General features: G+C 47.8%; 3 protein-coding genes, 1 long non-coding RNA gene and 1 other non-coding gene across 14 annotated transcripts; 2 read left to right on the forward strand and 3 right to left on the reverse strand.

Annotated features, from left to right (window-relative positions):
* Positions 1-419: 419 nt before the first annotated feature.
* On the reverse strand, positions 420-491 carry TRNAW-CCA (transfer RNA tryptophan (anticodon CCA)). Its single transcript has one exon. It is a non-coding gene; the product is annotated as a tRNA-Trp (tRNA).
* A 6,932-nt stretch (positions 492-7,423) lies between these two features.
* On the forward strand, positions 7,424-79,612 carry LOC106981459 (uncharacterized). 2 transcript variants are annotated; one of them, XR_003416565.2, is made up of 4 exons: positions 7,613-8,415; positions 72,339-75,260; positions 77,111-77,220; positions 77,258-79,612. It is a non-coding gene; the product is annotated as an uncharacterized LOC106981459 (long non-coding RNA). The 2 variants fall into 2 exon arrangements; XR_008294444.1 differs by having other exon boundaries at positions 7,424-8,415; positions 72,339-77,220.
* A 640-nt stretch (positions 79,613-80,252) lies between these two features.
* RNF112 (ring finger protein 112) lies at positions 80,253-99,192 on the reverse strand. 6 transcript variants are annotated; one of them, XM_053212833.1, is made up of 16 exons: positions 88,640-89,694; positions 86,943-87,037; positions 86,119-86,337; positions 85,886-85,926; positions 84,856-85,141; positions 84,458-84,664; positions 84,242-84,370; positions 83,872-83,976; positions 83,393-83,443; positions 83,021-83,077; positions 82,866-82,940; positions 82,608-82,725; positions 82,285-82,451; positions 82,139-82,192; positions 81,922-81,996; positions 80,253-81,804 (listed from the first exon to the last, which is right to left on the reverse strand). In XM_053212833.1, the coding sequence occupies exons 3-16, from the start codon at positions 86,170-86,172 to the stop codon at positions 81,334-81,336; spliced, it is 1,890 nt and encodes a 629-aa protein (XP_053068808.1). In that variant the 5' UTR covers positions 86,173-86,337; positions 86,943-87,037; positions 88,640-89,694; the 3' UTR covers positions 80,253-81,333. The 6 variants fall into 6 exon arrangements, with proteins under 6 accessions (XP_053068808.1, XP_053068809.1, XP_026903178.1 ...); XM_053212834.1 differs by lacking the exons at positions 86,943-87,037; positions 88,640-89,694 and adding an exon at positions 97,712-99,192; XM_027047377.2 differs by lacking the exon at positions 86,943-87,037.
* Positions 99,193-108,405: 9,213 nt separating this feature from the next.
* Positions 108,406-120,265, reverse strand: MAPK7 (mitogen-activated protein kinase 7). Of its 4 annotated transcripts, none has more exons than XR_003416564.2 (7): positions 118,717-119,437; positions 117,639-117,804; positions 115,936-117,014; positions 115,215-115,828; positions 114,662-114,795; positions 114,144-114,514; positions 108,406-108,878 (listed from the first exon to the last, which is right to left on the reverse strand). XR_003416564.2 is itself a non-coding variant. In XM_027047264.2 (7 exons), exons 2-7 carry the CDS (start codon positions 118,946-118,948, stop codon positions 114,361-114,363), a joined length of 2,379 nt encoding a protein of 792 aa, XP_026903065.1. In that variant the 5' UTR covers positions 118,949-118,953; positions 119,520-120,265; the 3' UTR covers positions 114,023-114,360. The 4 variants fall into 4 exon arrangements, 3 of the variants coding, with proteins under 3 accessions (XP_026903065.1, XP_026903062.1, XP_026903064.1); XM_027047264.2 differs by lacking the exon at positions 108,406-108,878 and adding an exon at positions 119,520-120,265 and having other exon boundaries at positions 114,023-114,514; positions 118,717-118,953; XM_027047261.2 differs by lacking the exon at positions 108,406-108,878 and having other exon boundaries at positions 114,023-114,514; positions 118,717-118,953; positions 119,246-119,437.
* On the forward strand, positions 110,699-113,896 carry MFAP4 (microfibril associated protein 4). The gene is made up of 6 exons (XM_027047265.2): positions 110,699-110,778; positions 111,100-111,178; positions 111,420-111,574; positions 112,057-112,153; positions 112,252-112,434; positions 112,836-113,896. Exons 1-6 carry the CDS (start codon positions 110,773-110,775, stop codon positions 113,081-113,083), a joined length of 768 nt encoding a protein of 255 aa, XP_026903066.1. The 5' UTR covers positions 110,699-110,772; the 3' UTR covers positions 113,084-113,896.
* Positions 120,266-132,422: the final 12,157 nt, after the last annotated feature.

Consider the following 132,422-nt stretch of genomic DNA (forward strand, 5'->3'; position numbering starts at 1 on the left):
CCCTGCAGGTGTGAATTCAATCTTCCGGCAGGTGGCGTTCCCAGGGGGCCCAAGTGCGTTGGGGAGGGGGAGGGGGAGGAGACGCGGCTTTGCAGAGGCGAGGGTGGGGTGGGGGGAGGATGGGGGTTGGTAACCCCGGGGGCCCGCGATCAACGGAGGCGGGGGTGGCAGGGCGGCCGCCAGGGCGCAGGGGGGGTCACTCGGAGCTTGTCGCCGCGCCTCCTGTCGGCCGCCGCAAGGAACCTCTGCCTCTCGCAGTCGCATTTATAAACCCAGTATTCGCGATGCGAGGAAAAAGAGCGGGGTTTTCCGCCCGTTGGCAGTGTGACAGCGCTCGCCGGAGGCCGGATTTCTTCCCTCACGGCCTTTGCGGCGCTTCCTGAGGCCCTCCGTGGTTGGCGAGGGAAAAAAGGCGACCGTGACCCCGACGTGACTTGAACACGCAACCTTCTGATCTGGAGTCAGACGCGCTACCATTGCGCCACGAGGTCACAGCGAGCAGACGACTCTGCGTCGCTAAAGACCTCGCCGCGCCGGCACGGTCCCGCGGCTGGGAACACCTAGGCTCCGAGACGCGGTCCCCCCGGCGCGCGTCCGAGGGGAGGAGCTCGAGCGGCCCGCTCCTCGGCTTCCGGGAAGCCGGCGCTTGGCGGCTTCCGAGCCCGGGCCGGGCGCCGCGGCGGCAGGGACGCGGCCGCGGGGGCCGGGCGGGTGGCGGCGGGCCGGTGGGGGGTGTGGAGGGGGAGATCGGAGGCGGCCGGGGTGGGGGCGGGAGCGGCTCCCGAATTCCGCGGGGCGGACTCGCCAGGCCCTCCGGCCGCCGCGCGGAAAATGGCGGCGGCCGCCGCGGCGCGGGTTCGAGGACGCTGCTCCCGGTGGCCGCGACCCGGCGGGGCCGGGGCGGGGGAAGGAAGACGGGGCGCCCCCCCCTCCCCGCCCCAAGCCGGGACTGTCCTGTGAACTGTAAAAGGAAACATCTTCTTTGAGGAGGGTCAGCACAGTATCTGGAAGAGAGCATCAGAGCCGCTGAAAACGCCGCCATCCAGAGACCGCCACTGCTGACGCTCGTGTGCATTTCTTTTTGCAGAGTTTTACCGGCTGTGTGTGATCCCCAGTATGTTTTTGACCTTTGACTCGATGAATGGAACGCAGAGCGAAAAGTAGCCGCACGTTTGCACGCAGTGTAAATCCTTGCTTGTCTGGCGCCCGGATCGAGACAGGGAACATCAGCATCCCCCTTCCGGTCACTTCAGATTCATTTTTGAGATGGGATTTTATGGCACATAACAGTTTGTCAGTTTCCTCGCTTGTCGTCATCTTGTCCGCGTATTTTAGTTAATGTTTTCTCCTAGCATGATTTTAAGGGGCTCATGGTCCACCTCTTGGGAGTCTTAAGTCCCTGCTTTTGGACAGTACTTTTTCCCCCCTTTATTAAGAAAAATAAGACTATTAAGTGAGTAAGCTCTTGAAATTAAAAAAAAAAAAAAAAAAGCCATTAGTAATATACACCACTATCCTTGTCTAGGAACATGAAACATCAATCAATTCTGAATACACACCCACAGGGCCTGGTGTTTTTCAGAGAAGGAACGACCTGGAATGGGCCTCACTATAGGAGGGAAAGAGGAACGGTGTCTGGGGCTCTCCGTGAAGCCAGTGGGGGTGAAGGGCATCTCACCATCCTGGTTATTCTGGCAGCTAAGACCCCCCCAGAGGTTCTCCATGTCAAATGGGATAGGAGTCTTGGCAAGTGCTTGTGGCCAGGTGTGAGCATAGTGGGCATTTTAACAGTGAGTCCTGAGGCAGCCTGCCAAGGGTGTCAGAGAAGCAGAGACCAGAAGGTTCTATGGATGTCGCCAAGGCCAGGCACGAGTCAGCCCCAGGTTACTGATTACATCTACAGATATCCAGACGGGAGCAACTTCCTTATTGCTTTTGATGGCCCCGGGGGTGAATTGTAACTGGGAAGGAATGTCAGCTAGGGAGTGGTGGAAACAGCTTGGCCTTGGCCACAAGGCAAAGTCACGGAGAGGAGAAGCCAGTGCCTTTTCCACCGAGGCCAAGAGTCCAGAATCTACTGGAAGAAATGCTTCACACCCAAGGCAAGACCAGAGACACTCTGGAATCCCCCTGCTCAGATTTTTGGATACACCTGTCGTGTCCCCGCCCTCCTGGGGACCAGGATGTGGAACCAACGGCCAGTTTTTCTAAACTACAGTGTGGTAATGCAATCAGACGAAGGGACTAAAGAGATTTGGGCAGATATAATTAAAGGGTCCTTTTAAAAGTTGGACGCCTGCTTGCCAGGGCCAACTAAAGTGACGAGAGTGAGGCAGTTATGCTGATGTGCAGGGCTGAAGCCTCTTGTGTACAATTTTGATACTTTGTGTATCTTGCGTTTTTTGCATTGATATATATATATGTATATATATATATATATTTTATATATTGCATTATTCTTTTTTTTTTAATTTTTTTTTAACGTTTATTTATTTTTGGGACAGAGAGAGACAGAGCATGAACGGGGGAGGGTCAGAGAGAGGGAGACACAGAATCTGAAACAGGCTCCAGGCTCTGAGCTGTCAGCCCAGAGCCCGACGCGGGGCTCGAACTCACGGACCGCGAGATCGTGACCTGAGCCGAAGTCGGTCGCCCAACCGACTGAGCCACCCAGGCGCCCCTATATTGCATTATTCTTAAATTTATCTTGACTGCTGAGTTTTTTTGGAGCCACCCACACTTGTATTTTGCATGGGCGGGGGTGGGGAATGCCTCACTTGCCTCACCATCATCCCAGCCTGCGGCTCACTGAAATTCTGTGACTGCCCAGAAATCACACAGAACTGTTTTTGTTGTTGTTGTTGTTGTTGTTGTTGTTGTTTTTTACCTTAGAACCAAACCCTATTAAAACACACACACACACACACACACACACACACACACACAACTTCTGTTTAAAAATACAGAAAATTTCAAAATTACACAACAGTCATTGTCCAGTTAAACACAAAAAGAAGGTAATCGCCAACATTAGCAAGATGTGGGGAAAACGGTGAATATTTAGAATTCACGAAATACTGGAACAGAATGTAAACTGATACTGGCTATTTGGGTTGTAATGTAGCAAATGCTTCTGTCCAGGCATTTCCTCTTCTAGAGAATATGCACTAAAAGAAACAGTAGTCAGTAAAGTGTCTGACTTTTGATTTTGGCTCAGGTCATGATCTCTTGGTTCCTGACATCGAGCCTCACATCCGGCTCTGTGCTGACAGTGCAGAGCCTGCTTAGGATTCTCTGTCCCTCTCTCTCTGCCCCTCCCCTGCTCTCTCTCAAAAAATAAATGAACATTAAAAAAATAAAGTTAAGGGTGAATGCAATGATGGACCTTCAAGATTGTTCTCATCAGAACTGTGTTTGTAATAATGAAGCACCAGGAGCCATCTTGACTGTTCTCTTGTTCAAGTTCAGCCTGGATTTACAAAGGAGGCAGGGAAGCTGGCCCTGGAGTGAGTGAATACACAGGGACACTTGACTAAAAGGATGTGGCAGCGAGAACTCCAGAAATAACTGCTATGGAGAAGGAAGGCTGCAGAAATTATAGCAAGGGCTGCCTCACCCCTGAGAAAAACATGTTAACTTTGGCTTCTCCGTCTCTGCTTCGTGTGGCATCATCTCAGACCCAGGCAATTGCTCTCTTAGAAAAACTTTTTACTTGGCTTCTATTTTCCAAAGGGCTGAAAACATTTCAACTCTCCAAAGCCCATCAAAGGCGTCCTAGATCTTTCTGATCTACACATTCCTTTTCCAGCAAATGCCAACCGGGACCTGAACACTGAGAGAAGGGTAATACTCTGTGGAGTGGGTGTCCTCTCTGTAACGCAGCTCTGGGGAACAGCCTCATTGCAGGCTGGGTTCTTGGGGGTGACACCTGTGAAGGGAAACGGGAGGAAGCCGACCCGGAGGAGGGTGGGGGGAGCTGTCAGGTGGCGATATAGACCTGCCAACCTGTGGGGTGGCTCAGGACAAAGACTGCCTGGCGGAGGAACCCCGGGTCACGGGTCAGGGCCACTTCGGGAGGAGTGTAAACTGTAGCGGCCAAAAGCTAACAGCTGGAGGCTGTCTGCTTGCTTCTCCACTCTTCCGAAGGAAAAACACCCTGGAAACTGGTAGAACATTTAAATTTTCACTGGGAGCCAGGGTGGCGTAATCCAGGACCTTAGCCTCCTGATTAACTGACAGTAAGTAAAGGCCACTCCTAAATCAGTGACGGGAGATGGAACTTGAGTCCGGTGGCTGCAGAGAGGCAAAAACACTGCAGATTTGGGGCAGGGGGATGGAGGGGGGAACTTTAGGCTTTTTTTTTTTTTTTTTTTACTTTAGGCATTTTTTTAAGGCATTTCAATTTTCGTGGTAATTTTCTTTTATGCCAGATTTTCATTCTTTTTTTTTCTTCTTTTATTTTGAGAGAGAGAAAACGAGCGGGGGAGGAGCAGAGAGGGAGACAGAATCCCAAGCAGGGTCCACAGTATGAGCCCAGAGCTGGACGCAGGGCTCAAACTCGTGAACCCGTGAGATCACGACCTGAGTCAAAATCGAGTCGGACGAGGAGGTGGTTCAGGTGACACCAGGGAAATTTGGCTCACTAGTCAGGTCTTGATTTTTTTTTTTTTTTTTTTAAGTAAGCTCTGTGCCCTTCATGGGACTTGAACTCACGACCCTGAGATCAAGCGTCGCATGCTGTACTGTCCGAGCCAGCCAGGCGCCCCTGGGCTTGAATATTTTTCAATGGTTTCATTAAAAGTTTGCCACATTTTTTCATGGCCAGAGGGGACTGGGGCAGCATGGATACCCTTTACATTGGAGAAATGGAATTCCGGAAGCTGGAAGGTTTATGTCTGTTGGCGTATCAGCTGTGGGTGCTGTCTAGCTAGTCCCTATGTGACAATAAACGTGACTTTCTCAGTTTGTCTTTGCCCCATGTGACCATGTGGGCTGCACTTGTCTCTGGAGATGTTTTCCAGCCTCATTTTACTAAACCCAAAGGCCCTGCTTACTGATGCTCACCAGGTGCACCTGAGTGGCTCAGTCGGTTGCGTGTCTGACTTTGGTTCAGGCCATGATCTCACAGTTTGTAAGTTCAAGCCCCACACCTGGCTTGCTATTGTCTATGCAGAGCCTGCTCCAGATCCTCTGTCCCCCTCTCTCTGCCCCTCTCCCGCGTGTGCTCTCTCAAAAATAAGTAAAATGTTAAAAAAAAAAAAAAATGCTGACCAAATGCATCTGACGGAAACTGAGGTTTAGTGAGTAGGGGCTACGCGCAGAGATCGGCCTCACTGGCAGGCACGGCCCTGTCATTCCGTCAACGGCAAGATGAAGACGCTGTCTTTTTCGGACTACAACAGAGCTCTTCTAATATGGGGTATAGTTTGTGACTGTAAAAAGGAGAGACTTGTTCCTATTATCAGAATTTAATGGTGGAGTTGAAATGTCTTCAACGACACAGACAAAGACCAGGGTCACTGTGAGGAGATCCACTCGACCAAGGAGTGAGCAAGTATACGAAGGTGGCTGGGGGTCAGGACAGAGGTTCCAGTCCTGCTGTCCTTGCCACCTGCCAACTGTGTGACGTCGGACAGGTCACCCAACTTTGCTTTGCCATAGAGACCTCAGCTCTAAACTGGGAGCAGTAGAACTCATCTCAAAGGGGTTGTTGTTAAGGATTCAGCAAAGCAATGCTCTACCAAGAGATTCCAGACAGAAGTGTTTGGTTCCTAATATTAAGCGTGACTACTCGGCTTCCACAGACGTGTCAGAATGGAGAACTTGGATTGCGTACAGAGCAAGGAGATGTAATTTAACTTAGCTCTGGGTTCTCTGTAAGCATGAGCAGGAACTGAGCTTGCTGTTAATACTTACTGTGGCATCATCTAAGCCAGAAGACAGCTATGGTCCTGGCCCCTTTTCCCACTTTACATTCTCAGATTGGTTTTCTCTAGTACATATTGTTCTCGTTCTCTGAGTAGGCTCTAACGGACTCCGGTCAAGTCACTTCAATTGCAGGCTCCGAATATCCACAGTGTAAACTTCCTGTGTTATTGGATGGATATGTCACCACATATTGGGGAATCGTCACCACAAAATGTTTCATAAACCTACTCTGAGTGGTCTGGAAACTCACCTCGTATGTTATCAGTTACTTTTCCTGAGGGCCTACTATGTCTCTGGTGCTATAGTAGCTATTTGATATTTTACTTGGCTTCACCTTTACAACGAATCTGCTCTTGAATTCTTCTATTGTACAACTTTACCTTCTTTGGTGGTCTTTATTCATTTTTTCTTGTTTTGTCGTATATGCGACAACTTCCTTTAAAGAGCCTTCTGCTGGTCCCCCTGTGTTCCCCCCTAAGAGGTTTTCTGCTTTGGGCTTCCATTCATATTTTGACAGTATTATAAAGCCTCTTGCATTACAAAAATTTTTTTAACGTTTATTTTTGAGACAGAGACAGAGCACGAACGGGGGAGGGTCAGAGAGAGGGGGACAGAATCTGAAACAGGCTCCATGCTCTGAGCTGTCAGCACAGAGCCCGACGCAAGGCTCCAACACGCGAGGCTGGAACTCACTGACCGCGAGATCATGACCGGAGCCGAAATCGGCCGCTTAACCGACTGAGCCACCCAGGTGACCCAAGCCGCTTGCATTTTTATGGAGATGGTTTTGAACATTTAATCCGTTGTCTGGTCCATTGATATCTTCTCTTTCTGAAGGGACATTTTCCCGAGAATAATATAGTAATAGAGACTCCCAAAACATTTCAAGAAATTCTGGCCCAGGACTTAGGTTCCCCATCTCCCCCAGGATAACAATTAGCCAAGCAATCCACGGGTTCCTTAAGAGGCGGACCTGTACTCTCCACACTTTTCTAAGCACTGCTTTGAGGTTCTGATGTTTCTTAGCCAGCACGGGCTCAAAAAGGCAACCTGTCTGCTCTATGAACACTTGTAGCCACTCTCAAGACCTAGTTCCTCGTCCCCTATTTTGATTTTCCTTTATAGGGCATGACCCTTATTTTCGTTCTTATACCCTCAACTCAGTTTCTTCGATAGATGTTTCCAAAGATTAAATGGGTTTCAGACCAAATTTGTTCTAGAGGCTCTAGAGTTGTCCAGCTGGCCAGTGGCCTGCACCGAGGACTTCTGTGCCTTCGCCCGAAGACATCGTGTGGCATGGGGGCATGGCCACGAGGGAGGGAAGCAACAGGTGCTGCACCAGCGAGGCTGGGGGCTTGGAGCGGAGGCAGTGGTGGGCCCGGGAGTCGAGTCCGGATGGGCGACGGCCGAGGATGGGGCAAGGAAATCCGAGGTCTGAGGTTGGGCCCGAGTCCCCGGAGGCGCGACAGACCAGCGATGCCAGCTCAACAGAGCGGGTGCGGAGGGCCTAGAGAGCTGGGTCCTACCGTCGGGAGCCGAGACACCGACCGCCTCTCTGCCCGCCCCCTTAAGCCCAGGGTTGGACCTGCGCCTGGGCTTTTAGCCCCATCCCGCGCCCGCCGAGCCAATCGGCGGCTGAGGTTCCACGCGCGTCACAATGGGCGTCTGTGACGTCGAGGGGGGGGGGGGTCACCTCGCCACGTGACCCCACCCCCGGAAGTCCTTCACGAAATTCCTCCTCCTGACTCCCGGTACTTTTCAGCGGCCGCCTTCCTCTCATCCCATCCCACACGTCCTCCATCCGTTCAGAATCCGATGTCGGTCCCCGGCCCGTCTTTACGCCACCGCGGGAAGAGGAAAACTCCTCGAACCCGCTGTACCAGCGCCAAGCTGCCTGTCCCGGGGCTGCTTCCCCGACGCCCAGGGCGCGGGTTGAGTCGGAACCCGGACGCCGGCTAGAATTCCCGAATCCGAGGGGACCTCAGCCTCTGCCTCGCTGGGCTCTGACCACGCCCCTTCCTAAGCCCCGCCCAGGGCTTGCGGGGAGGTTTCCGTGGCGACAGTAAACAACACTCAAGAGCTGCGGGAGCCACCGCAGCCCTGCTCCCCCAACCCACGCTCCTGCAAATAAGGTGATCGAGAATGATAGCGCAGGTGTTATGAACTGAAACCGGGACACATGGGGGCCCAGGTGGGGGCCAGGCCTGGGAGGGCCAGCCTGGGGGTCCAGGACACGTGGGCTGTGGTGCCAGGGTCTGCAACCCCCGGAAGAGGCAGCAGCAACTGGAGAACCAGGGATTGAGATCTAAGGGAGCAGACGTGCAGGTGGAGCCGGATGTTGCGTGGGCCCAGGCAGCAGAGGTGGGATAAGACACCGGGAGCAAGAGGGACTCGTTCAAGCCAGACCTTGTAGTGTTTTCCTAGGAAGGAGCAGGCAACCTGCCCGGGCGGGGGCTCTCCCAGGCTAGGAGTATGAGCGGCGGACAAGTAAGCATTGCGTGCTGGAGGGGGTAGGGGGTGGGGAAGGGGATAGATTTGTTTTTACATCCACAGAGTTTAAATTAAAGGCTAAATAGTTCTAGAATCCTGTATTAAAACAGCACCCCAGACCCCCCAGTCCCATTTCTTTCTCTCGCGGGAAGCCATTTTCAGAGTTTTGTGCTTCTTTCTTTGTTTCTGTGCACCCCACGTTTATTTCACCTTCTGTTGTCTTGCCTTCTGCCTGAGCTGTGGGATCTGTGCGTGTGCCTCCTATTTACAAAGGGGATGGCTCCGTTAAGTTAAATATTTTGATGACAAGTTTTGATCATAGTTTTCATTCCCTCTGACACCTTGTTTTCGTGAGCTAGACAAACTTTGTTTTTACTCATAGTTTCTTTGTGTAGATCTTGTGCTGGTTACTTTTTTTAACTTTTGTGTTTTTAAGTTTATTTTGAGAGAGAGAGAGTGTATGTGAGCGGGGGAGGGGCAGAGAGAGAGAGAGAGAGAGAGAGAGAGAGAGAGAGAGAGAGATAACCCCAGAAAGCAGTGCTGAGCTCCTTGGAAGCGAGGGGGCGGGGGTCGATCCCATCAACCAGGAGATCATTACCTGAGCCGAAATTCAGAGTCCGTGGCTTGACCACTGAGTCACCAAGGCGCCCCTGGTTTCTTTTAAATATTTTTGTATTGGGTAAATTCTCCTGAAAGGGCTTCTTTGCCAGGGACTTTTTCCTTCTCATGAGAAAAAAAGAGACATGATATATTACAGCTATGTGTCTTATATGGTAGCCTCTGGCTACTATATTGTGGTATTTCAATATAAATGTATTCACACCTTGACGATATTGTTTTTCAATTCATGAACATGAGTTATCTTTCCATTCTTGTACATCTGCTTTCATTTCTTTCAGCAATGTTCTGTAGTTTTCAGTGTACAAATCTTTTTGCCTTCTTGGTTAAGTTTATACCTAAATATTGTATTCTTTTTGATGCTGTTGTAAATGGAATTGTCTTCTTAATTTCCTTTTGGGATTGTGCGTTGTTAGTATATAGAAATGCAATAGATTTTTGTGTGTTGATTTTGTATCTTATTACTTTGCTGAATTCATATATTCTAAGTTTGTGTGTGTATTCTTAAGGATTTTCAACATATAAGATCATGTCATCTGTGGTTTTACTTCTTCCTTTCCCATTTGAATGCTCTTGTTTCTTTTTCGTGCCCAATTTCTCTGGCTAGTATTACATTGAATAGAAGTGGAGAGAGTGGGCATCCTTGCCTTGTTCCTGATGTTGGAGGAAAAGCTTTCAGTCTTTCGTCATTATGTTCACTGTGGGTTTTTATATATGACTCTTATTGTGTTGAAAGGGGATTGAATTGGTCAGATGTTTACTCTGTATCCATTGAGATGATCATGTGTTTTTAGTCCTTTATTCTGTTAATGTGCCATATTACACAGAGTGATTTTCGAATGTTGAACCATTCTTGCTTTCCAGGAATAAACTCCATTTGGGCATGTTGTATAATACTTTAAATATACTGCTGAATTCAGTTTGCTAGTATTTTGTTGGGGATTTTTACATCAATGTTTATTAGAGATATTTTGGTCTGTAGTTTGTTTTTTTTTTTTTTTTCTTTCTTACAGTATCTTTGTCTGGCTTTGGTATTAGGACAACGCTGGCCTCGTAGAATGAGTTAGGATGTGTTCCCTCCTCTTCAGTTCTTTAAGAGTTTGAGCAGGATGGTGCAAGTTTTTCTTTAAAGCTTTTTTAAAAAAATTACTATTTTCAGTAGGCTCCATGCCCAACAGGAGACTTGAACTCACAACCCTGAGATCAAGAGTTGCATGCTCTACAGACTGAGCCGGCCAGGTACCCCGGTATAAGTTGTCCTTTAAATGTTTGGTGGAATTCACCAGTGAGACCATCAGGTTCTTTGTTGGGAGGTTTTTTTGTTTTTGTTTTTGTTTTTTTGATTGATTTAATCTCCTTACTGGTTATCATCTATGGATTTTCTAATTTTTTCTATTTTTAGTGTTATTAGCAATCGGTCCATCTCATCTAGCCTATCCAATTTGTGGGCATACAGATGTTCACAGTACTCTTATACGTTTTATTTCTGTAGAATTGGTAGTCACGTCCCCACTTTCATTCTGAATGTTATTTATTTTAAGTAATTCCAGCTAATGGTTTGTCAATTTTGTTGGTCTTTTCAAAGAACGGGCTTTTGATTTCATTGATTTCTCTATGGTCTATTCTGTCTGTTCAAATCTTCGCCATTTCCCTCCTGACCGGTTTATGTTTGCTTTACTCTTTTTCTGGTTTCTTAAGCTGTAAATTTAAGGTTGTCACTTCAAGATTTTTCTTTATTGAGGAAAAGACTTTTTTATTTAAAAAAATTTTTAATGCTTGTTTTTGAGGGAGAGGCACAGCGTGAATGGGGGAGGGGCAGAGAGACAGGGAGACGCAGAATCCGAAGCAGCTCCAGGCTCCGAGCTGTCAGCACAGGGCACGACGCGGGGCCCGAACTCACCAACTGCGAGATCACGACCTGAGCCTAAGCCGGACGCTTACCGGACTGAGCCACCCAGGTGCCCCTCTACACCACTCATCTTAAGACATGGAACAGAATCAGTATCTTTGATGCTTTCTATGTGCCCCCCTCATTGCATCTCCTTCCTTTACCTCCTCGCATAATCACTAACAGGCAATTGATAATTACAAAATTGAGGACACTCATCCTTCAGAGGTAGTGATTGAAGGAACTCCTCAAACTGCTGGGTCATAGGGCATGGCCACATGCAGATACTAAGTCACGTCTAAATGCATTCCAACATGTAACAACACATGCCTTCACCTCTGTGTAAGAGAACCCACCTTAATTCCTTACAGACTTCCTGTTTAAATGTTTCTTTTTAGGCTTTGCTTCTCACCCAGACAATAGTAAAGAACAATCACTCCTTTTCTTCCGAATTATAGTTCCCTGCATATGTGTCTTCTATCTCCGGATTGACAGTGTGAGTCACATTTGTCCCTGCTTCCCTTTGTTCCCTGCTCAGGTGCAGAGTCCAGAGGGAGTCCTGCCCCAGCCTGTGCAACGTGTCGCCTTTCTTTTAAGGGAGGAGTTTGGGTTGTGCTTTCAGGATGCCACTCTCCTCTTGGAAATACGCACTCAGATGCTTCCCTTTGCATCTTCTCTCCCACTTTACCCACACATATGTTCAGTCTTTACTGTTCGTTTTGTAGATCTGAATTTGTAGCTGTCGCCCCTGCATTTTTGGAGAAAAGAAGTGGAATAGGACCATCTTAAACCCAAAACACCCTGGGAAGCATTTAAGAGAAAAGAAAAAAAAAAAAAAAGATAACTCAGTCCAATCCCAGGCCTAACAAGGCAGCATTTCCCAATGGAGCTCCCAAGCCTCTGTATATTTTTTTTAATGCTTATTTATTTTGAGAGAGAGAGTGCGTGTGTGTGAGCAGGGGAGGGGCAGAGAGAGGGGGAGAGAGAATCCCAAGCAGGCTCTGTGCTGCCAGCACCATGCCCGACTTCAGGCTCGAACTCACGAAACCACGAGATCACAACCTGAGCCTAAATCAATCGGATACGTAAGAAGCATCTGTATTTTTATTTTTTATTAAAAAAAAAAAATTTTTTTTTCAACGTTTATTTATTTTTGGGACAGAGAGAGACAGAGCATGAACGGGGGAGGGGCAGAGAGAGAGGGAGACACAGAATCGGAAGCAGGCTCCAGGCTCCGAGCCATCAGCCCAGAGCCCGACGCGGGGCTCGAACTCCCGGACCGCGAGATCGTGACCTGGCTGAAGTCGGACGCTTAACCCACGGCGCCACCCAGACGCCCCAAAGTATCTGTATTTTTAAACAAGCATAAAGCCAAGTTTAACAGCCACTCAACTAAAATGCCTGTGTTCGATTTGAGTCATTTTCTCTTTTATTCTTTCACGGGCAAACATTCCTTTCATCCTTCGAGAAAAGACTATTATTCCTAAATACTTCTGTGTACATTAGTTTTCTTGTTGCTCTTAACACATATTAACACAAATTTATCATCACCCTTCTCTGGAGGTCTGACGTCCAAAATCAAGGTGTTACCAGGGCTGCATTCCTCTTGGAGCTTCCAGGAGAGAATCGGTGTCCTTGTCTTTTCCAGATGCAAGAGGCCTCTGCATCGCATGGTTTGGGGCCCCTTCCTCACGTCACTCCAGTCTCCTTGCTTGGGTGATGGTATCTCCTACCGGTGATGTGTCTCCATCCAGATACTCCAGCATAATCTCCCCTTCTCAAGATTCTTAATCGTACCTACAAAGTCCTTTTTGCCATGTAGGGTGACGTATTCATGTTCTAATGTCCTGACGATTAGATGTGGATGTATTTGTGGTTTTTTCTTATTTTAATAATATATTTTATTCAACCCAATATTCTAAGATACTACCATTTTGATATGTCATCAATAGAAAATCTTATCAATGACATACTTTCTAGTATTTTTCCCCTACTAAGTCTTTGAAATATGATACATATTTTACACTTAGAGCACATCTCAATTTGAATTTTTTTTTTCAACGTTTATTTATTTTTGGGACAGAGAGAGACGGAGCATGAACGGGGGAGGGGCAGAGAGAGAGGGAGACACAGAATCGGAAGCAGGCTCCAGGTTCTGAGCCATCAGCCCAGAGCCCGACGCGGGGCTCGAACTCACGGACCGCGAGATCGTGACCTGGCTGAAGTCGGACGCTTAACCGACGGCGCCACCCAGGCGCCCCGAGCACGTCTCAATTTGGACTAGCCAAATTTCAAACTACATGTGGCTGGCGAATAGTATATTAGTGTGATTCAATACCATGCCAATCTTACTCAGTAACCAACACTTTGATCAAAGTAGATTCTTTTAAGTTTTTTTTGGTTTTCATTTTTGTTTTTTGTTTGTTTCTTTATTTATTTACATCCAAGTTAGTTAGCATATAGTGCAATAGTGATTTCAGGAGGAGATTCCTTAGTGCCCCTTACCCATTGAGCCCATCCCCCCTCCCACCACCCCTCCCGTAACCCTGTTTGTTCTCCGTATTTATGAGTCTCTTCTGTTTTGTCCCCCTCTGTTTTTATGTTATTTTTGTTTCCCTTCCCTTATGTTCATCTGTTGTCTCTTAAAGTCCTCATAGGAGTGAAGTCATATGATTTTTGTCCTTTTCTAATTTCACTTAGCTTAATACCCTCCAGTTCCATCCACGTAGTTGCAAATGGCAGGATTTCATTCTTTTTGATTGCCGACTAATACTCCATTGTGTATATAGACCACATCTTCTTTATCCATTCATCCGTCGATGGACATTTGGGCTCTTTCCATACTCTGGCTACTGTCAATAGTGCTGCTATAAACTTTGGGGTGCATGTGCCCCTATGAATCAGCACTCCTGTATATTTTGGATAAACTCTTAGTCGTGCAATTGCTGGGTCATAAGGTAGTTCTATTTTTAATTTTTTGAGGAACCTCCATACTGTCTTCCAGAGCAGCTGCACCAGTTTGCATTCCCAAGATGTGGATATATTTGGATGGCCATTATTCACCTTACCACATGAGTTAGAAAATTTATTTATATTCTCAAGGTCTACTCCAAGCATTTTTTTTTTTTTTTGGTCTGTGAATGTTGCTACTCCTTTCTTCAGAGGTTGTATTTCTGTATTCAGACTCAGATAATTGTGCTCACATTTTAAACTATCCTATTATAGATTCAGTATATTTTCTTGAGTAATATTACGATCCGTGATGATAGGAATTTGTCTCCACTTGTTTCTTTTTTCAGAGAGGGTAATGGGGAGTGGGGCGGGGTGCGGGGAGAAGCTAGGAAAACATTTCTCTTCCCTATTCTAGTGCATTTTTCACCATTTTTTAAAGATTTTTAAAAAATGTTCATTCATTTTTGAGAGAGAGAGAGACAGAGCATGAGCAGGGGAGGGGCAGAGAGAGAGAGAGAGGGAGACACAGAATCCCAAGCAGGCTCCAGGCTCCGAGCTGTCAGCACAGAGCCCGACGCGGGGCTCGAACCCACAAACCGTGCAATCATGACCTGAGCTGAAGTTGGAAGCTTAACAAACTGAGGCACCCAGGCACCCCCATTGGTCACCAATTTTGATACAATTCTGGTTTTCTAGCAATGAATTCTGTGGTTAGAAGGATGCTGCTGACCTGGCGAAATGTGGGCATTTGCAAGTTGTGCATTTTTATTTGTTGAATTCTTACCACATGTTGGATACAGTGTTAGGTGCCTAACTTAAAGCATCTCATTTAATGTATTTAATTTATCCTTTACAAAAGCCCTATCAGATGATAGTTGAATATGTAGTGTATCAATTTTCTAGGGCTGCCATGACAAAGTGCCACAGACTAGGTGGCTTGAACAACAGAAATGCATTTCCTTGCCATTCCCGAAGGTAGAAGTCCAAGATCAAGGTGTCAGCATGGTTGGGCTCTTGTGGGGCCTCTCTCCTTGGCTTGTAGAAGGCCACCTTCTCCTGTGTCTTTACCTCCTCTGTATATGCTATTAAATATCCTCCTCTTATAAGAACACCAGTCATATTGGATTAGAACCCACCCATATGATTCATTTTAACTTAATTATTTCTCTAAAGGCCCCATCTCCAAATAGAGCTGGTTAGGACGCCAACATATGAATTTTAAGAGGGTCACGATTCAGCCAATAACATAGAGTAAAATGTCTTTTAGCAACTGGATAGCAGGGGTGGGATTTAAACTCCAGTCCATCTGTCTGTAACTCAAGAGCTGTGCTTAAGTCTTTTACTTCATTCTGCTTTGGATTATTCATCCTTTTTCGTTAAGTTCCTATTTCTTGTGCAAAGGGATCCCTGTTATTTGGTCAGTTTTCTGTAAGAGTTAACTTAAACAACGGGCACCATGCCTAAAATGGATTATTTCTTAAGTTTGATGCTAGTGTGTGCGTGTTTTTTGTTTTAATGTAAATTTTTTTTTAATTAAAAAAAAAAAGGAAGGGGTACCTGGGTGACTCAGCTGGTCAAGCGTCCGACTTTGGCTCGGGTCATGATCTCATGGTTCGTGGGTTCGAGCCTGGTGTCAGGCTCTGTGCTGACTGCTCGGAGCCTGGAACCTGCTTCGGATTCTGTGTCTCCCTCTCTCTGCTCCTCCCCCACTCACACTCTGTCTCTCTCTGAAAAATAAACATTAAAAATTTTTGAATTATAAATTGTTAATTTTAATGTCAATTTTAGATATTGTTAAAACTCTTTTTGGGGCGCCTCGGTGGCTCAGTCGGTTAAGCGTCCGACTTCAGCTCAGGTCACGATCTCGCGGTCTGTGAGTTCGAGCCCCGTGTCGGGCTCTGGGCTGACTGCTCACAGCCTGGAGCCTGCTTCTGATTCTGTGTCTCCCTCTCTCTCTGTCTCTCCCCCATTCATGCTCTGTCTCTCTCTGTCTCAAAAATAACAAACGTTAAAAAAAAATTAAAAAAAACCTCTTTTTAAAAATATATGTATATATATATTTTTATTTTAGGGGAGAGGAGCAGAGGGAGAGAGAGAATTCCATGCAGTCTCCACACTCAGCGTGGAGCCCGACACAGGGGTCAGTCCAATGACCCTGAGATCATGACCTGAGCCGAAATCAAGAGTTGGACACTCAACTGACTGAGCCACCCACTGCCGTTTAAATTTTAGTTAACGTATACTGCAATATTGGTTTCAGGAGTAGAATTCAGTGATTGATCACTTACATACAACACCCACTGCTCATCACAGCAAGTGCCCTCCTTAATACCCATCAACCATCTAGCCCCTCCCCCACCCCACTTCCTCCATCAATCCTCAGTTTGTTCTGTCATTATGAGTCTCCTATGGTTTGTTTCCCTCTCTACTTCCCCCCCCTTCCCGTATGTTCATCTGTTTTGTTTCTTAAATTCCACAAATCAGTGAAATCATACGGTATTTGTCTTTCTCTGCTGACTTATTTTCCTTTGCAGAATACAGTCTAGCTCCATCCAGGTCATTGCAAATGGCAAGATTTCGTTCTTTTTTTTTTTTTTTTTTTTTCTTCTGTATTAGAGAGCATTTTCTGAGTTTATTAAGAACAGCTCCGTTCTTTCCTAAAAGGTTATCAGTTCACATCCAAATGATGAGCTCTCATGCAGTTATGAAGGTGCACTTGTACAGAATTTTACTGAGCTCAGACGGTATGAAAGGTTTTGCATCCTGACCTTTTCTTTCTGCGTTACATCACAAGCACTTTCCCACGCAATTAAAATTCTTCACACATATGTTGGCAAACACATGGCAAGCATGAATACGCATATACATAGTCTGTTTGTAAATGCTTTTCAATGTCTTTCGGTTCTTTTTTTCAACAAGTGCTTTTTAAATGCTTTGCTGGCACTTACTAATTGAGGAGAAAAAGGGACATCAGGAAAAAGATAAATAACAATGATAGGCTGATGGGGATCCAAGAATAGGCCAGGTCACAGATATTTCAGCTGTTTAGAAGAGGCAGTAATGAAATGAAGAATAAGGATACTTGGCGGGAATTTCTGTAGGAGACGAAGTTGAAATTCATCACAAAGGGGTGGGACTCGGAGAAGATAATGAAAAGAAATTTTCATGCCGGGGAATGGACTAGGTTAAGATTTGAAGTTGGAGATCTGTCCATCCTGCTCAGGAAATGATAGGAGGAGTCTAAGGAGAAAAGTCTGGATCCCCAGGTAGCAGTGAGATGGTCCATTTTGCTTTAATTTTCATTTTGTTTGCGTTTCATAAATATGAAAGATTTCAAACTAATGAAAAAGCGTAGAACATTACATAGCAGACATCCAGTGTTTGATTGTTGGGCATTTTTTTTAACTTGTTTTATTTTTTATTTTTTTCAATTTACATCCAAATTGGCATCTAGTGGAACAATGATTTCAGGACTGGATTCCTTAGCGCCCCTGACCCATTGAGCCCATCCCCCCTCCCACCACGCCTCCCGTAACCCTCCGTTTGTTCTCCATATTTATGAGTCTCTCCTGTTTTGTCCCCCTTCCTGTTTTTGTATTATTTTTGCTTCCCTTCCCTTATGTTCATCTGTTTTGTCTCTTAAAGTCCTCATAGGAGTGAAGTCATATGACTTTTGTCTTTCTCTGACTGACTAATTTCACTTAGCATAATACCCTCCAGTTCCACCCACGTAGTTGCAAATGGCAAGATTTCATTCTTTTTGATTGCCGAATAATACTCCATTGTATATATATACCACATCTTCTTTATCCACTCATCCATCGACGGACATGTGGGCTCTTTCCATACTTTGCCTATTGTCGACAGTGCTGCTAGAAACACGGGGGTGCATGTGTCCCTTCGAAACAGCACACCTGTATCCCGTGGATAAATGCCTAATAGTGCAGTTGCTGAGTCGTAGGGTAGTTCTAGTTTTAGCTTCTTGAGGAACGTCCATACTGTCTTCCAGAGCGGCTGCACCAGCTTGCCTTCCCACCAACAAGATTTCATTCTTTTTGATGGCTGAGTAATTGGTTTCGGTATATATAGCAAATACTAAGAGTATCGTATTTTTCTTCCCTAATAGTTCAACTTTATTTCCGGTGATTTTCCCCATTTTACATTGTTAATAGCCCCTCGTCTGCTTTAGCACACTCGTTTCATAGTCTCGATCCATCGTTTCTCAGACTTCTTTGCCCCACGCCATACGCCGTCCAGTGATAGTTCCTCTTTTGTGGAAGTCATGCTGCTCTTTGCCCTGAGTTCATCTTTCTGCCCTCGCTCTAAGGGGTGACTTCCTCTGGCAGAGTATTGAGAGGAGATGGTGGCCAGACCCCGCTCTACGTCCGGCAATGGAGAGTTTGAGGAATAGGAGCTCTGGCGCTGAGAGCACATAGCATACCCCGTGGCCACTGACATTGGGAGCCTTAGACTCCAAGAAACCCTTCAGGTCAGGGCTTCACCTTCAAGCATCCAAGAAGGGGCAGCATTGGGATTACACTGGAGTCCACTGGGCCTGGAGGCCCGGAGAGAAAGAGGGGAGTCACGATTCCCTGGGAATGTTGGTTCCTATCCGCTGTCCCCATTTCCTCATCTCGTGTTACTTGGATGTCACCTCTGATAACACCCATCTCAGCAGACTTGACCTTTGCTACTGATTCCTGCTGTGAGGGTGCGGGACAAACAGTGACTGTCAACAGGCAATGGTTGAGGAAAGCCCAGAACAGAGCTGAAATCATTACTGTTTTCCTCTCATAGCTGGAGTCTCCCTGGGCCCCAGGCTGCAGACACACCCCACTTAGCCCCCAACCCCCCCCCCCCCCCCCACACACACACAGACATGCACACACCACAGGCCAACCTTCCCTCCTTTCAGAGGTTTCTCATAATGTGGGTCTGCTGGTTCCTGGCTCCGTGTTTTCCGCCACAGGTTTTGTCAGGGGCAGATTTTTATGGACAGAGCCAGCAGCCTCGGCTATTGCCTCATTGTGGCAGGAACCAAACCTCCTGTTTGTGTTTTCAGTTCTATTTAAAATGCACATAGGGGCGCCTGGGTGGCTCAGTCGGTTGAGCATCCGACTTCGGCTCAGGTCGTGATCTCACGGTTTATGAGTTCGGGCCCCATGTCGGGCTCTCTGCTGTCGGTGCAGATCCCACTTCAGATCCTCTTTCTCTGTCTCTCTGCCCTTCCCCTGCTTGTGCTCTCTCTCTCTAACAAAAATAAATAAACATTAAAAAAGTAAAATGCACATATTTTCTACAACTCTGATGAGTGCTGGGAACTCTGTGGCCTTTTCCTTCTTAATGTTTTTATTTATTTTTGAAGGAGAGAGAGAGAGAGCATGAGCAGGGGAGGAGCAGAGAGAGAGGGAGACACAGAATGCGAAGCAGGCTCCAGGCTCTGAGCAGTCAGCACAGAGCCTGATGCGGGGCTCGAACCCACGAACAGGTCAGATCATGACCTGAGCCGAAGTCGGACGCTTAACTGACTCAGCCACCCAGGTGCCCCTCTGTGGCCTTTTCTTTACTCCAAACCTCGGCCTTCAGTCCTCCTGATGACCAGTGACCGGGACTGCCCCCAGAAGCCACATTCTCCACCCACCTCTGATGGCACTCCTCCCAGGTTCAAGCAGCTTCCAAGGCCCCATTGATTCCAGCCCAATGCTCAAAATCCTTTGAAAGCCTTGATTTCTCTGCTTGGTTTTCATGGTCACTGCCTGGTCTCTCCTTCCCAACCCAGCTTTACCTCCACTGATCCCCAATATTTGCGTGTGCCCTTGCCATGCTGGTCTCCATGCACCTCGTCTAAAACTCCCTGTCACCTGGCCCTCTAGCCTCAACTGAAGTCCTGCCGTCCTCCAGCTTTTGACTTTCAATCTGTCCTTCACCCAAACCCACATTAGGGGAGTTTTCCTTGACTAACTCCATACCATTAAAATAATTTTATGATTTTATGGGGATGGAGCCAGGCTTTTAGAAAATAATTTCTGAAATGATTCCAATATGCAGTCAGTGTTGTGAACTATAATAGTAGAAAGTCTCTAAAATCCTTCAAAATTTTACAGTCTTCATATCAATACCCTTGTTGGAGGAGGCCAGCTGATCGGAAGGCGTGTGTTTATTTTCAGACAGACTAAACTTTCGCCCATTGCTAACTCCTCGTAGCGAGCTGGGTTAGCCCCACACAATATCAAAACTCCTGCAGCATTTCCAACAAAAGAAACAAATAATAGTGATTGCATTAATTTTTGAAGGCTACTATAACAAAGTACCATAGAGTGGGTGGCTTATTAACGGAAACTTATTTTCTCACAATTCTGGAGCCCAGAAGTCCAAGATTAAGGGGTCATCAGATTCTATTTCACCTGAGGCCTCTCTCCATGACTTGTAGATGGCTGCCTTCTCCCTGTGCTTTCACATGGTCTTTCCTCTGTGTGTCCCTGTCCTAATTTCCTCTTCTTATGGAGACACCCATCATATTAAATTAAGCCCCACCCCAGTGACCTCACTTTAACATAATTACCTCTTTAAAGACCCTATCTCCAAATGTGGTCACATTCTGAGTTACTGGGGATTAGGACTTCAACATCTGAAGCCGGGGCTGGGGGGTGGGGGCCAGGGAGAGTTACACTAACAGTATTCTTCTTTATATTCTTTGTTTCTTTTCTCTTTTTTTCCCCCTCTTTGGTTCCAGGTGCTTAATTAAGATACAGTTAAAAATGCTAGCTGACCACTAAGCTAACGGCCGCATGACGGTGAATTAGTTTTTTTAGGGCGTCTGGGTGGCTCAGCTGGTTGAGCGTCCGACTTTGGCTCAGGTCACGATCTCCCAATTCATGGATTCAGGCCCCACGTTGGGCTCTGTGCTGACAGATCAGAGCCTGAAGCCTGCTTCCGATTCTGTGTCTTCCTCTGTCTCTGCCTCTCCCCTGCTTTTGCTCTCTCTCTCTCTCTCAAAAATAAATTAAAAAACATTTCTTTAAGATGCAAAATTAGTTTTTTTTAAAAAGTCACTAACAAGCAAATAACAACAGCTCACAACAAGCAGTAGCAACAGGCCCCAGGGAGGTGGGAGAATTGTTTTCCAGTGTTGCCACATTATAATATTCAAAAGGTCTAATTTTCAACAAAAAACTATGAGACATGTGAAGAAACAAGAAATGAAGGACAATTCACTGGAAATGGGGAATGAATAGAAACTGTCTCTGAGGAAACCCAGGTGTTCACTTATTAAACAAAGACTTTATATCAACTTCCAAAGAGTGAGAGGAAACCATGGACACAAGACAAAAGGATACCAGAGAAACAACGTCTCACCGAATAAAGAGTGTCAGTAAAAGGAAATTATAAAACAAACTCTGGAGATGAAAAGTACAACCACTGAAATTAAAAATTCACGAGAGTCCAACAGACCTGAGGAAGCAGAAGAATCAGTGAACTTGAAGATAAGCAAATTGATATTATTCCATCTGAGCAGTGGAAAGAGAATAGAGAAAAATTAACAGAACCTAAGATGTCATGCATACCACCAGAAACTTCAGAGGGAGAGGAGAAAAAGAAATGAGCACAAAGATAGATAGTACCCAAGAATTTCCCAAATTTGATGGAAGACATGAATCTACACTTTCAACAAGGTCAAATAGGCTCCAAACAGGATAAACTCAAATAGAGTCATACCAAGACATATTAAAGTCAAATCATCAAAAACAAAAGATAAAGAATCTGGAAAGTAGCAAGAGAGAAGCAACCTCTCACATACAAGTGATCTTCAATAATATTAATAGCTAATTTCTCTTCAGAAACCACGGAAGCCAGAAAGCAGATGACATATTTCAATGCTGAGACTTTAAAACATCAACCAAGAATTCTATATCCACCAAAACTAGCCTTCAAAAGAGAAAGAAATTAAGACTTTGCAGGTAAAAGCTGAGATAATTGACCACTAGTAGACCTGCTCCACAAGAAAGGCTAAAGAGAGTCAGGAACAAGATGGGGATGTCCACTCTCACCACTTTTATTCAAAAGTGTACTGGAAGTCTTAACCATAGCCATTAAACAATAAAAAGAAATAAAAGGCGTCCAAATTGGTAGGGAAGAAGTAAAAATGTCACTATTTGCAGATAACATGATTCTGTATCTAGCAAACACTAAAGACTCCACCAAAAAACTATTACAACTAATAAATGAGTTCAGTAAAGTTGCAGGATACAAAATTAATATAAAAAAATCTGTTGCATTTCTATACAGTAGTAACAAAATAGCAGAAAAATGAATTACGAAAACAATCCCACTTACAGCTGTACCAAAAAGAATGAAATACCTAGGAATAAATTTAACCAAAGAGGTGAAGGACCTGTACTCTGAAAACTATAAGATATGGATGGGGAAAAAAAAAATGACACAAATGGAAAGATATACTATGCTCATGGATTGGAAGAATCAATATTATTAAAATTTTCATACTACCCAATGCAATCTACACATTCAATGCAATCCTTATTATAATCCCAATAGTATTTTTCACAGAACTAAAACAAATCATCCTAAAATATGTGTGGAACCACAAAAGACCCTGAATAGCAAAAGCAATCTTGAGAAAGAACAAAGCTGGAGGTATCACAGTCCCAGGTTTCGAGACACACTGCAATTCTATAATAATCAAAACAGTATGGCACCAATGCAAAGACAGACATATATATCAATGGAACAAAATAGAGAGCCCAGAAATAAACTCATAATTATATGGTCATTTAATCTATGGCAGAGGAGGCAAGAATATACAATGGGGAAAAGACAGTTCCTTCAATAAATGGTGTTGGATAAACAAGACAATTACATGCAAAAGAATGAAACTGGGCCACTTTTTCACACCATATAAACTCAAAAATGGACAAAAGACCTGAGTGTAAGACCTGAAATCATAAAACTCCTAAAAGAAAGCATAGGCAGTTATCTCTTGGACATTGGCCGTAGCAACTTTCTCTGGATTTGTCCTCCTTGGGCAAGGGAAAAAAAAGCAAAAATAAACCATTGGGACTACTACAAACTAAAAAAGCTTTGCACAGCGTACAAAACCATCAACAAAATAAAAAAGCAACCTACTGAATGGAAGGAGATATTTAGAAATGATGTGTCTGATAAGGGGTTAATGTCTAAACTATGTAAATAACTCATACAACTCAACACCAAAAAACCCAAATAATCTGATTGAACATGGGCAGAAGATCTGACCAGAAATTTTTCCAAAGAAGACACAGATGGTCAACAGACACATGAAAAGATGCTCAACATCACTGATCACCATGGAAATACAAATCAAAACCACAATGAGATATCTTTTCACACCAGTCAGAATGGCTAGTATCAAAAAGGCAAGAAATAACAAGTGTTGGCAAGGAGGTGGAGAAAAGGAAACCCTCGTGCACTGTTGGAGGGAGTGTAAATTTGTGCAGCCGCTGTGGAAAACAGTATGGAGATCCCTCAAAAAAATTAAAAATAGAAATATCATACATACAACCCAGTAATGCCACTCCTGAGTATTCACCCAAAGAAAATGAAAACAGTCATTTGAAAAGATACATGGGTCCATATATTTATCTCAGTGCTATTTACAGTAGCCAAAATACGGAAGCCACCTACGTGTCCATCAACAGTTGACAGATAAGGAAATTGTAGGGTATAAATACACATAACATCATTCAGCCATAAAAGAGAACGAAACTTGCCACTCATGGCAACCTGGATGCACCTAGAGGATATATGCTAAGTGAAATAAGTCAGAAAAAGACAAATATCGTAGGATTTCACTTATATGTGGAATTGAAAAAGCAAAACAAAGGAACACACACACAAACCAGAAACAGTCTCCTAAATACAAAGAACAAACTGGTAGTTGCTCAAGGGGAGGGGAGGTGGGGGTGGGCAAAGAAAGCGAAAGGGGTTAAGAGGTACAATCTTCCAGCTATAAAATAAGTAAGTCACGGGGATTCAAAGTACAGCAGAGGGAATATGGCCAATAATATGATAATAACTCTGTATGGTAACAAGATGGTAACCACGCTTACGGTGGGGACCACGGTGTAATGTACAAGATTGCTGAATCACTATGTTGTACAGCTGAAAACAATAGAACATTGTATGTCAATTACACTTCAGTTTAAAAAAAAAAAGTGAAAAGGCAACCCATGTAAAGAGAGTACATATATTTGCAAATGGTGTATCTGACAAGGAACTTGTATCTAGAATATTACAAGGAATTCTTTCAATTCAATAGTAAAAAGACAACCCAATGAAAAAATATGAATAGACATTTTCCCCTAAAAAAGATATACCAGTGGCCTAAGGTGTGTGAAAGGACACTTGACATTGTCATCAGGGAAAAGAAAATCCAAACCACACCGAGGTGCCACCTCACGCCCACTAGGATGAGTATAATTAAAAAGACAGATTAAAAAAAAAAAAAGTGTTGGCAAGAAATGGAGAAATATTGAAATATTTTTTTAGTTCTGTGTATTTAAGCATCTCTTATGATTTGTCCCCCTCCCTGTTTTTATATTATTTTTACTTCCCTTCCCTTATGTTCATCTGTTTTGTATTTTAAAGTCCTCATATGAGTGAAGTCATATGATATTTGTTGTTTTCCAACTGACTAATTTCGCTTTGCATAATACCCTCCAGTTCAATCCACGTAGTTGCAAATGGCAATATTTTATTCTTTTTGATCACCGAGTAATATTCCATTGTATATATATATACCACATCTTTATCCATTCATCCCTCGATGGACATTTGAGCTCTTTCCATACGTTGGCTATTGCCGATAGTGCTGCTATAAACATTGGGGTGCTTGTGCCTGTTTGAATCAGCATTTTTGTGCCCTTTGGATAAATACGTAGCAGTGCAATTGCTGGGTCGTAGGGTAGTTCTATTTTTAATTTTCTGAGCAACCTCCATGCTGTTTTCCAGAGTGGCTGCACCAGTTTGCATTCCCACCAGCACTGCAAAAGGGTTCCTCTCTCTCCGTATTCTTGCCAACATCTGTTGTTGCCTGAGTTGTTAATTTTAGTAGAATAAGTTTCTATAAACAAAGTTTAATTTGGTCCTTAAGTCCTAGATGAATTGTCTTTCTCAGGTCACAGGCTGAGCTATATTCCCCCACCCCCCCAGACGGTTCCCTTCCAGCTGATGTCCCAGTAAAGTCTCGGCTTCCTGAGTCAGACTTCAGGGCTGGTCGCTGCAGGGTTGTAACCACCAGTCAGTGCTCAATTCAGGGCTGGGATGTGAGGGGTGTCTTGGTGGGAAGAAGCTTCCAAGAGATGGATGTGCCAGGGAGGGAAGGAACCTTCTGGAGAGGCGGGCAGGACTAGCCACTGAGTCCTCCAGGAGGGATGAAATTCTAGGAATCCAAGGATTCAGGACGAAAACGTCCATCCTCGGGGAACATTTTACTGATGCATGTTTTCCCCACATGTACACTGACGGGGGAGGCGAAGTTGCCAAAGAGGAGCATGCAAGACCCCCTTCCTGACAATGTCTTGTCTTGCATGAAGACATTAGAGGGAACTACGGTTGTTACCGAATTAGCCATCGGGGGGCACTCCAGGCACAGAAGAAAAATCCCATGCCTGATCCTGCAGGCCCTGAACTGGGGACCTATATGGCAGCCCAAAGCCTCAGGCAGGGCAATGTGCAACTTGTGGCATTTCCCTTGGGTGAACACAGGCAAGGAAGCCACCAAGTAAAGTTTCCTGAGGGTAAGAAAGGTTATATGCCGCTGGACTTGTACAGGATTTATAACAGGTAGCAGGCATCCAACTTACGACTATGCTTTTGTTTCTGGGGTTTTTTGTGGTTTTTTTTTTGTTTGTTTGTTTCTTTTTGTTTTGTTTTGTTTTTTTTTAGAGAGAGACAGAGCACATGAGTGGGGTAGGGGCAGAGAGAAAGAGGGAGACACAGAATCCGAAGCAGGCTCCAGGCTCCCAGCCTTCAGCACGGAACCCATCGCAGGGCTCGAACCCACGAATTGCGAAATCGTGACCTGAGCTGAAGTCGGACGCTTAACCGACTGAGCCACCCAGGCGCCCCCCCCCCCATGCTTTTGTTTCTGTTCTCACATCCTGAGTTTGTAGTTTGATTTGGACAACTGTTCTTTGGCCCACAGGCTCTCTATCTGCAGAGTGGAAATTTTGGATGGGTGGCATATGAGGTCACATCTGGCTCGGACTTTCTGGAGTTCACATATTTGCCGAGATGGGAGGAACTTCCATCATACCGGTCTGAAAATTTTCCTGGGTTGTGGAGATGATTGAAATCAGATAAAAGGAATGAGCCCTGTCTCCATGTATTGCCAGACTCAGTAACCACAACCATCCCACAGAGCCCTAGGCCAGCCCGGTGCTGGGTTAAGAAGTCTTCCCCACACTTGCCCTGGTGCCCACCCTGGCCAGTCCTGCTGGGAACATCACACATGGCTTCAAGTGCCTCAGCCTTAGGGCACGTCAGGGATCACCTCACCTCAGTATGGAGGTGTTGGGTTTTGGGGGGGGGGGGGTTGGTTTTAATTAATTGAGGAACTAAGAAACTTCTCTTCTGCTGGAGAAAAACATATATGCCATTATCATTTCCCCCCCAGACGCTCCCACCCCTACCCTAACTCAGTCTCCAGTCGAATGACTGTTTTCTGGAAAGCTGCAGACGGTTCAAGACAGGCCTCTGCAGATTCCCTCTGAGATTCTTTGAACTATCTGATCATTGGAACTGAAGTCCCGGGGAGGCAGAGAGATGAGACGCATCTACCCGAGACCCTGCTAAGAAGGTGGTGGGCTTGTTGGCTCTGCTCCCCGATCTCTCTGACCCATTCCTGCGGCCCTAGTGAACACAAGAAAGATTGTTTCCTTTAGGGTCCCTGCAGCATGATCTGCCAGAAGCGGCAACTCTGTGTCTCCCTCCCCCTAAGAGCATCTCGGCGGCTTCCCATGGGGGTGAGGAACAGTGCGGGGGCAGCCAGGATGGAAGGGGCTCCTGGCCCACGGGGCCCAATTAGAAATATTCAGGTGCTGTCTGACTGAACACACTGGATAACAACGACCATCACAAAGCTTAGACTATGTAGATACTTAATCGGTAACAGGAATTAGCCGAGAATGTGCACACAAAAAGCACACGCATACAGACACTTGTACACACACACGCACACAAACTGCTTTTTCTCCCTGAAGCCCAAAGGACCACCCTAGCACCTCCTGGAGGGTGTTCCAGGAGCCATTTTTGTTCACCAGTTGGTGGGATGGAGCAGGACTCCAGAGGATTCTTCCTACAGCATCCTGCCCGTCCCTGACTATATTCATGTTTTAAATTATCCATATTTTACGATTTAAAAAAAAACGTTCACTTATTTATTTTGAGACAGAGCGTGTGCGTGAGCTGGGGAGGGGTAGAGAGAGAGGTAGAGAGAGAAGCCCGAGCAGGCTCTGTGCTGTCAGTGCAGAGCCCTACGCGGGGCTCGATCCCACAAACTGTGAGGTCATGACCTGAGCCGAAACCAAGGGCCAGTCAAGTGACTGAGTCACCCAAGCGTCCCATTTATGATGCTTTGACATCCTGGTGGCCTTGTGGACCTGGGAGGGACTGTCCCTGCCAGAGTTGGCTAATTCTTGGAGATGGTAAAGGATTTGCCTATAAGCACACCTTTGATGGGCAAGGCCATCCCCAGCACCTCTGTTTTCGGACTCTGGCAGTCTGGGACACTATCCCCCTGTCATAAATCACCCCAGGGCCATGTACCAGACAACTCGGGACAGCCCCTACACCCCAGAGCCCCTGAAATTATTCAAAGTGGCCAATCCCAAGCCTGTTTCCCCTGTTTCACCCAAACCTTCCAGCAAAAACTAAAGGCTTTTGTCTTTTGCCTCCCGACTGACCTGGGTGCCTCCCCCAACGTGGCCCTGCATGTTGTGACATGCCCCCTCCTCTTAGGAACTATAAGAGACTGTCTCTCAAGAGCAACCATTTTCTGATGGTGGCCTCACCATACCTTTTTTTTTTTTTTAATGTTTATTTATTTTTGAGAGCGCGACAGAGAGACACAGAGCATGAGCAGAGGAGGGACAGAGAGAGGGGGAGACACAGAATGTGAAGCAGGCTCCAGGCTCCGAGCTGTCAGCACAGAGTCCGACGTGGGGCTCGAACTCACAAGCCATCAGGTCATAACCTGAGAGCTGAAGTTGGACGCTTAACCGACTGAGCCACCCAGGCGCCCCGGCCTCACCATACCTGAATAAAGCCAACATCTTGGGTACATTTTAAAAAGCACTGACTGTCACGGGAGTTGGGCACTGGGTGTATGAAAGATGACATGAAATGCGGTCATAATGTCAAGGGGCTGTAAAACGAAGCGGGAGGCCATTGAGGAGATGGGCTTTATGTATGTTCTCACCAGCGGAACCATGAACTTTTGAAGTGGGCCAAACCGAAAATATTCCGAGGACTCACCGTGAATACCAGCAACTTGCTACAGCAAGAGACTTCGCTTACGGATATTATAGCAACCCATTATATTCAGTAAGGATGACCTTTCTGCCACCAACACCGATCAAAGGTTGTTTGTAAACAGCATAGGCACGCATTCCCTTTTTGCTTTAAAAACTTGACTTTTGGGGCGCCTGGGTGGTTCAGTCGGTTAAGCGTCCGACTTCGGCTCAGGTCATGATCTCACGGTTCGTGGATTTGAGCCCCGCGTCAGGCTCTGTGCTGACAGCTCGGAGCCTGGAGCCTGACCCAGATTCTGTGTCTGCCTCTCCCTCTGTCCCTCCCCTGCTCATGCTCTCTGTCTCTCTCTCTCAAACATAAATAAACATTAAAAAAAGATTTTTTTTAACTTGACTTTTGCTTTCTAGTGGGACACTATTTGGGTAACTACCCATGTCTGTACCCCACATAGCAATTCTTTAATCCCAAATAAATGCTCTTGCCTAATTATTACCTCCTGACAATTTTAGGTTGACGAGGGAAGCAGTGTGCAGAGTCCCATGTGGAGCTTACACGGAGGGGTGACTCTGGGGCCGCAAGGGACTGGAGATGGCAGATGGGGAAAGACACCCCATCTCTAACCATCACTGAATAATTGTGGGTAGTTTTGGACTCACAGACTGTCAGGCCCATAGTGAGCCCCAGAATGGAGCTAATCTCCTCTCTTGGCACATGGAGAAAATGAAGCTGAGAGGGGAAGGGACATTCACACAGTGAATCAGAAATTTGATCTCATTGCCTCTCCCTGACCTACTCAGAGCCTGAGCCCGGACTAAAGGCGAAAGGGGAAAACCAGTCCCTTTTTGCTACCCCTAGAAGCTTGGGAGCTAATCTCAAGGTTGTAAAATGGATATGGGGAGCCTGAGTTAACGGAGTCCTCGAGTTCAACCACCATGACTCCGTCCAAACAACGCGGAGGGCCACTGATGTCAGAGACAGCTTTCCTGGATGTGCCCAGCCTTGTCATGGCTGACCCTGGGCAAGGTCTTCCACTGGTCCTTATACCCCCATAAATGATGAAATGTTATTTGCTCTCCAGATGCTACGATAACCCCACCAAAAGATACGTACCAGGATACCCCAGGCAGCTTTATTCATAATATCCTTTAACTGGAAATAGCCTGGGTTTCCAGCAACAGGAGAACAGAAAGTATGTGTGATCATCCGCACGATGGAGAGCTGCCCAGCAATAAAAAGGACATGCTTCTGATACAAGCAACAGCGTTATGTCGAGAGAAGAAAACCCTACCCAACACAGCACACACTGTCTGCTTCCACGAATATGAAATTCTAGAACAGGCAGAATGGACACTGGTGGTCTTTGGGGGCTCAGAGGCCTTACCTGATCAGAACGGAGCCGCGGAACACAAGGAGGATGGGTATGGTCGTCCGGAGGCCGTACTGCTCCCTAAGTACGCCTGGTTGGGTAATGACTCATCTCACAGGAGGGGAAAGGCTTTGTGCGGGCTGCTGTCTCATGAATAAGCCGTGATTGTGGACTCAGGTTCATTCATCACTTGGGTGGAGAAAACACCATATGGGAAGTGAGAGCCCAGCACGACTTTTGCTCTCTTCCGCAGTACCTCTGATGAAGTGCTCATTAGGATTCGGAGTTTTCTTCCAAGGTTTTACATTTTAAAACCCTAGGATTTCCCATGACTTTGGTGAAGCTCACTGAGCTCGCGATATTGATCATTCTGGCGATGGGCTTCCCTTTGTTACTGATCCACGAGATTCCAGATTTGGGGGCTCAGCTTGGTGTCTTTCTGCTTTTCTGTTTCTTCTTAGTTGCCTCAGGATAGGAAAGGTAGATGTGGGAAGTGGGAGACCTGAGTCTATACCGGAAGCCTGGGAGACTGGGAAAGGGGCCCTGAGTGGGTGCTGAGGCGGTGGGGAGGACGAGACCAGCAGAAAACGAGGTACAGGACACCCCTCCCCACGGACTCTCAGTGCAAGGTCTGCTCTGAGCCCGGCTTTTTATCCCACCCTGTGCCCACCCGGCCAATCCCAGCTAAGACTCCACGCGCGTCACAATGGGACGTCTGTGATGCCCTGCACCCCCCCTCCCCACGTGACTCCATCCGTGGAAGTCTACTCAGCCTGTCCAGAGTTCTCCCTTAGAGCAGGTCAGGGGACATCCCTTAGTTTATTGTTACATCCACCGTCGAATTCATCATGGTCTGTTGCTCACGCGGGCACAGGTGAGCTCGCAAGGAAAATCTAAGAACACAGGAAATGAGAAGGTAGATTTCTAAGGTTGACTCTTAACTTGCTGAGGGGTGTGGAGTCTTGCGAGAGTTTGTTCTTGAACTACTGCATTGGCTGCTCTGGTGACAGTGAACACTATCCCAACAGAGTAAATAATTAAAGAATTAATAAGAGTTACAACATATGTCCCCCAAGGGGTTTCCCTGAAGGAATCTCTGTGAAGTGGGTCAGACAGGAAAGTGGTAACAAACGTGTACAGCTTTCTCTAAAGTGTGGCTCACTGTAGCTGACCCGCAGCTCCTTCCCCCTACAATCAAAGTTTCCAGGAAGCACAATGAGATGGTGTACATAATGTCCACATCTCGAGAATAATAAAGATGCTTTGGAGCTGGGCTATCTGAATCTGAGTTCTGACCCGTCACTAGCCCTCATGTGGGTCTCGAGTGTGTCTTGTTTAAACTCCCTCACTCTCGGGGCACCTGGGTGGCTCAGTCGGTTGAGCTTCCGGCTCCTGCTCAGGTCATGATCTCTCGGTTCGTGAGTTCGAGCCTCGCGTCGGGCTCTGTGCTGACAGCTCGGAGCCTGGAGCCCGCTTCGGATTCTGTGTCTCCCTCTCTCTCTGCCCCTCGCCTGCTCACCCTCTGTCTCTATCTCTCAAAAATAAATAAACATTAAAAAAAAATTTTTTTAAACTCCCTCGCTCTCACCATCTGGAAAGAGGAGGACAGCAAGGGCCTGACCTGGGGCTGTGTATGGTTAATGTGGGTGCCATTTGTGGAGTTTGTTCATGTTTGTCCATCTTTGTGGTGACAAAGCAGATGGAATCACGCGACCAGAAGACGGCCATGGGTGTGTGGAATAAGACTGAAGATTTCCCATGGGAAGCAGGTGGAGGAGTGAGAACAGGGGTGAGAACTCGAAGACGAATGACAAAAACTTTCACCTAGAGCAGAGTGCTGCAGGAAGAGTGTGCTGGGCCCACAGCCCAGGGTGGATGAGTCAAAAACCATCCCCTGCCAGGCCTCCCTCAGTCCTTGAGGCTCCTCACCTGCATTTGGACTACAAACCCTAAGACACCAACGTTATCTGTTTATCATCCCCCTTTGGGCCACTGTGGAGGAAGACATAATGTAAAGGGTTTCCATCCATATTTGTGATTTTCAAACAGTTTCCATTGAAAGACATTTCATGGGTTGGGAAAAACTAGGGACTGGGTTTACCTTATGCTGGCACTATTTTCTCAGGTACTTTGTAGTTTTTAAATCTGCAGGCTAGGGGTGGAGTAGTCGAACAAAGCCCTTTAGACGACAGAAACTTGAGGCTATATCACAAGCTCTAACTTTACAGGAAGAAGCTTCCAGCTTCAGGATTTCTGCATTTTTTTTAATTAATTTTTTTTTTTTTAATTTGAGAGAGAGGGCACGAGTGGGGGAGGGGGGGAGAGGGGGAGAGGGAGGGAGAATCTTAAGCAGGTTCCACACTGATGGAGCCCAACGCAGGGCTCAATTCCATGACCCTGGGATCATGATCTTAGCTGAAATCAAGAGTTGGATGCTCAACTGATTGACCTAGGCACCCCTGGAATTTCTGCATTTGAATGAAGGGATTGACTCACGCGATTATGGAGACTGAGAAGTACCAAGGCCTGTAGTCGGAGGCCTGGGAACCAGGAGAGCCGATGGTGTCACTCCAGTCCAAGTCTGACTACAGGAGAAAACCAAAGTTTCAGCTCAGAGACAGGCAACTAGACAGAGCACATTTTCCTTTATTCCATCATTTTGTTCTATTCAGGCCTTCAACAGGTTGGATGAGGCCCACCCACATTTGGGAGGACAATCTGCTTAATCTACCAATTCAAATTTCATCTCATCCAGAAACACCTGCACAGAGAGGTCCAGAATAATGTTTAACCAAATATCTGGGCACATTGTGGCCCAGCCAACTGACACATAAAATTGCCTGGGTGGCTCCGTTGTTTAAGTGTCCGACTCTTGGTTTGGCTCAGGTCATGATCTCACAGTTTGTGGGTTCAAGCACCACATCAGGCTCTGCGCTGGCAGTGTGGAGCTTGCTCAGGATTCTCTCTCTTTCCCTGCCCCTGCCCTGCTTGAGCTCTCACTGTCTCTCTCAAAATAAATAAATAAACTTTAAAAAATTAAAAAAAAATTAAACATGTACTAACAAAGACATTTTCCGGGGAAATCTATGTGAACTGAAAAAAAAATGTGTTGCTAGAACAAATAACTTTATCATATATTTAGATTACCTCTTTTTGAAAAAAAAATACAGATCCACAAAGAGGTATGTAAAGATTATTCATGCTTATTGATTTATAGCTGCAAACGCAGAAGAAATGCTCTCTATACCCACCAACTTAAAATATTTAAATGAATTACTGCCATTCATTGTATTATGTGGCTTTATATTATGTGGAAATTAAAAATAATGGCATAGGTATATATTCCGTTACCTGGAAATATCTCTAAAGCCTAATATGCTTTAAAAAATAAGTTGAAAGGGTGCCTGGGTGGCTCAGTCAGTTAAGCGTCAGACTCCTGATTTCATCTCAGGTCATCTCGCTGTCATGAGATTAAGCCCCAAATCGGGCTCCAAGCTTGGCATGGATCCTGCTTGGGATTTTCTCTCTCCCTCTGCCTCTCCCCTGCTCACACTTATGTGCTCGTGCTCTCTCAATAAACAAACAAGTTGAAGAATTGTGAATATAATATAATCGCCTAAATGATATATTTGTGCATGTTTTTTTTAAGTATGTGTTTTCACTCATGTGGAATTTGAGAAACTTAACAGAAGACCAAGGGGAAAGGAAGGGGAAAAAAAAATAGTTACAAACAGAGAGGGAGACAAACCACAGGAGACTCTTAAATACAGAGAACAAACTGAGGGTTGATGGGGGCAGGGTGGGGCGGGGAAAAGGGGTGATGGGCAATAAGAGGGCACTTGTTGGGGTGAGCACTGGGTATTGTATGTAAGTGATGAATCACAGGAATCTACTCCTGAAGCCAAGAACACACCGCATATACTATTTGTTAGCTAACTTGACAATAAATTCTGTATTTTTTAAAAGTATATCAAATGAATGGGACAATATCAAAATCATATAAACAAAAATTCTAACAAGTACCTCTAGAGAAGAGTATATAACTCTGGGAAGGAAATGTTCACTCTTTCTATTCATTTCTATTTACTTATCTATGTCTTTACAAGTTTGCTACCCAATCATCATGGTATGAGAGTGCCTGGGACCCTTACTCCTTTCTCATGGCCTTTGGTGGGATTAAATACAGAGACCAAACTTTTAAACCATGAATGGATGTTATACTTACACAAGTGCTTTTTCTGCATCTGTTGAAATGATCATATTGGTCTCTTGCTGATGTGATATATCATGTTGATTCATTTACGAATACTGAACAACCTTGCATCCCAGGAATAAATTCCACCTAATTGTTGTGAATAATTTTTTTAATGTATTGTTACATTTGATTTGCTCATATTTTGTTGAGGATTTTTGCATCCATGTTCACCAGAGATATTGGCTTCTCTCTCTCTCTCTCTCTTTGATAGTGTCTTTACTTGGTTTTGGTATCAGAGTAATTCCAGTTTCATAGAATGAAATCGGAAGCTTTCCTCCCTCTTTTTTGGAATAGTTTGAGAAGAATAGGCATTCACTCTTCTTTAAATGTTTTGTAGAATTCACCTGTGAAGCCATTTGGTCCTGGACTTTTCTTTGTTGGGAATTTTTTGATTACTGATTCAATTTTGCTGCAACATAGCTGGAATTCTTAGCTAGAGAAATTAGGCAATAAAAAGAAATAAAAGACATACAAATTGGAAAAAGAGAAGTAAAACATCATCTGTTTGCAGATGACATAATCATATGTATAGAAGATCCTAAAGACTGAGGCAAAAAAGTTTAGACCTAATAAGCAAATTCAGCAAAGTTGTAGGATGCAAAATCAATACTCAAAAATCAACTACATTTCTATACACTAATAATGAACAGATCAAAAAGGAAATTAAGAAAACTATTCTCTCTATTGACAATAGCATCAAAAAGAACAAAATACCATGGAGGCAAAAAAAAACAAACAAACCCAAAAAAACCCTTATACACAGAAGGCTATAAAACATTTGCCAAATAAATGAACACATGCACACAAATGGAAAAACATTTCCTGTTCATGATTGAAGGAGTTAATATTGGGAGCACCTGGGTGGCTTATTTGGTTAATTGTCTGACTCTTGATTTTGGCTCAGGTCATGATCTCACAGCACCCCCCGCCATGTCAGGCTCTGCACAGAGCCTGCTTGGGATTCTCTCTCCCTCTCTGCCTGCCCCCGAAATAAATAAATAAACATTTACGGTAACAATAAAAAGAAAGAATTATTGTTGTTTAAATAATGTCAATACTTACCCAAAGCAATCTATAGATTCAATTCAATTCAATCCTTATTAGAATCCCAATGGCATCTCCCCCCCCACCTGGATATAGACAAAAACATCCTAAAATTCACATAGAATTTCAAAGGACCCTGAATAGCCAAAACAATGTTGAGAAAGACCAAAGCTAGAGACCTCACACTTCATAATTATAAAATACATTACAAAATTACAGTAATCAAAACAGTATCATACTGACATAAAGACAGACATATAGGTCAATAGAATAGAAGAAGAGTCCAGAAATAAACTTTCATGTATATGGTCAAATGTCTTCAAAAAGGGTATTAAGAATACACAAAGGGGAAAGGATAGTCTCTTCAACAGATGGTTCTGGGAAAACTGATTATCCCCCTGCTGGAGAATGAAATTGGTCTCTTATCTCGCACCATATACAAACATTGGCCAAAGTGGATTAAAGACCTAAAATCAGACCTGAAACCATAAAACTACTAAAATAAAACATAGGGGAAAAGCTTCTTGACATGGGTCTTTGCAGTGATGTTTTTGGATATGATGCTAAAAATACAGGCAACAACAGCAAAACTAGACAAGTGGAATTGCGTCAAACTAAACAAAGAAACAAACAAAAACCAAACTTCTGCACCACAAAGGAAACCACAGAGTGAAACAGCAGGGCATGGAGAAAATATTTGCAAACCCTACGTTGATAAGGGGCTCATATCCAAAACATATAAGGGATTCACACAACCCCGCAGCAAAAACAGAACAAAAAACAAATAATCCAATTAAATGAGCAAAGGACTGGAATAGATATTTCTGAAAATGAGACATACAAAAAGACAGCAGGTCCACAGGGAGGTGTGCTCAGCATCACTCGTCATCGGGAAAACGCAAATCAAAACCTCAGTGAGATCACCTCACACCTGTCAGAAGAGCTATTATCAAAATGACAGCGGACAATCACAAGTGTTGGTGAGGATGTGGAATAAAGGGAACCTTTCGACAATGCTGACGGGAATGTGAGTTGGCACAACCATTGCAGGAAGTAGTGTGGAGGTTCCTAAAAAAAAAAAAAAAAAAAGCACTACCCTGTGATCCAGCAATTCCATTTCTGGGTAGATAGTCAAAGGAATTGAAGTCATCATCTCAAACACCTATCTGCACCCATATTTCCAGTTGGGGCAGGGCTTCTTTCTTCTGTAAGTAAAACTTGAATCTGAAGACAATCGTGTGATCTGACTACCGAAATTGCTTTAATGTCTCTGTTTTTGAGAGAGAGCGCAGGAGAGGGGCAGAGAGAAAGGGAGCGAAGATCCAAAGCGGGCCCTGCACGGACAGCAGAGAGCCCTGTGTGGGGCTCAAACTCACCCACTGTGAGATCATGACCTGAGCTGAGATCAGACTCTCAACCGACTGAGCCATCCAGATGCCCCTGACGATAGGATTTTTTTTTTTTTAAACAAATAGGCATTTAAGGCTAAGATAGCAAGGAATTTCTCTGAATTTCGAACTCGGAAGTAATGATCACAGGGAAATTTGCTTTATTTTAGTATTCTGGGGTCAGTTTTTCCGCAACTGGTCCAGCTGGAGGAAGACAGAGGTAAAGAGATAAAGAAATAGTTGTAGAATGACAAAATAGATGAATGTCCTGAAGACAGAGTTTTATTCAAGAGGACGGGCAGGGAGAATGGAAAGGAATGGGACTCAGTGTTGAGTTCAGAGAAGGGATTTCTAAGGAATTAACATTGAAACTAAGGCTGAAAGAAAATGGGAATGGGATGAGAATATGTCTGTGGGATTTGAGTGAAAATGAAGGATGTCAACAGGGCTCAGTGTAGAGACAACACCAACGCTCAATTGTATTTGCATAGTTCTGAGAAGGGTTGCAAAGACTGATCCCTGGGTGCCTATCTAGGGACATTATTAACTAAGATTAGTAACTAAAGGAAGAAGATGTTTTACTTGTTTGGGGAGAAGGTAATGGCTTCACCATATGACAGATTTCATTTTAGGTTTCTATAGCACAAACACGTAGGGATTGAAACTCAGAAATGAAATCCATACAAAAGTTATGGACGTTGTTATAGAGAGACAGTGATGGAATAAGTAGAAGAATATTCTGGATACTAAGCCCTTATTAAATAAATGATTTGAAAATATTTTCTCACCTTCTTTGGGTTGTCTTTTCACTCTCTTGATAATGTCCTTTGATGCACAAAACCCTTTAATTTTGGTGAAGTCCTATTTATCTCATTTATCTTTTGTGGCTTGTGCTTTTAGTGTCGTATCTAAGATTCCATTGCCAAATTGAAGGCCATGAAGGTTTACCTCTATTTTTTTTCCAAGACCTTTACACTTTTTAGCCCTTATATTTAGAGATTGATTCCATTTTTAGTTGATTGGTATGAGGTAAGGGCTGAACTGCATTCTTTGTATATGAATAGGAAGTTGTCCCATCCTCTTTTGATGAAAAGTCTGTTCTTTCTGCACTGAAGAGACTTGGCATCTTGTCAAAAATCACTGACTAAAGATAAATGAGTTTATTTCTGCCCTGTAAATTCTATTCCATTGATTGATATATCTATCCTTATGCCAATACCACACTGTTTTGATTACTATAGCTTGGTAGTAAGTTTTGAAATTAAGTGTAAATCCTCTACCTTTGCTGTTCTTTTCCAAGATTTTTTGGCTATTTGGGGGCCCTTGAAATTCCATATGAAAAGTGTTTTAAAGCTTTATTGAGGTATAATTCACATACTATACAAGTTACCAATTTAAAGTGTATAATTCCGTAGATATTAGTATATTCACAAATATGTGCAACCATCACAATTTTAGAGCATTTTATCACCTGAAAAAAAACCCCTATACTCTTTAGATATTACTCTCATATAATTGTGCACACCTGCACACACGGACGCACACACACACACACACACACACACACACACACATCTGGCCCAGGAAACAATTATGTATTATGTTTCAACCTATTTGTATCTTCAAATCTAAAGTCTATCTCCTAGGGGTGCCTGGGTGGCTCAGTCCGTTAAGTGTCTGACTCTTGATTTCAGCTCAGGTCATGATCCCCAGGTTGTGGGATCAAGCCCTGTGTAAGGCTGACCATGGAGCTTGCTGAAGATTCTCTCCCTCTGCCCCTCTCCCCTGTTCATGCGCTCTCTCTAAAATACAATGAAATAAATACGATGTGGAGCACCCGGGTGGCTCAGTCAGTTAAGTGTCCGACTTTGGCCACTTTAGCCACTTTGTCCACATTTTCTTTATCCATTCATCAGTTGATGGACACTGTTTCCATATTTTGTCTATTGTTGATAATGCTGCTATAGCCATTAGTATGTATGTGTCCCTTCGGATTAGTATTTTTGTATCCTTTGGGTAAATACCTAGTAGTGCAATTGCTAGATCATGTAGTTCAATTTTTAACTTTTGTTATTGAGTTGTAATAACGCTATATATTCAAGATACAAGTCCCTTGTCAGATATATGATTTGCAACTAATGTCTCCCAATCTGTGGGAGATATTCAAGGCTAATGCCCTTTGAAGCACACAAATTTCTAATTTTTTTTGAAGTCTAGTTTATCTAGTTTTCTTTTGGTGCTTGTGCTTTTGCTGTCATCTATAAGAATTCATTGAAAAATTCAACTTCATGAAAATTTACCACTTTTTTCTTCTATTTTCCAATTTTTTCTTTCTTTCTTCTACCAATTCTTTCTCCATTTATAGTCTTGGCTCTTACATTTAGGTCTTTGATCCATTTTGACTTAATTTTGTATATGGTGTGAGGTAGGGATCCAAATACATTCTTTGGCATGTCAATATCCAGTACCATATGTTAAATAAATAAATAAATAAATAAATAAATAAATAAATACACATATATAATGGAATATTACTCAGCCCTAAAAAAGGATGAAATCTTGCCATTTGCAATGACATGGATGGAGCTAGAGAGTATTATGCTAAGTGAAATAAGTCGGTCAGAGAAAGACAAATACCAAATACTATTTCACTCATAGGTAGAATTTAAGAAAAAAAAAAGATCATAGAGGAAAAATGATCATAGAGGATCCTCTCTCCGAGATCAGAGAGGAAAACCAGGAAACAGACTCCTAACTATAGAGAACAAATTGATGCTCACCAGAGGGGAGGTGGGGAGATGGGTAAATGGGCAATGGGGATTAAGGAGGGCACTTGTCATGAACACCCAGTGTTGTATGTGAGTGTTGAATCACTAAATTGTACACCTGAAACTAATATTACACTGTATGTTAACTAACTGCAATTTAAACAAAAACTTGAAAAAAAGAGAAAGAAGGGGACCTCGGTGGCTCTGTTGTTTGAGCATCTAACTTTTGATTTTTGGCTCAGGTCATGATCCCAGTCATGGGATTGAGCCCCGTGTTGGGCTCTACGTTGGGCATGAAGCCTGCTTAAGATCCTCTCTCTCCCTCTCCCCCTCTCCCCTGTATTTGCAGTCTCTCTCTCTCTCTCTCAAATTTAAAAAAGAGAGAAAGAAAGAAAAGGCATCCAAATCAGTAAGGAAGAAGTAAAGACTTTCACTGTTTGCATACGACATGATATTACATAGAGCAAAACCAAAAGACTCCACCAAAGAATTGCTAGAAATAATAAATGAACTCAGTAAAATTACAGGATACAGAAATCAATGTCCAGAAACCCTCTGCAGCTCTATACGCCAATAATGAAACAGCAGAAAGGCAATTTAAGAAAACAATCCCATTTACAACTGCATCAAAAGTAATAAGATACCAAAGAGGCGAAAAATCCATACTCTGCAACTATAAAACACTGATGAGAAAAATTGAAGATGATACAAAGAAATGGAAAGACATTCCATGCTTATGGACTGCAAGAACAAATATTGTTAAAATGTCTTTACTACCCAAAGTAATCTATACATTTAATGCAATCCCTATCAAAATATCAACAGCGTTTTTCACAGAACTAGAACAAACCTAAAATTTGTATGGAACCACAAAAGACCCGGAATAGCCAAAGCATTCCTGAAAAAGAAAAACAAAGCTGGAGGCGTCACAATTCCGGACCTCAAGTGATAGCTGTAGAAATCAAAACAGTATGGTACTGGCACAAATACAGACACATAGATCAATAGAACAGAATAGAAAACCTAGAAATAAATCCACAGCTATATGGTCAATTAATCTTCAACAAAGCAGGAAAGAATATTCAGTGGGGAAAGGACAGTCTCTTCAAAATGGTGTCAGGACAACTGAACAGCGACGTGGAGAAGAATGAAAACGGACCACTTCCTTACAGCATACACAAAAATAAATAGAAAACAGAGGAAAGATCTAACTGTGAGACCTGAAGTCATAAAAATCCTAGAAGAGAACACAGGCGGTAACCTCTTTGACATCAGCCGTCGCAACTTTTTTCTAGATATGTCTCCCAAGGCAAGGGAAACAAAAGCAAAAATAAACTCCTGGGACTACATCAAAATAAAAAGCTTCTGCACAGTGAAGGAACAATCAGCAAAACAAAAAGACAACTATGGAATAGGAGAAGACAGTTGCAAATGACATATCTGATATAAAGGGTTAATACCCAAAATTTATAAAGAACTTATAAAGCTCAACACCCCCCAAAAACAAATAATCTGATGAAACTCAGTGTCTTTTAAAGAAGCTTAGAGAAGAAAGGAGAACAAGTATATATTTATCACTTTCGTCATAATAACCTTCTATTTATCTTTTCTGCTTATCTTTATTTGTTCTTGTAAATTCAAGTTACCATCTGGACTCATTTCCTTTTGCCATTCACCTCTGTTAAAATAAAAAACAAATGGACACCAGCCTTGAAAATTCCCTGAGCAGACAAAACCCGTTTAGTCATACAAACAAAGCTTAATTTAGCTTATTATGCAATGCTAACTTGACCAGGGTCACTTTTGCTTATGCCTCTGGAAATCATAAGCAAAACTTCAACTGTTTCCCAAGACTGATATAAGGTAACCACTGACCAATTCCCCATCATTTAAGGAAATTCTAATATTATAACCAATCACTGTGAAAAATAGTCACTGCTTTCTCTCCATATATAGGCTGCTTTATCACAATACGCCTCTGAGCCTCATTTACATGTTTTCCTTTGTGTGCTCCTGGCTTGCAAACTGTCTTTTTGGTGTGTGCACAATAAACTTTTACTGATTACTGCTTCAGCGATTCATGGTTTTGCTTCTGTTATTTCTGAACTTTTGGCACCTTTAGCCAATAACATATCACATTTTTTTTTGTTGTTGTTACAGGCCCAAGAGTACATTATGTATGTATTGCTTTATACAATGTCTCTCTAAATAAGAGATTAAAGGAGAAAAATGTGCATCTATATTATTCTAATTACACAGTTGCCTTTACTTTTGCTCTTTGCTTTTTCATGTGGATCTGAATTACCATCTGGGATCACTTGCTTTCAATTTATTAAAGTTTTTTTAAACGTTTATTCATTTTTGAGAGACAAAGCGCGAGTGGGGGAAGGGCAGAGACAGAGGGAGACACAGAATCGGAAGCAGGCTCCAGGCTCCGAGCTGTTGGCACACATGGGGAGGGCTTGAACCCATGAACTGTGAGATCACGACCTGAGCTGAAGTCAGATGCTTAACCAACTGAGCCACCCAGGTGCCCCATCCCTTGCTTTCAATTTAAAGAATTTCCTTTAGAATTTCATGTAAGTGTACTCTGCTAGTAACAAATTCTCAATTTTTGTTTAGGTGGAAATGTCTTATTTCACTTTAATTTTTGAAAAAAAAGCTTTTACGGGGTTCATGGTTGACTGTAGTTTTCTTTAAGCACTCGGAATGTTATCCCACTTCTTTCTAGTATCGTTTCCTGGGAAGAAGTTAACTGCTAATCTTACCGGGGTTCTCTTGTAAGGGATGTGTCTTTTCTTCTCTTGCTGCTTTTTCAAGATTCTCTCTGTGGTTTGCTTTCAGAATTTCTGCGATGATGTGTCTGTTTACGGATCTCTTTCCATTTATCCTACTTTGAGTTTGTTGAGTCCACGGAACATTCTTCCCCCCACCCCAAGGAATTTGGGAAGTTTTAGCTATCATTTCTCAGATGATTTTTTTTTTTTTTTTTTTTTTTTTGCCTTTCTCTTTCTGCTCTCTCCTGGTATTCCCATTATGTGTATGTTGATGTACTTAATAGTGTCCCACAGGTTTTGGAAGGTCTGTTTTTCTTCTTTTTTTTTTTTTTTTTCCTCTCTGTTCTTTGGATTGCACCATCTCTATGGACCTACCTTCAAGTTCACAAATCTTTTCTTCTGCCAGTTCAAACCTACTGTTGTGCAGCCCTAGTGATTTTTAAATTTCAGGTAGTGTCCTTTAAATGCCAGGATATCCAGGGGCGTCTGGGTGGCTCAGTCGGTTGAGCGTCCGACTTGGGCTCAGGTCACTATCTCACAGGTTGTGGGTTCAAGCCCCGCGTCGGGCTCTGTGCTGACAGCTCAGAGCCTGGAGCCTGTTTCAGATTCTGTGTCTCCCTCTCTCTCTGCCCCTCCCCCGTTCATGCTCTGTCTCTCTCTGTCTCAAAAATAAATAAAACGTTAAAAAAAAATAAAAATAAATAAAAAATAAATAAATGCCAGGATATCCATTTGATCCCTTTTTCAAACAATTTCCATCTCTTTGTTTATATTCTCTATTTGACACAGTGCCTTTATCACACCTTCCTTTAGTCCTTGAACCTACTTATAATGGCTACTTGAAGGCTTTATCTGTTAAAACCAACATCTGTTCTTATTCACCGGCGGTTTCTGTCCTTGCTTTTTTTATTTTCCTGGTATATGGATCAAACTTTCCAGTTTTTTGGCATGTCTTTTTTTTTTTTTTTTTTTTTTTTTGGACCCTGAACATTTTGGACAATACATTGCACTCACTCTGGGTACTGGTCCTCCTCCCGGGCATGTTATTGTTATTTGCTTATTGTTTCATTTAGTGACTGGCTGGGTTATTTTTGTGGCGTCTATTTCCATCCCTGCCGTGGTAAGCCTGGGATGTTGCTTCTCAGTGGGCACAGCCTTGGCCGTATCTACACACAGTTGCCTTGGAATGACACTGGTCTGGGCAGGGCTCTCTTTTCTCTTTTCCTAACTACATCCAGCTGTTAATTTGTGCCTATCCCTCTATTATTTCGACAATAACCTGAGGGCAGAAATTCCTCCACAGACCAAGCCCATCACATTCCCACTCCTTTAATGCATATTTGTAGAGGTCAGTATTAGGGATCTGTTCTGACCCCCAAGTGGACTCCTTCCAGCTCTTGGTTCTCTTGGGCAAACCGGCCAGCCTACAGTTTAGCTTATATTACCAGTTGCCTTCCAGTTGCCTTTCACCACATCCTCTGCTGCTGAGAGCCCCCTCGGGCTTACACTTCTCCACACCCTACTGCAGTGAAGTCAATTCCTCTGGGAAAAGATTAGGATTTATCTGCTCCTGTGACCTGTTTCCCTCCCCACCTCCCCACCCCCCCCACCCCCGTTGGGGGGAAAAAAGGAAGCCCCCACCTCTTGGCCACAGTTGCACAGAATATAGTTCCACAGCAAGTAGCTGGGAACAAAATCAGCAGGGCTGAGTCCTGCCTTCTGGGAAATCAGCCCTCTGGTTGGGAGTTGGGGTGAGAGGGAGCTCTGTGTTTTTGGCTGCCCCAGTCTAGAATGGGTTTTCCATCTCGCCGAGCTGGGAGGGAGTAGGAAGTGAGTGAGCCCTGATTCAAACACCACCACTGTTTGGCATTCTTACTCAACTGTAGTAGATCTTCTTGAGTGAATGTGTCCCCCGACCATTTCTAGAGACTTTAAATGGCTGTACTTTTCTAATTTTCACTAGTTTCGCTGGAAAGTGGGTCCACGGAGATCCTCACACGGTCATGTCTATTGCGTCTTTCTTCATATACATTTTCCCCTTTTTAAGTTTTTAAGCTGCTTTCATTAGGGAGCAAACCACCACACCCCCCTTGCTCTCATAACCCTTCATAAGTATGGCTCACCAGTTATCTGTGACTGTCACCCATACACTGGCCAATGAGTCCTGGCCCTGTGTAGGGACAGCCTGTGCCCCGTGATCCTGAAAAATACACAGGGATCCCTATGAATTTTACAGTCTGCCTTTCCATTTTTGCGGAAAAGGACCAAGGCACCGAGTCAATGTCTCACTGGGGGTAGCGACATCTTAACGTTAGGGGTTCCCCTCCATGAACAGAGGGTGTCCTTCCACTTATTTACGTCTTCTTTCATTTTTTTCAGCGCCGTTCTGTACTTTTTGGTTGTACGAGTCTTACACCTCCTTGGTTAAATTTATTCCTATGTATTTCATTCTTTTAAATATTATTGCAAGTGCAATTGTTTTCTTACTTTCTTTTGAGGATTATTCATTGTAATTGTATAGAAACACAACCGATTTCTCTCTATTGATCTTGTAGTTGTACATCTTTGTTACATTGATTAGATTTAGTAGTCTTTCTGTGGATTCACTAAGATTTTCTATATATAAGTTCATGTGATCTGCAAGAGGCAATAAGTTTACCTCTTACTTTCCAATATGGATGGTTTTAATTTACTGATCTTGCCGAACTGCTCTGACTGGAGCTGCCCAGGAGAACATTGAGAGGAGTGGCAAAAAATGGGCATCCTTGTCTTGTTCTGATCTCAGAGGAAAAACTTTCTTTCTTTCGGCTTGATTATGTTAGCTTGGGGTTTTTCATATATGTCTGTATCAGGTTGAGGATATTCCTTTCTATTTAGAGTTTATAGCATGATTTTATCATGAAAGAGTTTTGGAGTTTGTCAATGTCTTTTTGCATCAATTGAGATGATCATATATTTAAAACCTTCATTCTATTGATATGGTGTATTACACTGATGAATTTTCATATGCAAACCATCCTTGCATTTCTGGGATAAATATCACTGGTCATGGTATACAGTCCTATTAATGTGATGCTGGATTTGGTTGACTAGTATTTTGGTGCATATTTTTTGCATCTATATTCATAGGGGACATTTGCCTGCGGTTTATTTTCTTGTGATGTCTTCGTCTGGCTTTTGTATCAGGTTATCATAGTAGGAGGATGTGTTTCCTAATCTTCAGTGTTATTCAGAGAGTTTGAGAAAGATTGGTGTCAGTTCCCCTTTTCTCTTCAATCATCCAGGAAAAAAAAGAGGAGTTACAAACCAAAATACAATCATAGTTTTTAATATTACCTTTTCTCCCCCCTCCTTCACCAGTGTTACTGTTTTCTTCGTATTGTAAGGCTTAAATTGTAGTGTAGGGCTAACCTGTAGCCTTGGGAAATAACAGCTTTGTTTTGACACTGTAGGTTAAGAGGTAACAGCCTTGTCCTATCAATCAAGGGGACAAAAGTTCAAGGGAAATCAACTGGATTAGTGTTTGATTGGATTGGGGTAAGGGCATGTTGAGAACTTTGAAAAAGTGGCGCTGGAGGCAGGGTCAAGGAGGTCAACTGGTTGCGGCTTAACCGCAGAAGGTCTGAACTGTTTCCACCCCCATCTGGGAACTATTTCTTTGTTCTGTTCCCAGGTGATGATAAGACGATGTGGTCGGCTATAAAAACTCTGTACCCCGGCTATTCGAGGCCGCACTCTGATCAAGCGTGTTGGTCCCGGTCGGTCAGCATTGCCTCTCCTTGCAATAAACTTTGCTGTGACTGTCACTGGTGCCCTTAGCATTCTGTTTCAGGAGTCGTGTGAATGCAACAATATGACTTTGAATTGCTGTCTAATTTCTTTTCTTTTCAGCCTGAAGGACCCTCATAGGTTTTCTTGTAGGGTATGTTTGCTAGTGACCAACTCCTTCACTTTCTGTTCTTCCAGGAATGTCTTAATTTCTCCTTTTTAAAGTTTATTTTTATTTATTTTGTGAGAGAGAGAGAGCAAGTGGGGGAAGGTCAGAGAAAGAGGGAGACAGAATCCCAAGCAGGCTCCACACTGTCAGCACCGAGCCCAATGTGGGGCTTAAACTCATGAACCGTGAGATCATGCCCTGAGCCAAAGTCGGACGTGTAACTGACCAAGTCACCCAGGCACCCCTTAATTTCTCCTTTTTAAAGGATGGTTTTACATGTGTGGAATTCTTGGTTGGTATGTTTAACGTTCAGCACTTTGACTGTCTTTCCACTGCCTTGTGATCTCTGTGGACTCTGATGAGAAATTAAATGTTAATATTATCAAGGATCTTGGGGCGCCTGGGTGGCTCAGTCGGTTAAGCGTCCTACTTCAGCTCAGGTCATGAACCCGCGGTTCATGAGTTCAAGCCCCGCGTCGGGCTCTGTGCTGACAGCTCAGAGCCTGGAGCATGCTTCCGATCCTGTGTCTCCTTCTCTCTCTCTGCCCCTAACCCAGTCACGCTCTGTCTCTCTCTCAAAAATAAATAAACATGAAAAAAAATTAAAAAATATATTATCGAGGATCTCTCGTATATGATGAGTCGTCACTTTCTCTTGCTGATGCCAAGATTTGCTTTTTGTCTTTGGCATTTGACAGTTTGATTATAATGTATCTCCGTGTGGATCTCTTTGAGTTTATCCTTCTTGGAAGTTTGTTGAGCTTCTAGAATGTGTAGATTCATGTGTGTTATCAAATTTGCGAAGTTAGGCCACTCTCCACGTAGTTTCTCTGTTCCTTTCTGCCCATCTTCCTCTGGGAATCCCATTGTTTGTATGTTGGAGCTCACAGATCTCTTAGGCTCTGCTCATTTTTCTTCATTCTTTTTCTTTCTGCACCTCAACCTGGATAATTTCAATTGAGCTATCAAGTTTTGTGATTCTTTCTTCTGCCTGCTTAAACCTGGTGTTGAAATACCATACTGAATTTTTAAATTTCAGTTATTGTACTTCCAGATCCAAAATCCCTATTCCTTTTAAAAATTTTCCACCCATTTAATGATACTCTCTATTGTCTCCTTTGCTTTTTTGTCCTTGATTCCATGTAGCCCTTTGAACATATTTAGGACAAATAATCTAAAATCTTTGTCTAGTAAGTCCAATGTCTGTGTTTCCTCAGGGACAGTTTCTATTAATTTTTTTTTTTAACCTGTGCATGGACGTAAGAATGGTCCATAATTTCTGCTTTCTTTACGGGCTTTGCCATTTTTTTAATTAAAAATTTTTTTTTTTTTTTTTTTTTGCCGAAAATGGAACTTTTTGGATATTATGATGTGGTAACTCCAGAAATCAGATCCCCGTATCTCCCTATTGCTTGGAGTTGTTTGGTTTTTTTTTAAGTAATCTTTCTAAACCATTTTTGTAAAGGATGTAGTTTCTTGTTATATATAGTCTCTGAAAGGCCTGTGCCTTTAGTGACTCCAGTTAGTTGGTTGACAGAGATTTCCTTCAGCATCGGGAGAGAAAAGAGGAAAAAGAAAACACTGTCTCTGTATTTAGCATGTTGGCTCTGTGTTGGGGGCACTCCTTCAGAGCTTAGCCTAGCTGTCTACAGCTCTGCCTCAGTCTTTACTTCTTGCTAATGGGAAGCCTACAGATCAGCCAGAAGTGAAAATGGTGGTCTTCTCAGATCTTTCCCCAGTCACTCAGAGCCATTATTACTGGAAGTCCCTGACTGCCCATTTTTCCTCCCAGGTGTTTGGCCTTGAGTGTTATCTTGTGCCACAGGCAGCTGCAAATTGCTCCCTTGTCTTTCAATGTTTTTGAGGAATGCCTTTCTATGTAATCATTTCCACACCCTAAGAGAGTTCTGAGTTAGGGAAATAAAAGCAAGCCTCTTCGAGCAGTATGTCAGGGGAATTCCAGACATGTGAACACAGACAAGCACAAATCATTTAGAAGACTGTGGCTGACTTCTATGCCCCTAAAAATCATACATTAAGTTCCTAGCCTCTGGTACCTGAGAATACGACGGTATTTGGAGATAAGCTCTTTAAAGAATAATTAAGATGAAATGAGGTGGGGGGGGGGGGGAGGCAACTAACCCAATATCACTGGTTATAGAGCAAGAAGAGATTAGAAATGCCCCCAAACTCTCTTCGTGTGCTTCAGTCAACCTGTCCTCCGTAAGCCATCACAACCAAGGTTGTGCTAGGCCTTTGGCCATTTTCCAGAGTCTGACAAAGTTGATTCTGACTGCTCTTACCCATTTTTGGTTTGTTGGTGGGTTGGTGTGGTGTGTCTTTGGAAGGATCGGTCCCTGGGGCCTCTTAACACTGTCATCTACTCCCCTGGTTCTGTTCATTTTTCCTCATTATTTTTCCTTTCTGCTCTTCAGAGTGGATCATTTCAGGGGGCCTATCTTCAAGTCTGCTGGTTCTTTTATACTCAAGCTGGAGTTGAAGCACTCGGGAATTTTTTGTTTCAGTTATCACACTATTCAGCTCCAAAATTTCTATGCGAATCTTTTTTTTTTTTTTTTAAGTTTTAAAATTCCAGTTAGTTAACATACAGTGTAATACAGTTTCAGGTGTCTAATCTAGTGATTCGGTGATTCTGTACAACATCCAGGGCTCATCACATGTGCACCCTTAATCCCCATCACCTGTTTCACCCATCCCCACCCCCCAACCTTCCCTCTGGTAACCATGAGTTTGTTATCTATAGTTAAGAGTCTGTTTCTTGGTTTCTCTCTGTCTCTCCCTTTGCTCATTTGTTTTGTTTCTTAAATTCCACATATAAATGAGATCATAAGGTATTTTTCTTTTGCTGACTGACTTATTTTGCTTAGCACAATACTCTCTAGCACCATGCATGTTGCAAATGGCAAGACTTTCTTTTTTAAGGCTGAGTAACATGCCAGTGTGTGTGTGTGTGTGTGTGTGTGTACCTCATCATCTTTACCCATTCATCAGTTGACGGACACTTGGGCTGTTTCCATAATTTGGCTGTTGTTGATGCTGCTGCTATAAACATCGGGTTGCATGTATCCCTTTGAATGAATACTTTTTCATTCTTTGGGTAAATACCTAGTAGTGCAGTTGCTGGGTTGTAGGGTGGTCAATGAATCTTTGACAAAGCAGGAAAGAATATCCAATGGTAAAGCAAAAGTCTCTTCAAATGGTGTTGGGAATACCGGACAGCTACAAGCAATAGAAAAACTGGACTACTCTCTTATGCCATATACAAAAATAAATACAAAATGGATTAAAGACCTATATATGTGACTCAAAACCATAATAATCCTACAGAAAAACACAGGCAGTAACTTTTTCGACATTGGCCATTGAAACCTCTTTCTATATATATCTCCAGAAGCGAGGGAAACAAAAGCAAAAATAAACTATCAGGACATCAAAATACAAAGCTTCTGCACAGTAACAGAAACAATCAACAAAACCTACAACCTACGGAATGTGAGAAGATATTTGCAAATGATATATCTAATGAGGTTAATACGCAAAATATATAAAGAACTTCCAAAACTCAACACCCCAAAAATGAATAATCCGATTTAAAAATGGGCAGAAGACATGAACAGACGTTTCCCCAAAGAAGACATCCAGACGGCCAACAGACACATGAATAGATGCTCAACATCACTCATCATCAGGGAAATGCAAATCAAAACCACAATGAGATATCACCTCACACCTGTCAGAATGGCTAAAATCAACAAAACGAGGAAGAACCGGTGTTAGGGAGACTCCAGAGAAAGGGGAATCCTTTTGCACTGTTGGGAATGCAAAGTGGTGCAACCACTCTGGAAAACAGTACGGAGGTTCTTCAAAAAATTAACAATAGAACTACCCTACAATCCAGCAATTGCATTACTAAGTATCTACCCCCAAGATGCAAAAATACTAATTCCATGTGGATCCTTTTAACAATTTCTACCTCTTTATGATATTTTCTGCTTGTTGAGACATTATTCTCCTGGTTTCCTTTAGTGCTTTTCTAGTGGTTTCTTTTAGCCCTTTGAGCATATTTAAGACAGTTTATTTAAAGGCTTTGTAGGGGCGCCTGGGTGGCTTAGTCAGTTAAGCATCCCACTTCAGCTCAGGTCATGATCTCACAGTTCATGAGTTCGAGCCCCGCGTCGGGCTCTGTGCTGACAGCTCAGAGCCTGGAGCCTGGTTCGGATTCTGTATCTCCCTCTCTCTCTGCCCCTTCTCCACTTGTGCTCTGTCTCTCTCTCTCTCTCTCAAAAATAAATAAACAGTGGGGCGCCTGGGTGGTGCAGTCGGTTAAGCGTCCGACTTCAGCCAGGTCACGATCTCGCGGTCCGTGAGTTCGAGCCCCGCGTCAGGCTCTGGGCTGATGGCTCAGAGCCTGGAGCCTGTTTCCGATTCTGTGTCTCCCTCTCTCTCTGCCCCTCCCCCGTTCATGCCCTGTCTCTCTCTGTCCCAAAAATAAATAAAAAACGTTGAAAAAAAAATTAAAAAAAAAATAAATAAACATTAAAAAAATGTTAAAGGCTTTGTATAATAAGCCCAATGTCTGTGTTTCTTCAACAACAGTTTATTTTTTTTCCTATATATAAGTCTCACTTTGTTTCTTTGTCATTTTTTGCTGATAACTAGACATTTGACTCTTACAGTAGGTAACTCTGGAAATCAGATTCCCCACCCTCAGGGTCTGTTTTTGCTGCTTGCTACAGGTTATAGTTGATTGATTGTTTAATGACTTTTCTAAGTTATTTTTGCAAAGACTGCATTTTTTGGTCACATGTGGTCAAAGAAGTCTCTTTCCACTAGCTCAGTTGTCAGCTAGTGATTTGACAGATGTGTCCTTGAACACCTGTATCCAACAAAAATCCTAACCCTAATAGCGTGTTTGTTGTCACTGTGTGATGTATGCACTCCTTTCCTTGTGACACATGTTGGGACCCTATAAACAAGCGAGGTGAAGGGAAGTCACCTATGGGAAGTCACTGTGAAACACTGCTCAGCACCGTGTGGTGTAGGACGCCATTGTTGGTGACATATATTGAAATCACAGAATTAGGGGCGTGACTGATTCAGTAGTGATGTCTCTGAAAACTTTTCTTCGGCGGGGTATGGTGTCTGAACTTCCTTTTTAGTGATGTCAAAACTGTGCATTAAATAGGAAGCAAGTGATTTTGTTTTCAGTGAAGTGACATCTCTTGGAATCACTTTGTTTAGAACTGTGTCATGCATGTATTCTACATTTAGTGACATATTTTGAAACTTTGGGTTTTCTAAGACTAATTTCCTGATTCATCCAGTAATGTAATGTCTGTGAAAAAAAAAAAAAACATGCTTGGCAATGTGTGACACAGGCACATCCATTCCTTTCTTTTGAGACGTATTTTTGAATTCTGGTTTTATTTATTTTTATTTTATTTTATTTTATTTTATTTTAGAGAGAGAGAGCATGTGAGTGGGGGAGAGGGGCAGAGGGAGAAAGAGAGAGAGAATCTTAAGCAGGATCCTTGCTCAGCACAAAGCCCAACACGGGGCTCGATCTCACGGCTCTGGGATCATGACCTGAGCTGAAATCAAGAGTCAAATGCTCAACCAACTGAGCCACCCAGGCACCCCTGAACTCTGTTTTAAAAGCTCTGTGTGCATGATCGATGATGTCTCTGTGACGCACCATGGTTAGCAATCAATGGTGTGCGTATCTTTCCCTTTAGTGACATATGTTGAAACTTGGGGTTTATCAGATGTAGGTGCACGAGAGATTCTGTTAAGCGATGCCTTTCTTTCACACAGAATTTCAACATATGTTACTAGAGAAAAGAGTGCTTGCACATTTCAGTACTATACACGCTCTTTCAAAGAGACATCATTCTACTGAATCAACCATGCTCCTGGCGGAGCTAAGTGTGTAGTTTAAACATATGTCACTAAAACCAGAGCATGTGGACCACAGAGGGCTAAACAGTATTACAAACACACATTTCTATACTGACTCAATCAACCACCAACTTCTTTTAAATGCACCTTCAACATATGTCATTAAAAAGTAGCACATATAGGGGCACCTGTGTGACTCAGTTGGTTGAGCAACCGACTTCAGCTCATGTCATGATCTCACAGTCCGTGAGTTCGAACCTCGCGCCGGGTTCTGTGCCGACAGCTCGGAGCCTGGAGCCTGCTTTGGATTCTGTGTCTCCCTCTCTCTCTCTGACCCTCCTCTACTCGCACTCTGTCTCTCTGTCTCTCTCTCAAAAATAAAATAAACATAATTTTTTTTTTTTTTTACGAAGGTAGCACATGCATCACATAGGCCCAGACACAGATCCCTCATGGAGATCTGTTGAACATGAGTTTCAATGTATGCGACTATAGAAAGGACTATAGAAAGAACTCTTTGCAACCACTCAGTACTAACCACTGTGTGTCCCAGAGCACCATACTGAATCGATCGTGCATCAAGACAGATGAAGCACAGTGTTTTAACTTATGTCACTCGAGATGAAATTATATGCACCACATGGCGTCAGCACCATATGGACTCAATATGCTGGTTCCATATTGATTCTATATCCGTACCCGTGCACACATACGCACTGAGCTCTTTTAATAGAGTTTCATTATGTCACCCTAAAGAAAGAAGCCCACACACCACAAAAGCCTAAACTCAGAGACATCACTATGCTAAGTAAATAACAACACAGAGCTATGTTACTACAATATACAACAGCTATTTCTCAAGAAAGGACTCCAGGCACCACACAATCTTATCTTAAGCATAAAGCTTTTCACAGAGACACCACTCTACTGAGGACGACACGCACGTGACTAGCGTAAAAAACAGTTTCATCAGATGTTATCAAAGAAAGGGCCACATGCACTGTATAATGCTAAACACAGGGTTTCACGGGGACATCACCATGCTGAATCAGTCACATACCTAGCTCTGGTAACACAGAGCTTCAACGTTTTTCAACAAAGAATGAGCATATTTCCGCACAGCAAAGGAAATCATCAAGAAATGAAAAAGCAACTTCCCAAATGGGGAGAAAATAGTTGCAAACCATCTATCTGATAAGGGGTTAATATACAAAATATATAAAGAATTCATACAACTCAATAGCAAGAAGAAGAAGAAGAAGAAGAAGAAGAAGAAGAAGAAGAAAGAAAGAAAAAGAAAAAAGAAAAAAATCAAACCAATTTTCAAAAAATGGCCAGAGGATCAGAATAGACATTTTTCCAAAGAAGACCTGCCAATGGCCAATAGGTACATGAAAAGCTGTTCAACATCACTGATCGTCAATGAAATGCAAATAAACCCCCCAGTGAAATAGACCACCATACCTGTTAGAATGGCTAGAGTCAAAAAGACAAGAGATAAGTGTTGGTGAACATGTAGAGAAAAGAGAATCCTTGCACACTGTTGGTGGGAATGCTGATTGGTGCCACTACTATTGAAGGCAATATGGAGGCTCCTCAAAAAATTAAAAATAGAAAATACCATGTGATCCAGCAATTCCACTTCTGGGTGTTTGAGGGAAACAAAACACTAACTCAAAAAGATATCTGGGGGGCACCTCGGTGGCCCAGTTGGTTGAACATCTGACTTTGGCTCAGTTCATGATCTTGCGGTTCATGGGTTTAAGCCCCACATCAGGTTCTGTGCTGATAGCTCAGAGCCTGTAGCCTGCTTCCGATTCTGTGTCTCCATCTCTCTCTGATCCTCCCCATTTGTGCTTTGTCTCTCTCTCTCTCTCTCTCAAAAATAAATAAACATTTAAAAAAACTTAAAAGAAAAAGATATCTGTACATCCATATTCATTGCAGCATTATTTACAATAGCCAAGATATGGAAACAACCTAAGTGTCCATCAATGGATAAATGAATAAAGAAAATGTGATATACACACACATGTGCATACAATGAAATATTATTCAGCCATCAAAAAAGGAAATCCTGCCACTTGCAACAACATGGATGGACCTTGAGGGCATTATGCTAAGTGATATAAGTCAGACAGAGAAAGCCACATACTGTATGATCTCACCTATATGTGGAATCCTGAAACACACACACACACAGGGGGAGACGCCAAGATGGAAGAACAGCATCGGAGTTGTTTTTTTTTTTTTTTTTTTTGCATCTCGCGTCCATGAGACATAGCCAGATCAACACTAAGCCATCCTGCACACCTAGAAAACTGATCTGAGGATTAACACAACAATCTGCACAACCTGAACCACAGAATTCAGCAGGTATGTGGCATGGGGAGGTGAACTGGGAGAGAGAGAAGCCACAGAGGGCAGGGAGCTGTTTTTGCTTGTGGAGAGAGGATGGAGACAGGGGAAGAGTACAAGAAAAGCACCCCCCACCAAAAGCAGCTGGAGAGAAAGTGGGAAAGTGGAAACAGCCACAGAGACTGAACTAAAACAGGAGAAATGAAGGAGAGGGTTTAAATTCCATGAAGACTCTATAAACAGGGGGGCGCAGAGTCTGAAACTCCGCAGCTTGATACCTGGTGGTGCTCTGGTGGGAAGGGCGAATCCCCAAGAGTGGAGAGTGAGGTCTAGGGGTCCTCGGGCCAGCAGACCCCGGAGAACAACCACATTCACTGGTGCCGGACAAGGTCATTAAGGGTGAAGCCTGGCGCCAGATGTGTGTTGTGATTCTCCATGATCCCGGAACCGCTGCTGCTACACGATCGCGTGAACTTTTTCTGGGGTGGGCTGGCACCTGGCTGCAGTCTCTGGGCCTCGGCAGCAGCATGGTCCCTCGAAAGGTCCTGGATGCAGCAGGCACCTGACCATTGCTCAGTGAGACCCTCCCACAGAGGGTCTGAGTGGGTTAAAACCACAGTCCCTCAGAAGTGAGGGGTCGGGAAACACAGCCGCATCTGAGATAAAACTCAGGAGGGCGGGGCCACCTGGCAACCTGACGGCTTGGTCAAGGACTGTGTAAAAGTGGGGAGTGGATGGAAGCCAAAGACAAAAGACGGGTGCCCGATTGCTGGTCGGGGAGAGCACAGAGTTCCGATACTAGAGACTGGGTAGCTGGGTGATGCCATTTTCACCGCTCCAGCGCATGCACATAAGCACCTACGATGCACCACAACAATCCACCCCAGTAAGCTGAGCAGCGCCATCTAGTGGAGAACGGAGCCATTACACTAAGCCCCAGCCAACTGGGCTAACCGCATTCTTCAGGAACACAAGTCTCTCCACCTGCTTAGTTTACGGACTATAAAGTGCTTCATAGTTTGACTTCTAAGGGAAAACGAAGTAATTTCAATCGTATTTCAGTCTGTTTGCTGATCCATCTATGCAATTTTCTTTTTTCTCTTTTTCATTTCTTTTCTTTTTCTTGAATACAGAAAGAGAAAAAAAATATTTTTATTTTCAATTTTTATTAAAAATATTTTTATTTTTTCTATTATATTTTTTACTTTTTTGTAAATTTTTCAAATTCTATTTTACTTCCAACATTTCATTTTATTCTATTTTATTGTATTCATTTTTTCAAGTTTTCAAACGTTTTATTCCCCCCCCCACCTTTTTTCTCTAATCTATTAAGCTTCTTTTGACACCTGAACCAAAACACACCTAGCACCTAGCATCATTTATTTGATTTTGTGGGTGTGTTGTTTTTAATTTTTTAATTTTTTTTACCTTATTCCTTTTCTTCCTTCAAAATGATGAAAACAAAGGAATTCACTCCAAAAGAAAGAGCAGGAAGAAAAGATAGCCAGGGACTTAATCAACACAGATACAAGCAAGATGTTTGAACCAGAATTTAGAATCACGATAATAAGAATACTGGATGGGGTAAAAAATAGATTACAATCCCTTTCTGCAGGGATAAAGCAAGTACAAGTTATGCAGGATGGAATAAAAAATGCTATAACTGAGCTGCAATCTCGAATGGATGCCACAGTGGCAAAGATGGATGGGGCAGAGCAGTGAATCAACGATATAGAGGACAAACTTATGGAGAATAATGAAGCAGGAAAAAAAAAAAGAGGGAAACTAAAGCAAAATAGCATGATTTAAGAATTAGAGAAGTCTGGCACAAAAACAGACACATAGACCAATGGAATAGAATAGAAACCCCAGAACTAGACCCACAAACGTATGGCCAACTAATCTTTGACAAAGCGGGAAAGAACATCCAATGGAAAAAAGACAGTCTCTAACAAATGGTGCTGGGAGAACTGGACAGCAACATGCAGAAGGTTGAAACTAGACCACTTTCTCACACCGTTCACAAAAATAAACTCAAAATGGATAAAGGACCTGAATGTGAGACAGGAAACCATCAAAACCCTAGAGGAGAAAGCAGGAAAAGACCTCTCTGACCTCAGCCGTAGCAATCTCTTACTCGACACATCCCCAAAGGCAAGGGAATTAAAAGCAAAAATGAACTACTGGGACCTTATGAAGATAAAAAAGCTTCTGCACAGCAAAGGAAACAACCAACAAAACTAAAAGGCAACCAACGGAATGGGAAAAGATATTTGCAAATGACATATCGGACAAAGGGCTGGTATCCAAAATCTATAAAGAACTCACCAAACTCCACACCCGAAAAACAAATAACCCAGTGAAGAAATGGGCAGAAAACATGAATAGACACTTCTCTAAAGAAGACATCCAGATAGCCAACAGGCACATGAAAAGATGCTCAACGTCGCTCCTCATCAGGGAAATACAAATCAAAACCACACTCAGATATCACCTCACGCCAGTCAGAGTGGCTAAAATGAACAAATCAGGAGACTATAGATGCTGGAGAGGATGTGGAGAAACGGGAACCCTCTTGCACTGTTGGTGAGAATGCAAATTGGTGCAGCCACTCTGGAAAGCAGTGTGGAGGTTCCTCAGAAAATTAAAAATAGACCTACCCTATGACCCAGCAACAGCACCGCTAGGAATTTACCCAAGGGATCCAGGAGTACTGATGCATAGGGGCACTTGTACCCCAATGTTTATAGCAGCACTCTCAACAATAGCCAAATTATGGAAAGAGCCTAAATGTTCATCAACTGATGAATGGATAAAGAAATTGTGGTTTACATACACAATGGAGTACTACATGGCAATGAGAAACAACGAAATATGGCCCTTTGTAGCAACGTGGATGGAACTGGAGAGTGTGATGCTAAGTGAAATAAGCCATACAGAGAAAGACAGATACCATATGTTTTCACTCTTATGTGGATCCTGAGAAACTTAACAGAAACCCATGGAGGAGGGGAAGGAAAAAAAAAAAAAGAGGTTAGAGTGGGAGAGAGCCAAAGCATAAGAGACTGTTAAAAACTGAGAACAAACTGAGGGTTGATGGGGGGTGGGAGGGAGGGGTGGGTGGGTGATGGGTATTGAGGAGGGCACCTTTTGGGATGAGCACTGGGTGTTGTATGGAAACCAACTTGACAATAAATTTCATATATTGAAAAAAAAAAAGAATTAGAGAAGTCAGTGACCCATTAAAAAAGAACAACATCAGAATCAGAGGGGTCCCAGAAGATGAAGACAGAAAAAGAGGTAGAAGGGTTATGTGAGGAAATCATAGTGGAAAACTTTCCTAACCTGGGGAAAGACACAGACATCAAAATCCAGGAAGCACAGAGGACTCCCATTAGATTCAACAAAAACCTACCATCAACAAGGCATATCATAATCAAATTCACAAAATACTCAGGCAAGGAAAGAATTATGAAAGCAGCAAGGGAAAAAAAGTCCTTAACCTATAAGGGAAGACAGATCAGGTTTGCAGCAAACCTACCCACAGAAACTTGGCAGGCCAGAAAAGAATGGCAGGATATATTCAATGTGCTGAATCAGAAAAATTTGCAGCCAAGAATTCTTTATCCAACAAGGCTGTCATTCAAAATAGAAGGAGAGATGAAAAGTTTCCCAGACAAACAAAAATGAAAAGAGTTCGTGACCACTAAACCAGCCCTGCAAGAAATGTTAAGGGGGATTCTCTGAGGGAAGAAAAGACGAAAAAAGAAAAAAGAAAAGAAAAGAAAAGACCAGAAAGGACCAGAGAACACCACCAGAAACTCCACCTCTACAAGAAACATAATGGCAATAAATTAATATCTTTCAGTACTCACTCTAAACGTCAATGGACTAAATGCTCCCATCAAAAGACATAGGGTAATAGAATGGATAAGAAGACAAGATCCATCTGTATGCTCTTTACAAGAGACCCACTTTAGACCTAAAGACACCTTGAGATTGAAAGTAAGGGGGTAGAGAACCATCTATCATGCTAATGATTGACAAACGAAAGCTGGAGTAGCCATACTTATATCAGACAGTCTAGACTTTAAAATAAAGACTGTAACAAGAGATGAAGAAGGGCATTATATCATAATTAAGGGGTCTATCCACCAAGAAGATCTAACAGTTGTAAACATTTCTGCTCCAAATGTGGAGGCACCCAAATATATAAATCAATTAATCATAAACATAAGGAAACTCATTGATAATAATGCCATAATAGTAGGGGACTTCACCACCCCACTTACAACAATTGACAGATCATCTAAACAGAAAATCAACAAGCAAACAATGGCTTTGAATGACACACTGGGCCAGATGGACTTAACAGATATATTCAGAACATTTTATCCTAGAGCAACGGAATATACATTCTTCTCCAGTGCACATGGAACATTCTCCAGAATAGATCACATACTGGGGCACAAATCAGCCTCAACATGTAAGAAAAGATAAAAATCATACCATGTATATTTTCAGAACACAATGCGGTGAAACTTGAAATCAACCACAAGAAAAAATTTGGAAAGGTAACAAATACTTGGAGACTAAAGAACATCCTACTAAAGAATGGATGGGTTAACCAAGAAGTTAAAGAGGAAATTAAAAAGTACATGGAAGTCAATGAAAATGATAACACCACAATCCAAAACCTCTGGGACGCAGCAAAGGCGGTCATAAGAGGAAAGCATATAGCAATCCAGGCCTTCCTAAAGAAGAAGGAAAGGTCTAGGTACACAACCTAGCCTTACACCTTAAAGAGCTGGAAAAAGAACAGCAAATAAAACCCAAAACCAGAAGAATACAGGAAATAATAAATATATTAGAGCAGAAATCAATACTATCGAAACCAAAAAAATAGTAGAACAGATCAATGAAACCAGAAGCTGGTTCTTTGAAAGAATTAACAAAATTGATAAACCACTAGCTAGTTGGATCAACAAGAAAAAGGAAAGGACCCAAATAAATAAAATCAAGAATGAAAGAGAAGAGATCACAACCAACACAGCAGAAATAAAAACAATAATAAGAGAATATTATGAGCAATTATATGCCAATAAAATGGGCAATCTGGAAGAAGTGGACAAATTACCAGAAACATATAAACTACCAAAACTGAAACAGGAAGAAACAGAGAATTTGAACAGACCCATAACCTGTAAAGAAATCGAATTAGTAATCAAAAATCTCCCCCAAAATAAGAGTCCAGGGCCAGATGGCTTTCCAGGGGAATTCTACCAAACATTTAAGGAAGAGTTAACACCTATTCTCTTGAAGCTGTTCCAAAAAATAGAAATGTAAGGGAAACTTCCAAATTCTTTCTATGAGGCCAGCATTACCTTGATTCCAAAATCAGACAAAGACCCCACTAAAAAGGAGAACTATAGACCATTTTCCCTGATGACCATGGATGCAAAAATCCTCAAGAAGATACTAGCCAACTGGATCCAACAATACATTAAAAGAATTATTCACCACGACCAAGTGGGATTTATACCTGGGATGCAGGGCTGGTTCAATATCTGCAAAACAATCAATGTGATTCATCACATCAATAAAAGAAAGGACAAGAACCACAAGATCCTCTCAATAGATGCAGAGCAAGCATTTGACAAAATACAACATCCTTTCTTGATAAAAACCCTCAAGAAAGTAGGGATAGAAGGATCATACCTTGAGATCATAAGATCATAAGATCATAAAAGCCATATAATGCTAATATCCTCAATGGAGAAAAACTGAGAGTTTTCCCCCTAAGGTCAGGAACAAGACAGGTCAGACAACACAAAGAAATAAATGGCATCCAAATTGGCCAGGAGGAGGTCAAACTTTCACTCTTTGCAGATGACACGACACTGTATGTGGAAAACCCAAAAGATTCCACCAAAAAACTGCTATAACTGATCCATGAATTCAGCCAAGTTACAGGATATAAAATCAATGCACAGAAATCGGTTGCATTCCTATACACCAACAATGAAGCAACAGAAAAAAAAATCAAGGAATTGATCCCATTTACAATTGCACCAAAACCCATAAAATACCTAGGAATAAATCTAACCAAAGAGGTGAAAAATCTCTACACTGAAAACTACAGAAAGCTTATGAAAGAAATCGAAGAAGACACAAAAAAATGGAAAACGATTCCATGCTCCTGGATAGGAAGAACAAATATTGTTAAAGAACAAATATTGTTAAAATGTCAATACTACCCAAAGCAATCTACATATTCAATGCAATACCTATCAAAATAACACTAGCATTCTTCATAGAACTAGAACAAACAATCGTAAATTTGTATGGAACCATAAAAGACCCTGAATAGCCAACGCAATCTTGAAAAAGAAAACCAAAGCAGGAAGCATCACAATCCCGGACTTAGAGCTGTATTACAAAGCTGTAATCATCAAGACAGTATGGTACTGGCACAAGAACAGACACTCAGATCAATGGAACAGAATACAGAACCCAGAAATGGACCCACAAACGTATGGCCAACAGATCGTTGACAAAGCAGGAAAGAATATCCAATGGAACAAAGACAGTCTCTTCGGCAAGTGGTGCTGGGAAAACTGGACAGCGACATGCAGGAGAATGAACCTGGACCACTTTCTTACATCATACACAAAAATAAACTCAAAATGCATGAAAGACCTCAATGTAAGACAGGAAGCCATCAAAATGCTCGAGGAGAAAGCAGGCAACAACCTCTTTGACCTTGGCCGCAGCAACTTCTTACTAACACATCTCCGGAGGCAAGGGAAACAAAAGCAAAAATGAACTATTGGGACCTCATCAAAATAAAAAGCTTCTGCACAGAGAAGGAAACAATCAGCAAAACTAAAAGGCAACTGATGGAATGGGAGAAGATATTCGCAAATGACATATCAGATAAAGGGTTAGTATCCAAAATCTATAAAGAACTTCTCAAACTCAACACCCAAAAAACAAATAATCCAGTGGAGAAATGGGCAAAAGACATGAATAGACACTTCTCCAAAGAAGACATCCAGATGGCCGACTGACACATGAAGAAATGGTCAACATCACTCCTCATTAGGGAAATGTAAGTCAAAACAGCAAAGATATACTTCGCACCTGGAAGAATGGCTAACATCAACAACTTAGGCAACAAAAGATGTTGGTGAGGATGTGGAGAAAAAGGAACCCTCTTGCTCTGCTGGTGGGAATGCAAACTGGTGCAGCCACTCTGGAAAACAGTATGGAGGTTCCTCAAAAAATTAAAAATAGAACTACCCTACGACCCAGCAATTGCACTATTGGGTATTTATCCAAGGGATACAGGTATGCTGTTTTGAAGGGACACATGCACCCCAATGTTTATAGCAGCACTATCAACAATAGCCAAAGTATGGGAAGAGCTCAAATGCCCATCGATGGATGAATAGATAAAGTAGATGTGGTATATATATACAATGGAGTATTACTTGAGAATCAAAAAGAATGAAATCTTGCCATTTGCAACTATGTGGATGAAACTAGAGGGTATTATGCTAAGCAAAATTAGTCAATCAGAGAAAGATAAATATCATTTGACTCCATTGGTATGAAGAATTTAAGATACAAAACAGAGGAACATAAGGGAAGGGAAGCAAAAATAATATGAAAACAGAGAGGGGGACAAAACATAAGAAACTTAAATATGGATGGGGCGCCTGTGTGGCTCAGTCAGTTGAGCGTCCGACTTTGGCTCAGGTCATGATCTCGTGGTTGACGAGTTCGAGCCCCTCATCGGGCTCTGTGCTGATGGCTCAGAGCCTGGAGCCTGCTTCAGATTCTGTGTCTCCCTCTCTCTCTGCCCCTCCCCCACTCATGCTCTGTCTCTCTCTGTCTCAAAAATAAATAAACATTAAAAAAATTATTAAAAAAAGAAAATTAAATATGGAGAGCAAACAAAGGGTTACTGGAAGGTTTTGGGAGGGGGTGTGGGCTAAATGGGTAAGGGCATTAAGGAATCTACTCCTGAAATCATTGTTGCACTATATGCTAACTAAACTTGGATGTAAATTTTTAAAAAATAAAAAAAAAGAACAAGATAAAAATAAAATAAAAAATAAAATAAAATAAAATAAAATAAAAACACACACAACAAAAAAAAACAAAAAATGAGTCCATAGACACAGAGAACAGATTGGTGATTGCCAGAGGTGAGTGGTAGGAAATGTTCAAAATGGGGGAAGATGGTCAAAAGATTGCACAACTCCCGGTTAAAAATAAATAAGCCTTAGAGATGTAATATGCAGCATAATGACTATAGTTAACATACTGTATTATATATGTGAAAGCTGCTAAGAGGGTATATCTTTTTTTAATGTTGATTTTGAGAGAGAGAGAGCGTGAGCAGGTGAAGCAGAGAGACAGGGGAACAGAGGATCCAAAACAGGCTCTGCACCGACAGCAGAGAGCCCAATGGGGGGGCTCGAACTCACAAACTGTGAGATCATGATCTGAGCTGAAGTCGGACGCTTAACCGCCTGAGCCACCCAGGCACCCCTATATCGCAATTTTTATTTTATTTTATTTTTTTTATTAAAAAAATTTTTTTAATGTTTATTTATTATTGAGAGACAGAGACACAGAGTGTGAGCAGGGGAGGGGTAGAGAGAGGGGGAGACACAGAATCTGAAGCAGGCTCCAGGCTCTGAGCTGTCAGCCCAGAGCCCGATGCGGGGCTTGAACTCACAGAGTGTGAGATCATGACCCGAGCCGAAGTCGGTCGCCTAACCAACTGAGCCACCCAGGCGCCCCTATATCTCAATTTTTAAATAGAACCAGGGAACAAGAGAAGAAGCCCAGGCAGCTCAGGCTGCTAAACACAGCGCTTCCCTGACATGGTACTGATTCAATCACGTGCGGGCTCAGATGCAGAGTTTTGTTACTTAGATAGTAACACACTACATACTAAGTAAAGAATATTTTAGTTACATGTTACTTAAAACAGAGCAAACCCCACCCTCTCCAAAACACAGTGTTTCACAGATCTATCACCCCTGCATCAATCTGCAAAGAGCTCAGTTAGACACTGTTTCAACATAGGCAACTAGAGAAAGTTGGACACCTAGGACACCACGGCTAAACGGTACAACAAGCTTTAGAAGAGAGGTCGTTAGGCTGACTTTATTCCAGAGGGGGCTTGTGAGACACAGGTTTCAATCCATGGCACTAAGCCAAAGAGCCCATATGCTAAACATTTCTCCACGACATCGCTGTTCTGAGTCAACTATGCACCCAGCTCCAGTGGGTTGGTTTCCACGCATACCAATAAGAGAGGAAAGAGCACCTGCTAACCAGAAATTCACAGAGATGTCACTGCACTGACTCAACCTCTCCCAGAGCTCTTTCAAACGTGGAGTCTCAGGGCGCCTGGGTGGCTCAGTTGGTTAAGCATCCAACTTTGGCTTGGGTCATGATCTCACAGCTCATGGGTTCAAGCCCCGCGTCCGGCTCTGTGCTGACCGAAGCCTGAAGCCCGAAGCCTGCTTCGGATTCCGTGTCTCCTCTCTCTCTGCCCCTCCCCCACTGCACTCCGTCTCTGTCTGTCTCTCTCTCTCTCAGAAATAAATAAAAAACATTTAAAAATTTTTAGAAAAACCCTGAGTTTCGACACATGTCGCAAACGACAAAATACACGAGTCACACAACGTTAAACACGGTGGATATCACTATATTTAATCATTCATGCACCTAGTCCTTCAAACACAGAGTGCCAACACTGATCACTAAAAACAGAGTGCACACACAACCGTGTGCTAACGTCACTAAAGAGGAGTAAATGATGCATAAATTCTTTTTTTATATGTTGAAAAATTTATATTTAGATTTAGCCAGCTGGGCTTAGCTCAGATGATCCCAGTTTTGCTGGCAACATCCAAAGCATCATAGTCAGGAGTCAGCCGAACCTATGCCTTCTTCTCTCCATCGGGCCTGATCAGCGTGTTGACCTTGGCCACGTCAGCGTCCTAGAACTTCTTCGTAGCCTGTTTGATCTGGTGCTTGTCACCCTGGACGTCCACAATGAACACAAGTGTGCTGTGTTTTTGTGTTTTCTTCATGGCTGACGCGGAAGTCAGGGGGAGCTTGGTGATGGCATAGCGGTCAAGCTTCTTTCTCCTGGGGGTGCTCTTTGGAGGCTATCTGGGCTGCCTTCGGAATGTGGATGCGGATCTTCTTTTTCGTATGGGACTTTGGACACCTTTCAGCACAGCTTTCTCGGCTTTCAAAGCCTTTGCGGGCTTTGGCTTTGGGAAGGGCAAGGGCTTCCTCCTTCTCTTTCAGTTCCATCCTCATGAAAGGGCCATGATGCACCAATTCTTAATCATAATGGTTCCCAGAGACTTCACCACGACAAAGAAAACGTGCACCTAGTTCTGACAGGACAGAGTTTCAACAGATGTCAGCAAGGGACATGCGTGACAGAGAACGGAACACAGCGATTCAGTCATCGCTGTACTGAATCGGTCACACACAGAGCTCTGATGAACAGAGTCTCAATATATGGCGATAAAGAAATGAGTACATATGCACACCGTGTCACACGCATCCTTTCACACGGACATCTATGTACCAGGTCAGTCACCACCTGTCGTACTTGTGTGAAGAGTTTCAACATATGGCACGAGGTCCGGAGCAAATGTACCACACAGGGCTCCACAGAATGAATGCATCAGGCAGACGTCGTATACTAAATATTCAGGCCCCCAGCTCTGTTCTGCAAAGTTTCCACTTCTGGAAAGGAGTATATGCATAAACACGCTCTTTTACAGGGATGTCCCACCAAAGAATAAATCACACACGCTGGCCTATTCCAATGTCAACATGCGTCAGTTGGTGACATGCACCATGCATTTCTAAGCAGTTTTTCACAGAGACTTCACTTTCTGGAATCAATCATGTACCCAAGCTTTATATATATATATATATATATATATATATATATATATATACACACACACACATATATACACACACATATATACATATATGTATATATATGTGTATATATATATATACACACACACATATATGTATATATATATGTATATATATATACATATATATAATATCATGTACCCAATATATATATTGGGTACATATACCCATATATAATAATCATGTACCCCAGCTTTATATATATATATATATATATATATATATATGCATATATATACACATTTATTTATTTATTTATTTAAATAATGGTTTCTAGATCATAGGATAGTTTTTCCTTTTAATTTTTTCAATGTTTATTTATTTTAGAGACAGAGTGTGAGCGGGGGAGGGGCAGAGGGAGAGGGAGACACAGAATCCGAAGCAGACTCCGGGCTCCGAGCTGTCGGCCCAGAGCCCGATGTGGGGCCCGAACCCAGGAGACACAAGATCATGACCTGCGCCAAAGTCGGACGCTTTACCGACCGAGCCACCCAGGCGCTCCCCTACACTATTTTTAAAACACTTTAAGCATGCGCCACCAAGAAAGGTATACATCCGTCGCAAGTTGCTAAACACAGTAGGTGTGTCCGTGATTCGGCACAATGCTGTCTCATACACTGTGGTTAGTGCCGTGTGGCACATGCACCTTTTCTTCAGTGACACGTGCTGAAACTTGGCATTTAAGAGCGAGGCGTGTGATTGATTCAGTATATGATTCCTCTGTGAAGCAGTGTTTTTAGCACTGGGTGGTGCACGAATGAATTGCTTTGTCGAGATATGTGCGAACGGTGCGTTTAACGGCATGGTGCGTAATAGCTTTGTGAAACACTGTATTTAGTTGTACTGTTTCACAGATGTACTTGCTTAACAGTATATGTTAAAACTTGGCGTTTAACAGAGTCCAGTGTATTTAGATTCTGTGTAGCATGTCTCTGTGTTTAACACTAGTATCGCAGGATTTGTGTAGACCTTTCCTTAATGACGTATGTGAAAATTCTGTGTTCAGGGCCCTTGGGTGGCTTGGTCTGTTAAGCATCCAGACTGTCGACTTCGGCTCAGGTTGAACTCACGGGTTTGTGAGTTTAAGCCCCGCATCGGGCTCCATGCTGACAGTGCAGAGCCTGCTTGGGATTCTCTCTCTCTCTCTCTCTCTCTCTCTCTCTCTCTCTCTCTCTCTCCGCTTCTCCCCCTCTTGCACACGCCTGCTCTCTCTCACTCAAAATAGATAAATAAACATTAAAAAAAAAAAGAAATTATATGCAAGAATCAAATGGTGGGGGGGTTGCCTGCGTGGCTCAGTCAGTTGAGCATCCGACTTTGGCTCAGGTCATGGCCTCAGAGTCTATGATTTCAAGCCCCTCATTGGGCTCTGTGCTGACGGCCCAGAGCCTGGAGCCTGCTTTGGATTCTCTGACTCCCTCTGTGTCTGCCCCTCCCCTGCTTGTGCACTCTTTCTCTATCAAAAATAAATAAGCATTAAAAAAAAAGACATACTGAAGAATATTCTTCAGGCTGAAAGCAACTAAACTCAGATGGGAATTCATACACACACACACACACACACACACAAACACAGAACTGATAAAGGTATCTCTAATCATAAAAAATTATATAAATGCATATTTCATCTACTCTTTTCCCTTAACTGATTTACAAATTAAGTTTTAAATCGATGATCAACATATAAGAGCTGAATCCATGGAACTTTTAGGAGAAAACATAGGGGTGAATCTTCACGACTTTGGATTTAGCAGTTGATTCCTATATAACACCAAAAGCACAAGTAACAAAAGAAACACAGATAAATTGGACTCCATAAAAATTAAAAATGTCTGTGCATCAAAGGACACCGTTAAGAAAGGGCAAGGACAACTTATAGTATGAGAAAAAGCATTTGCAAATCATATATTTGATAAAGGTCTAGTATCTAGAATATATAAAGAACTCTTCTCCAAAGAAGATGTACGAATGGCCAATAAGCCTATGAAAAGATGCCCAGCATCATTAATCATGAGGGGGATGCAAAATGAAGATCACAATGAAATATCATTACAACCTATGAGAATGGCTATTAGTAAACAAAACAAAACAAAACAAAACAAAAACACAGGGCTGCCAAGGGTTTGGAATAGTTGAATCCCTTGTGCACTGCTGGTGGGAATGGAGAACACTGCCAACTACAGACAAAATGGTGGTTCCTGAGAACATTAAATACAAAATTAATATACGATATTCGTAGCAGCATTACCAACAACAGGTGGAAATGTCAAATATCCACCCACAAATGAATGGAGAAACAAATACGTATATACACATGATGGAATATTATTTTTTAAATTTTTTTAACATTTATTTATTATTGAGAGACAGAGAGAGACAGAGCACGAGTGAGGGAGGGGCAGAGAGAGAGAGGGAGACACAGAATCCGAAGCAAGCTCCGGGCTCCGAGCCGTCAGCACAGAGCTCGACGCGGGGCTTGAACTCACGGACCGCGAGATCGTGACCTGAGCCCAAGTCGGACACTTAACCGACTGAGCCACCCAGGCGCCCCGACAATGGAATATTATTAGGCCATAAACAGGAATTTGATTTTGACACGTGGTAGAACAGGGATGACCCTTGAGAACATTATGCTAAGTGAAATAAGCCAGACACAAAAGAATGAATACTGTCTGATTCCACTTATATGAGTACCTAGAATAATCAGATTCATAGAGACAAAAGGGAGGGTGGTGGGGGCTGGGGGAGAGGGAGGGATGGGAAGATATGATTTAATGGGTCTGAAGTTTCCGTGTGAGATCATGAGAAAAGTCCTGGAGATGGATGGCGGTGACGTCTGCACGAGAACGTGAATGTACTCAATGCCACAGAATTGTACACTGAGAGTTAAAATGGTCAAGCTTATGTTATGTGGATCTTACCACCATAAAAATAAATAGATTTTTTAACTGAAAAAGAAATGTTAAAGGGCGCTGTGTGAATTGCAACTCGCAATCCATTGCTGCGTCGTGGGGAAAGGATACAGGGCTGGGCTGGGAGGAGATGTCTGCTGCAATCCCCTCTCTTCTGCTGAGGGAGGGTGGGTTACAGACAGGGCTCAGCCCTCAGTAGAAGGTGAGGTCTGACCACCTCTTTCTTTAAAAAAGCCGCACCCTTGGGGCGCCTGGGTGGCTCAGTCAGTTGAGCGTCCGACTTGGGCTCAGGTCACGATCTCACGGTTCGTGAGTTCGAGCCCCGCGTCAGGCTCTGTGCTGACGGCTCAGGGCCCAGAGCCTGCTTTGGATTCTGTGTCTCCCTCTCTCTCTGCCCCTCCCCTGCTCGTGCTCTGTCTCTCTCTCAAAAATGAATAAAGATTAAAAATAAATAAATAATTAAAAAGCCACACCCTTGTGGAATTAGAGGATAATCTCTAGATTCCAGAAGGAGTTGGCTATATAGACATTAAAGCTAACGGCAATGCTTCCGTCCATGGTAGGTGTGAGGGGAGCAGGGGAGGCTGGCTGAGTTCTACAGGAGATGGAGGGGAAATAGGTCTGTGAGCCTTTCTGCTTCACCTGCAGAATGAGCCTGCCCTGAGCCAGCCTGGCCCACTTGGATGGCTTAAGGAGCCGCAGTAGTGGCTGTGACACTTGGGGCCCTGCCTGGCGAGGTGCTGTGCCTAAACCCTTGAAGACTGTGGCCAGCACAGCCTGCCCTACTCCCACCACCTGGACCCAGCTCCCATCTGACCCACTCCACCCAGCTCATGCCAGGGAAGAAGTGGTAAGGACCAGAGGGGCGGTGGGCAGGGCTGAGTGCAGACAGGCATGCTCCTGGCCAGCTGCAGTCCTCTTACAGGGCCCAAATTAGTTTGGCCTCCTGGGAAGATCTGCATCTCTGGAGCCCAGATCTTGAGCTGTGGTTGGGATGATTTACGACAGTAACAATTAAGAATGGTAAACAGTCCCTGTTTGTGGCCAGCTCCCTTTGAAAGAGAATGCTCCTAGGTTGTTTTTTTTTTTTGCATCTGGGGAAACTGAGACAGGGAGAGCGACAGTGTATGGGACACGGGCACACAGCGGTTAAGTGGCCCAGCTACAACCCTGGCCACGCCCGCTCCACAGCCCCTGTGCTAAGCAAAAAAAAACCAACCTGTTACAGGATTTGGGTGTTGGGTGGGTCATTTGGTGAAGGGTTCAAGGAAGCCATGGATTTGGTCCAGATGGAGCGCTATTAAAAAGCCGGTGACAGCTTTATCATTGGGCACTTCGTGGGATGGTCGGTGGCCTTATTTGCATCTGTTCTTAGATGAAATTATGAAGCGGCTTTGTTTTGTTTCATTTTTACCCCTGGTCTCAGAGTAACCTCTGAGGCTGGTAAGTCTATGAAGGTCCTTACATCCAACACAACAAAATGGCCTGGCTGTGAGCCTCAGACGGGCTCATGATCATGCTGAGATCTCGCTACAACTGTTAGATCAGTTCCAGATGTCAGGGGCTGCTTTTCCCCTCTCAGTTTCTCTTTTGGCCAAGGACAGATGATGTCAGGCTCCAGGACATGAATTCATGATGTCTAGATTTTCACTCTTGTCAAGATGTTGTTGATTAAGATCAAAAGCCCGTGCATCGAACATACTCCATAGTTGACCCAAGGTCAATCTCTGTTTTTCTCTCTGTTGTAGGACCTGATGTGACAGTGACCGCGCAGTAGCATTTAAAACTCTGGACAGGACAGGGGCGCCTGGGTGGCTCAGTCGCTTAAGCGTCCGACTTCAGCCCAGGTCATGATCTCACAGCTCATGGGTTCAAGCCCCGTGTCGGGCTCTGTGCTGACAGCTCAGAGCCTGGAGCCTGCTTCAGATTCTGCGTCTCCCTCTCTCTCTGCCCCTCCCCGACTCACGCTCTGTCTCTCTCTCTCTCAAAAATAAATAAACATTAAAAAACTTTTTTTTAATAAAAAAACCACAACTCTGGACAGGACATATAAATCGACAGTAAAATAGGCAATTAACACAAACAAAATGACTATTAACGCCTGTAATGGGTCTCAAAGCCAATAGGTCCCACAATCTAGTGGGTCTGTTTTAGAGAGTCAGGTCTTTTCCTTTAGCCAGTCACGGACCTTTCTACTTGCCCCATAGCACTTACATAGGTGTAACAAGATGTGCTTTAGCGTTAGCTCCCCTTGACTAGCTAAGAGCAAATCAAAGCTTATAGGATTGCCATGGCTACTTTAGCTAATGCAGTTAGATTGGTTTGTTGGGCCTTCAGAACAGAAGTGTCATCTTTTATGACTTTTGTGAAGGTTAGAGAAAAGTGTGAACACCTTTTCTAGTTGTTTCGCTCCCTTTGTGGGTGTTGTATTTTGGGGAGTGTGCAGGAAATGAGAACCGATGATCCCTTCTGGAAGTTTTTAAGAATAATTTGTGTTTCTTTTGTTTTAGGAATTTCTGGATGTCCCTTTTAGGACGCATGATTGACTAGAGGGGTGGTGGTTTTAAATATCTGGATACCTCTAACAATTACTCAGGTTACACAGAATAAATTAGAATGTGGTAGACAAGTATAAGCCTGATGTCCATATGAGAAGTAATATCCTAGTGAAGTTTGTATTATATTAGGAGGATAAATATCATTTCTTATAATAGGAATGAGCCAATTAGGACTGCGTTTCTAGATTTATGGTGTCTTGAGTCTTCATGGATACCAATACAATATTTAAAATTGGCCTTTGAGTGACACCTGAGTGGTTCAGTAGGTTAAGTGTCCGACTTTGGGGTCACGTCATGATCTCATGGGTCATGAGTTGGAGCCCCGCTTCAGGCTCTGTGCTGACAGCTCAGGGCCTGGAGCCAGCTTCAGATTCTGTCTCCCTCTCTCTTTGCCCCTCCCCCACTTGCGCTCTGTCTGTCTCAAATATAAATAAACATTAAAAAATTTTTTTTAATTGGCCTTTTGCTTAGTGCCCCTAAGGAAGCTTTTTTCTTTTTTTTTTTTTCCCCAGAAATCTGATTTGGAACTTGTAGACTGAATAGTCATTGGCACTCACGCAGGGCTGGGAAAAAATCCAGCATGGAAAGAGGCCTTGTAGTACATGAGACTAGATATTGTCTTTCTCGAAAGACTGCTGTACTTTGTTCTGGAAAACAGCTAAGCTACTAGAGATCCATTTGATCCTTTCAAGCTGTTTGTTAGAAGAAAATCCCACACTCTTTAAAGGAATTCAACAACATTTGGGACCTGACAATGGGACCTCACAAGGTCTAGCATTCGATTAAAAATCAGTAGGCCTTGGGGTGCCTGGGTGGTTCAGTTGGTTCAGCACCAACTTCGGCTCAGGTCATGATCTCACAGTTCATGGGTTCAAGCCCCGTGTCAGGCTCTGTGCTGACAGCTCAGAGCCTGGGGCCTGCTTCAGATTCTGTATCTCTCTCTCTCTCTCTCTCTCTCTCTCTCTGTCCCTCCTCTGCTTGCCCTCTCTGAAAAATAAATAAACGTTAAAAATTTTTTTTAAAAAATCAGTAGGCGTGGGGCGCCTCAGTGGCTCAGTCAGTTAAGTGGCGAGCTCTTGATTTCAGCTTAAGTCATGATCTCGGGGTCGTGGGATCAAGCCCTGTGTAGGGCTCTGCACTGAGTGTGGACTCTGCTTGAGATTCTTTCTCTACTCCCCCCACCCCCTGCTTCACTTGTGTATTCTCTCTCTCTCTCTCTCTCTCTCTCTCTCTCTCTCAAATATAAATAAATAAATATCAGTAGGCCTGACTCAGAAAGGGGAAAAATCCTGTCACAGGCTACAATGTGGATGAACCTTAAAGACGTTATGCTAAATGAAATAAGCAAATCACAAGAGGACAAATATTGCATGATTCCAATCATATGAGGTCCCCAAAGTACTCAGACTCATAGAGACAGAAAGTAGAGTGGTGGCCGTCAGGGCTGGGGGCGGGGGGGGGGGAGGGGGGAGGGACATTATTTTTTCAGGGAGACAGGGTTTCAGCTTTGCAAGTTTGGAGTCTGGCAGTGATGGTCACACAGTAATGTGAATGTAGTTAACACATTGACTAGCACACTGAACGGCACACTTAGAAAACAGTTACGATGGTAAATTTTGTGTTATATATATTTTACCAGTATTTAGTTTTTTTTTTCAGAAAAAAATCAATAGGCATGGAAAGAAGCGGGAAGATATTACCCATAATCAAGGGGAAAATCTATCAGGAGAAGCAGATCGCTAAGTGGCAGAGATGAGGCAATTAATAGACAAAGACACAGAAACAGTTATAAATATCCTCTGTGTACTCAAGAATGCAGAGGATCAGGAGTGAAAAAGAAGATACTTTAAAAAGAAAGACTAGATGGGATTTACAGCAGAGTGGATATTAGAGAGTAAAGATCAGAGAAGGCAAATACAGAGACGGGAGAAAAGAACATCAAGGACTTGTCGGACAATAGCAAATGGTCCAGCGTTCATGTCACTGAAGTCCCAGAATGAGAAGAGGCAGGAAAAACTTCAAAGAATAATGTCCTGAAATATTCTGAATTTGACAGAAACCAACAGATCGAGGTTCAGTGAACCTGAAGCACAAGGAAACATAAAGAAAACCACATCAAGGCACGTCCAATTAATAATTACTTTAAATGTAAATGGCCTAAAGACTGCAAACAAAAGGCAGGTATTATCAGACTGGGTAAAAAAGCAAGACCCAAAATATGCCCTCTATAAGAACCACGCTTTAAATATAAAAACACGGCTGGTTAAAAGTGCGAGAATGAAAGAGATATACCAGCCAAGCGCTCCATAATACACACATGAAGTAGCTGTATCAGTATCAGACAGAGAAGACCGCAAAAGGACTATTAGCAGGGTGATAGGGAAACATTTCATAATATGCTGCATTCAGGGGAGGACAGGACATTCCTGAATATGCATGCACTTAAATAACAGGACTTCGAAATGCATGAGGCAGAAACTGATAGAATTGCCAGAGGAAGTAGACCACCATTTATGCGCATCCTATTTAGAATATATTTATAAATAATCCACCATTATAGTTAGAAATGTTCACATCCCTCTCTCAGTAGTTGATAACTAGATAAAATCGGTAGGGACACAGAAGGTTTAGCAATGCTGTAAACATTGTTGACCTAATTACCATTTTTTAAAAGACTCCACCCAAAAGCAAGAGTTCTCAACGGTTCCTCTTTCTCTGTGGTTCCCTCCCTGGCTGAGGAACAGCATTCTTACTCTCTCCTGATTCCCGAGTAAATCCGCAGGGGACACGCTTGCTGTGCACGTGAGAACCTACCGTATTCTGTGCTCCAATGGAGTGTTTGTGGACCTCCCTGGACAAAAGGCTGACCCGGGCGACCCTGTGCCTCCTGAAAGAAAGGGGGAATCGCAGAGTGGCAGTCTCAGACCATGCTGGAAAAGCACCCAGCTGAGACAGATCCATGCACCACTCTGGGGCTTTGGGATTTAGTATCCTGGTTTAACTGGAGATATAGACCTGATAAAAATACCTTACCGAAAAGGTAAGCCAGGGCCATGTGGAAAACCAGATCCTTTGTCAAGGGCTCAGCTGGAGAAAATCAAACACGTTATTGAAAAAAATCAGAAAACAAGCCATCATTTTTTCAAAGGGACACTCACTCTGTCATAGTCCCATACCTCCAGCAAGGAGGGAAGGTGACCTTGAGATAGAGGGTTGGCCCCTGTAGGGCTTTGTACCAGATCTGAGAGAGGTGAATGAGTTTGTCGTTTCATTAAGCTCCATGGTCCCCCTGCAACTTTTCTGACTTTGATTCTGTCGCCTACAGTTTTTCTCTACATTCTGCTGTGTTTTTTTCTTCTTCTTCTGTTCCTCTAGCTAATGAGTTCCAATTCCCATTTGCTTTTACCTTTGAAGGAGTCCAGTGTTCAGAGCAAAATGTTCCTCAGGATTTGGGGGACTCCTACTGTTTTGTCTAGCCCGTTTAGGGAAATCTGTCTCGCCGAGCGATCTATAATTATTCAGTATGGGGATGATTTGCTGGTAGCTTCAGAAACTGAAGTGTAACGCAGAAGTGATACTTTGGCTTCTCGCCATTCCTCACCTGGCGGGGACATACGGCCTCACTAGACAAACTGCAATATTGCCAAACTGGGGTCACATATTTAGGGAATTTGTCGTGGAAGTCCACAAAGTGTTAGAATGCCGGAGTTAGCCAATTTCTCAGATGAAATAGTCAACAACAACAACAACAACAAAGCAACAATTTGGGGGACAAGTGACATATTCCCCAGGGCGGATTCCAGCTTTTTCAAGAGCGGGCAAATCCTCTGATAGACCAACCGACTGATAATACTCTAGACCCTTGTGTCGGATCCCTAGAATCCGCAGGAAGCTTTTGAACCATTGAAATTGGTCACGGTCTCTCCCCACGCTGTGAGGATTCCAAATTTTGAAAAAGCTTTCCACATGATTTACCATGGAAACAAAGACACTGACTGCTGGCAGAATTGAGCTCTGAAGCTGGCATTTGACTCTAGACCGATAGCATTATTTCTCAGTTCTTCTGGATGCCTCCACGCGGTGTTGGTAGCAGCCACACTTATGCAAAGAGCTCAAGCCTTTCTTTGGATCATTTGACTTCTGTGTATGTCCTGGACCGTCTTTTAAGTGCAGAAGCACTGCAGGTGCACGATCAGACCAGTAATGTGTCATCAACAAAATCATCTGAGTCAAACATCTGAGAGGAATTTTAAAGGCACTAGACTCTTACCAATGACGACAAAACAGGTGACCTTATCCAAAAAGTATCAGAGACGTGCTGTCTGTCGGCAGAATTCTTTTCGGGCCACTGCCAAGGTGAGCACAGGAGACACTTGGTGGCAGTTCAATTCCATAGAATTGACACCTGTGGAAAGTAAGAGATCTTTGTCTCGTTATGTCTGCGGGATTTGCAGGTGACCTGACGTCCGCTGTCATTCAGGAGGCGTGCAAATCATGCTGGGATCTGCCCTGTCCCCTCAGCCCTGAAGACAAGTGGAGTGGATGAATCCAACACTGAAAACTTCATTTAGAAGTCTATAGGTGAGGGGATGCCTGGGTGGCTCAGTCGGTCGAGCGTTTGACTCTTGCTTTTGGCTCAGGTCATGATCTCACGGTTCGTGGGATTGAGCCCCGCATCAGGCTCTGCTCTCTTTCTGCCCCTCCCCTGTTCATGCTCTCCCACTCTCTCTCTCTCTCTAAAAATAAATATTAAAAAAAAAAAAGATGTCTATAGGTGAAAATGGCCTATAGCACCCCCTCAGAAAGTATGGTGTCTCTCCCTTTGAACTTATGAACTTCAGTTTGATAGGCTGATGAATTTGGGTCTGTGCCCAATTTGGTGAATCCTCTCATAATCATGTTCAATACTTAAAAGGGCTGTGAGACCTAAAATCATAAGGACCTGGAAGGGCCCATTGGAGGACATCGGAGGAGGCCTGCCATCCTCTGCTGGGGGGATTTCATGTACATAAAGGTGTTCCAGAAGAGGGGTGCCTAGGTGCCTTGGTCAGTTGAGTGGCCAACTCTTGATTTTGGCTCAGGACATGATCCCAGGGGTGTGGGATCGAGCCCCACATCGGGCTCTGCGTGGAGCATGGGGCCTGCTTAAGATTCTCTCTCCCCTCTGCCCCTCTCCCCACTCACATGCACACTCTCTCTATAATATAAATAAATAAGCACATAAATAAGTAAGTAAGTAAGTAAGTAAATAAATAAATAAATAAATAAATGGTATTCTAGAGGAAAGATGCCTGTCACCACACTGGGAGGGACCCTTTTACATGTTTTGATATGGTTATCAAACTGAAAGAAAAATCCAGTTGGATTCAGTCTTCTGATGTGAAGTCAGCATCTCAGGAGGAAAGGACTGGGGTTCCCACAAGGACTTGAAACAAGTTTTCTAGAATCACTGACGTTGATATTGAGCTCAATAGAAAAGAGCTTGCTTTTCTTTTTTTTTAAGAAAAGAGCTTTTCTAGTGAAATTATTATTATTATCATAATATTTGTTTAATGATTCAATCGAGTAGCATCTAATCTAGCAGATAGGAAGGAGCTCCACAGAGCTGTATGAAACAGAAGACTTTTATAAGCAGAAGGGAGCAGGAACAAGAAAGTTCTACCAGGCAGAAAAGCAAGTTGCTTATTACAAGGTCACTTTCCTTTAGGAAATTGCCAAGGGTCTATCAGTAAGGTCTGATTTCTAGAAGAGCCGAAACTCTAAGTTAAGTCTCTGTTGACATGAGCTTAGTATAAGCAATTCCATTTAGGGCCTGTTGTTTTTAACAAGTAAAACAAAAAGATATTTTTTCCTCCCTTACATAATCAAATATTTGCTTTAAGTAAACTAAGCATATCGTTGGTACACACATTTAAAGACTCTTCTTCCCCAAGTCCATATTGTACTGAATTTTCTAATTTATCCCAACGTGATTCTGATAATTACTTTGCTTCACATTTCCCCACACAATCGCTGAATATTTCAGTGGCTGCAAAATGCCAAGAGAAACAGAAATGGAGATCATTAGAAATTATGCTATTACAATAAAATAGTAACAAAAGGGTAAATAAAAATAAGGTTGAATTTCCTTTCCAAAAGGAATGAGATCTTTTCTCCTCCTTTTTCTTAGAACATTTCAGAGAGAAAACTTGTATTTGTAAAGAATTCCTGTGGTGCCTGGCTGACTCCGTTGGAAGAGTGTGTGATTCTTGATCTCAGGGTTGTGGGTTTGAGCCCCGTGTTGGGTGTAGAGAACACTTAAATAAATAAGACTTTTTAAAAAATAATAAAGATAGAAAGAATTCCTCTGTCCTTTTGATACGCATGCAAATCTTATTGGAGATTAAATAAGCCTCTTATCAGAATTAAAACCCAGGAATATTTTTCAGCAGGGCCTGGGAGCCATCTCTTTTCAATGTCAACATCAAGGAAGACAATGCCCCATCGCCCTGTCACTGTGGGAATCTAGCTGAGGCATCTCAACTACCTGCTCATCGTAGAGGTACAAGAATTTTCTTTTCTTTCTTTTTTTTTCCCAGATAGAGGCCATTAACTCGCACAGATGGCCACCCCAATGACCAGGGGAATGCAGAGTGAACTCTGAAAGCACGTAGAGTGAGCAGGACTGTTGAGTCTCCTCACCCGACAAGTGCTCATACCTGGGAACATGCAAACAGGGGTTGTGTCTGCTTGGCTTATAGGGAAGCAGGATGGGGAGGGTGCCTGGCTGGCTCAGTCGGTAGAGCATGTGACCCTCGATTTGTAAGTTCAGGCCCCACATCGTGGTTGTTTGTTTGTTTTTTAATTAAAAATAAAATCTTTTTTTTTTTTTAAATGGTGGGATTTCTTTTCTGTCTTAATAATTTTATTTTTTAAATAGCAGGTCACCTGGGACACAGGCCAGTCTGAGCTCATGCTTACTCAAAACCAGAACTATTCCTTTTTGACATTTGTAGGGAGGGTTTTCTGGGTTGGCAGGTTTTATTTTTAGAAATGAAAATACAGCAGTATAAGGGTCTGTCTTCAGTGTCACTGTAGAGGATAGTTTTACCCAATATTTCATCAGGCCATAAAATGGATCCAGCACTGTGTTTCCTTACTGCCCACCACCCAGCCAGGACTATTTCAGGTCTTCACCCCATTTCCAGGAGCAAATTTCCATGTTAGTGAGGGTAGGACAGGCTGTGGTGCAGTAATAAGTAAACCCAGACATCTCATTCACTTCGTGCAAGTAGTGTTTCTTCCTTGCTCAGAGCTTGGTTTATCGCAGATCCGGGCAGTTAGAGGGATCCCTGGGCCACGTGATCGAGGGGCTGCTCTAACAACCGCAGAATGGGAAGCATACAAACAACAAATATCTCTTTCCCACAGTCCCGGAGGTAGGGAAAGTCAACATCAGAATGCCAGCAGATCTGGTGTGGTGGCTGGTGAGAACCCACTTCCTGGTTCCTAGACGGCTGTGTCCTCACATGGCGGGTAGAGACTAGAGATCTCTCTGGGACTCTTATAAGGGCACTAAGCCCATTGGTGAGGGCTCCACCCTCATGATCCAATCACCTCCCAAATGTCCCACCTCCTAATACCAGCGTATGGTGGATTAGGATGGGTGGGGGTTGGGGTTCAGTCCACAGTAAGAATTAAGAATGCAGGTTCCTTCAGGTTGTGGTTCCACCATCTCCAACATGAGGAGTGGCCTCAGAAACTGGAGCCACAAGCCAAATCACCAGATCTCCAACCCTGAGCATCACCTGAGAATCTTAGAGTCAGTGACCTTCAACAGGTCACAGAGGAGAAACCAGCCAGACGTCAGCACCCTGCTGGGACCTTGACCACAGAGTCGTGTGGGCTCTTGTGAATTCCAGAACTGACCTTGAAAGTCCAGGAAGCCCCCTAATTGGGTTTGGGACCCAACAGCCTGGCCGAGGAGCCTGGAGAGACTTGTGCGGTGAGGGCTCACCTAAGCAAGGAACCTGGCATCAGAAAACATTGGGTTCAAGTCTTGGCTTACGTCTGACTAGTCATGTGTCCGGGCTTCTGTAGAAATGGATACTCCACATGCTGCATGAGATGGTGTGGAGACTTAAGGAAGCTGATGTTTGGGAGGATGCTTTGAACTACAGGGCACAAGACAAATGCTGTACAACTTAATACGACCCATCTTGCTTATGCAGAGCATTTCCACTTGCTTCCATTCAAAGTAGATCACGGCAACTCCTTGCAGCGCTATTGGGTGGGATTCTCGCTAGACGAAACCTTCCCTCAGGGTCTCCTCGGAGGCTTCCCCCATCCAAGTTCTAAGCCTGCCAGCCCCAAAGTCTGGGAGGTTGTGTAGCTCACGGGTTCACCACATGATGATGGCAGGGCCCTACAGATGCTTCTAGGAAGCTTTTCTGGGCACACACCAGACAAAGTCTGGACCCTATCCCCACCTCTGCCCCAGTCTCCAAAAGTTAGGATCACCCTCGGCCCTCCGTCTTCGCCCCTCCTATCCCCAGCTCTGGCTTTGGGATTTCTTGACATCATTATATTGCCCCCAGCTTGCTAACTGAAGCTTCTACTGTGAAGCCACTTGTCCCACACCAAGTCCCTCTGTCTCAGTCCCTGCAACACTGCTTCCCAGAGCTGAACCAGAGTGGGAGGAAATCACCTAAGAAGAGCACCTGGATTTCAGGACAGCTGACCTTGAAAACTCTGCGGCGCCTGGGTGGCTCAGTCGGTTAAGCGTTCGACTTCAGCTCAGGTTAATTTCTCGCGGTTCGCGAGTTGGAGCCCCACATCAGGCTCTCTGTGCTGACAGCTCGGAGCCTGGAGCCTGCTTTGGATTCTGTGTCTCCCTCTCTCTCTGCCCCTCCCATGCTCATGCTCTGTCTCTCAATAATAAATGAACATTAAAACAACAACAACAACAACAACTCTTCTGATGGATGTGGGGGAACACCAGCTGGGGAATTAGGAGTTTGGAGCTGCCGTACTCTGCCACCAGACAGCTGGGGGGGGGGGGCATTAACTGAGATGTCCCTTCTCTGGGTTTGCACCTGTAAAAGGCAGGGTTTGGACACGGTGACCTCTGCTGAAATTCTGAGGTGGGGAGATGAGGCAGGGAGGAGACACAGCATGGGAATGCCTGGCTGGCTGACCCCCGCCGCCCCCGACCAGAGGTAGGCCTGGGGTCCTCCTCCCTCTAGTTTTTATGAAGCAAAGACTCCTCACCTACACCTCCAACTCTCTCCTTCTGCCAGGACAGATGCCCGGTGACAATCTATTCCCAGGGCCATCTGAGGCAGGAGAGACCAGAAGAGCAGGACCCCGAGTCTTAGTGGAAGGTGGCTGTGCCCTTGGCCTTTGGCCTGAGCCCTCCTGCAACCCCCAAGTGGGGTGTTGGACACTCAGGTCCCAGATCTCCTGAATTTCAGTCTTGCTCTCCCTATCCACAGGTCCCCACCATGGAATGCCTTGGTTTACCTCCCCCGCCCCTGTGCCCCAAAGCCCTCTGGGGGCTGAATTCGAGTATTGTTTCAATAATTTACTGGGAAATTGACACTCAAGCACACACAGTTTATTTTTCATATAAGGCGCCCATGAATACTTTACAGCTTAATAGCCTAGAAGTCTTCCAGCAGGACTTTTCTGTCCCATGGAAGGACGTTGGGCCCTCTGGGTTCCTGTGGGGGGTTGCACCCAGGTCTCCTGCAGACATGGGCTCCAGAAAAAGGGCGTGTTCATGTTCGGGATGGAATGTGTTCTTCCCTTTGCTGTCCCTTGCAGGACTTTCATAGACTCACGAGGGCTGTCCGATTTAGCTCAGAATGCAATTACGGGCATTTTTCTTTGGCATCTAACCCATTGCTGGGACAGCATTCCAGAAAGAACTGGGGCACTCTGCGGTCTGAGCTTGCTCAACAAAGGACACACCCATGAGGGAAGATCTACAGGGACCCCCATTCAAAGTGCATATGTGGACTCCCTGGGGCTGCGGAGGGTCAGGGAGGCCACCATTATCCACCTGGGGGCAGCTCTGGGAAAAATCATCAGAGCAAAGTGTCTCCACTCTGGGGATTAGGTCACTGTCCACCACACCGGACTCTTTGGTTCTGCCCAGTGGCCACGCCTTCTCTCTCTCCCCCAGCCCCTCATCAGTGCTCCCTGGTCCTGAGCACCAACGTCACCCGACCCCGCGGCTTCTCCCATCTGTGAAGGGACAGATCCTTTTCACCCAAGGGAGACTTCCAGAATGGTGCCTGCTCAGCCTTCCTACAATTCAGGGTCATCAGGGGAATAAGCCAGGAGAGGGAGGCCAGTGGAGCCTCACTCTGGGTGGGAAACCCTGGGGTCAAGTTGGTCTGGGAACCACAGGCAGGTTAGCAGTGGTCTGCAACCAGGAATGGGCCCTGTCCTCTATCCACTGCCCCCAGACACGGCCTCCTGGCCCCAGGCGGCCTCCCCAGGATCCTGGAGCCACCTGGATTGTCCAGCTCGGCCAGCCACCCGGACACTGGGCATTGGAGCAGGGCGGTGCAGCACGCCGTGCTCTCCACACCGCCCCCAAGCCCTCCCCTCCGGCACCTCCTGCCCTCCCACCCGGCACCTCTTCCTCCCTTGGGTCTCCTGGGCCCCGTTATTCTTCCTGCAGTAGGGGCTCTCGGTCCCCTTCCTGCACCCTCTCGTCCTCCTCCTTCTCCATGCAGCCCACGGTGGCAGCCAGCCCGGCGCCCACGCCACCCCCGACCACCGCAGCCCCTGTGGCCCCCACCGCCGCGCCGGCCGCCACCATCCCGGCCTCCGCGGCCAGCGCGGCCGCGGCCATGCCGGCGCCCACCACGCCGCCCGCCAGGCCCATGAGCCCGGCGCCCACGGCGCCCCCGACGGCGGCCAGGTGGCCACAGAAGCGCATGGTGTAAGAGTCCATGAAGACCTTGGCCTCGGCCTGCAGCTCGGCCTCCAGGGCCTCCAGGGTCTGCTCTCTGCCCTTGCACAGCAGGGCCGCCCCGTGGCGGGCCAGGATGGCATCTTTCTGGGTGGCGAGGAGGGTCCGCATGGTGTCCGGCAGTACCCGGAGCGCAGAGAATATGCGCTTGGTGGCCACGTCCTGTGGCGGGGAGGAAGGAAGGCGCGCTGACCTTCCGCCCCGGAGCTCTGTCCCGGGGAGGGGGGGGGGGTGGCCCCCGCCGCCTGAGGCACCGCCCCCCGCTCGAGGCTGGCTCACCTGCTGCCGCACGTACTCCTCAAACTCCTTCTTGGCAGCTTCCACCGTCCTCAGGTCGTGCAGCTGGGCGGCCATCTGTCCACGGCAAAGCCAGGCTGCCTCCCTCCTCGGCCGCCCGCGCCCTCCGCTCCGTCCCCGGGGCCCACAGCCCCGCCCCCGCCCGGCCCCCCAAGACCCTTCCCCGGGGTTGGGGGTGGGGGGGGGGAGGGGCCCCTACCTCGTCCGGGGAGGTGAACCCGGGCCCCGTCCTCCCCATCCAGCCTGAGAGGTTCTGCAGAGACATCACGGGAGGGGTCAGGAAGGGCAAGGGGCGCGGGGGCGGGGGGCGGTTTCTCCGGGGCCTGGGGCTGGGGGCTGGCCCACCTTGATTTCCTGAGCTAACTGCTGCCCGGTGAGCAGGCGTCTGTCTCCCCTGGCCGCGGGGCGGCCCTCGCTCCAGTACCCCTGGCAGCGGCTCTTGGCGTGCTGGGGGGCCGCACTCAGCACATCGGCGACGTAGGCACAGAGGTGGCGGACATCGTCATCTGTGTCTGAAGAAGAGATTCCTCATGCTGAGGACCAGGGGCTGAGCAGGACAGGGCTTTGGGAGGAGAAAGGGTGTCAGAGGCAGGGAGAGGCTCGCTAGGGCAAGGGGGGGTCACCCAGAGGAGGGCAGGTGGGGAGGCCTTGCTCCCGGGAACACTCACTGCCTGGGCTTCCGTGGTCTTTGCTGGCCCACCGCCTCTCGGGAGCAGGCAGGAGGTAGCAGCGGGCTCGCCTCCCTCGGAGCAGCTCCTGAACCTTGGGGTATTTGCTGGAGGCTTTCTGAGAGCGCAGAGGGGAGACCTGTGAGCTAGGGGCCACGCTCCTGTTCTTAGCTCCCTGCAGGCCCCCTCCCCAGTTCCCCTCACCTCCTGCCCAGTTCCCCCACCGCCACCTTCATCCCCGCCCTCTGCACCCCTCACCTGGATGACGTCACCCACGCGCCCCAGCCCTGCCTTGTTGGGGTGGGATGAGTCCCGGACTAAGAGATCCAGGTGCTGGAAGAGAAGGGGTCCTGACACCAGCAGCTGTGGGGTGTTAGAGTCTGGGGTGACGTGTCCAGACATGGGTGTCTCACCTGGATTGGCACCATCCCATAATGCCTGCCCATCACCTCGGCCACGTGCACAAACATCTGTGGGTGAGGCACCAAGGGTCATGGCTGGGCCACTGCAAGGACTGTGGCCCCCTCCCCTCTGGGCACACTGGGGAACCTGCGCCCCCCAGCTCCCGGCTCTGGGACTCCCCTGCCTCTCCCAACCAGGCATCCCACACGTCACCCTCTGCCCTTGACTGCCCGCCCCCCGCCCCCCCCCAAGCCCAGCTCCGGGTCTTGCATGAACTCCTCGGCCAGAAATGGAAGGCACCTCTGATTGTGGCTGATCCAGTGCCCTGGCCTTATGGTCAGGACAGGGACAGGGTGGCACCCCAAGACCAAATGTCTCCTCACCTCCAGATATTCCAGATCTGTATCCTTCAGCTCCGGGGAGGTGTTGAGGATCTGGAACCAAGGAGAACAAGATGGAAGAGGGTCTGCAAAGGCAAAGAGATACTGGGAAGACCCCGGGGAGGAAGGAGCTCGCAGGCCGAATGTGAGGCCGGGACCTGGGAGACACCTGCCTGGGAGCCTGCACAGCCTGCAGGGCCTGGACTGGCCTCGAGGGGGTGGATGGTCCTGCTGACCTTCAGCTGCTCCCAGCGGCTGTTGACTTCCCTTTAGAACAAGCCATGTTCCCACCTTCACTGACCGGGGGCGACCCTCCCTTGCAGGGGCAACCCCAGAGTCTGTGGGGACCCTGGACACGGAAGTCTATGAGATCAGGGTAACCATCCCTAGCACTCCCAGGGCTGGACGGGGCTGAGATGTCCAGTCTGGAGAGATTCCTGAGCTGGAGCCGGGGGCCGATGACCAGGTCACAGCGCCCTCACCTGGTAGGAGCTCAGCATCGTGGTGAGGGCACAGAGCTTGGTCCTGGTTTCCCTGCTCAGCTCCGGGCTCATGGCGTCCCCTGTGTCCACCAGGAACACAGCCACCTGTACCGGGGGGGGGGGGGGGGGTGGGTGGGGGGTGGGGGTGGGGGCTGAACCACGGGGTCAAGCCCGCCTCGCTCTTCCATGTGCTCCCCCCAACCCTGCCTCTCCCTACCCCGCCTTCCCGTCCCTGTCCCCAAAGCTTTCTTTCTCCATTTCCCCTCCCCTTTGTCCCTGCTCTCCCCGACCAACCCCCCACCCTCCACGTTCCCCCTGATACCCACCCCCCCCATCCAATCTTCACCTCCTCTGCCCTTGGGCCCCTCACCTTCCTCCCCTCCTTCCCCAGCAGGAAGGGATGACTCCACATCCATATGCCCCTGGTGAGGCTATTGGCACCCCACCTGAACCCCTGCAGGGACCCTCCTCCTCTCGGCCAGCCGCCCTCCCCTGACTCCTGTGGGGCAGAGAAGAGAGCATCAGGTGGACCTCCAGCCCCCATGCCCCTCCCAAAGCCGGGCGGGGACCCCTAACCTGCCCTCACCAGGCCCGGCAGGCCCCGGAGCAGGTGGTTGAGGAGGAAGGTCTTCCCTGAGTGCTGCTCCCCCAGGACAGCGAGGAGGCAGACAGGGGTGTCCCTGGCCAGGGGGTGCTTCAGGCAGCGGTTGATGGCCCCCATCCTCAGGATGAGGCCTCCGGAGGCATTGATGCGCACCAGCAGCAGCGGCTCGGCCCTCACGGAGCAGGTCTCCTGGGCCGAGGTGGGGGGGGGGGGAAGAGGGTTCCCTGAGCACCCAGGCAGTGGGAGCCGGGCCCCAAGCGGGGAGCGTGTCCAACCCCAAACTCCGCTCCCCGCCCTGACATGCTAGAATGGAGACGGAGCCACCGTCAGACCCGGGGGCCTCCACGCCCCCTCCCCACGCCGAGGCCGGGACCCTGGACCTGCAGCACAGCGGGCAGAGGCCTCTGCGGCAGGAGCTTCATCTTCTCCCCCAGACTCCGGAGGCCCCTCTTCTGCTTGCAGATCTTCCGGCACTCTGGACAGCAAGGCGGCTCGCAGCCCGGGACGCGGTGTGTGCTGAAGCACCGCGCGCAGAAGTCATGGCCACAGTCCAGCGAGACGGGCTCCCGCAGCCTCTCCAGGCAGATGGAGCAGGCGGGGAGCTCCCGCGGCACTGCGGGCCGGGACCCCAGGCCCAGCTCCAACTTGGGGAACGGCGCGTGAGACCTGGGGGTGCAGAGCAGGCTGTTGGGAGCAGTGTGTGGGGCGCGGGGAGGGCGGGTCAGGAGTTTGGGGGGCGGGGGGCTCCCAGCAAGGCCACGCCCTGCTCGTTCCTCACTGACTTGCACCCCAGAGCCTGGGACCCCAGGGGGGGAGGCAGCAGAGCAGCGGTGACAGTGCTCCCGGCAGGGAGACGCCTGGATGGAGTCACCGTGTGTCCATGGGCAAGCTCCCGCACTGATCTGGGCCCCGGTTTCCTGACTGTCCAAGACGGGAGGTTAGCGGTCCCTGCCTCACGGGGCCACTGGGGCGATCACACGAGCTGGTGCATGTGCAGAGCCCTGCCCGGTGCCCGGCACGATTACTCACTGAAAACCGTCTCCCACAGCCTTCTGCTGCAAGGGCTTCCTCAAGGAGTTACTGGCTTCGGCCAGACCCCCCAGGGGTGATACCTGCATATGCTACACTATGGGACCATAAGGAGAGGATGGGAGCCTCCCAGCGGTGGGGCAGATGGCTCCGATTCTTAGAAGATGCCTTCCGCTCTCCCATTCTGAGCTGGATTTGGTCTCCATGCAGCACCCGCTGGATTTTCTCCGTCCCTCCCTCCATACCCTGGCAGATCCCGCTTCAGGCCCTCCCCTGGCACAGCCCTCTGGAGGGAGGCTGGGTGGCCCCAGGCCTCCGGTTCCCGGACCAGCCTAGCGAGCAGGATCTGGGGCAGTCCGGCCGGGTGGCCCTGCCACTCACCAACTGTTGCGGCTGTTTCCCATGAAGCTCCGTTTTCTCTCCTTGGAGACATAATTGGGGGTGGGGGGGGGGGATAAAACGTTATCTAGAAGAGAATCCAGATTTCTGTCTTCCTCCTAGGTCTCAGTGGACCCCATCCCCCCTCCAAAGACCCATCCCTCCCTGTCCCCAGGTGGCCCTTTCCACCCCCACCCCACCACCCGGCACCCCAGATCTCAGGACCCAATGCTTGCCTGTTTGCCAAGCCGATGACAGAAGGAAATGATTGACAAGGCGGACCTCGGCATGGGGGGCTGGGAGCGGGGAGAGGTCTGGAAGCTGAGAGCCGAGGCCCCGAGACACTGTCAGCTGCAGTGAGGATGGCTCTCCTCCTAAGGGCTGGCCGAACAGTGGCAGGTGGACGGTGGGTGGGGGATGGTCTCCCCAGAGGAGCCGGCAGCGACTCGTCAGAGCTGGAAAATAGATGTGACAGTCGGGAAAGAGGAGGCTGCCTCTGGACTCACCCCAGGGGGAGGAGACAGGACTGCGGGAACCAGGGCTCCGGAGGAGGGAGGGACAGAGCCGGGCTCAGAATCCCTGGCAGAGGCTGGGATGCAGGCAAGCCGAGGTGGTGAGTCGCCATGGTGACGGAAGGGAAAGATAAGGACAGGGAGGGGGAGGAGGGATGGAGAGAGAGAAGCCATATGGGCTCGTGGCAGAGATGGAACTGTGGGCAGGCACTGCCCCTACTGGCCCAGCCAGGGTTCTTCCCAGGCCACTGAACAGGGTGTGCCAAAGGGGAGGTGTGGGAGATGAGATATCGCACCCCCGGAGAGTGACGCGGAGCCTCCCTTCGGTCCCTGGAGGGACAGTTTCCTGAGCAGCCAGTTCTGTGTGGGGCCCCAGGATGCCAGCATATTGCATGTGGTCCGGCGCATTCCCTCCTGCCCTGGGCATCTCACTGGTGCCAACGGTGAAAAGCTGCAGCTTTCCTGGCCCCCTGACTTCTCTGACACTGGCATCTCCCCTTCCATGAAGCTTTCACGTGTGACTTCTGCTTCAAACGTGTGACTCTCACCTCTAGCCCCTCGCATCTACTCCCCGGTGCACGGCCAGCAGAATCTGCCTGAACACAGCTGGGTCCCATGCTGCTCCAGCACCGGCCATGGCTCTCTACAACATCAGATCAAAATCCAAACCACCTGGCCTGCGTCTGCGGGCCTGAAACTTCCTCTCCAGCCTCCGCCCTCTGTCACCCTTCTCTGCCTCTGAACCTCTGCACCTTGCCTGCGGCGGGGCTTCCCCTCATCCCTCCTGAGAGACCCTCGCAGGTCCAGCTCAGATGCGATCCCCTCCTGGAGCTTCCCCGCCTCCCCCTTCCCGACTGGGCGTGAACTTGCCATCAGGTAGCTCATGGTCAGGCTCCTGATTGTGACAGTTTCTGAGGGGCCCAAGTCCCGGAATCAGACTTCCCAGCTGACCCGTATGAGCCAGGGGCCCTGGGCACTTTCCTTCACTCCTCTAAGCTCTGAGGTCACAAGTATGTACAGAAAGCCACTTGCCCAGAGGAAGTTATTCTTAAGCCCTGGGAGCTTGGTGCAGAGGGGAGGGGTGATGGATTCACCAGAAGTCCACTGGGGACCATTCCTAGCAGGTGGGGCTAGATATGGCTCGCTCCTGTCTTTCCCACCAGGATAGAGAAGCTCAGCTGGCGGACCCGAGCCCACTGCGGGCCGGCAGCAAAGCCTCACTCTAGGGAGTAGCGGAGCAGAGCCCTAGACCGGCACTCATCATTGTGGCAGAGAGTAGGTTTCCCCTATCCATGGACTTGGATGGCTGGCAGAGAGTTGCAGGGAAGAGAGCCAGGGGGCTGGACGCACATGGAAGGTCTACACCTGCCCTGTCCTGGCAACACCTGGGTAAGCTGCTATCCTCTCTGAGCCTGAGGCACTCCAGTAGATTTCACTTTTAAAAACACAAACTCCAGGGGTGCCTGGGTGGCCCAGTGGGTTAAGCAACTGACTCTTGGTTTCAGCTCAGGTCATGATCTCGAGGTTTGTGAGTTTGAGCCCCACGTCAGCCCGCTTGGGATCCTCTCTCTCCCTGTCTCTCTCTGCCCCTCCCCTGCTCTCTCGCCCTCTCTCTTTCTCAAAATAAATAAATAAGCTTTGAAAAAAAAAAAAAAAACACCACATAACCTCAAAAAACCAAAACACAAACTCCAAGCTACACTAAGGAAGAGTTTCCAGATGGGGATGCCCAGCGCGGATGCCTAGACACAGGTCCGTTCTGAGGGCTGGCCCAGAGTGACTGCACCGGTCACACAAAAGAAGTCGACCCTGGTCACTCTGGCTTGCTGGGTGGACACCGTTTTACAAAGGGCTAGAGGTGGGCGGGGAGGCCGGCTAAAAGGGTAGGGCCCCCACCCAGGCCAGGCACCTGAGAGAGGCTCGCTGTGAGCCATCGTGGGAACCGGCCTGGCAGAGGGGCAGGCAGAAGTACATTGCACCCTCAGGCTGAGAGCCTCGTGCTCCTGAAGAAAGGCCTGGACCCCGTTCCTCTGCTCCTAGAGGCCCCTGCTGCTATCTGGGGCTCTGAGGGGAACCCGCTGCCCAGGGAGCCTGGCTGTAGAGGTTAGGTGTGGATGGTCCCATTCTTTCCACTAGGCTCTGTAGGCCTGTGAATGTCTCTACAGTCTCTGGGAAGGATTGAAACCTGATGGGAATGGGATAATCTCCAAACTCCAAGAAGAAAGCATCAAATCACACATCATACCTGCTGAGTTGGGTGTCTGCTATCCTCCACATGATGTCAGCTGGTAAACTCAGCTCGTGTCATCTGTGACGTAAGATGCAAATCTTCAGTGCCACGGAGTCAACGAATGTTTACCGAGCACCTGCTGAGTGCTGAGCACTGAGCTAGATCCTGGGACATCAGGCGTGACCAAAATGGAGAACGTAATAGCCGTTTCGTGTTCATACACAGTAACAAGTAATCTGTTCTTAACAAATTCAACATTGTAAAGATCATATAAATCCTCTTTAAAAGAATTCATGGCAAAATATTTCAATTCCGTGTGCGCTATGGGCAATCCTTGTTTTGGCATGTCTGCACTGATGTGAAGGGAGATTTCCCCAAGGTCAAAGTTCCTGAGCCTGGCAGGTGAGCCCCACCCAAGAGGGGGCCCTAGCAGGGTAGCCCCATGCACCTGCACAGGGCCCACAGTGGCTGGAAAGGAAAGGAAGAACGCCAGCTCTGTAGGGCGAGGGTACCATGTAGGGCCTCCCACAGTGCCCCCAGCCTACCCCAGGGACTCACAGGGTCAGGAAAGGCCACACTGAGCTAGGCCTGCCCTACAAGGTAGACAGGCCTCTGGGGAGCTCGGAGAGCTGAGTGGTGCGTTCAGAGAGAGCAGAGCCCACATGAAGGGGGTTTGGCAAGAGAGTGGGCCTGGGTTTCAGGAGCTTGAGCTGTGGGGAGGGAGTTGAATTTCAGGCCCTGGAGACAGACTCGTTCATTATTCCATCCATTTGTCCATTCGTTCACCCAACAAACATCGTGGTTCCTCCCTCCCTGTGGGTCTAGCTCCTACTGGCCCAGCTCAGGCCGTTGGCCTCCTGACCTCTGGCTCCAGCTTCCGGCCTGGGAGGAGGTAAGGGGGCGGAGACACTTTTGGAGAAACTAGGAGCCAAAAATACTCCTACTCATAGGCATAGTTCCAAGCACCCTACGGGCGTGAACTTACCCTCAATAACACAACCTATGACGGAGGTACTGTATTACTCCCGTTTTACAGATGAAGAAACAGGCCAGTGAGGTTAAGTCACTTGTCCAAGGTCTCCCAGACTGGGATCCTATGTGGGAAAGTTTCTGGGTCCCTTGATGCAGGGAGGAGCTATTACACACACACACACACTCTCTCTCTCTCTCACTCACTCATTCACCTAATCACCCCTTCTCATGCCCTTGCATGTAAATTCACACACATACACAGTCAACATACTACCACTTACCCATACTGTATACATTCTCCCTTGTCTGTATAGACCCCCCCAAACACTCATGCACCTGTGTATATGGTCATATACACCTGCACTTAGAGTCACACGCACACACACCCATATGCTCGTTCATTAACACACAACACAAACACACTTGCATGTGTAACGAGGCCCTCATACTTGTGCACTTATACATGAGCTCCCACTTATTCCCATATGCATGCACGCACACACACACACACACACACACACACACACACACATCATACACTCCTAACCACAGGCGTTGTTCCAAGCACCTGTGTGTATGAACTTACCCTCAATAACACAACCTATGATGGAAGTACTGTATTACTCCCATTTTACAGATGAAGAAACAGGCCAGAGAGGTTAAGTCACTTGTCCAAGGTCACACAGCCATTAGTGGCAGAACTAAAATCCAAACCCAGGCAGACAGTCGGGCTCCTGCACCCAAGCTCTTAACCACTACATTCTATGGTTTTCCTGGGTGGCAGAAATCATCTCAATTACAATAAGCCTGGAAAGCAGTATGCGGTCTTGCTGTATCTCAGGATGTAGCCATTTACTTCAGAGAAGGAAAGAAAAATTGGCCCAGGCCTGGTCTAGGTAGAAATTGGAATTAGGAATCAGGCAACTGAATGTTGGATGGTTCTGACCCCAGCTCGCTGTGTGACCTTGGGCAAGTCACTGACCTTCTCTGGGCCTCAGTTTCCTGATATGTAAATGGAAAGGGGCTCAATGAGACCAGAAGTCCCTTCTGTTGGAGTGTCTTGCTCCTCTCTTGCCTCCCCGGCCTGGAGCTTCCAGAAGGCACAGGGCAGGCCGGCACTCATCAGGAAGCCTGGCACAGTAGGTGCTGGTGAGCACTGGATCCCTTCCCTCCCAGCCCTGCCGCCTGGACAGCTCTCCTTCCTCCGTGCTCCTGGGAACCACCTGGATGCCCCGAGCATTGCCAGCGGAGCAGGCCATGTGAGGGATCGGCACACCCCCCTCTACTGTTGCTGTGGTGCCTTTCTGTCTCTGGGGCGTGCGTCCTCTGGGAAGATCTAGCCACCGGCATCCCCTGGCTTCTGCCCAGCTGCCCCAGGGCACTTCCCACGGGTGACTGGCTGGGAGAAAGAAAAGGCAGACACACCCACAGGCTGGGGCTGAGGTGACATCCCTCCACCTGTCTCCAGCCTGAACCCAGCTACACTGTTCTCTACTCCTCCCTGAGCTGCTCCCGGCCCCCTGCTCCCTCCCCCGCCCCAGCCTGAGCCTCAGCTTCCCTCACCAGCCCCGCATCCCTGTCCGGGGTCCCCCTCCCTAGATGCAAACAGCTCTCTCTGGCTGTGGCCCAGGCAAGAGTCTGTCACTCCTTGCCTTCTCCCACAGCTTCTTCCTCCTGCACCATCTCTCCAGTAGACTTCTGGGTTGCTCCTGCCCTGGGAAGCCTGTGAAGGTCTCTGCTGCAGCTGTTCCTGGGAGAGCCCAGAGACCCTGATCACTGAGCAGGATGTGCTGTGTACTGACTCCCCCCAACGTGTCCCCGAGGCCTGGCGGGTGAGTGAGGAGTCCACTCACCCACCCGTCCACCACCCATCAATTCACTGTCCATTGCCCCAGCCATCCATTATACATGCACTGATTATCTACCCATTTATTATCCACTTACTTATCCACCCACCCAGTCAGGCATCCACTCCTTCATTATCCTTTATTAATTCCCCCATGTATACACAACTCATGCCCTATATTCTTTCGTCCATCCATTCCCTGGATACTCATCCATGCGCCTTCGTGAGCATGCGCACATGTATGATTTCCTCCATCCACTTACCCACTCACCCATCCACTCATGCACCTACCTGCCCCCCATCCAGCCACCCCCACCCACCTGCCCCATCCATTCACTCCCCCACTCCCCTTCCCCACCCACCCATCCATCCACCCATCCACCCACCCACCCACCCATCCACTCGTGCAACCACCTGCCCCCCCTCCTCCCCAGCCATCCATCCATCCTTTCAGCCATCACTCCACTTTATGTCTGTCCATCCAATCATCCATTCTCACACTTATCCATCCACATTGCAAACGTGGATTAAGCACTATATACCAGGCATCATGCTGGCCCCAGGCGTAGACTAGTGAACCTGCATGGTGCTTCCAGTCTAGTGGTGGGGAGGCAGAAAAATCATTAGACAAGTCCTGGGTGATCTGACGAGGGTGAGGCAGGGGTGAGGCAGGAGGACCAAACAAAGGCACCTCACGCAGATCTGGACATCTGGAAGGCATCCTCCACAAGGCAATGCCCAAGCTAAGCCTGAATGACAAACACAAGCTGGCCGGCAAAGCCGTGGGAGCGGGAAGACAACATTTCTGGCAGGGACACCAGTACTCACAAAGACCCCGAGGTGTGAGATAAAGAGCCTAGTTTGTGTAGCTTACGAAGCGACGAGAGGCAAGGGGAACAGGGGCCAAGGCCCACAGGGGCACATAAGCCCCCAACCCTTTGCCATCATCCCTCGTGTCCCGCCCCACAGTGCTCTCTTGCGGGGCTCAGGAGCCCACTACCTTGTCAAGCCAACAGCCCCCGGGCTGTCAGGTGTGGTGAGCTGGGTGCGGCGGGTGCTGCAGAAGCCCCAGCTGCCCTGGTGCCCATGCCAGCACAGCTGCCTTCACGCCCTGGCCTTCACCCTGGCCCCTGAGGTGCTCCCCACGCCCTGTGGGCCCAGTGGTCGCCCTCACTCTCACCGTGGCCTTTACCGAGGTGCCTCCGTGCCGGGCCCCCTTGTGCAAGCCTCAGAGCCCCGGCCCACACAGCTGGGCCCAGGGGTCAGGCCTCCTTCAGCTGAGGGAGGGCAGTGGAACGAGAACCAGACCGGAGACAACGGAGCTGGAAGAAGGCGCCAGCTCCCACAGCACCTGCCATATTGGCCGGCATCTTTGAGTTTTGAGTAAAGAGCAAGATAAGGCCGAGCATATGTGGGATTCCTGCTTTTGTGGAGACAAAACAAAGTAGCCACTAAGTGGACGCTCCCCACCCCCCCCCCCCCCCCCGCCGACAGTGTCCGTCAGTCCTTTTTCATCACAGGTGCCCCAGGCTTGCCCTGAGACACCCCCTTGGATTGAAAGGCCAATTCCAGGCTGCAGCCCAGATGCCTGAAACCCTGATGACACGGGGGAGGCTGCAGCCAGCTCAGTCGGGAGGCCACATGTTCCCACTCCACAGATGGCCGTGCTTATAAGTGGTGCCTAGTTTCAACATCTGTGTTCAGAGCTGGGGTCCCAGGGGGACAGTTAGCAAAGAGCGATATCAAGGCCAGTCCCAGAACTCTATGGATGGGCAGGAGACAGTTCAGATGCTAGAGGGGCCAGGCCCATGTGTGGCTGCTCGTGACCCTGACCCGTAAACCTGGCTGCACCTCCCTGCTGTGTGCCAGCGTATGGGACTTCCCGTCAGAAGCTGGAGGAAAGTCTGAGCTCCCCCCGCCTCCTTTTCGAAGCCCCCATCATCAGTTTGATCCCAGGCTTCCTGAAATAATTTTCATGATAAAAAAAAAATCCAACATTTACTTAGCAGTATAGGATTCGTATGTTGCCACATGAACCACCTCAGTGGATTCCCACAACACGGTTATTATTAGCCCCATTTTTTGGATGGGGAAACTGACGTTCAGAAAGCTGAAGAGACTTCCCGTGCCAGGCCTGGCAGGGGGAACCAGGCTCCCTGACTCCCAGGCCTGTGTCGCCCCTTCGACCGCCCACCCGGTCCTGTGGGCTTTACCGTGTCCAGAGGGTCTCTCAACATCTCACCTCCACGTTTTTGTCCCTGCCACTCTCCTGCCTGGGACACCCTCACCATTCTCAGCCAGGTCCAGGTTGGCTCCCACTTCCTGCAGGGAACTTTCCCCAGCCTTCTCTCTCCTGCCCTTTGCTTCTCAGTCAGAAGATGCCTCCTCTGTACCAAGCAAGCACGGAGCCCGATGCTGGAGCTACAAGTAACAAAGAGGGTCCCTGCCCCGAGGCGCTCGAAGACTAGGCTCAAACAAGGAGACAGGCAGCTTGACCCTCAGCGCGGTCAGTGCTGGTACAGAAGCCCAGGGACCTGTGGGCCCCCGGGGGAAGCCCCTGTCCCAGACTTGGGGGCCGCTGAGGCTCAGCGCTGTAGGATGAGTGGGAGTTAACCCCACGAAAGATACCAGGAGGAAGGGATTCCAGGCCACGTGAAAGAAAGGCCAGTGCGGGTGTGGCACCGCAGGGGGGCTAGTCAGAGCAGAGGCAGGGTGGGGGGGACCCAGAGCGCAGTCCACAGGGCACAGGTTGTAGGGGGCCATGTAGAGTCTCTCGCTGCGTGACAGTGGGAACCATAAATGATATTAAGCAGGTGGCATGTGATCAGATCCATGTCCCTGAACCATTACTTCGCCTGAATGGACCGGAGGAGACCACTTGTGGTTCTGGACAGCTACCTCTCTTTAGGCACCTTTGAGTATATTTAACTAGTCTCCCACAAGTCCTCTAGTGACAGATATCAAGGGCATCACTAACGTTTTGCTGTAACACGCGGTGCTGTAGCGAACGTTCCTGCTCTGACACACTTCCCACCTGGATGATGTGATCTAAGGACGTCCTGACCGACACAGCGCTTCATCACGCGCTTTGATCTTTGCCAACTGCAGCCACGCAGGTTAAAAGACACTTCTTGCGGTCTACTGGGCATTCCTAGTTTGCTCCAGAGTTTTGAGGTCATCTATCTGTCTTGTTGCCAAAAACAGGGTTGTTGTTGTTGTTTTTGTCCTTTTAAAGGGGAAGCTTTAAAGCATCCTAAATACCCAGCTATAAATAAGTAGTTGATGAAGTAACGAGACATAACTCAGAGACTTACGCAAAGCTGTTGTTGATTGCTGAGTCCATTTCCGTTTAGAACCCAAGCTGTTGGGGCATCTGGGGGGCTCAATCTGTTAGGCGTTGGACTCTTGATTTCCCCTCAGGTCATGATCCCAAGCGGGCTCTGTGCCGATACGGGGCTCGACAGCCGAAATCAAGAGTTGGGACGCTTAACCGACTGAGCCACCCAGGCGCCCCTTTTTGTTTATTTGTTGTTTGGGGTTTTTGGGGCAGGGCTGGTTTCTTCTGAGGCCTCTCTGCTTGACCTATAGATGGCTGCCTTCTCCCTGGGTTCTCGCGTGGCTTTCCCTGTGAGTGTCTGTGTCCCAGTCTCCTCTTATATGGGCACAAATTATTGGATTAGGGCTCACCCCAATGAATTTTACCTTAATTACCTATTTAAAGGCTTACCCCGGGGGCGCCTGGGTGGCTCAGTCGGTTGAGTGACCAACTTCGGCTCAGGGAATGATCTCATGGTTTGTGAGTTCGAGCCCCGCGTCAGGCTCTGTTCTGACAGCTCAGAGCCTGGAACCTGCTTCTGATTCTGTCTCTCTCTCTCTCTCTCTCTCTCTCTCTCTCTCTCTGCCCCTCCCCCACTCATGCTCTGTCTCTCTCTGTCTCAGAAATAAATAAACATTTAAAAAAAATTTTTAAAGGCTCACCCCAATTAATTTTACCTCAATTACCTATTTAAAGACTCTGTGTCCAAATAGAATCACATTCAGAGACACTGGGGGTTACGACTTCAACATGTGAATTTTGAGGGAACACCATTCAGCTCATAACAGGCCCCAAGTGGATAACTGTGAGAAGTAAGGGCGATGATTCATTTTCAGAAATGCCGAATAAAAGCTGTGCTGTCTAGTTAATGATAAGTTTACAACCTATTGGAAATATGTACAACCCCCCCCCCACCAACGGGGTCCCAAACCCTTAGACACTTCACTTCCTGGTTCTTCTTCCCTCTCCATTTCGCAGGCTTTGCAATGAGCATGTGCCAAAGAACTGAAGTCTCTGCGTCACCCCAGGAATGAACATTTGTTGCAATCAGACTACTTTTTGTCTTACATGGGCATAGGTGACTTCCGGGTAAGGCTGTAAGCTCTGTAGCGCTCAGCCAATGAGGAGTCAGGGGAGGGCCTTGCACGCTAGGAGATAAATTGACTGCGGTAACTGCCCCAAGTGTGCCTGTCCATGAGACACCTGCTCTTGCAAGAACGCTGAGTAAAGCCTTGCTTCACTGCGCTCCGAGTGTCGGTGTCCTCTGATTGGGTCGGTGGCCTTATTTCTCACAATAACTAGCATGTGAATGTGGACAGAGTGAGGAAAGAAGCTTGGAGGGGCTGGCAGGAGCCAGAAAGGTCCTGGCTATCAGGCTAAGAAAACTAGACTCTGTCCCCTAAAAATAAAACCGGGAACCAAAAGGGCAGAGTTTTCAGCAGAGCATCTGGGCCCTCGCCCTGGCAGCTGGTGTGGAAGATCAGAAGGGGAGAGAAGCTGGGGGCCAGTCTGGGGGGTCGGGAGGAGGGGCAAGAGGCACCTGGAGATGGGAGCCACCTCTTGTTAACCCTCACGACCCCTGACGTGAGAATGAACCCTTCCCCATTTTACAGAAGAGGAAACTGAGGCTTGGAGGGGTTAAGTGACTTCCTCAACACTCACATCAGTTTCTTCACTGATGCTTCAGCAACTGAAACAGTCAGGCCTAAGGTGGCCTAACAGACATTTGCTGAGTGTAATGAAAAAGTGGAGAAGCCAAAATTCAAATATCAAGAGCTAGGAAGGTCTGTGGCAAAGGCAGGGTCAAGCAGGATGTACAGGTTGGGGAGCATTAACTGACTTGGGGGACAGCAGGAGAGGAAGAAGGAGGTGATAGTGGTGACATCAGAAGATGCCACAAGCACCCTTCTGGAGGTTCACACTGGCTGGCAGGGGGCCTTGGCTGCGGGCAGCCAACCCACCCTCATGCATCATCTTCCCCCCCGGATCAGATTGTAGACTTGGCTCCAGACCCCTTCGCTCCCCTGCTCCACCCCCTTTCCGACTCCCATGCCGCCTACCCAGGTCTGGAGCATCCAGGCGGTCAGCCAAGAAGCTGGGAGTCGCAGCCAGCTGGCCCCTGAGGAGCAAACTTCCCATCACAGATTCTGCCCAGTTGGACCCAGGTTCCCCCGTGCCTCGCAGCTGGACATAAGCAGACAGTCAGACTGAACAGAGCCGGGGGCCGGCTGCGGTCCAGACCTCTGCGTATAGACCTCCCCGGCCAGCTGGCCTACACCTTCCTTCAGCGGGACCAGACCAGCAAGGTTGTGGGGGGCACTGGATAGCACCCAGGCTTTGGCATCAAACAGGCCTCAGTTCAAATACTGGTTCCACCCAGCTCCCCAGGCCAAGTAACTCCTCTCACTCGAGCTCAGTTTCCCGGCAGTAAAACTGAAGGTAATAATTGCTCCTGTGCAGGGTTATTGCAGACAGCCTAACGTGCAGTTGGCACCCGATAAATGCTAGCTCTTAAAGAGCCTTGGAGGCAAGCCTGGTGGCTCACCCCACTGTGCCCACGTGTCCCCAGCTCCATCTACCCCCCGCCTTCTGACAGTGAGTCTGGCGGCAAAAGGGCAGGAAACCCCCACCCTGATCAGATGACCCAGTGTGCAGCATCCTAACGATGTCCCAGTGCCAGAGCAGAGGGACCCGGTTAGCTGAGAGGCCTGAGCAGCCTTGGGAGCCAGACGCAGGGCCGAGGCCACAGGCCACTCCCGCCCCACCCACGGTGGCCCCTGGGAACGGATGACCGGCCTGAGAAGTCCACTCCTTCCCCTGCCCTTCACCAACCCACCCTCCACCCAGCCAGCCGGGGTTTTTTAAAGACTGTGAATCAACATGAGTCCTTCCCAGGACCAGGGAAGGGAGCCTGCCGGGTATGTTTCAACTGGGTGGTGGTGAGCGGGTGTACCTGTCTGTGAAGACGGGTCTGCCGCACTGCATGGACGTTACACCTCGTTATAATTCGGTTTAAGGGACTTGCGCGTTGCAGAAGATGGAGAAGATACGCTTCTTCCTCTTCCTGTGCAAGATATGAGACACTGTGGACATTAGAGACGGTTAAAGAGCAAAAATTCAACTAAGTAGTCTTAAATGTCTAATTGGCTCTATTCACCATCCCCCCCTAACAAACAGATGGGTACTCCAAGAAGTTGCACAAAATGGAAGGCTTTTATGGGCCAGTAATGGGTGGGACAGGATGTTATTAGCAAAAGAAAAGACTGTTTCAGGCAAGGTCACCTTCCCTTAGGGGAAGGCAGGGGGATGGTATCATGCAGATTACCTCACTAGTGCTGACCAGAAAAATTCCAGATTGATTGGTTTAAAATTCTACTCATGGGAGAGGCTGAAACTGCAATTATGTTCGGTGTTAAGTCTTGATGGAGCTTAATATAGTGACTCCATTTTGGCTCTGTGGTGTTTTTTTGTTTGTTTTTTTTAGAAAGAGAGACTCAGCATGAAAGTGGGGGAGAGAGGCAGAGGGAGAGAGAGACAATCTCAAGCAGGCTCCACACTCAGCGCGGAGCCTGATGTGAGGCTCAGTCCCATGACTGCGAGAAGTGAGAGGATTCATCTTCTGAAATACCAAATAAAAGCTGCGCTGTCTAGTTAATAAGTTTACAACCTGTTGGAAATATGTACAACCGCATCCCCACCCCCGCACTTGGAGTCCCAAACCCTTAGACACTTCACTTCCTGGTTCTTCTTCCCCTCTCCATTTCACAGGCTTATTTTTGCGGGCTTTGCAAGGAGCATGCACCAAAGAACTGAAGGCTGTATGCTCTGTAGTGCTCAGCCAATGAGGAACCAGGGGAGGGACTCACCTCTGTAGTGCTCAGCCAATGAGGAGTCAGGGGAGGGCCTTGCAGGCTAGGAGATAAATTGCCTGCGGTAACTGCCCCAAGTGTGCCTGTCCATGAGACACCTGCTCTTGCAAGAACCTGATTAAAGCCTTGCTTCACTGTGCTCGAGTGTCTGCGTCCCTCCTCTGATTGGGTCAGTGGCCTTTTTTCTCACAATGACCTGAGCTAAAATCAAGAGTCAGATGCTCAAATGACTGAGCCATCCAGGTGCCCCTGGTTCCTTTTTGACAATATAAGAAAGAGACACGGAAAGAGAAAAGAAAGCAAACGGGTTGGGAACCTCAGAACCCAAGGAATGACACAGAGGTGCATGCCCTGAGTTTTCCTTTTGTCTCACTGTCACAGACTGGGGGCTGGCAGAGCAAGCATTCTGGAAATGCCAGTGGGCACAGACAAAAACAAGAACAACAATGACAACAACAAAAGCCTGTTTCTCTAGCCAAAACCCCAGGAAAGGGACAGCCTGGCAAGTCAGGAAGCTTTCTTTTTTCTTTCCTTTCCTTTTTCCTTTCTTTTTTCCTTTCCTTTCCTTTCCTTTCCTTTCCTTTCCTTTCCTTTCCTTTCCTTTCCTTTCCTTTCCTTTCCTTTTTTCCTTTCCTTTCCTTTCCTTTTTTACAATTTAATTTTATTATTTTATTTTATTTTGAAGTCAGGAAACTTTTAGATAATAATACTTCAGCCAGACAACACGGAAAAGATGCAGCCCCACCCCCACTCACACCAGTGGAGACTGGGTGGAAAGACCAGACATCCTGGCTGTTGTCAAGAGAAGGCCAAGTGGAGAGGTTTGACTTTCCTCCCAGCCGGAAACAAGTGCTCTCCCTGACCATGAAGTGTTAACAGAGGCCACATGGGGCGCCAAAACTCTGATCCGCCCAGCAGTCACAGGGAGCCCTTGCTGGTATTGTCAATGAGGCAGAACGAGAAACCTGGACTTCTCCCTCACCGGGCATACTGAGGCAGTGCCCCTTTCTCCCTGCCAGAGGGGAGCCAGAGAAAGCCAGCTCAGATAGGTTTAAATAGGACGCAGTGTCTCACAACATAATTAGAAATTTTCCAGGTTTCGTTTGAAAATCACTGATCACACTGACGTGTGGTCTGCAGACCCAGAGGGGGTCCCACCGGACCGGCCAAGAGGGTCATTGGCTTCGCACGGCACAGAAATCAACCATGGGCCAAGAGGAAATGAGAACACAGCCTGTTAAAGTTGTAGAGGGAGTGCATATACAGACAGGGTGTCTGGGAGACTCAGAAAGAAGAGGGAGTCTTTTTACTGAAGACGGAGGTGCACGTGTCCTCTCAGCAATCCAGGAACAAAGGTCACTTGGTCACTCCTTCGATGTTATCTATTGTGCTGAGAGACTCCAGAGAAATCATGAACTCCCTGACCCTCACAAGGAGAACATACATTATCTGCTCTACAAGGCATATGTAAGGTGGGGGTGCAGGTCATAGCGAGAACAGGGGCAGGAAAAAGCGGAAAGAAAAATTAGCTTTTCTTCATGGGGTCCCTCCAGTTTCTCTGTCTCAATACCAAGAATCAGGAAGATCTCACAATGAATGAAAAGACCAATCAATAGAGGCTGACAGAGATGTTAGAACTACTTGAAAAGATTAAAAAAAAAATTTTTTTTTAATGTTTATTTGTGAGAGAGAGAGACAGAGTGTGAGGGGGGGAGGAGCAGAGAGAGGGAGATACAGAATCCGAAGCAGGCTCCAGGCTCTGAGCTGTCAGCACAGAGCCTGACGCGGGGCTCAAACTCGCGGAACGCGAGATCATGACCTGAGCTGAGGTCGGACGCTTAACTGACTGAGCCACCCAGGCACCCCTAAAAAAAATTTTTTTTTTTTTAACGTTTTTATTTATTTTTGGGACAGAGAGAGACAGAGCATGAACGGGGGAGGGGCAGAGAGAGAGGGAGACACAGAATCGGAAGCAGGCTCCAGGCTCCGAGCCATCAGCCCAGAGCCTGGCGCGGGGCTCGAACTCGCGGTCCGCGAGATCGTGACCTGGCTGAAGCCAGACGCCTAACCGACTGCCCCACCCAGGCGCCCCACCCCTAAAAAATTTTTAATGTTTATTTTTGAGAGACAGAGAGAGCATGAGCAGGGGAGGGGCAGAGAGAGACAGAGACCCAGAATCAGAAGCAGGCTCCAGGCTCTGAGCTGTGAGCACAGAGCCCGACTCAGTGCTTGAACTCACAAGCCTTGAAATCACGATCTGAGCCGAAAGTCAGACGCCTAACCAACTGAGCCACCCAGGCACCCTACTACCTGAAATGATTTTAAAGCAACTATGATAAAATGCTTCAACAAGCAATTACAAACACACTTGAAACAAATGAAAACCTCACTTTTCTCACTTTGGTGAGAAAGCCTCACCAAAAAAAGATAAAAGCTGTAAAGAAGAATCAGATGGAAATCTTAGACCTGAAAAATACAATAACAGAAATATAAAGCTCAGTGGGCGGGCTCAGCAGCAGAATGGATGGGACAAAGGCAGACCAGTGACAACTCACAGAAAAAAAAGATGGGAAAAAAAAATTTAAGAGTCAGGGACCCATGTAACTGTAACAAAAGATCTAACATTTATGTCATAGGAGTCCTAGGAGAGGAGGAGGGAGGGGCAGAAAAGGTAGTCAAAGAAATAATGGCTGAAAACCTCCCAAATTTGACAAGAGGCATAAACCTACAGATTAAAGAAGATGAGCAAATCCCAAACAGGACAAACCCCCCCAAATTCAAGGCAAGACAGTTCATAATTAAATTTCTGAAAACTGAAGAGAAGAAAAAAACATTTAAAGCAGCCAGAGAAAAACAACACATATCTACAGGAGAAAACAATTCAAATGACAGCAAATTCCTCTTCAAAAGCCATGGAGGCAGAAGAAAGTGACACAGTATGTTTTCAGGAAGGAAAAGATCTCCAGGAGCAAGGGGTTTCACTGGAGAATTCTACCAAACTTTTAAAGAATAAGTAAACATGAATTTTATACAATATCTCCCAGGAAAATGGAAGGAGGAGGAACCATTTCCCAATTCATTTATACATTTTTTTAATGTTTATTTATTTTTGAGAGAGAGAGAGATGACGTGATCAGGGAAAGGGCAGAGAGAGAGGGAGACACAGGATCGGAAGCAGGCTCCAGGCTCCAAGCTGTCAGCACAGAGCCCGACGCGGGGCTTGAACTCAAGAACCATGAGAGCATGACCTGAGCCGAAGTCAGACACTTGACCAACTGAGCCACCCAGGCGCCCGATTCTATTGTTTTCACCAAAAGATCTTCAGGAAGAAGCCTCTTGAATATGGAGGGCACTTCACAGTTTACAAAGCGACGTCACTTTTGCTCCAGGTTTACAGCCCTCCTGTGCTATGAGCTGACCCCCAACACCAGCTCTCCCTCTCTCACCCTTCCTTCCGCCAGGCCCCTGGGCTCCCCATCCCCTCCCGGAAACCCCTCCATGGCTCTGCTCCTTCCTTCTTGGGACCCCAGAACCCGGACTTCTTTCCTTTAGCAGGTGTTAGCATCTGGAGGGAAAGCTGCCCCCACCCCGCCCATCAGCACCTCAAGGTGGCTCTCCGGTGTTTGCCAGGTACCAGGGGACAGGTTCAGGGCCAGCTCCCGTCCTCAGGGAGCTGACGGGCAGGCAGGTACGGGAAACAAAGCGACAGAAGCCAGGACCTGGCTGACCAGGCACTGTGGGGCAGGCACCACGGAGAGTGCTGTGTGTACCCGCAAGGGCCTGTGTCATGCCAGCCGCCTGGGGCCCTAAGAAGCCTTCCTCACCCTCCATGGGCTGGGAGTCTCCGTCTTCCTCCATACTTGGATCTCCCTCTAACCACGGCCTCACTGAATGTGGCCTGGCCTGCTCCCACACGTGTCCCGCGTACCTAATGTCCTCCTGTCCCATGGGATCACAAGTCTCTTGGGGCTCCCAGAAACATGGGAAAAGAACGGGCTTCAGGTTCGAGCCCCGGTGCCACCACCTCTTTGAGCATCAGCTTCTTCATTGATAGAAGGCAGAACGTTGTGCCAACAGCAAGAAATGCTTTAAAATAAAACGAGATACGCGAATAGTCCGGGGGGTTAAATCTGGTGGATTTATCTCTCACATTCGTTTCCTCTTCCTTCCAAAATCCACCGAAAATACAGGAAGGAAGTGAAAAAAGTTACAGCTTCTCAAGTAGCCCTGCTCTGTCCATTTCTGTAGTTTGTTTCTTTCTTGTGGAAAAACAGAAACAAAATACCTCCAGCTGGTTGTGCCACTATAGTGAGGTTTCCTGTTCTGTGGAGGATACACCTTCTGACCCGTCAGCCACAGCGAGGCCCAGCCCCACCTGGGTCCACAGAGCTTCCTAACAGGTTCCAGAGCCTTCTCCCAAACTAGAACAAATCAGCAGCAGGTATTTGAAGAAAGCCTCAAACACACGAGACGGCGACCAAGTCAAATAAGCAAAATGGAGGAGGGGCACCTGGGTGACTCAGTCAGTGGAACGTCTGACTCTTGATTTTGGTGTGGGTCATGATCTCGCGGCCATGGGATCGAGCCCCACATCAGACTCTGCACTGAGCATGGAACCTACTTAAGATTCTCTCTCCCTCTCTCTCTGCCCCTCTCTCCAGCTCACACACACTCTCTCTTTCAAAATAAGTGAACGTTTAAAAAAATGGAGGAAGTAGAGATAACGCAGGAAACGGAAGAAAACCTCACAGTTGTGATTGGTATCTCCAAAGAAGAGAAGATGCACATTCATAAAACACAACAAAACAAAGCAAAACCAAAAATACTACATGCATTAAAAAGGAGCAATTGACTCAACAGCACGAAAACAACCTGATTTAAAAATGGGCAAAAGATCTGAAGAGATGCCTCACCAAAGAACACATGCAGATGGGGTGACTCAGCTGGTTAAGCATCTGACCGGCTCAGGCCAGGACCTCATGAGTTCAAGTTCATGAGTTCAAGTTCCAGATCTGGTGAGTCTGGGCCGCGCTTTGGGTGAGCATGCTTCTCTGTCCCTCGTGAGATTCTCTCCCTCTCTCTCCTCCCTCAGTCACTTGCACCCTGTCGCTCTTGAAAAATAAAATACAATAAAAGTTTTTTAAAAGACATGCACATGGCAAGTAAGCATGTGGACAGGGGCCCCACATCACATGTCGTTAGGGAATTGCAAATTAAGACAACAAAACCACAAAAGCCAAAATACCGACAACACCAAATGCTGGCAAGGATGTGGCATGACAGGAACTCTCAATCGTTGCTGGTGGGAGTGCAAAGGGGTGCAGCCACTGGGAAGACAGTTCAGCCGTTTCTTACGTTGCTAAACGTACTCTTTATCATATGACCCAGCGACCACACTCCTTGCTATTCACCCAAACATAGCAGCTTCGTTCACCACTGCCGACACCTGGAAGCAGCCAAGGTGTCCTTCTGTAGGTGAGTGGATACACTGTGGTCCATCAGACAACGGAATATTATTCAGCACTACAAAGAAACGAGCTACCAAGCCACGAGAGGCAGCGAAGAACCTTAGATGTACATCACTAAGTCAGAGAGGTTCCTCTGAGAAGGCTACATGCTGTATGATCCCAATTATGTGATACTATGAAAAAGCCAAAGCTATGGAGACAGTAGAAATATCCGCGGTTGCCGGGGGGTACGGGGACGAATCTGTGGATCACGGAGGGTCCTTAGGGCAGTAAACTATTCTATATGATGCTTAGTGGTGGGATGTGGTTATACATCCATCCAAACCCATAGAATGTACGACACCGAGAGGGAGCCCTGTGTGAACTATGGACTTGCGGTGATGATGATGTGTCAGTGAAGGTTCACCCACTGTAACAAATGTCCCACTCTGCTAGGGGACGTTGATCGTGCATGTGTGGGGGCAGGGGCTACATAGGAAACCTCTGTACGTTCCTCTCAGTTTTGCCGTGAACGTAAAAGTCTTCAAAAAAATAAAGACTACTGGGGCACCTCGGTGGCTCAGTCATTAAGCATCTGACTTTGGCTCAGGTCATGATCTCACAGTTCACAAGTTCGAGTCCAACATTGGGTAAGCACGAGCCCCACTCTGGGTAAAACACAAGCCCTGCTTTGGGTGAGCCCCACTCCCTCTCTCCCTCTCTCTCTCTCTCTCTCTGTCTGCCCCTCATGGGATTCTGTCTCCTTCTCTGTCTCTCTCTCTATGCTCCCTTGCTCACTTGCACCCCCCTCTCTTAAAAAAAATAACTAAAATAAAATAAAGACTATATTTTTTAAAGGAGCGGGTAGATTTTATGATATGTAAATTATACCCCAAATAAAGCCTTAAAACAAGAGGGACCTGGAAAATAAAAATAACATGAAAAGCTAATATTGTAGTCAATAGGAATGTTGGACATTAAGGGTGGGCTCCAGAAATTAGAATTAAAAACACAGAGATGAAAAATGTCAGACAAAAGATAAGAACAAATACAGGATTGATTTGGGAGGTCCAGCATCTAACTAATAAAATTACAAGAAAGAGAACAGAGGGGTGCCTGGCTGACTCAGTCGGTGAAGCGTGAGACTCTTGATCCTGGGGTCATGAGTTTGAGCCCTACACTGGGTGCAGAGATTACTTAAGAATAACATTTTTAAAGCTAAAAAGAGAGAGAACAGAGAAAATGGAGAACAGGCAACAGAGCCGAACATTCTCAGAATGAGGACACAGCCTCCAGTGTGGAAGGGCCCCCAAGTGGCCACACAATGAAACGGAAAAGACCCACCAGAAGGACTCAAACACCAGGGTGGGAATACTGTTTTTCAAGGAAGGGCCTTTCAGCACAGCTTTTTCCCAACTATGCCTATGCATTCCTTTATTTTATTTTTTTATTTTATTTTATTTTATTTTATTTTATTTTATTTTATTTTATTTATTTTATTTTTTAAAAAAATTTTAACGTGTATTTATTACTGAGAGGCAGAGAGAGCGAGCAAGCAGGGGAGGGGCAGAGAGAGGAGGAGATACAGAATCTGAAGCAGGCTCCAGACTCTGAGCTGTCAGCACAGAGCCTGACGTGGGGCTTGAACTCACAAACCATGAGATCGCGACCTGAGTCGAAGTCGGACACTTAACCGACTGAGCCACCCAGGAGCCCCTCCTTTATTTTAAGAAAGGAAGACCAACCTATCACCTGTATGTTTTCCCTGGTAGGCAGCATGCACACCTCTCTCCCACCAAAATAAAATCAAGCCCCCAGGTTATAGAAATCCCAGGGGGCAAACAGGAGACGCAAGATCATGCCTCAACACATCCAAAGGCCTCAGGGTCCGCTTCGAGTGACTTAGCCTGGCATTCGATTCCCTCCGCATCTCCAACCTGCTTTACTCTTGGCCACCCTCTGAGCTCCATCAACTGAACTTGCCCCAAACTACCAAGAAAAGCGGGGAGAGACACCAAACGCTTCCTCATTGCCCCCTTGACAAAGAGGGAAAATATGGGGAGGGAAGCGTCCCCCACCACAAAAGCAACGGCGGACTTGGGACCCCGAGTCAGCCGTCACCCCTTCTCACCATGACCTTCCTTCCCATCCCTCCTCTGCTTTCTTTTTCACTATGCTCATCATTTCACGTTGTCATTTTTCCCCCTCTAGCTCCAGCGGGGCTGAAAGTCATGTCTGTCCGCTGCTGCCTACATAGGGATTAAAGGGTGCCTGATGTGTCCTAGAGGTGCTCAAGGGACACTACATCCTTGTCCTGCCAGTGACCCTGAGGGCCCCAGCCCTCTTCCCAACAGCCCCTCCCCCTGCTGCAGTAGCGGCCCTTTGCAGCCGCTCAGCCAGGGTCTCTCCTACAGACAGGGTCTCTCTCTCACCCTTTTTGGAGCCCCCTCGCATGGCCCAAGTTGGGGGACACACCCTCTCCCCTCCTTGAGTGCCCTCTGCTCCTAGGAGTTCCCTTCAAAAACTCCCCTCCTCAGCCCTCTCCCGGTTCGGGCTGAAGGCCGGGTGATGAGGCAGTTAGGAAAGTCCTATGGAGACACGATGCCCGGCACCCACAGACAGTGCGGGGGTCTTGTCTTTGGCTGTTGTCTAAGACAGTCCACGGGAGCTGGGCTTTTAGAACAAAACCTAAGAAAGCCCTGGTGTCCGTCAGGGTCCTGGCAAGAAACAAAGGCAGCCTCAGCTTTTGTTTGTAAGGGAATTTAATGGACTACTTACTTGGGCGTGGGCATTAAGGAAGCCACCCTGGGACTAGCAGTGGTGGGGGCCTTAGCATCCCAGGCGGCAGGGGTAAGGGGAGGATATGGAGTTATCAGGGCCAGTGAAGGGGGTTACGGCAAGAGCTATAATTGGAGGTGGGGAGGCGGGCACAGCCATTACTGAAACCACAGTCCTAGGCAGGGTGGGAGCCAGGGACAAACACCCCAACCTCCCTCTTCTTCCACCTCCTGTTGGTGCCTCCCACTGGCCGAAACCAGCCAGAAGCCAGGGGCCATGGGAACCCAGTGATGAGGAGGTGGAGGGGCAAATGCCAAGTGGGTAGGCAAGCGACCGAAGCAAGGCCAGTGGGACGGGTGCTCCCCACCTCCTGGCTCGCAGGCTGACCAAGACCCGGCCTGTCCAGGGAGCAGCACCACCCTGACAGACTGTCCCCACTACAAGACCACCACTGAGGACCTTGGAGCAGCCTGAGCAACCACTGGTCCCCAGTCTTGCTAGTCCTCCACAATTCCAAGGCCCCGAAAGCCTTCCAACAAAGTTGGTCAGGGTTGGCGTCTGCTGCTGGCCGTGAAAAAACCCTCATGTAAACATCTTCACTCATGAGAAGTTTTGCAAGCAGATCGTGGGCAGAGAAAAACAATTGCCAAGAGGTGCTGAGAACCAAGCTCAGGGCTTTGCAGCCCGAGCCAGAGCCTATGCGACTCGGCACCGTGCTTGCAAAGCCACCACCAACCAGCCAGAGGACCAGAAGTCAGATGCCTCGGGGGTCACTACCGCCCCAAGAGTGAATTCTTCAATCTCCTGCTTCTTAAACCAAGCTCTCCCTAAACAAAGCCCAGGGCAATGCTTTTGGTTGGCTGAACCGAGGTCAGGTGCCCTCAACAGAACCACAAGGAAGGCTGGGAGAGCAAGCACAGGTATTCCAGGCGGCGGGGGGGGAATCCCCCCAAACACGGGAAGAAGGTTCCCACGGTGGGCAGCCCACGAATATGCCCACTGACCAGTACACGTGCCTTGTCAAATGTCAGAGTATTTCTTTCAGACAGCAGCTTCAGAGAGGTGTTCCTGACTCTTGGTATGTACCAAGCCTTTCTCTGGAAGGTTCAATGAATTCCCGACCACATCCAGTGAACAGAGTGCCCGCTTTGCCACACTTACATACGTTCTTGTGAAGTTAAAAAAAAAAAAAAAAAAAAAAAGGCAAAATATGACTGATGCCTCCCTGCTTAATTTTTTCTGCCTACATTTTTTTTATTAGTTGTATTCTACTACATATTTTATTATTTGTTTTGATGACTGATTTTTCATGATTTTCCTATTTGTAGCCTGTGCTAAAATTAGCTGGCATTTGCTGAAAGGAGAGATGTATTAGGATTAGATTCAGCTGTGTGTAACAGGAGAAAAACAACGGAGGCTTAAGCTAGATAAAAATTTCTTTCTCTTGCACGTAAATGAGGCTTAGGGAAGGGCAGTCCAGAGCTTGGCCTTGGACCCACTCCACGAAGTCCTGAGGGACCCAGCTCCTCCCTGATCATGCTCCACCATCTCTCTCTTTTTTCTTTTTTTTTTTTTTTTTCTTTTTTGAGTGCTCTCTACACCCAACGTGGAGCTCAAACTCACAACCCCAAGGTCAAGAGTTGGATGCTCTACCGAATGAGCCAGCCAGACACACCCACCTTCTGCCATCTCTTGACGGGGCCTCATCCTCACTGGCCAAAGAGGTGGCTGGAGCTCCAGCCATCGTGCCCGGCAACAGGGCAAACGGCAGGAAGACGGAGTAGCTCCCTGCCTTTACAAAGGACTGAGGGAACGATGGAGGATACGGAGAGGCAGGCGACTATCTCTTCCACAGGCAAGGAGAAAAATCACATGGAAGGCACACCGTTCACCTGAGATCACAATCGTGACGTTAACGACGATAACTAAAATTTCTTACTTACCGATTGTAGGTAGAGTCACGCGTCGTGGGTATTGTGGCATATGGTATATAGGCACTTGTTCTAGATTACTTCTTAGCACAGCCCTGGGAAGGAGATACTATTACTATCCTCATTTTACAAAGGGGGAAACTGAAGCAGAGAGCACTTGTCCAAGGTCTCCCAGCTAACAGGTGGCACAGCCGGGATCTGAAAGCTGGCAACCTGGCTCCAGGGCACGACACAACTAGGGGGAGAGACAAGGCTTACCAGCAATTACACAGCCGAAGTCAAGGAAGCCACCTGGGCTCATCCAAGGGGCTTTACTGACTTAGGAGAGGGGACCTGGGCCAGAGCCCTTTCTTACTCTGTGCCTCTGGATACCTCATTTGTTCATCCATTCCACAGAGGCTCCTGTATAACCACGTTAACATCTGCAATGAGCTAATGCCGGTGTTTGCCACTCCTTAAGGGCAGAAACTGTGTCCCCAACAGCCAGCACAAAGTGGGTGCTCAAAAGATATTTGATCTGCGACCGAACACACATGCCAGTCTGTGATGCGTGCAAAGCGTGCAGGAATGACACTGACCTGGCCCGTTTGCAACCAGTGCCTTGTAGACAAGACTCTACCGGGTGGGCCCCTCAGGGAACAACTGAGTGGGCAAAGGCGGGGGAGGGGGGAGCTCCACGGCGAGAAATCTGGTGTGGCCAGATTGTACTTGAGGAGTCACAGGCAGTCAGGGGATGAGGTCCTTAAGGTAAGCCTAAGCCGGACTTAAAATTCCTCTCGAGTCCAAGGTGAGCAACAGTCTCAGCCCTGAGGCGATAGGGAACCACCAGAGGCTTTAAGCAGGTGATGACAAAGCAGCCCTCCAGAAAGATTGTGCTGGCAGCCTGCGCAGAGGATGGAAGGAAGGGGAGGGAACGGAAGCAGGGGCATCCATGAAGAGGCTGGGGGTGACGAGCACCTGGGAGGGCTCGAAGGAGGCCTGGAACCTAAATGGAGAAAGGAGCAGGTGGGCCCCAGGAATGCTTGGGAGGCGGACAGGAGGACCCCCCGGGCTCAATGGGGGTGAGGAGGCAAGAGGCAGGCTTTCAGGGCTGAGAAAATGAGACACTACTTAAGAGGGGTCTTAGTGGGGAGGCTGAGGTGGGATGGGGGTGAGGTAAGAGGTTTGGGAGAAGGAAGGGAGGTGGGGTGAGGTGAAGAGAACAAGAGAGGCCCCTCGCTCAGTGCGCTCAGTGCAGGAGCCAGACAGATCCCCGGGGAACACTGTGGGAGGGGAAAGGAGGGGGCCTGAGGGGCCAGAGCAAGGGGGGCTGGAGAGGGGCCCTGGCTTGAGCTGGGGCAGACAGCAGTTGGACGCCTGCAGGCTGTGCTCATGGCTCAGAAATGTCCCAGCCCTGCCAGGAGACGGCCTGGCCCCCGCTGCCCCTATCCCCCTCCAGCCCCAGACAGGCTCCCACATCAGGAGCTCCTAAGCTGCCTCCCCAGCCCTCTGCTCCCCCATAATGGGCCTCCCCTCCCCAGAACCCAGGCATGCCCACACCCTCCCCACCACTCCTCAGCCTTCCCCCAAAGGCTGATGAAACACAGGCCGGGGAAAAAAATAAACAGACATCTGGGGGGTGTGTATGTTGGGGGGGGGGGGCATTGGGAAGCAGGGGATGGGCTGGGGGTACCAGGTCCAGGGGGTGGGTGGTAGAGGGGCTCCAGGGAGCGGGGTGACTCAGCAGGGAGTGAACTCCCCAGTAATCTACCCCTGACAGGCCTAATGAGACGCAGGTGGTCCCCTGGCCCGGGCCCCACATCCCCTGGCCCCCCTGACCATGAAAGCAGATGCTGGTTCAGAGCCGGGGAGGGGTGAGGGGGGCTCTGCAGCTACAGGGGGCGGGGCCAGGGCGGCTGGCCAGGGCCCAGCACATAACTCTGGGCGGGTGCAGTCTGGGGCGCAGTCTGGGGCAGCAGACACCCAGCCGCTCTGAGCTGAACTGGCAGCATGAAGGTACTGGGCCCGGGGCAGGGGACTCGCGGCACCGGGGGCCTGAGCCCCCTTGGGGGAAGAGGGCCCTTACCAGAGAGGGGGCTATGAAGGCACAGGACATTCCTGTGATCCAGGGGAGACTCGTAAGCTGTGAGGCCCCGGGCCTGTCCCAGAGCGTGGTGTTCCTCTGGCGGGGAAAGAGGGGCCAGAGGGGGAAGGCAAGGGGCTCCTGGCAGGGGGTGGTCTGCTTGAGGGACCGGTGCAGAGAACGCAAGGAGCTCTGGGGCTGGTTGGGGGGGGGGGGGGGGCCTGCGGTGAGGTGACCCTGTCGTCCTGTCCCAGGCCCTCCTGGCCCTGCCGCTGCTGCTGCTTCTCTCCACGCCCCCCTGCGCCCCCCAGGCCTCTGGGATCCGGGGAGACGGTAAGCAGCCCGGCCAGCAGGCTCGGCGAGGAGAGAGTACTCTGAGCCGTCATTTCTGGGAGCCGGGATGCCATCCCCTCCTCTACAGCACGGGGCAGGTGGAGGTGATCTTTGAGCATCCCCCCTGCCCCACCCCGGAAGAAATGCCGTGATTGCTTGTGCCCCTAGGAACGGGGGCAAGCTGCGGGGTGCCGGGTATGCCTTGGTCTCCTCTCCTCACCCTCCCCGCCCCTGCCCCCAGCTCTGGAGAAGTTTTGCCTTCAGCAGCCCCTGGACTGCGATGATATCTACGCCCAGGGCTACCAGGAGGACGGCGTGTACCTCATCTACCCCTCGGGCCCCAGCGTGCCCGTGCCTGTCTTCTGTGACATGACCACCGGGGGCGGCAAGTGGACGGTGAGTGGGAGGAAGGAACGGAGGCCAGGTTCTTGCCCCGGCTGTGTGACCTCCGGGAGCTTCGGTTTTGTCATCTCTAATGGGGTCACGATATCCGCGGTGTAGCTTGTGAGCCGCCGCCAACACTGAATTCCAGGTGCCTAAGGCAGGCTAGTGCCTGTATCCTCACAGTAATCCTGGGAGAAAGGTACCTTCTATAGAGGAACTGGAGCCCAGAGAGGTGAAGTCATTTGCCCAAAGTCACACAGCCCACACTGGAACTCACCGCCAGCTGCCTGAACTCTAGAACGACTTACTCCCCCTCTTAACCCTTCCCTGGCACTCGGGAGCTGCTCACCGAGGGGCCTGGTGCCAGTGTGTGCCTCGTGTTAGGCCCCAGTCTGGTCCTTTAACGAAGCCCCTCAGCACCACAGGGTCCGTGCCTGCGTGAGGCCCCCACCCCCTGGACTCTTGATCGTCCAGTCCTGTTCTCTGTGCTCCAGGTTTTCCAGAAGAGGTTCAATGGCTCCGTGAGTTTTTTCCGGGGCTGGAATGACTACAAGCTGGGCTTTGGCCGTGCCGACGGGGAGTACTGGCTGGGTAAGGCGGGGGCAGGGGCGTCCGGTGGGCTGGGGGCCGCCCTGAGCCAGAGCTTTGCTGAGCAGCTGCCCCTCCCCCCACCCCCACCCCCTACCCAGGGCTGCAGAACCTGCATCTCCTGACGCTGAAGCAGAAGTACGAGCTACGAGTGGACCTGGAGGACTTTGAGAACAACACGGCCTCGGCCAAGTATGCCGAATTCTCCATCTCGCCCAACGCGGTCAGTGCCGAGGAGGACGGCTACACCCTCTACGTGGCAGGCTTCGAGGACGGCGGGGCAGGTACCCCCTGCTGCCGCCCTAACAAGGGGCTGTGGGGGGGGGGGGGGGGGCGGGGGGGCGGGGAGAAGGCAGGGCTGGCACTACCCAGCTGGCTCCCAGCCCCTTCTGGGCCCCTCCCTCCCCGCTTGGCCCGAAAGGGCCCTGCTGGCTCCCACCCAGCTTGGGCCTCGGCCCTGGGAGAAGCCGCGTCCCCTCACTCCAGGCAGCGCTGCGGGGAGCAGCTGTTTCCCTTCACTGCAGGAGCACAGCTACCCAACAGCGGACTCAGGGAGGGTGCCCCGTCCCGCCAGGCTGCCACGTGACGCCTCGCGTAGCGTCCCCCGTCCCCGCCATCCCCCTCCCTGCCAGCACGGGGCCCTGCACCCCGCCTCAGTGGCCCCATCCCTCCTCCCCTCCGCCAGGCGACTCCCTGTCCTACCACAGCGGCCAGAAATTCTCCACCTTCGACCGGGACCAGGACCTCTTTGTGCAGAACTGTGCAGCCCTCTCCTCGGGAGCCTTCTGGTTCCGCAGCTGCCATTTCGCCAACCTCAACGGCTTCTACCTGGGCGGCTCCCACCTCTCCTATGCTAATGGCATCAACTGGGCCCAGTGGAAGGGCTTCTACTACTCCCTCAAGCGCACCGAGATGAAAATCCGCCGGGCCTGAGGGGCTGGCCCCCGTCAGGCCCCGAGTTCCCCCTCCTAGCTGCTCCAGGTTTCCATGAGTGCTCCCTCTGTGCCCTGGCCTCACCCCTGCCTACTGCTCTCTTAGCACCTGCTTCTCACAGGGGATCTCGCGGCTCTCGCCCCAGCGGATCCCGTCACCCCCAGGGTGTCCATCTCCAGGCCAGGCCTCTGTTCCCTTCGTCACAGGCCACGTGGCCAGCAGCTGACCCAGTCCTCCTCCGAAAGGCGCAGCCGTCCTGGCCCAGACCTGACTGGGCTCCGCGAGACTCTTCCTTGCCTCTGCCCTACCCCAAAGGCCGAACCGCTCTCCTCGGCTGTGGGCTTCCGCATTCCACCTCAGCCAGCTTCCTCACCGCGGGCTCCTCGGTCTGGAGCCACCCTAGTGTGCTAGACTGAGCTGGCGTAGCCTGACCAATACCCACGGCGTGCGCCAGGCTACCCACGTGTGGCCACTGCCACCACAGCCCGGCGCTCCCCGTATCTCCGTCCTCCGCTTCCCTCCCACCAACTCATCCCCCAACGGTGAGCACCATGGACCCCCAGCCCCATCTCACTGTCATACTCAGCTTCCCCTACCTGCCTGTCCCAGCCCCCAGAGCTCAATGCCAAAACTGTATTTCAGCACAGTTACCGCATGCCGCTCGAAAACAGGTACAACCACGGTAGGCATAGACACAAGGTCCCCCACCCACCCCAGGGTTGAGGTTTGACCACATGAGGGGGCAGAGGACCACCTCCTGTGGGGCTGGAAGCAGGTGGGGAGCGAAGATGTCAATAAACCTCAGGATCTGAATGAACTGGTTTTGGCTGTTGTGCATGCAAGTGTTGTCTGCTCGGCCCCCAAACGTGGGGGGACCCGGCTCCCCCTTGCTCCCCTACTTACGACACCCTGCTCTCAACTCCAAAAAGACACCTAGAGTTAGGCACTAAAGGGAACCTTATATTTCACAGGCCTCATTTTGATGGCAAAAAGACTGTGTAATAATATTAATATAATAATAATAATAATAATAATAATAATAATAATAAAAATACAATACTGAAAAGGATCGCTCAAGGAGTAGAGGTTTCCTGATCCTTCCATGGCTTGGTGGTGGCTCAGGTGGCTGCTTAAGGCTGCAGAGTGTGTCTGAGATGAACCTGCAGAATAATCTAGCCAAGCTTCTGCTGCTGGGCCCAAGGCTCCAGCCCTTGGAGACGTTTCTGTGAGTCTGGTAGCTGGGTCTGCCCCCCGCAGCAAGGCACAGGCCGTGGGCCTCAGGGCTCCTGGAGGTCAGGCAGGTCAGCCAGCAGCATTGGGGAGTCCATCTGGATCTCACGCTGCAGGGACTCAATGTCGGCAGGGTTCATGCCATGGCCCTCCAGCCAGTCAGCAAGCAGGGAAGCCGAGAGTGAGGCCGAGTCTGCCTGGCTGCGGGGATAAGGGAAGCAGGGAGAGTGGAGGGGAAAGGCACTGTTAGCCTAGGCTGGCTCCCTGCCCATCCCACAGGCGAGCTCCTCCTCCAACAGGAAACCCTACCCACAGCCCCATTCCAGAAGCTCGGTCCTGCCATCTTACCCATCCTGTGGCCCGTCAGCCACGCCCATGTCGAAAGACTGGTTTAGGAATTCCTCCAGGTCAAAGCCAACACCATAGCCGGCCCCACTGCCCTTCGGAGTGCCCGAGAAGACTGGGGGCAAGGGGTCCTCCACCTGCAACGGATGATGGTGGGTTACGACGCAGGCACCATCAAGAGCGGACAGACGTCTACAAGTCCGTCCTGATGCTGCCGGCGACTCTGCCTGGACACCTGTGGGAGATGACAGCACCACCCTTGACAATCCTTGACAATCATCGAGTGCTAGCTAATTAGGGACCAGCTTGGTCCAAGCCCTCCTCCCAGGAAGCACCTTATTTGTCTCCCGACAGCCTGCTTGTTGGCATTACGCTTCTTCTAAGAGCAAGAGACCAAGTTCAGCGACAAGCCCCATCTGCCACTCAGCTTTCATGGAATAAAGATACACCAAAGACTCTCCTATCCCCCATCCCCACCAAACAGCAAGGACGCCCCAGACCCATCTTCTCTGGGCCCAGATCCAGGAGAGCCCACAGCCCGGGCCTCTCCTCTCACCTGTGACTTGGACAACTGCTGGGTCACCAGGTTGACATCGGGCGATTCTGAGGTGGAGGGCTGAGGGGCCCCTCCGGGGTCTGGAGGGGGCGGGCCAGATGGGAAGTAAGGCAGAACACCTACGGAGCCGGGGCCAGGCAGCCCGGCGGGCGGCACAAGCGACTGGGGAGCCAGGAGGCTAGAGGCGGCATTCTGGAGTGGAGCAGGGCCAGGGACGGGCCCCGGAGGGCTGGCAGGGTGGGGAGCAGGGCCAGGGGGTGGGCAAGCAGGCTGTGGCGGGGGGCCAGAGGTGGAGCCTACAGGTGGCGGTGGGGGGCCAGCCGGAGGACTGGTGGGCTGGGCCGGTGTGGGGGCTGGGGGCCGGGCCATGCGAGTCCAGCGCTCCAACAGGCTGCGATCGTTGTCACTGAGCACCAGCCCAGCCAGGGGATCAGTGGAGGGGCCCCCAGAGGCCCCGGCCCCCCGCTCCTTGCGCTCCCGCTCCTGCCGCCGCTTCTCCCGCTCCTTGGCTCGCTCCTGCCGCCTCCGCCGCTTCTCCTCCCGCTCCCGCTGGCGCTCCTGGGCTGTCACCGGCTTCCGAGGCTCAGGAGCTTCCAGAGGAGCACTGGGGCCATCTGCAGAGAAGTCGGCAGGGGGAGGGTAAGAGTCTGTGGCCTGTGCAAGCTGGGAGTACCCCCTCTGCAGCCCCACTCCCTGGCCAGCCGCTGCCTCCACAAGGCACCTCGGAGTCGGCTCCGCAAGGACTTGAGCAGGGCAGCTTTGAGGGCCGCCTTGGTGTTGTCTGAGATGGCGCCCTCTTTCTTCGGAGGGGCTGGCTCACTGGCGGGCAGGGGTGGCTGCAGGGTCAGATCGATAGTGTCAGGTGCAGGGCCAGGACACGGCGGCGGGGCTGGCAGAGGGGACTCCATGGCACAGTCCCCGCTGGGAGCCCAGGGGCTGGGCATCTCAACGTCGGGGCAGCCAGGCTCACTGGCCACAGGCTGCAGGGAAGGCTGGAAGCGGATCTGCTGGCGGATGCCCTCGCGTCGCGCGTGGAAGTCCTCAATTTCAGCCACGATGGCCTCTTTAATGCGCTCCCGGGTGAGGGCTTCACGGTCAAAGGCGAAATCAAAAGGCGGGGCACAGTCGGGCTCATCATCAGGATCGTGGTACTTGGCCAGGAAGGGGTGGCGAAGGGCAGCAGCTGCGGAGATGCGGGCGCTGGGCTCAAAACGCAGCATGCGCCCCAACAGTGAGAGGGCCTGGCGGTCAGCGCCTGGGTACACTGTCTCCCAGGGCACGGGCTGACGTGGCGGCAGGCTCTGGATATAGGCCCGCACCCTCTCAGCCCCGACGGCCTGAATCACGGCCGGCGATGGAGTACCCAGCACCATCATGATCAGCTGCAGTTGGTGCACATAATTTTTGCCTGGGAAGAGCTGGCGCCGGGCCAGCATCTCACCAAAGATGCAGCCCACAGACCACAGGTCGATGGCCTGCGTGTACTCGTGCAGTGAGAGCATGAGCTCAGGAGCACGGTACCAGCGCGTGGCCACATACTCAGTCATAAAGTACTGGTGCTCAGCCGGCGAGGTGCACAGGCCGCGGGCCATGCCGAAGTCACCGATCTTGAGCTCACAATTCTCATTCACCAACAGGTTGGAGGGCTTGAGGTCGCGGTGGATGACCTGAGCCGAGTGCATGTACTTGAGGCCCCGAAGCAGCTGGTACAGGAAGTAGCGCACGTGCTCCAGAGTGAGTGGCTGGGAAGAATGGATGATCTGGTGCAGGTCGCTCTCCATCAGGTCCAGGACCACGTAGCTAGAGGGGGCAAGAAAGACAGGCATGGCTGCCTCGCCGGCGCGGCAGCCCCAGCCTCAGCCTCACTACTCCCTCCCAGCGCGACAGGTAATGGCCTCATCCTTGCACTCTGCAGGGGCCAACGGCATGGTATGAAGAGTCAGGATCTTCTCCAACTCTTCCATGACCTCAAGTGAAGTGAAATCATTTTTCTGTCTAGTTCCAGTTTCCCCAGGGTTGGACTAAACCAGGGCTGGCCGATAGGTCTAGTTTGGGGGCCATCTCCACTGTTTGGTGTGGCTGCTTGAAAGACTATGTGAAAACCGCGCAGGCTTGCCCAGGTTTTGTTAAGAAAGTGCTCTGTGATTGACCAGTGATATCTGCTATGAGAACAAAAGGGTGACGTTATCTCACGAAGGTCCCGCGTCTGCCATCCCACATACCGAGATTTCATAAAACCGTAACGTCTGTACTCTTCACGAGTAATCACGGTTGTCCTGGGCAAAGCCCTAAGGGACACTGGTCCTGGAATCACGGGAAATTTCCCAGCCTGCCTTCAGCTGCCCTTCGGAAACTGCAGCAACATGGCCCCGGCCTTCAGAAAAGGTCCCACCTCTGCCTTTCTCTCCCATCCCTGCTCCTTACACAGATTTGAACTCCCCGTAGGGCACCGTGGGCCTCAAGATGTCCTTGATGGCGATGATGTTGTCGTGCTTGAAGTGTTTGAGGATCTTCAGCTCCCTGAGGGTCCGCTTGGCATTGGTAACCACGTCAAAAGCATTAGGGATCTTCTTAATGGCCACCTGCTGGCCTGGGGAGCAGGGAAAAGGAAGATACCATGACGTACCTTAGAATGGCTGCAGATTGGCAAAAGGCCACTCTTAGCATCTCCCTTCTATTTTTTTTTTTTTTTAGTGTTTTATTTATTTTTGAGAGAGAGTGTGTGCAAAGGTGGGGGAGAGGCAGAGAGGGGGACAGAGGATCTGAAGCAGGCTCTGGCTTTTAGCACACAACCCTGTGCGGGGCTCCAGCGCACGAAACCGCGAGGTCATGATCTGAGCTGAACCCACTGAGCCACCCAGACCCCCCCCAACATCTCCCTTCTAGAATGCAGTTACCATATACTGAATAACAACTATCCTATAACAAGAACCTACTATGTGCCAAGCCTTGTCCTAAGCACTTTGCATACATTATCAGCTTTCCCCTTCACATCTGTCCTGAGACAGATACTAGTAGTTCAATGTCGGACATGATAACCCCCCATGGTAACCTAGTTACCTGCTAGTAACTAGCTAGTTGTGCAGCTAATCAGTAGCAGAGCCTTGACTCTAAATAACCTGTGCTCGTTCTCCCTACCTACACTCTCTCTCCATCTCAGACCTCACCCATCCCACCACCAATGCCTTGCGCCAGTCTCTGGCTCCAGAACACTTTTCTCTTTTAGAAACCAAAGATGGGATCTCCATTCTGGTCTAATTGGTATTGTCATTTTTTTTTTTTTTTTTTCTAAAGAAATAGGCAAAACCACCAATGGCAGCTCCCGAGAACTGTGCCCAACACAGAGCCTGGCACCCCAGAAGACACTTCATCGGTATTTGTTGCCTTCAGCCAGAATGTAGATCCCAGCTTTCCTGGCTGTTTGAGGTGGAGCAGGTTTCTCACTCTCTAGGGAACCGGCTTCCAGATCTGTCTGTAAGCGGTTCACGATAGGGAAGCTCACCGGTGAGACGTCGGCGCGCTGAGGACACCACCCCATAGGCCCCGTTGCCTATGGTCTCAATGATCTCGTACTCGTCCCCCACGTCAAAGGTCACATCGAAGGAGCGCGCTTTCAGCAGGGCCAGGTTCTTGGCCGCTACACAGGCAGCGGTGTTGGTGGGTTCCGCCTTCACCGGCCCGGGCGGCTCCCCAGAGCCGTCCTCGCCTTCTTCCTCCTTCAGGGGTTCGGCCATGGCTTCTGTGCGGAGACGCTGGTGAGGAGGGGCCCGCCGCCCTCCCAGGCCTCAGTTTCCCCTCTATGAGGCTGGGGAGCAGTACCAGGGAGTTACCAAGTTCCCCAAGCCGACGGGGGCCAGGGAGGGAGCGAAAGAGAGCGGCTGGCACGCAGTCGTCGTCCCACACCCGGACTTGGAACCCAGAGCTCAGGTCCGGGGTGGAACGCAGGGTGGGAGGTGGGGGAGGCGCCGCCAGGCGCGGTCCAGGAAGAAAGGGAGGGGCGGGGCACTTCGCTTTTCTCGGTCAACACTCACCGAATGGCGCCCCACTCCGACACCTCCTCGGGGCCTTCGGAGGTCGCCGGTGCCCCCTGCCTCCCCGATCTCCCGTCCCCCGTGGAGGGGTACTAAAAGAGTCGCTCGCTCACTTGTTTAAGGCCGCCGCCACCACCTCAGCGTCGTGCTCTGCCCAGCCGGTCCCCCCGCCCCGCCTCCCAAGACCACGCTCCCTCCAGCCTCTAGCCAATCGCTGGGCGGTCTCTGAGGAGGTTCCCACCCCTTCTACTGGCTGCGTCCAATCCGAACCCACCTGCAGAGGAAACCACGCCTCCGCCCGCGCGCGCGCGCCGCTGTCCAGCTTGCCCGAGGGAGCCGCCCAAAGGGCTCTCGGAGCTTCGCAGGGGTGCACCCTCCGCCCAGCGCCGTCTTCTGACGCATGCGCAGTAGCAGCCCCGGGCGCCGCGTGAATGGAAGGCAACGTCCCCGTGCGTGCGCGCGCACTGCCATCCTGCGCTTTGACTGCTCGCTAGTCAACCTCTGGTCCCGGGAGCTGGAAGGGCTGAGGTGCGTGGATCTGTCACCCTCTCGGTCGGCTCATGAAATCTCCCTTCTTAGGCCCCTTTCCCTCTATCAGTCCCCATCGCCCGAGGAATTATGCACCACCCACTCATTTTCCCGATCGGCTGGGAGCTCGGCTCTTGGCAATGCGCCACCCAAACTGTAGGGTTGATCCGACGCGTCCAACCACAGAGACCCTGGGCCTCTGGGATTCTAGAGCGGCCGGCCTGAAGCCGCCACTGACTTCCGGTGGTCGGTCGTCCGCCCAGCTTCCGGAGTCCCCGGGCATCCGCTCGGGTTTTCCCGGCCTCCTGCGTGTTCTCTCCGTCGGTGGTTCTGCGGTGGTCTCCGCTCTTTGGGCTGCGGCGGAGCTGAGGGGGAGAGCGAGCGGGGCGTCCAGCCTCTACCCCTCCGCGGAGCCCGCGGGTCAGCCGAGCCCAGAGAGGGAGGAAGCAGTACTGGGATCCAGGTGCCCCGCCCCACTCCGGAGCCGGTAGTTCGTTCGTCCGTATAGCAAATACTCATCGAGCACCATCCCTCAAAAGCTCAGTGCGGAGGAGGCAGCGGTGACACGGGGACAAGTATGAACATGGTGGGGAGGAAAGGTTTTCAGGAAGCTCGAGGTAGTGCTGTAAGGAAAAGGGCTTTGGAGTAGGGACTCCAAAGGTAGCTCTTTCCGCCGAGTGAGAAGAGGGAAGGGCTCAGACGACGATATGGAGGCGAGAAGTACAGGATCGCAGGCTCTGCCCTGAATAATGATCAATGACCGGTGGGTGGAACCCCGTGGTTAGACTCCGAGTGCCGGGTAGAGAGGGTCTCTTCCTTACATCACTAACTAGCGGCTGAAAAGTGGATCCAGACCAGGAACGAATTTTGGCAAGCCCTACACTCTTCCTAAAAATTTTGTTTTGTTGGGGCGCCTGGCTGGCCCAGCTGGTAGAGCGTGCCAACTCTTGAACTCAGGGTTGTGAGTTCAAGCCCCACGTAGGGTGTAGAGGCTAAAAAAATAAAATCTTAAAACCTTTGTTTTGTTTATATTCCACACTGTTGTGTTGCGTTGTGTTTTGTTTACTTTTTACATACGGAAAGTCAGACGTAAGTGTATAGTTCAATCAGTTTTCACAAATTTAACACAACAGTTGTATTGAATTCAGATAAAAAAACTATCAGCTGCTCAGAAGCCCCTTCTCTTTAATGGTGACAGTTCCCCCCCCACCCCGCTCCCGCCCCTTGGTAACTCTTCCATACTTTTTTTTTTTTTTTAGCACTGAATTAAAAAAAATTTTTTTTTTTAACATTTATTTATTTTTGAGACACAGAGAGACACAGCATGAACGGGGGAGGGGCAGAGAGAGAGGGAGACACAGAATCGGAAGCAAGCTCCAGGCTCTGAGCCATCAGCCCAGAGCCCGACGCAGGGCTCGAACTCGTGGACCGCGAGATCGTGACCTGAGCCGAAGTCGGGCGCTTAACCGACTGAGCCACCCAGGCGCCCCAGCACTGAATTTTAAGAGGTTTATTGGGATCATACATTAAAATGAAAAAGTAGATACTGCGTCTTTTAAAAGTCAAGGAAAAACATACTTGTCTAAGGTCAGCCCCTGGAAAAATATCTAGTATTTAGACATATAAAGATCCCATATGGGTCTCCCCGGTTAATTAAGGTTGAGCTATGAATTTGTTTCTGGTTTTTCTCACAGCATAACAAAAAACCATATTAACCGTTGCACTGAATATTAACAAACCGTACTTGAGGAAAGGGAACATTTTCTGTCACTGGGGTCTGAAAATAGTACTTGGATGGCCTTTCTTTAGGGGGCACAGTAGACAATCTTCCCTAACTCGAGTATGTCTAATATGAGGCCTGCGGTGACCTTCAGTATAAGTAGAGGTCATAAAACAGCAAGACACAGAAACTCACGTAGTCAGGGGACTGGGTGGGCATCTGTGTGATGGTCCTGTCTGATTCAGGAAGAAAACAAAGTATCGTAAGAGAGTCATACATAGACTTTAGTTACCTCTCTATAAAAACTTCAGCTAGGCTGGGTATACAGTTATAGGCTATTCAACATTCTCTGACAAAAACGGATTCTCATCCACTTTTTTTTTTTTTTTAATGTGTATTTTTGAGAATGAGAAACAGTGTGAGCTGGGGAGGGACAGAGAGAGAAAGAGACACACAGAATCGGAAGCAGGCTCCAGGCTCTGAGCTGTCAGCACAGAGCCCGATATGGGGCTCGAACCGACGAACCATGAGATCACGGCCTGAGCCGAAGTCGGCCCCTTAACCGACTGAGCCACCCGGGTGCCCCTCTCATCTACTTTTCAGTCTACTACGAGCTGCCTTCTTTGCCTCTACCCTCACTGGGCCCTGACTCTGTCCTGGAAAAGTCATCAATTATCTAACTATAGGCAAATCCAATGGATGTTTTTCGGTCTTTGCCTTGCTGAGCTCTGCTGCATCGGACACAACTGACCATTTCTTTAGGAAAAAAGCATCTCGAGGCGCCTGGGTGGCTCAGTCAGTTAAGTGTCCGACTTTGGCTGAGGTCATGATCTCATGGTTCGTGAGTTCGAGCCCCACGTCAGGCTCTGTGTTGACAGCTCAGAGCCTGGAGCCTGCTTCAGGTTCTGTGTCTCCCTCTCTCTCTCTTTCAAAAATACATAAACCTTAAAAAAATGTTTTCTTAATGTCTCACATGGCTCAAAACTTGTTATAAGAAGGCTTAAGTGAAAAATCTTGGCCCTAACCCCAGGCGGTCACTTTTGTTGTCTCTTACAATACAAATTCAATACAAATACACATTTTTGTCCAACTCCTCTTTAATAAATACAAATTCTATACACCTTTCCTAAAGATCATTAAATATATTAATAACCAAAGTGGTCCCTCATTTTTTTAAAGGTTTTATTTATTATTTATTTTTAAATTATTTTATTTATTTTTGAGAGAGAGGGAGGCAGTGTGAACAGGGAAGGGTCAGAGAAGGATGGAACAGAGACCCTGAAGCAGGCTCCAGGCTCTGAGCTGTCTGCACACAGGGCCTAATGTGGGGCTTGAACTCATGAACAGTGATATATCATGACCTGAGCCAAAGTCGGCTGCTTAACCGACTGAACCACCCAGGCGCCCCATTTTTTTTTTTTTTAATAATAGCTTTTTTTGAGAGAAAATTCACATGCTATAAGACCTAAAAGCGTAAAGGGGCACCTCAGTGGCTAAGTCAGCTAAGTATCGGGCTCCGTTTTGGCTCGGGCCATGATCTCACAGTTTCACGAGTCCGGGCCCCATGTCCAGCTCTGCACTGACAGGGTGGAACCTGCTTGGGATTCTCTCTCTCCCTCTCTCTCTCCCCCTCCCCTGCTTACACTCTGTCTCTCTCAAAATAAATAAACTTGAAAAAAATTACAAGCGTACAATTTAGTGGGTTTTTGTATTATGTTCATAAAAATTGTGCAACCACCACCTAATTTTGGAACTTTTTTCTCACCCCAAAAAGAGCTCCTTCAGGAGTCGCTCCTCATTTCCCCTCCCCAGCTCCTGGCAACCACTCATCTACTTTCCTGTCTCTCTGGATTTGCCTATTCTGAACGTTCCTTACAAATGGAATCTTAACAACATGTGATCTTTTGTGTGTGATTTCTCTCACTTAGCATAATGTTTTTCCAAGGTTCATCCTTGCAGCATGTATCAGAACTTCATTCCTGTTTTTTTTTATTTCTTTTTTTAAATTTAATTTTATTTATTTTTTTAATTTAATTTAATTTTTTAAAATTTGCATCCGAATTAGTTAGCATATAGTGCAACAGTGATTTCAGGAGTAGATTCCTTAGTGCCCTTTACCCATTTAGCCCATCCCCCCCGCCCACAACCTCTCCAGTAACCCTCTGTTTGTTCTCTATATGTAAGAGTCTCTTATGTTTTGTCCTCCCGCCCCGTTTTTATATTCTTTTTGTTTCCCTTCCCTTATGTTCATCTGTTTTGTTTCTTAAAGTCCTCATATGAGTGAAGTCATATGAGTTTTGTCTTTCTCTGACTAACTTCACTTAGCATAATACCCTCCAGTTCCATCCACGTCGTTGCAAATGGCAAGATTTCATTCTTTTTGATTGCCGACTAATACTCCCTTGTGTGTGTGTGTGTGTGTGTGTGTGTGTGTGTGTGTGTGTATATATATATATACCACATCTTCTTTATCCATTCATCCATCAATGGACATCTGGGCTCTTTCCATACTTTGGCTATTGTTGATAGTGCTACTATAAACATGGGGGTGCATGTGCCCCTTCGAAACAGCACACCTGTACCCCGTGGATAAATGCCTAGTAGTGCAACTGCTGGGTCATAGGGTAGTTCTATTTTTAGTTTTTTGAGGAACCTCCATGCTGTTGTCCAGAGTGGCCGCACCAGTTTGCATTCCCACCAGAAATGCAAAAGAGATCCTCTTTCTCTCTGTCCTCGCCGACATCTGTTGTTGCCTGAGTTGTTCATGTGAGTCATTCTGACAGGTGTGAGTTGGTATCTCATTGTGGTTTTGATTTGTATTTCCCTGATATTGAGTGATGTTGAGCATCTTTTCATGTGTCGGTTGGCTATCTGAATGTCTTCTTTGGAGAAGTGTCTTCATGTCTTTTGCCCATTTCTTCACTGGATTATTTGTTTTTGGGGTGTTGAGTTTGATAAGTTCTTTATAGATTTTGGATACTAACCCTTTATCTGATATGTCATTTGCAAATATCTTCTCCCATTCTGTCAGTTGCCTTTTAGTTTTGCTGATTGTTTCCTTTGCTGTGAAGAAGCTTTTTATCTTGATGAGGTCCCAGTAGTTCATTTTTGCTTTTGTTTCCCTTGCCTCTGGAGACGTGTTGAGTAAGAAGTTGCTGTGGCCAAGATCAAAGAGGTTTTTGCCTGCTTTCTCCTTGAGGATTTTGATGGCTTCCTGTCTTACATTGAGGTCTTTCATCCATTTTGAGTTTATTTTTGTGTATGGTGGTCCAGGTTCATTCTCCTGCATGTCGCTTTCCAGTTTTCCCAGCACCACTTGCCGAAGAGACTGTCTTTGTTCCATTGGATATTCTTTCCTGTTTTGTCAAAGATTAGTTGGCCATACGTTTGTGGGTCCATTTCTGGGTTCTGTATTCTGTTCCATTGATCTGAGTGTCTGTTCTTGTGCCAGCACCATACTGTCTTGATGATTACAGCTTTGTAGTATAGCTTGAAGTCTGGGATTGTGATGCCTCCTGCTTTGGTTTTCTTTTTCAAGATTGCTTTGGCTATTCAGGGTCTTTTCTGGTTCCATACAAATTTTAGGATTATTTGTTCTAGCTCTGTGAATAATGTTGGTGTTACTTTGGTAGGGATTGCATTGAATATGTAGATTGCTTTGGGTAGTGTCGATATTTTAACAATATTTGTTCTTCCTATCCAGGAGCATAGAATCTTTTTCCATTTTTTGGTGTCTTCTTCAATTTCTTTCATAAGCTTTCTATAGTTTTCAGTGTGTAGATTTTTCACCTCTTTGGTTAGATTTATTCCTAGGTATTTTATGTTTTTTTGTGCAACTGTAAATGGGATCGATTCCTTGATTTCTCTGTCGCTTCATTGTTGGTGTATAGGAATGCAACTGATTTCTGTACACTGATTTTATATCCTGCAACTTTGCTGAATTCATGAATCAATTCTAGCAGTTTTTGGGTGGAATCTTTTGGGTTTTCCATAGAGTATCACGCCATCTGCAAAGAGTGAAAGTTTGACCTCCTCCTGGCCAGTTTGGATGCCTTTTATTTCTTTGTGTTGTCTGATTGCAGAGGCTAAGACTTCCAATACTATGTTGAATAACAGTGGCGAGAGTGGACATCCCTGTCTTGTTCATTCCTTTTTAAGACCAAATATATTACATTGTATGGATAGATTACATTTTGTTCATTAGTTGGTGGACATTTGTTTCCACTTTTTGGCTATTGTAACAATGATGCTGTGAACATTCAAGTACAAGTGTTTGTGTGGACGTGTTTTCATTTCTCTTGGGAAGATACCTTAGAGCGAGCTTGCTGGGTCATACGGCAAACTTTCACATTTAATTTTTGGGGGGAACTGCCAAACTTTTCCCCAGTGGCTGTGTTCATGTTACAAACTGACCAGCAGTTTGAAGGTTCTCATTTCTCCACAGCCTCACCAACACTTGTCATTTCCACCCTCCTTTTTTAGTAGCCCATCCTAGTGGGTGTGAAATGGTACGTCATTGTGGTTTTGATTTGCGTTTCCCTAATGACTAATGATGTTGAGCATCTTTTCATGTGCTTATGGGCCATTTGTCTTTTGGGGGGAAAATGTCTATTCAAATGCTTTGTTTGGTTTTTAATTGTGTTATTTCCCTTTGTATTGTTGAATTGTAAGAGTTCTGTATATATTCTGGAAATAAGTTCCTTATCAGATATATAATTTACAAATATTCTGCAGATTGCCTTTTCACTTCCTTGATGGTATCATTTAAAAGCACAGAGGTTTTGGGGCGCCTGGGTGGCTCAGTCGGTTAAGTGTCCGACTTCGGCTCAGGTCATGATCTCATGGTTTGTGGATTTGAACCCCGCGTTGAGCTACGTGCTGACAGCTCAGAGCCTGGAGCCTGCTTCAGATTCTGTGTCTCCCTCTCTCTCTACCCCACCCCCTGCTTCCACTCTGTCTCTCTCTGTCTCTCAAAAATGAATAAATGTTAAATTTTTTTTTTAAATTTAAAGCACAAAGGTTTTTAAAATTTTTAGTTTTTAATTGTGATGAATTCCAACTTACCTATTTTTGTCTCTTGTCCCTTGTGCTGTTGATGTCCTATGTAAGAAACCATCTCATTTTTTACAGCTAAATAGTATCCCTTTACAAAGTAATCTCTTTAACTAGCACCCTATAGGTGGACATTTAGATTCACTCAGATTTTTTGCTGTTGCAAACAGTCCTGAAATAAGTTATCTTGAACACATCATTTTGCATGTTGCCAGTGTACCTGCTGGATGGATATCCAGAAGTCCAGGTGCCAAGTTACAGACTACGGCACTTATAATTTTAATAATTAATGTCAAAATTCTGTCCTTGGAGATCGTACCATTTTGACTTGCCAGCAGGATGGGGGAATGACTCACACAGAGCTTTTTTAAAGCTTGGAGTTATTTGCCTATGTTAAAAATGGGGAGGGGCACCTGGGTGGCTCAGTTTGTTAAGCGGCCGGCTTCGGCTCAGGTCATGATCTCACAGTTTGTGAGTTCAAGCAGCAAGTCAGGCTTTATGCTGACAGCTCAAAGTCTGGAGCCTGCTTCACGTTCTGCGTCTCCCACTCTCTCTCTCTTCCCCTCCCCAGCTCATGCTTTGTCTCTCTCTCTCAAAAATAAAACATTAACAAAAATCCTGATCTCTGGTTTCTTTCAGAAAACCAGAAGACCTGTCAACATCAGTCCCGCATTTACACATGGCAATGATGGATTATAACTGAGCAGAACCACCCCCACTGGAAGGGCATGGCTCTCTAGTTCATTACAGTCCCCAGCATTCCCTAATGCCCTCCCCAGCATGGTCCAAGTGTCAGATGCTATTTACCATTTTACTCGCACCACTGTTTTCTACATGTATTAAAAGCAGGAAAACAAATGAGGCCGAGAGGACTTGTGTCTCAAAAAAACAAAACAAACAAACAAAAAACCTTGAGAGCAAGTAAAATGTTCCAAGTAGCCTAAAGGCTACATAATGCAAATTCACTGACCTGTGCCCTCTAGCCTGGGGTTTGACTAATTATAGCTTCTTTGAGATTTCAACAGAACACTAACCCTGGGGAAACAAGGACCCAGATGTCCCTAGAAGATCAAGCTTGACCACACTAGAAATTAGCCTTGGGGTGCCTGTGTGGCTCAGTTGGTTGAGCATCCGATTCTTAATTTCTGCTCAGGTCATAGTCTCTTGGTTCATGGGGTTGAGCATCGCATCGGGCTCTGCACTGACAGCACAGAGCCTGCTTGGGGTTCTCTTTCTCCCCCTGTCTCTCAAAATAAATAAATAAATTTTAAAAGAAGGAAGGAAGGAAGGGAAAAGAAAGAAGAGAAGGAACGAAAGAGAAGGAAGGAAAGAAAAGGAAGGAAGGAAAGAAAGAAAAGGAAGAAAGAAAGGAAAGGAAGGAAGGAAGAAGGAAAGAAAAGAAAATAGCCTTTCCTGACACCAGCAGGTCTGCTTGAGGTCCTTTCGAGAATACCACTGTTTCCCCTGCACGCTGAGCCCCCAACACTTCCCTGTGCTTCCCTCTTCTAGACCCACTGCTCGGAGAATTCAGAGATGGTCTTTGGACATTGCTCCGCCATATCTTCCCAGGTTGCTGGCCTCCTGAATAAAACAGCCTTTCCTTTCCCGCCGTCACTATCTCTCGAGCATTGGCTTTCAAGAGACAAGCGACCGAACTTGGGTTTCAGTAACACAAATGTTATCTTTGTGGGAACGAAGACTAGCATGTGCGTTAGATACACAAACTCAACTCTCTTGGCTCTTGTCTCCTGTCCGACCGTCGTGGGCATTTGGGTTTACAATTCCTAGTTCAGAAAAATAATTTTGGCAAACGCTATGGAGGGCATACTCGAGAAAGAGACTGGAGGCCAGGAGGAGGTCATTGTGACAGTCCAGGTTGACAGTGATGATGGGGGTCTGGACTGGGTAGTGGCAGCAGGAATACAGAGCAATGTCCCTGAAACAGGTGTGTGGAGAGAGAGAAGTGCAGGACATGGCAGAGTTTCTGGGCAGGTAGCGGAGATGTTGTTCCCCAGATGGGCTCCCTGGAAGAGGAACAGGCCAGGGGTTAGGCGATGAGCTCAGCGGCGATGCTTTGGTCCTGTGTTGTCACATGATCTCTGACCCAAGCCCTGAGTGCCTTCCTGAGCTGCAGAACCTTAACCCTTATCACTTTGGGAACATCTAACATCAGACTCCTTCAAACAACCTCCAGGGGCCCCCCATTGCGGCAGTGGGGGTAGTCAGCAGTCCCAGTAAAGGTTCAAAGTGGGCTCTCATTGGGCAAGCTAAGCCCAGGGAGAGAGTGTGGGTATCCCTCTCTCTATTGCATCTCATAGGTAGTGCATTTTTTTTTTTTTTTTTTTTTTTTTACAAATTGGAGATTTAAGACCAGCAGAGGAGGCCACTGCAGATGCTGTGGAAACAGGAGAACCAGAATCAGAAGTGGAGTCTGAACGCGTGATCAAAGGGCTTCAAATCTCTGGATAAAACATGAATGAGTGAGGAATTGCATCCTATGGATGAGCAAAAGAACAGGGTTTCTTTTTTTTCCTTCTTGAGAGAGAAAGTGTGAGCAGCGGAGGGACAGAGAGAGAGGGAGACACAGGGTCCGAGGCAGGCTCCAGGCTCCGAGCTGTCAGCACAGAGCCTGATGCGGGACTTGAACTCTTGAACCTCGAAACTGTGACCTGAGCTGAAGTCGGACACTTAACCGACTGAGCCACCGAGGCGCCCCCATCCAGTCCCAGAGCTTTAAGAAGATGCGCTTTGGGATCAGAAACACCTGGATTTCAACCCTGCCACATCACGACCAAGGCATTCTTTATTGTCTGTGCTGTGCACTAGAGTCACGGCCCCAGCCTGCTCCCAGGGGAGACCACATCTCACCCAGGCAGCCATGGTCCCCTGTGTTAAGTGCCAAGGTGAGGGGTGCTGAGACACCTGGGAGCCGGGAGGAGCCTCTCGTCCAGCCGGGGAAGTCAAGGATGGACGTGTAAGTTGGGACCCAAGGGACAAGCACGTGTCGGCTGGGCCAGGGGGCCCAGAGAATGGAGGAGAGAAGGGGGCCAGAGAGGTGGGCAGAGGCCGTGGGGGAGCCAGGACTGGACAGCCCTGACCTCCATGCCCTCATCTGTGCAGTGGGGATGTTCAGAACTCTCTGGCTGAGTGGTTTTACAGACTTAGGAAGTGACAGCCAGGCAGGCGCCTGGCATTTCAGAGGCGCTAGACCAGCCATCGTTACCCACACGGACTCCTCCTTAAGCCCGGGGACATTTGAGCAGCATCTTAGGTATGTAACCATTTCTGTCTTCGCCTTCTCCTTCCAGACGGAGTCATCGTCACAGTTTACGTCTAAGCTCAGCTCAGGAGAGAAAGCGACCCAAGGCCACAAAGCACGGGGATGAGGGGTTCGGTGGGGGACTGTGTCTGCGTCCGGGACTCCATGTACCCGGTTCCCATTCTTTACAGACGGACACGCCTCTCTGACTAAGGCAGGCAGCTGTGAGTAATCTGGTTCAGTCACCAGTGAGTGGCGGGGGCATCCAGCGGAGAAAGCCCACGTGGCCCGGCCACGGCTCACACCCACGTTTACAGGGGCCAACGGAAGCTGCTCCCAGGGCCCCCTTTTCCGAGGGGAGGCGACTGTCAGTCTGCTGGGTCCCCTCCACTCTCTCCTTCCCTGCTTTCTTCAGCAAGCCCTCCTGGGTCCAGTGCCACCCACCGGGGAGGGTGCCCTGAGGACACCCCTCCCAAGAAGGGGGCAGTTCAGTGGATGAACCTGCAAAGGACACTGCCTGTTCTCCATGGGGGCATTTCAGGCCCCCGTGAGGCAGGTGGGCGAGGGGAGGTGGGAACAAGAACTCCCTGTAGGGGCCCATAGAACTCACCAGAATTAGGGACCAAGTTGTCATCTCCTCAGCTGGTGACTCGTGGCAAGCCCCAGCCCTCTCTGAACCTCAGTCCCTTCTTTGTCACGAGGGTAGCAACCTATTTTCCTGTCACTCAGCAGGAAGCCTCTCCAAGACTGGAAATGGAGAGTCGGTCTAAACGACAACTGATTCCAGGCCCGATCTGAACACGGATCCCGGTGTTAATGGCAGCGGCTGGAGGCGGGAAGGTCTCTGAGGAGGGAGGCAGGGCCCACCGCGGGCCGTGGGGAGTGCCGGGCATCCTGTCCTCCCAGCCCTCAACCTGGAATGATCGGTTAAGATTGCATTGGGCTGCCAGCAACGGAAAACCACCAACATGGCTTATGCACTTGAAGGTGTCTTTTTCTTTCATTGGGAGAAATCCAAAGCACTTTGTTGACCTTGATTTAGTTGTCAGGGACTAAGGCTCTCTTTCCACTTTGCCATTATACTCATGACAGTCTCCTTCTCTTAACTCATGACTGCAAGACAGCTCCTGGGATCCCGCCATCACATTCATGTTCCAGGCAGAATAAAAGAGGGAGAAGGACCTGGCACGCCGTGTGTCCCCTGTCGTCAACAAGAGTAAACCCCTTCCTGGTCACAGACAGGTGCATACATCTTAGAACCATGTCCTAGGCCATCCCTAGCTGCAAGGGAGGCTCAGAAGTCAAGTGCTTACATAGGCATGTTGCTTCCCCACAAATTGGGGTACGTTAGAAAGGAAGAAGTGGAGGGGAACCCGGGTGGCTCAGTCAGTGGGGCGTCCAGCTTCAGCTCAGGTCATGATCTCATAGCTCGTGGGTTTGAGCCCCGCACCGGGCTCTCTGCAGACAGCTCGGAGCCTGGAGCCTGCTTCGGATTCTGTGTCTCCCTCTCTCTGCCCCTTCCCTGCTCACATTCTGTCTCTCAAAAATAAATATAAATAAATAAATAGTAAAAAGAGGTACAAATGAAATAAAACTTAAAAAAAAAAAAAAAAGGAAGGAAGAAATGGAGAGCAGGTACCGAGTGGGGGGCCCGCGGGTAAACGGGGAAAAGCCAGATCTACCGGTCACGAGGGCAGGTGGGAGGTGCCCTAGTGCCCAAGACCAAGATAGGCGTCTTCTAGAGGATGCTGAGGGCTGACGGCCCAGGTGGGGGCCTAGGTTCCCCGACTCGCGGTCCACAGTCTCCCTGGCACAACCACCCTCCTCATCTCTCCCAGCCTTTGGGACCCCCCTGCTCTGTCCCAGTGGTGACAGGTCACAAGGTCTCACACGGCCCGTCGCCTACTGTCACGCAGGTGACAAGCAGGGCTGGGCGTGAGGCAGGTGCCGGCTGGCAGTCTGGCCGGCCCCTGCAATCTCCACCCAGCATTGCCAAGCCCCACGGGCCACACAGGGTCACAGAAACACAGACGTGCTCATACCCACACAGGGAGGGACTCACAAAGTACAGGGACCCTGCTACGTACACACTCGCACGCACAAGAGTACAGGGACACGCTCCTACACGTTCACACGCACAGAGGCTCACATAGGCTCACGCATACACACGAGAACAATACACACACGGGGACATGTACGCATGGAGATGCAAGCTACTGGGATGCACATTCGGAAACACACATGGGGGCTTGCACACGCATGCAAAGACACACACACACACACACATATACACACACACACACCCCTTCCTTCTTCTGGTGCTTGTACTTTGTCTGTTTTTGCCTCAGCACACGGTGGCCAGGACAGGCTGCCTCCACTCCAAAGGTCATGAGGCAAATAGGAAAGAGCGATTTCTGCCCGGAAGTGTCAGTGCCTAAGTCAGAGAGGCTTGTAAACTCCCAGACTCGGGGAACAGGGAGGGGACGTGGGGGAGCCGCTGCCGGGGGCCCAGCAAGCAGGACACGGGATGTGACCGCGCTGGACCTCAGTGTGGCCGGGGGGGGGGGGGGGGGATTTGAATGCCAGCACTCCCTGCCCCCCTTCCCCCCGCAGGAGAA

This window comes from Acinonyx jubatus, chromosome E1, assembly GCF_027475565.1.
Source record: "Acinonyx jubatus isolate Ajub_Pintada_27869175 chromosome E1, VMU_Ajub_asm_v1.0, whole genome shotgun sequence".
In the NCBI taxonomy this organism is placed as follows: Eukaryota; Metazoa; Chordata; class Mammalia; order Carnivora; family Felidae; genus Acinonyx; species Acinonyx jubatus.

Excerpts from the sequence above, each read along its gene's own strand:
- RNF112 (XM_053212834.1), bottom strand. The coding sequence starts at position 86,172 with ATGCCGAGGTCCGCCTTGTCAATCATTTCCTTCTGTCATCGGCTTGGC. Across the intron at positions 85,142-85,885 it reads GGAAACAGCCGCAACAGTTG|GTCTCACGCGCCGTTCCCCA; the intron begins GTGAGTGGCAGG and ends CTGCACCCCCAG. Across the intron at positions 82,726-82,865 it reads GCGTGGGTGACGTCATCCAG|AAAGCCTCCAGCAAATACCC; the intron begins GTGAGGGGTGCA and ends CTGCGCTCTCAG.
- MFAP4 (XM_027047265.2), top strand. Across the intron at positions 111,179-111,419 it reads CTCTGGGATCCGGGGAGACG|CTCTGGAGAAGTTTTGCCTT; the intron begins GTAAGCAGCCCG and ends CCCTGCCCCCAG. Across the intron at positions 111,575-112,056 it reads CCGGGGGCGGCAAGTGGACG|GTTTTCCAGAAGAGGTTCAA; the intron begins GTGAGTGGGAGG and ends TCTGTGCTCCAG.
- MAPK7 (XM_027047264.2), bottom strand. The coding sequence starts at position 118,948 with ATGGCCGAACCCCTGAAGGAGGAAGAAGGCGAGGACGGCTCTGGGGAG. Across the intron at positions 115,829-115,935 it reads CTTGCGGAGCCGACTCCGAG|ATGGCCCCAGTGCTCCTCTG; the intron begins GTGCCTTGTGGA and ends ACTTCTCTGCAG. Across the intron at positions 114,515-114,661 it reads GCTGACGGGCCACAGGATGG|CCAGGCAGACTCGGCCTCAC; the intron begins GTAAGATGGCAG and ends TTATCCCCGCAG.